At 38.6% G+C, this 144,179-nt stretch overlaps 4 protein-coding genes across 8 annotated transcripts in view; all 4 read left to right on the top strand.

Annotated features, from left to right (window-relative positions):
* Positions 1-3,960, top strand: part of fermt3a (FERM domain containing kindlin 3a) — a 14,480-nt gene extending 10,520 nt beyond the window's left edge. For both annotated transcript variants that reach the window (XM_084413073.1, XM_084413074.1), the window contains 4 exons: positions 964-1,179; positions 1,297-1,421; positions 3,244-3,385; positions 3,502-3,960. In XM_084413073.1, coding sequence (XP_084269199.1) covers positions 964-1,179; positions 1,297-1,421; positions 3,244-3,385; positions 3,502-3,681 — 663 coding nt within the window. In that variant the 3' untranslated portion in view covers positions 3,682-3,960. The remainder of the gene's footprint in view (positions 1-963; positions 1,180-1,296; positions 1,422-3,243; positions 3,386-3,501) is intronic.
* Positions 3,961-8,698: 4,738 nt separating this feature from the next.
* Positions 8,699-19,432, top strand: kat5b (K(lysine) acetyltransferase 5b). Its single transcript, XM_084413490.1, has 15 exons — positions 8,699-8,825; positions 8,934-9,000; positions 9,553-9,621; positions 9,775-9,911; positions 10,080-10,148; positions 13,120-13,293; positions 13,446-13,517; positions 14,018-14,080; positions 14,448-14,696; positions 15,851-15,940; positions 16,829-16,969; positions 17,081-17,174; positions 17,450-17,609; positions 18,690-18,771; positions 18,912-19,432. The coding sequence occupies exons 1-15, from the start codon at positions 8,811-8,813 to the stop codon at positions 19,044-19,046; spliced, it is 1,617 nt and encodes a 538-aa protein (XP_084269616.1). The 5' UTR covers positions 8,699-8,810; the 3' UTR covers positions 19,047-19,432.
* Positions 19,433-23,438: 4,006 nt separating this feature from the next.
* On the top strand, positions 23,439-52,927 carry LOC311293894 (phosphatidylinositol transfer protein beta isoform-like). 4 transcript variants are annotated; one of them, XM_084414431.1, is made up of 10 exons: positions 23,439-23,479; positions 28,611-28,672; positions 29,580-29,725; positions 29,891-29,986; positions 31,370-31,444; positions 32,347-32,430; positions 34,995-35,072; positions 39,227-39,337; positions 39,825-39,947; positions 51,357-52,927. In XM_084414431.1, exons 5-10 carry the CDS (start codon positions 31,379-31,381, stop codon positions 51,402-51,404), a joined length of 510 nt encoding a protein of 169 aa, XP_084270557.1. In that variant the 5' UTR covers positions 23,439-23,479; positions 28,611-28,672; positions 29,580-29,725; positions 29,891-29,986; positions 31,370-31,378; the 3' UTR covers positions 51,405-52,927. The 4 variants fall into 4 exon arrangements, with proteins under 4 accessions (XP_084270557.1, XP_084270559.1, XP_084270556.1 ...); XM_084414433.1 differs by having other exon boundaries at positions 28,642-28,672; positions 29,891-30,353; XM_084414430.1 differs by having other exon boundaries at positions 28,642-28,672.
* Positions 52,928-60,800: 7,873 nt separating this feature from the next.
* Positions 60,801-73,604, top strand: mn1b (meningioma 1b). The gene is made up of 2 exons (XM_084413748.1): positions 60,801-64,518; positions 73,262-73,604. The coding sequence occupies exons 1-2, from the start codon at positions 61,020-61,022 to the stop codon at positions 73,468-73,470; spliced, it is 3,708 nt and encodes a 1,235-aa protein (XP_084269874.1). The 5' UTR covers positions 60,801-61,019; the 3' UTR covers positions 73,471-73,604.
* Positions 73,605-144,179: the final 70,575 nt, after the last annotated feature.

Here is a 144,179-nt window from a genome sequence, read left to right on the forward strand (position 1 = left end):
TGTGCTGCCAGGCGATGAAACACTATAGACTGAACACGCAATAGGCATGTGCATGACGTCTTCAGAGATTCGCGTTTTTGTTGTTTACACAGAGACCGTTTTCAAAAACTTGCACTTTGAAACCCGTTTATAAAATTTTGTGTTTTCAGGACCCCAAAATGGTGTTGTCATGTAAATAAACGGCTAAAACGCATAAAAAGTTTTACGTTTTTAGTTGAAAACGGTGTCGTGTAAACAGCCCCGTTTCTCACCTTCACTCAGTGTTCGTCTGTATCTCCTGTTGGATGTTTATTAAACTCTGCATTTGAACTCTGTTCCTGATCATCGTCTGTCTGTCTGTCTGCACCTTGCTAGTAGCAATATTGTAATGCATTACTTTTAAAAGTAACTTTCCCCAACACTGTTGACCAGTGCCTGAAAAAACAACAGTTTTGCCTGTAGTGTTTGGCCTTAAATCTAAATCTTCAATTTAAATCTAATTGTAAAATATAAATTCTATGTACATCTTCAAATTAAGTGTAAATCCCAAGTAAAAATATTAAATATATAAATGTATAAAATGTATAATGTTTTAAATGTAAATGTTGAATTGCTTAGTTTCCAGTGAAATATGTTCCCCGAGCTGGGCTTTGTGTACCATTAATCAATTGTGTACAATACCAGTAATATTGCTGGTTTTCACATTCAACATTCTAGAGTTTACAAAGAATTGTGTATAAAAAAATTCAAATAAAAAAAGTCCTGTGAGCTGCAGGTCTGTGGGTTTACATACAGTAGAAAATGTCCAGGGGTGTGTTTCCTAAAGCATTGTGTGCCTAATTAGATTGTAGAGCTTAAACAAATATTAGATCCTTCTGACATGCCAGGAATATTGGATCCAGTCTCGACCAAATCCCATCAGAAGATATCCTTTTTGTTTGGTTTTAAAAAAGCAATAAAACTCTGACTCTTTCTTGTTCGTAGGAGCAACAGTACAGCCGATGGATGGCAGCATGTCGTTTGGCCTCGAAAGGCAAGACTTTGGCTGACAGCTCCTTCTCTAGTGAGGTGCAGAGCATCCAGTCATTCTTGGCCATGCAGAAAACCACACCTAGTAATAACACAGCTCAGACAGATGAGAGTATTAATACACACAGCCTCGTCTCTCCACGCTACCAGAAGAAGTACAAACCCAAACAGGTACCACGTTTAAGGGTCATTGGAATACACTTGAATTAGTCTTTAGAGTGACGTTTCATCCCTGCTTTTTTTGTTCCTCTTGAACTTCATCTCTCTCTCCCTTTCTCTCTTGTTCAGCTCACGCCGAGAATCCTGGAGGCCTATCAGAATGTAGCTCAGATCTCATTAACAGATGCCATTCAGAAGTTCCTTCAGATCTGGCAGGCTCTGCCTGACTTTGGCCTCTCTTATGTTGTAGTGAGGTGAGTTTAGTAAAACTTGTTTGTAGGCAGAGCCTGTCATGCACCACTAGTCTAATGGTCTAATGGTGTAATTTTATAGTATGCATGAGGGCCAGGTTCAGATCCTAACACAGATAATATGACATTTATTTTCCCGCTGATTAAAGGGATAGTTCACTTTGAAATAAAATTTTGGTATGTTTTAGCTTACCTCAAGGGCATCCAAGATGTAGGTGTCTTTGTTTCCGCAGTAGTTTCAATTTTGATATTTTTAGGTCAAACCGTTCTTGTCTGTCAGTCATATAATGCAGGTCGATGGTCACTGGCTCAAAACACAAGCACAGAGTCCAAATTAAAACAATTCCCCATCGTCCAAATTAAACAATTCCCCATCGTAAGTACACATTGATGGCCTAAGACACGAAACGAGCGGTTTGTGTGAGAAAACGAACAGTATTTATATCGTTGTTATCTCTTGAACACAGCACACGTCCAAATGATCTGACGGCGCGGGCGGGTATAGATATGTAAATAGATGTCGCCTTCGCTACTGCAGTTCATTGGAACGAAACCGTAGCCAAGGCGACATCTATGTATATATCTATACCCGCCCGCGCCGTCAGATCATTTGGACGTGTGCTGTGTTCAAGAGATAACAACGATATAAATACTGTTCGTTTTCTCACACAAACCGCTCGTTTCGTGTCTTAGGCCATCAATGTGTACTTATGATGGGGAATTGTTTCATTTGGACGATGGGGAATTGTTTTAATTTGGACTCTGTGCTTGTGTTTTGAGCCAGTGACCATCGACCTGCATTATATGACTGACAGACAAGAACGGTTTGACCTAAAAATATCAAAATTGAAACTACTGCGGAAACAAAGACACCTACATCTTGGATGCCCTTGAGGTAAGCTAAAACATATCAAAAATTAATTTCAAAGTGAACTATCCCTTTAATGGCTTCAACAGAAATATGTACCATCCATTTATAACCTTAAAGTAGGTCTATCTTGAAACATTTAAAGGGACAGTTCACCCAAAAATTAAAATTCTGTCATTAATTCCTCACCTTCATGTCGTTCCAAACCCGAAAGACTTCGGAACACAAATGAAGATCTTTTAAATGAAATCTGAGAGATTTCTGTCCCTCAATTGACAGCTACAAAACTGCCACTTTCAAGCCAATGCGCATTCACACAACAACGTCTGCTCTCGCTTCAACACAACACACACGTGTCGTGGTGCTCTCATGCGTGCGTTGGAGATTAATATTTTGTAAATAAAGTGGTAAATTGTTTTTTGCGCAAACAAAGCACTTGCATCGCTTCATAAAATTGAGGTTGCACCACTGGAGTCACATTGATTACTTTAATACTTTGAATACTTTTAAAAGTCTTTACTACCTTTCTGGGGCTTGAAAGTGGTAGTTGCGTAGCTGTCAATGGAGGGACAGAAATCTCTCAGATTTCATTTGAAAGATCTTCATTTGTGTTCCAAAGATGAATGAAAGTCGTACGGGTTTGGAACAACATGAGGGAGAGCAATTAATGACAGAATTTTCATTTTTGGGTGAAATATTTGATTTCATTTTTAGAAAATGAAAGAAACCTAAACCCAACTGTGCTCTATTCTGTTTGATGTAACACTTTACCTTTAACTATTTAGAAAACAATATACATTTTGATACCATTTGAATTAATGCATGACAAAAGATTGCATATTACTAACAGTAAATGTTATTAATAATAATACCGATACTGCGGAGTAAAAGAATCTAAGCAAAATAATCAATTACAATCAGAAACAGCATGTACAATTTCTGTCCACATAAATGCAGGTTTAAGGGTTGCCGCAAGGATGAGGTGCTCGGCATTGCCAATAATCGTTTAATCCGTATTGACCTGAGTGTTGGAGATGTTGTGAAAACCTGGAGATACAACACCATGAGGCAATGGAATGTCAACTGGGACATCAAACAGGTAATCTGTCTTTTTGTATATTATGAGGTTTTTGTAGTGCAAAAGCTTCTTCCAAGCTCTCGGATTGATATCAAATATCACTGTCAAATAATAAATCCCTTCCCTATCTGTACCAGGTTGCCATTGAGTTTGATGGCAATGTGAACATCGCATTTAGCTGTGTAACTGCAGATTGTAAGATTGTCCATGAGTACATCGGCGGCTACATCTTCATGTCTACACGAGGACGAGAGCAGAGTGACACCCTGAATGAGGAGCTGTTTCACAAACTGACCGGCGGCCATGAAGCTCTATGAGGGGAAAGAAAAGTCTTGGACTGGCAAAATATGAAGACAAAAAAACAAACATCTGAGAAATGTTTATTAATAACCCCAAATGCATTTCTGAGGCCATTCATGAGTATTTACCTGAAAAAACCAACACTATTGTGTCTTCACAGGTTTGTGTGACCTGAGGTGTTAGCAATGTGGGATTTCTCTGTTTTTGTCTTATTTGGCTTTGATCATTCTTATGGTATGTTATTTTCAATGACAACACCATATCCTGTAGTTATTAAATTTCAATGTCAAACCTTGGCAGGTATTTACTTTAATTTTTTAAAGTTTAGTTTCTAATGCATCTGATTGTTATTGTTGTCTTTTTATTATATTTTAATTTGGGGGGGGGGGGGGGGGGGAAGACTGTGACTCACTCTCACACACTCACTCACTCACTCACTCACTCACCCCCGTGAGTGAGTGTGTGAGAGTATAGCTCTCTCAATTAAGCTCAATGGATCAACTTCGGAGCTCAAGCTTTTGGGTTCTTGTTTTAAGTAGCAATGAAATACCATGGTGTACAGCGTTGCCAGGCTAGGATACAATGATCAACTTTGCAGCTCAAGCGTTAAAAAGGATATACTGTGGTGACATTATTTGGCGCAGGAAACCACAATGCTAGTTTCACAAGTCTTGCACACAGAAGAAGATGAAAAAGAGCATCCTGTGCACTAAAATGAATTTTGAATCAAGTATGCTAAAGGATGGAGACTTGAATTGCAATTATATATGGATATTATTCTAAAATGAATATATTATACAAATATTGTGTATAAATAAAATATACAAATATAAAAGATTTATTCATTTTAATATGTTTAATATATTTGATGATATACACCACTTTACTGATATTAATTTGTTACGTCTTTACCGTACGTCTTTAAACGTAAAAAATAATTGCCTGGTTCTGCATTAGGAATTTAGCATTAAAACACGATTGAATTAATTAAATAAAATGTAATCACAACCACAGATTTGATTGTAGGCCTGTTTTCAAAGGTTTAGAGAGAACTGGAGAGGTAATGGACGCACACCTACTGCCTTGCCACAAACATCCCAGTAGTGATGGGAGAAACCAAGGCTGCGACTGAAATCGCATACTGTCTTAAGTACTTATTACTTTAAAAAAAGTATGTTCTATATAGTACAAATGTCTTTAGTATGAATGCAATCTGGATGTACTACATTTGCCACGCTGTCATTACGACGTTACCCACCAGTGTCAGACCTCTTCACAACCTCGCTCCACCTTACCTTTCAGATCTCTCCGTTCCTCTTCATTGGGTCTCCTCCATACACCTTCTGCCTAACCACCATGGGCCATAGGGCCTTTAGCCGTGCTTGTCCTCACCTTTGGAATTCTATCCCAGTCAAAATCCGTAATTCAGAATCGAAACTCAATTTAAAGTCAAACTTGAAACTTATATATTCAGAAATGATTACTTTATGCACTCAAATCTAGTACTTTTTTATTCTATTTATTTAGTTTTTTAAGTTGTCATGTTTGTAATTGTTGCTCTCCCTTTTTTTTTTATTGCCATTGTTATTTACTGTTATCTCTTCATTTAATATTGTTATTGTTGCTGCGACATGATGTATGGTGACCTTGAGTGATTTGAAAGACGCCTTAACCAAAATGCATTATTATTATTATTATTAAACAAACAACGTGGAGGGTGGGGGGAGCCAGGTGCAGGAGGAGCCAGATGTTGGTCCAGAAACCAGCCAAGGTGAAGGAGGAGCCAGATTTTCACCCAAATTGGCTGTGATCATCTTCAGACCATGCTGGCAAGAAGTTGTTCAATTGACCAAACCATACTCGTATAGCACATCAACAAATTTGCTCTGGCATATTGTGACGAAATTTGGTGGTACCTGTCCAGCAATCACAGTCATGACTTGAGAGTTGGCTACTTGCAGTTTCTGCACAGTGCCACCAATTGGTCAGGAGATATGACAAATTAGCTAACATTTTTTGCTACAAAACCTATGTTTTTAAATCATGCATTATAAAGGGCTTTGTTAAACTTGTTGTTCAGGTTGCACAAATATTGACACGCCTTGTAAAATAAAATGCTTATTATTTTTCAACATATGCTTCGGCTGTCATTTACTGAGAAATATTATTAAAACGATCACACTTCAGATTATGGTCCAATTCTCACTATTAGCTAACTAAACGACTTTAGCCTCATTAAACTCCTAATCACTGGTTATTAATAGTTAGAAAAGTAGTGGTTAGTTTGGGTATTGGGTAAGATTAAGCAACATGGTCATGCAGAATTTAGGCATTGTTATTGTAATAATAAACAGCCAATATCCTTATAATAGCCTATGCATGCTAATAAACAACTAGTAATGTATCATTTGTGCCAGCCTCCATTAAGCTGCTGAACAATGTGAAATAGAGCTGTGTACAATAAATATGTGAGCACTTCAGCACTTTACTTATGATCCCGTTGCAATAGGGCAACATGCAATAAACATACTAGCACCTTAGCTTATGCACTTTACACAAACTTCAGTGCAATGGAGCAATGTGCAACAACCACACTAGCACTTTAGCACTTGCACTTTAATCCATGGAACAATGCCCTTTTTTTTTTTTTTTTTTTTTTTTGTGAAGTACAATATGTCGATGCTTCTCAGGTTTTTGTCGATGTGTTTTGTGATTTGTGATTGTGATGTCTTTTGTGATGTTTTTTTATGAAGCAACTCTGCACTGTGCCCAAGCAGAATTTCCCCTTGGGGACAATAAAGTTAACCAACCTAGCCTACCTAGCTGCTACCTAGTTTATAGCGAAAATTTAACCGTAAACTAAAGTGTTACCATTAAAACTAATTAAATGAGGAGACACAGTTAACTACACATGTTAAATACTGTTTGTTTTGTATGTATCATGCAGGGTTCCTAGCAACAGTACAATCCATCACGTGATACTTGCTACTTTTCTCCGCGTTGGCCAAAATGGACCAGTCACATGTGTTTGTGATCACTGTATTGCGGGCTCACGCATCTCAGACTCTCCGTGTGCAAATACGTTTAAACTATGATACATTTCAGCATACAGATGTTTAGACTAAAAATGTTCTTAAATGTGAATGCAGCTCAGTAGGGTCACCAGAGCCATAGAGAGAGAGGAGAGAGAGTTGCGACAACGGAAGTTCAAAATGCTTGGTTGTCACGTGATTCGCGTAGCGTAGACCTCACCTCAGATAGTTCCAGGAAGTGCTTCGGCGCCAATTCAAATTGATGGAGTTAGAGATAAGAGTAGAACTTTGATTTTTGGTTGCTTGTAGTCAATAAATGAATTGATTTACAATATGTATATAATACACTGACATGTGAATGCAGTTACAGCAATGTTATTTTTAAAATATAAAAATCTGCTAATATTTAATGTTTATTGTGGTCAACCTGCCTTTGTTAACATATTTCTGGCTAACGTTACCTTGGTTAAAGACCTTGTTACAGTTGTTTTGAAGTATTTTTGTTCTTAAACTTGTATGTTATTTAAGGGAATCACGTAATGTTCACTATGGTTTCACAAGGACAGGAGACTTGCAGGTAACCAGGTGTCTTAAAAAAATCCATTGCAGACAAGTTAAATGTAGAATTTAATTAAGTGAAATTTCATTAATCTTAATGTTTACCATGCTTATGCACCCCATGCACTTATTACTATAAATTAATACATAATATATTCAATTTTACAACAAAACATGATTACACACACACACACACACACACACACACACACACACACACACACACACACACACTCACACACACACACACACACACACACACACACACACACACACACACACACACACACACACACACACACACACACACACACACACACACTATTTCCTAATTTCCTAAGTGTCCAAGTGCATTATTTCCTTTTAACATAATTAGATAAATTCATGACATACATCACTTTAATCTATAAAACCTATTTAGTTTGAATTCATTTTTAGTACATTTAAAAAATACATCTTTTACGTTTTGTTATCTTAAACCCCCCAAAATGTCAGGTTGTGCAACCGCACAAATGAACAGTCTAAAAAAGTATTTGAAATGGTGTCTTAAGAATAAAAAAATAAAATAAAATAATTCTATGGAATCATTTGAACCTTTCATATAAACAAATTAGATAAATTTCAGTAGTTTTAAAGCTGTTGAGATAATTGAAAAACTTTTGTCCAGCAATTTGCATGTCAGGGTGGCACAACTGCAAACATGGTTATTTTATTATGGTAATTACAGTATACATGATAATGCATCGTCTAGACTAGAGGAACCTTAATCATGAGTGAAAAGGTTTGTCTCTCAAATACTGGTAAAAACTGCTTTCAAGTAGGTTGGTACACTTTCCATGTCAGGTGAATTTAAACACTTAGAAATGTTTACAACTGAAACTTCTTTAAATTTCAAAAAGTCAAAAATACAGGCTACATTAGGCTACATCATTTTTGAAAAGATTTTTAAAAAAAACACCTTTTTTTAAAGTTTATTTGTCAATGACCTATGTACTGTATATATAGACTTTTGCACTGATTTAGCACAATGGGATTTATAAATGTCTAATAAACTGCACGTCAAGCATGTTGTCTGTGCTTTCCTCTATGTTGTTGTTGTTGTGTCCAAGGAGAAAATATGCTCCACTCAGCAGGAGCAAACTAAATAGAACTAAAGATGTTGTGCTAAATTGTGCGCTAATCATACTTAGGTGTATCTGCACTTTCACAAAGACCAACAATGGGAAGTTTAATGTTTATTAAAAATAAGGAGCAAGGAAAGTCTTGCAAAATCCATGGAGCTGAAACTGAAGGTGAGGCTACAGCGTCAGTGCAGGGAGTCTTCAGGATCCACTGAATCCCCTTTGTGCTTCTTGTGTTGAAAGAGATAAAGATGGGACAAATTATATACGGTAGTAGTATATATAATACAGTTATGGTATTTATTATCTATATATGGCTCTGAGTTGGACCTGTCTATGAGTAGGACGTACGTCAAGCGCCCCCTGGAGCATCAATCCTGCATTCTCCTTTTACCCACAATTCTGTGCGCCGGAGGTGTTCCGTGATTTAACAAGATGGCGGACTCCTCGGTAAGCATCTCCCAGTCAGTGTGGTTTTGTGTATTTTAAGTGATGTTTTAAAACATGTCTCTGTTGCATTTGGTCGCTGTCGTTTATAATGGCATTATGTCCCAATAGGTGGAAATCATTGAAGGCTGCCGTCTTCCCGTGCTGCGAAAAAATCAAGAAAATGAAGATGAGTGGCGTAAGTAAGATCCGAACAGAATGTAAACAAAAGACTCGCAGTCCATATTAAACTGTTTATTTAATTAGGGACCGTTCTTCTTACCGAACGTTATAAAACGCAATGTGGTGATGGTATTAGCTGACGCTTTACTGTATGTGATATGCAACTGAGTGGTGTGTGATTTATATATTCCAAGATTCACATGCAAAATATCATTGTTGTGCTATAGTACGTTTTGTTGGAGAGAGGGCAAACGTGTTTTTTTTCGGTCTACTGGTGATGTGAACACATGACATTCTCTTAATTCCTTATTATTAAGTTAAAATCTTAATCCAGCAAAAAAACAGCCTGTGTGTTTGTAGCTGCTTTCACATGAGTTCACTCCAGGCTGGTCTAGATGTTTGTGTTGCTGGACTATCAGTTGGTGGGGCCAGATAGTTGACATCTAGTCCGAAAAGCACATTTCTAACGGGATTCATCTGAAATACAATTTTCCTTGTGTGATATGAGTGGATCCGATTTAAGCTTTCAGCTGTTTGAATGCTCCTTTATCCTTTTATTCCTTCAAAGCGTTGGCTGAAATTCTCAGTGTCAAAGACATTCCTGGGAGAAAGCTCTACTATGTCCACTATATCGACTGTGAGTATCTAACATTTACCTGACAAATAGATAAACCAGTTGTACCTGGCTTACGAATACAATTATATTTTCATATTACGATTCTATTTGATGCAAGATTTGTTCAGCCTTTTTGCTAACTGCAAAGAAAATATACATTTTTGTTTGGGCAAGTCAACAAGCGACTGGATGAATGGGTGACTCCAGACCGGTTGGACTTGAAGAAGCTCCAGTTTCCCAAAAAGGAGGCAAAGACCCCTACGAAGAACGGCCTGCCGGGGTCTCGCCCCAGTTCTCCAGAGAGAGATGTGGTAAGAACGTCATTTCAAATCTGCCTACGATGTTAGGATTTCTGAGATGAAATGTGACACGTCCCCACCTCAGTGATTGACCTTCATTTTGAAACATTGTGTCTCAAGCAGTTGTTTACATGCCATGTAATCCTTTACCATCCTCTCTTCCTTTCTGTTCAAATTCAGAGGAAGAGTCTAGATCTCAACGTTCAGTCTGCTTCAGCTCCATCAAGAGGCAAAACCCTCCCCACACCGGTACAGACAAACCTGCCTATTTACACTAATAAAACTCAATCTGTCAAACAAGAGCTTTTAATCAATGGGCTGAATTTAGTTCGAAAAAGCAAATTTTCCAACAAGTGTGAGGGATGCAATTTTTGCCTCGACTCAATTTACATTGCCGATTTATCAAGCAGCTTGAACATTTCATGTAATGATAATGTTACTACTATTAAACTACTAAAAATTTCTGTCATCAGTTATCGGCATGTTGTTCCAAACTTTCTTCTGTGGAACACAATAGAAGGTTTTGTGTGTGTGTGTGTGTGTGTGTGTGTGTGTGTGTGTGTGTCCATCCATACAATGAAAGTCAGTGATGTTCATTGTTGTTTTGGATCTTATTGACTTTTTCTATAAGGACAAAACTCTTCAAATTGTTGTCTTTTTTTCTTTTCTTCAAAATATCTTCCACAGATGAAAGTATTACTGGTTTAGAACAACATGAGAGTAAATGATGACAGAATTTTGGGGTGATCTGTTATTTTAATAAGATAATATTTATAGTTTCCATGCCATACAGTTCTAGATATAGTATCTGTTTCAATTCATAGTATCTGTTGTAGAGTTGTTGTTGTTTTTCCCCTCCTAAAGAAAATCTATTAAGTGTTGTTTTCTAAAATGTATGTACACTAATGGTCAAAAAGTATCTTATGCTCACCAAGGCTGCATTTGTTTAAACAAAAATACAGAAACATTTTTAATATTGTGAAATAGTATTACAATTTAAAATAACTTTTCTAATTTAATGTATTTTAAAATTGAATTTATTCCGGTGATGAAAAGCTGAATTTTCAGCATCATTTCTCCAGTCTTCGATTCTTGAATGTCACATGATCCTTCAGAAATCATTCTAATATGCTGAATTGGTGTTCAATGATTAATAATATATGTCTTTATATATTATGTATTTATATATTTGTCATTTATTATAAAAGTATTTATATATTTAAAAATTGCAAACTTTTTTTCAAAATCAAAATGTAACTTTTGATCCATCTTATGTGTCCTTACTGAATAAGTGTTTTCTTTTCTTTCTTTTTTTCTTTTGTTATTTGGTTAAAAAATACTAAGCAGCAAAAAATAATTCTACATTGGTAATTAGAATATTTCTTAAGCACCAAAACACTGAACCGCATATTAGAATATTTTACGAAATATAATGTGAGACTAAAGACTGGAGTAATGATGCTGGAAAAAATTGTAAAATAAATACAAAAAGAAATTGTTGTTTTAAATTGTAATGATATTTAACTATGTTACTGTTTATACAACATTTGATCAAATTCTTGCAGCCTTCGTGAGCATAAGATGCTTCTTTGAACAATAGTGAAAAAAAAAAAAAAACTGGTAGTGAATATGAAAACATTTTCCATATTTATCATATATTGTCATCACTCATTACCAACATACTCATTACTTACTGTAATGTCTCTTTTAGAACATGAGGTAAGTGACTGGAATTTACTCACATCAGCTGTTAGTTGTGATTATTGTTATTCATACTTGGGTTTAAATGTTTGTTCAAGTCCGTAAACCTAAGTATTAATGACAGTTGGTGAAAACAATCCCATAGATTTACACTAAAGGAGAGACCCAAGCCATATCCAGGGACCAGAATATAAGATAAGATCAGGTTCGGTGCTCCTATTGGACAGAATTTTGTCAGAAGTAAAATTTTATTAATTTGATTTGGTGAACATGTCAGACTAAAAATTTACAAAATTAGTCTCAGACGGCCAAATCGTGGTCAAAATCGTACCGTGTGTGAACCCAGCCTAATGATGCGTTCAAGTCCTGGGAAGTTCATCTTTACGAGTTGGGAAGTTGTTTACGACGTCACTTTCGTCAGAGCAAGATGGTTTTTAAGCTCTCCTTCTAGAAAAAGTTCTTGAAGAACAAATAATGTGCATCAGGTGTGTTTTGCTCTTTTATGTTTTGAATTAAATTATGAAGCCACTGTAAACTTTGTTACACATTATTTTGTTATATTACAATGCTATTATATTTTGTGAGGGCAATTAGCTTATTTTGTTGTAAATCAAACAGCCTGACAATATCACTGCTAAATACCTATAAATATTGTGGTATTCCTCCATGTTTCTCACTGACACGCCTCCAACTCGTAAAGATCGGGGCTTAAAGAACATCCAGAGCTTCCCACTCATATTTAGGACTTTTTGGTGTTGTTCATGTGTGTTCAACTTGTAAATACGATCTTTCTGACATGTCTAGAACGCACCATAATTCTGCCTTCACGTGCACGAAATTTCCTACTTCCCGCTTCTGAAGTCGTGATTACGAGCTTGTCAGTTTTCAGTTTTCAAGTGCTTTGTTGTTGGAAATAAATCATGGAGGACATCAGGTACAGTCTTGGGGGACTATTTCCTATTTCTTGGGGAAATCTTATTAAAGCCAAAATGAATTGAAGATATTTAATTTTAAATAAAATGTAGTGTCCCATTCTTTGACAACCATATAAACATTGACTGTGCTATCTAGAGAGTTAGCCTGCTGACAATTCTGGATTTGGAATGCTGTGTATTAAACATACAATATGCTTCAAATGGTTATTCATATGTAAATATGAATTACGGCAAATGACAGACAAGGCGATGTAGCTGTTGTGGAAAATTTATGGCCAACTTGGAAACTCAAAACTGTCAGATTTTTCCAGTTAGTAAATATGACTTGAGAGGGCAATTATGTCCAAATTCTGACTAGGAAACTCGTATTTACGATAATTCCGATAGCACATGAAGGCAGCATAAATGTGTCAGATAAGAGACATACAAATGTGCTGAGTGGTGGGTTTCCAGGAACAGAGTTGAAAACCACTGATCTAGAACAACCTAGCGCATCTTAGCTAACATATAGAAATGACCTTTTTCATTTCCTTTCATTTTCTTTGCAGAGAAAAAGTGATTTGTCTTTCTGATTGCTCTTTCAGAAGAGAAAAGCAGAATCTGTGTCTTTGGCAACACAAGTTACAGCAGCGATTCCAGTGCCTTCACTTCCTAGCTCTGCAGAGGCAAGTCAGGCCTCGGTCTATCCCGCCATGAGGGACTCCTCCTTCAGCATTAAATCCAGAGAAGAACATGAGCCGCTCGCCTCTCTCACCACGGTAAAAAAAGACAATTTTTTTGCGTTGAAATGAATCATGGTGTTTGTTGGGTTAGTCTGTCACAAGAGTTAATTAGCTGTTATTTAATTATCAGAATACAAAGAACATGTTGAGAGCTTATTCATTTTGTCTTTGCTTTTTTCTTCTTGAAGAATGGAACAACACGTCGTCTTATTCCTTCTCAGCCAGGGAGAAAAAGGAAAAGTTGTGGAGGAACGGATGAGGTAGTACCGGCAACTCGATTTAAAGATCTGCATGATGCTCATTTTTTAAATCTCTGTCAAATCTTAAAATGGCTGAGTCCCAGGTTTTGATTATCACTCATTTTTTAATACATTCTTACAAATCTCACACATTTTATTGTTATTTGCCTAGAAGTTGCTAGCAATAAGTTATCATATCTTGTTGGTTAGCATGAATCTGTGTGTGTGTGTATCTTCAAAAGAAGGTATACAAGTAAATATAAAGTGATCTAAAAAAACGTTGAATGTGAGGTTTTGGTTCTTTTTTCTTTCTTTCTACTTGGGATTTTAAACGCTACATTTCTGGACTGTTAAAAGAAAATTAAAACATGAGGCCGCAAGTCCCCTAATCAAATATATAAAATGTTTTGTCTACCCTACTCATAATTGTCGCTATATTTTTTTTGTTGCCATCACCTGTTTTCCTCCACTTTCAAGTAAAATGTCCCAAAGCTTTGCCTCCACTTGTGTTTTTCTGTTAGATGGTAAAGGTGTTCCAGAATAACAACCCTCGCTGCTCCACCGTCTATTTGCCACCAGGAGAGGTCCGGCTCCTTTACTTCCCATTGCCTTGATTGTGTGTCTGTTAAAGTGGAGGCATTTAGGAGAGGCTTTTTAGAGAAAAGTATGAAACTCAAACTATAGAGATTTAGCTAAAAAGCCATTGGATCTCATAAATGCAAGAGTCAGTTGTATTTAGGCTATGGAAGATAATAGTATTTCTTTTCCTTTTTCAGTTAATTGGGTAATAATAAATGAGTAATTCCTGATATTTACAGTGATAGCAAGATTTCCCTAGAGATATGATAAAGTTCAGAGTTTTTTTTTTTAATGCACAGGACATCTGCTTTTGTCATTGACTGCTGTTAGATGCCGTCCCACCATCTCTCTAACTCTACTCTCTGCTCTCAGGATTCGCAGGACAGTTCTGATGGTATCCCCTCTGCCCCTCGCATGACTGGTAGTTTGGTGTCGGACCGCAGTCACGATGACATCGTCACGCGAATGAAGAACATAGACTGTATTGAGCTGGGCCGGCACAGGCTAAAGCCGTGGTACTTTTCTCCATACCCACAGGAGCTCACCACCCTCCCCATCCTCTACCTTTGTGAATTTTGTCTTAAGTACCTCAAGAGCCTCAAGTGTCTCCAGAGGCATCTGGTAAGAGCCTAAGGACTGTAGTTAGACAGTACCTCTTACAGTGTCATATGAGAGTCTGTTTCCATCTCAGTAAAACTGCACCAAAAAACATACACTACTGTTCAAAAGATTTTGAAAAAAATACTTTTTATTTAGCAAGAACACAATTAATCAATTAAATTGATCAAAAGTGATAATTTATGTTACAAAAGATTTCTATTTCAAATAAATGCTGCTATTTTAAACTATATTCATCAAATAATCCTGAAAAATATATCCCAGTTTCCACAAAAACATGAAGCAGCAAAACTGTTTTCAACATTGATAATAATACATGTTTCTTGAGCACCAAATCAGCATATTAGAATGATTTCTGTAGGATCATGTGACACTGAAGACTGGAGTAATGATGCTGAAAATTCAGCTTCACATCACAGGAATAAATTACATTTTAAAATATATTCAAAAAGAAAACTGCTATTTTAAATTGTAATAATATTTCACAATATTAGTTTTTTGACTATATTTTTGATCAAATAAATGCAGTCTTGGTGAGAAGAGACTTATTAAAATGTTTAAAAAATCTTTTGAACTGAAGTGTATCTTTTGTAAAAAAAAAAAAAAATCCATCATATTTTTGTTTTGATGGTTTAATGCAAGGAATATTGCACATGAGTGTCATAACGTGGGGAAAAAACACAAGGCATATAGTCTACCTAATTTGGTTCTAAGGTAATGTTAATGTTGAACAGTCACAACAGATGTTTTATAGACTGTTCTATATTTGAATTGCTTATGTCCTTTATTTGTGCAGGTCAAACTATTCTTACAGTTCAATTTGTCAAGCTGTACTTGCATCTGGCGATGTTCTTACATTATTTAGCTGATTACATACAGGTATTACAATTAAATTCAGTCTAATGAGATGTTTCAATCACAGTTAATCAAAAATTATTTATATATATATATATATATATATATATATATATATATATATAATCAGTTTACCATAATCAGTTAAATTTTTTGAAAATTGACCTTATTTGCCACTTACACTTCTTTTTTCTGTTGAAAAGCACCTGAGCACAGACACACTTAAAACAACAAGCTTTAGTGTGCTCTTTGCTTAAGCAACATGCCCTCAGATAACTGTCACCTGTCTATAACTATTACAGACAAAATGCAACCTTCGACACCCTCCAGGAAATGAGATCTATCGCAAAGGAACTATATCATTTTTTGAAATAGATGGCAGGAAAAACAAGGTGGGTAACCTCTAAGTTTGTTATAATTCGCTTTGAACTGACTGATCAGGCAGACATGTCGAGAGAGAGAGAGAGAGAGGTGTGTGTGTGTGAGAGAGAGAGAGAGGGAGAGAGAGAATAATAATCATTGTGTATTTCTATTTGAATGGGTGGAAAGATCACCATTTTAACTGAACACATAAATGTCAGGGAATAGATATATATTCATGAATATGAGACAATTGCCATTGTGTCTAAAATCTAGGTCATCTGAAATTGCCAAGTTCTGCAAATTATAGCGTTCAGCACTTTACTGCAGGGCCATAACCACCACAGACTTTGAGCACCCTCCCCCCAATAGTGGAATCAAATCCCCCAGCGTGGATATATATACGCTTTTACAGCGCGAAGCGTCAGTTTAACATTAAAAGAGAGTGAGGTAATGCATGTCAACTGTTTTACGATAGAAATGTGAAACGACCGACAGTAACAGCAAGTGATGCAAACTACTCGACTTTTACTCAAATATGGCCGTTTGGAATTGAAAACATATGTGATTCATGTAATTCCTTACTGAGTACGACGAGACAAGAAACGTTTTACTTTTTCAGCATACAAATAAAAGTATGTGTCCATATTTCAACGCAAATATTATTTGCGAATGGTTCAAAATGATGAATTTCCCAACTAGAATTAGATCTAGAATTTCCTTCACTGTTCTATTTCTTTATGCTTTCTAAAAGATTGTTGACCCTATTAAACCAAGAAACGGTTACGGCCCTAATTTACTGGAGCTATAGTGTGGTTAAACTAATGTTGGTTTAGAGGGTTAGGGTTGTGAGGCACATGTTTATGGAAATATATTTCTTGATGGCCTGTTAAAATCATTTTTCTTCTTCCATTGCACAGACATATTCCCAAAATTTGTGTTTATTGGCCAAATGCTTCCTGGATCACAAGACCCTGTACTATGACACGGATCCTTTCCTCTTCTATGTTATGACAGAGTATGACTCGAAGGGTTTCCACATAGTCGGCTACTTCTCCAAGGTATAATAAAGCACTGATATTCTAAGTGTTTTACAATTTTGGCTAGTCCCCTTTTTTTGTTTGATAAGCTTGCTTGCATTTCATTGGCTGTGTTTTCCCCTCCCATTAAAGGAAAAGGAATCAACAGAAGACTATAATGTAGCCTGCATTTTGACCTTACCACCTTACCAGAGAAGAGGCTATGGAAAACTACTAATCGAGTTTAGTGAGTAATCATACAGTTATGTCTTTTTACTAAGGAACGTAGAATGTGATCACATAAGGAATTTTTTTATTATTATTGTTTATTTTTACAATGCGTTGAAAGTTATTGCTTGCCATCTCAGAATAATGTGTAGATCATATAAGCAAACCTTAAAAAAAAAAAAAAATTTTTTATATGTGTGTGTGTGTATATATGTATGTATGTATGTATGTATATGTATAATGTATATATGTATATGTATATATTATTTAAATTTTTTTGTTCACATCTGTCAGGTTATGAGCTCTCAAAAGTGGAAGGAAAGACAGGGACTCCAGAGAAGCCTCTGTCTGATCTGGGTCTGCTCTCTTATCGCTCTTACTGGTCTCAAACTATTCTGGAGATCCTCATGAACCTCAAATCAGAGAATGGAGAACGGCCGCAGATCACCATCAAGTAAGGATCTTCGTCTTTAACCTCACTATCGAAATTCTGATCCAAAAAGTGTATGTGGGTGAATTTGACTTAATCTCACTCTCTTTTTTTATTTTTATTTTTAAAGAATTTACATGAATATTTTTTGCGTTATGACATTAATTTATTGGCACGTAGCGTACACCCTAGTGTTCTCTCAGACATCTAGTTGAGACTCACTGCACTGTGTATTTTAATTAAAGAAGTATATAGTCTGTTGCGCTGCGTGTTTCAGAGCGTCACCATATTGTTAAATGCGAGTAGCTTATGATGTGGTGTTTTAAGAATCTCAGAGCGGTTTACATTAGATGCGTCACACTCCAACTCTGCAAGTGCTGAGAGTTTAACATGCATTTGGAAGCATAATGTGCTGCAGTTATGCTTTTTCACCTTTCGCATAATTTCCAACTTTTTTTGTAGACCTATGATTATAGCAAAGATTTGTAATGAGAAGTGGATGTAAACTTAGCTTAAAACTTTTTACAATGCAGTTGTATTACAATAGTAATATACAATATTTCTGTCTTAATATAATATAATACTATAATAATAATAATGTTGTTTGGAATCTCAGACAGCAGAGTTTTGGTTGATTGAAAATGGTATTAAATATTAATATTTTTCAAGATATTGTACCAAAGTTCAGTATTGACACCCCACCCCTAATTATCATTACTGTAAGGATTAAAAAATCTTTTTAATTAGAATTTGATCAGAGATATTCAATTGTAAGTGTACGTACATTATAATATTAGTTGTACTGCCTTTAATTTATGCAGATTTTAATTTAAAAAAATAGTCTTGACCAAATTGTTCTTACAATAATGAGAATTTAATGATTAACTTGTTTAATGTGTTTAATTCTCAAAGTGTATTACAATGCGAAATACAACTTTATGCGAAATAATTTACTTTTCCTTTGATTTGGGGGTCAGATACGACCCAGACATTTCTTCCAGAGATTTACCACATCCGTTATGATGGCTCATTTAAAAAAAAAGCTTGTAATAAAATTTGTTGGGCTGGTTGTTTTGTTCTTAACGTTATTTGTGATTCTCTCAGTGAAATCAGTGAGATTACCAGTGTCAAGAAAGAGGATGTGATCTCAACTCTTCAATACCTCAACCTCATCAATTATTATAAGGTAAGCGATCCCAAGCAGATGTGTGCTTCAGTTTCAGATTTCCCATCCACCCTAATTTGGTGTATTGGTGACAATTGGTGGTTTTCTAATTTTTGCATTAGTCGAGTGTGGTTTGTTGAGCTTGATTGATCTCCTTGCAGGGTCAGTATATCCTCACCCTATCAGAGGACATAGTGGAAGGTCATGAGCGGGCCATGCAGAAGCGGCACCTCCGTATCGACTCCAAATGTTTGCATTTCACTCCTAAAGACTGGAGCAAAAGGGGCAAGTGGTAAAGACTGTAGGAGGACTGCTAGCAGCCGGCTAACATGTCACATCCCGCTCAGAGGAACTCAGTTCAAGAGACTGTAGCTGTTCCACAAACAGACTTGAACTGAAATGTGTCTGTGCAAGAAGACAAAAACAGTTTAATATTGTTAAAGATTCCACTGTCCACATCTGCATGTTATGTGACTGACTTTTACACGTTTTTATATTCTGTGAAATTCATGTTAGTCTGTTATTTGTCTTAATGTGGAATGGACGATTGTATTTTTAATGTTGTTTTCTCCCACCATTTCAGTAGATCCTCTTAGATGCCTATATTTATGGTCTGTGCCATGTTTTATTACTCTGACCAACAACAGTATTCTACACACAATCATCAGTGCTCTGCAAAGTGACATGACCTTGTTCATTTTCATTGACTTCCGTGATGCAAGCGACAGAAACCATTGGTGACAGGATGTAGGTTTTCCCAGCTAAAGAAACTTTATGTAAATAAGCAGCGATTTTCAGGAGCAACTACAAATGGCAGTGAAGACACATGATCCATCTCGTGTGTCAAGACAGAGAAGTTAATCATATATCGTTTTTTTTATCATGTTAAATCAAGGCTACTCGCCACATACAAAATTGCCGGCTTTTGGCTTCCCTCTTGTTTTCACTTTTGTAATCAAACTGAGTTGTTTCCAGAGTACATCAGACAGTCTTCTAGCCTGAATGGTCTCTTGGATCCGGATAGCCCTCGACTTGCTCTTTGGCTGCACACATAGTTTCTTCTCATATTATACGTTTCATGCACTGATTCCATTTTAAATATTCTTTTTCTCCAGAAAGTCTTTTACGAGAAAGAAAACCGATTTCAACAACATGGAAATCTGTTAATGCTGTAAGTGTTATTGGGCAGCTAATAGTGGAAACACTAGCCACTGTCACATGCAGTAATGGCTATGAATGACATTTATGGATGTTATTCCATGTTGTTTACATGGAATCAGTTTTTTTTTTTTTTTTTTTTTTTTTTTTTTTTTACTAAAGCAAAAACATTCTGGGGGGGAAAGGGTTATTTAAATGCAATCTGTACATATATAAGATATAAAAAAGAGAAACTGTTTGCAGTCTTTTCCATTGTGGCTATGAATATGCGGCCAAAACAAGCAGAGACCTTTGGCAATTTGGTTGTGTTGAGTAGCCTTTATTTAATATAAATTTAAACCACTACGCTTAACATCTCTGTCTTGTCTACACATGAAATTCGCTGCTTGTTTGCATAAAGTTAAAGTTTTGTCAGCTTGTCTTTGCTGGGCAGGCCTTCATCCTGTTGCCGATGGTCACTGTCGCTCGTGTCGCCGGAAGTCGGCAGCTCTCCATGGAAAATGAATCCAATCACACTTTATTACGTGTCACTGGTGGAGTGAACTGGGCTAGAATGGTGCTTTACAATGTCATTGTGTCTGTACATAATATACTACACTTAAAATAAATGTCTTTTCTACACTGGTATGGTATGTATCTAGGATCAAATGTGCATGGATGTATTTGGATACCTGCACATTTATTACTTTTTTTTTATTTATTTTTTTTATCTTGTGTATTGTTAGAAATAGTATAGCTTGAAAGTATTTATCTAAAGTAATTTTCTGGCATTTTTAAATTGCTTACACTCAAGCTAGCCTACTAGCTAGCTTACCGAACCTGCTGACTTTATTAATATAATATTGCCTGCGATATTTTGGTAAGAACGTGCAATAATTAAATATAATAAAATAAAAAATAATATATTTTCCCACAAAATAGATCCACACCCCTTGCAGAATCTGAAAATGTCAATTATTTTGACAAAATAAGGGGGATTTATTTAGTACTGTCCTGAATAAGATGTTTTATTATTATTTGTCCACAAGACATAAAAAATAGCTGAATTTATAAAATTGACTCCGTTCAAAAGTTTATGTACCCTTGATTCTTATTACTGTGTGTCCTTACCTGGATGATCCACGATGGTTGTTCTTGAGTCCCTTGTTTGTCCTGAGTAGTTAAACTGCCCAATGTTCTTCAGAAAAGTCCTCCAGGTCCTGAAAATTCTTAAGTTTTTCCAGTAACTTTTGCAAATTTGAACCCTTTCCAGCAGTGACTATGATTTTGAGATCCATCTTTTCACACTGAGGACAATTGAGGGACTCAAACACAACTATTAAAAAAAATTCCCTGATTCTAAAAAGATTCACAAGAAATATTTGGACATCTTCATCCTGTTCAAAAGTTTTCAACCCCCGGCTCTTAATAATGCATCACGTTTCCTTTTGGAGCATCAGTGAATGTTTGAGTCCCTCAGTTGTCCTCAGGGGATTTTTCTGAAGAATATTGGGCAGTTTAACTGCTCAGGACAAACAAGGGACTCAAGAACAACCATCACATAACAAAAAAACAGTTGTGTATCATCCAGGTAAGGAGACACAGTATTAAGAATCAAGGGTACATAAACTTTTGAACGGGGTCAATTTTATAAATGCAGCTATTTGTTGTTGTTGTCTTGTGCACTATATGCAAACATCTTTTATGCAAAATATCTTATTCAGGACAGTACTAAATAAAAAAGAATCCCCTTTTGTTAAAATTATTCACATTTTCACAGATTCTACAAGGGGTGTGTAAACTTTTGAGCAGCACTGTGTAAATGATACACAGATAACAAAATGGAGCTATACTTTCTTCTTAATTTTGAACTTTGTGCCCTGCAAAAGTATTCAGACCCCTTAATTGTTCACATTTTGTTGTTACAGCCTTATGCTAAACTGCTTTAAATTCCCTTTCACTTTCCATGAAACCTTTTTAATGCATTATAAGGGTATTCTTAAGACATTATAATGCATAAAAACCTTCAGATATCATCTCATCGTAACAACAGTTTTAATACATTATAAAACTTAGTAATGTGTGGTTATAACTTTTAACAGTATGATGTTTTATAACACACAAACACATTATATCTTCTTAAATTAGACTGGATTATCAAGCTGTTCCTTTAATTTACATAAGTGTAAGTCTCCACTGCCTGCGTAGTAACAGTAAATCCTACTGTGAATGTTGCACAGAATCAGAAAAGCTGATAATTCTGTTAACTCCAGGTTGCAATAGCTCCGTCCTTACGTGACTTCATGGGGTTACGAGACCTTTTTACCACACTTTTAGACTTTAGACTTTTAGTTCATCATCAGGACTGAAGTGAATGACCTGGACTCGCTATCAGGTGATTTCACAGCTAAGTGTTTTCTCATAACCACAAAAGAAGACATTTAGTTTGTTCTGTTCCATCTTAAAATGTATCATCAGTAATTTAAGTTCATTTAAATCTCGTAAAATTCATAACTTTTACATTATAACAGTGCTGTATTTTGTCCTGCCAAAGGTTTAGACTTTTAGATTATAGACAGATATATATTAGATATTAGAAAAACATTACACAATGGGGGAAAAAAAGCACTTTTTCAAAGCCACACGTGACGTGTCCATTCACAAAGGCTTTTCTGTTTCATGCTCACAATAATCTTCTTAACAACAGCAGCTTGTTTGTCAGAGTCCCACATCCAACAAAAACTTTCAAACACACGCTGTACAGGAATTCAAGGAGCTGCTATCTTTGATAACAACCATGTTCCTTAGTTGTCTATCACAACACAGGACAATATTTAATAATAAAAAGAAGAAGCCATACATTTTTGAGAACTTGAATATTTACACTAAACCCACGCAGTGGTGATTTGATGACGGTATTTGTGCATTTAGTTTTCTTTTCTTGCATGTATAATACATTTAATCTCTTTTGATCACAAAATGGATTCAACTCTCTGAAACACAACCACGGTGATGCACATTCTTGCGTTTATTTAATTTGTCAATGTCCAACAGTGCATACATCACAAGACAATACTGTCGTTTTTGTTTTCTCTAAATCATGAATATTTCCACCACAGTGTCATTTTTCTATAACATCTCATTCTGTGGTGAAGTAGCTATCAGTGGTGGAAATGACATAAAATCATGGAATAAAATGGCAGACTCATCCTTTTTGCTAAGGTTTCTACAAATCCCACCTCGACTGTAAATGACACACTATAAAGACATTTGGTTCACATAGCCTATCTCATATCTCACCTCAAGTATATCATCTTACTGACACTGTTGTCTTCTAAGTAAACGTAAAAATAAATAAATTAAAACTTTATTGGGGGCAAAATAGTTGTTGAAATTATAGTGCAGCTGAGAGACACCCATAATAACTTGTGTAAACCTTGACGTAATAAATGTTTTTGTTTTTACAGTCTCTCTCTCTCTCTCTCTCTCTCTCTCTCTCTCTCTCTCTCACTGAACAGCGCCTTTATAAACGCATGTGACGTCAGTCGAGCGGCTCAGCCGCGGGGATGAAGATGGTTCTCATCAAAGAATAGTGAGTGACATTTATTTTATAGATGTTTATGTTGCCTTATTTCATATTGAATAGTTTGTTTTCCAATTTACCTATGCTGCTAGAGTCTCTACATAGTTTGCGTGACTTTTACATGTTTTGTGAACAGTGATGATGATGATGATGATGATGACGATGTGTGTGTTGCGGTTGAACTCGGGTCTGACCTACCGGCTCTGACAGCAACTAAACGCACGCAGTTGATCAGAATTTACCGTAACGTTCCTCTATCACATGAAGTCATTTCCATACCTCACGTGATCACAATAAAAGTGTCGCCGTGTAATTATGACATTACAATTAGCTCATTTGTAATTTGTCTACTCTGAAGTTTTTGTTTTAAGGTAGACCGAGGCTAGTTGTCACAGGGATTATTGGCTAAACTAAAGTAGCTATGATGGTTTGAGTCAATAGTTTGCAAATTCTTGTTTTCTCTAGCAGTGGTTTTATATGTGTGTTAAGTATTTTTTTTAATGAATTCTGAAAAAAGAAACATATATATATATATATATATAGCTCCTTGATAAGTTAACAAAATATCAACTGAGTGAGTCTATCGAAAACTACCCTTTTGTAATGGTGCACAAAAATTATATATTATAGAACTGTATATAATTACATAGATTATACTTATATGTTTACGTAAACATCAGTATCTCAGGATAGTTCTGGCTCCTTGGGACCAACAATTATCTCTAGAGTACAATACAACAAGACATATGTACACATATAAACATGTTGTACATTCTTGTTCCTTAAAGGAATAGTGCACCCAAAAATGAAAATACTCTCATCATTTATTTACCCTCATCCCATCCCATTTTATTTCTACTGTAAAGCCAAATAAAAAAATGAAAATTTCCCATTGAATTAGGGATGCATGATATATCGGCCACCATATCGGTATCGGACGATATATGTTACTTTTTAAAGTTATCGTTATCGGCCCGATAAGTAAATTAGGGTGATATCTTAAAGCCGATAAATAATGGATTATTTCCTTCAGATTAGATACTTCAGATACACACTGTTCGCCATGATGCTTTTGAATTGCTTGAAATGTGATTGAAATCACTTCAAAAAAAGGAAAAAAACAGTTAAGTGCAACATGTGCAGCCAGCACAAGTCTGTCATATAGGCTACATAACATTATAATGAGAACATTATAATTGTGTGCTTGGGACATGGCTTTTCAGGGTGAGACTTTTGTTTTTGTAATCAGGCTCTCTAAAATTATGTGCAAATTTAGATTTAGATTTATAGGCCAATATATGGTTATCGGCTTTCAAATATAAAGAATTATCGGTTATAGGCCAAAATATTCATAGCGGTGCATCCCTACATTGAATATTACAGGTGTTATTTTTAAGCAAACTGAATATTTTGTAAATGAAGTCTGGAAGGTGAATGTGGATTATTGAATTTTTAATAATGATATTGTGTGTGAAATGTTTTCAGTTTAAATATTCACAGCTTAAATGTGTAGAATTTCAGCCCCCCTAAATGCAGGCTTTGTCATTTCAGGAAAGTAACCATTAAAATCCAAAGTAAAAAAGAAATGACTGAAATTACGACTCATAGGGAATAACAGGTCATTTTATAATGGTTACTTTTCTGAAATGAGACATTCTCAATGATTCGAACGAAAAATGTGAAAAAAGTATGGTCCAATATGATAGTTCTATAATATATCTATCCATAGCATATACTTTTGATAACTTCAGTATAGGCTACTGTGCAGCATATATACAGTGGGTACGGAAAGTATTCAGACCCCCTTACATTTTTCACTCTTTGTTATATTGCAGCCATTTGCTAAAATCATTTAAGTTCATTTTATTTTCCTCATTATTGTACACACAGCACCCCATATTGACAGAAAAACACAGAATTGTTGACATTTTTGCACATTTATTAAAAAAGAAAAACTGAAATATCACATGGTCCTAAGTATTCAGACTCTTTGCTGTGACACTCATATATTTAACTCAGGTGCTGTCCATTTCTTCTGATCATCCTTGAGATGGTTCTACACCTTCATTTGAGTCCAGCTATGTTTGATTATACTGACTGGACTTGATTAGGAAAGCCACACACCTGTCTATATAAGACCTTACAGCTCACAGTGCATGTCAGAGCAAATGAGAATCATGAGGTCAAAGGAACTGCCTGAAGAGCTCAGAGACAGAATTGTGGCAAGGCACAGATCTGGCCAAGGTTACAAAAAAATGTCTGCTGCACTTAAGGTTCCTAAGAGCACAGTGGCCTCCATAATCCTTAAATGGAAGACGTTTGGGACGACCAGAACCCTTCCTAGAGCTGGCCGTCCGGCCAAACTGAGCTATCGTGGGAGAAGAGCCTTGCTGAGAGAGGTAAAGAAGAACCCAAAGATCACTGTGGCTGAGCTCCAGAGATGCAGTCGGGAGATGGGAGAAAGTTGTAGTAAGTCAACCATCACTGCAGCCATCCACCCGTCTGGGCTTTATGGCAGAGTGGCCCGACGGAAGCCTCTCCTCAGTGCAAGACACATGAAAGCACACCTGAAGGACTCCAAGATGGTGATAAATAAGATTCTCTGGTCTGATGAGACCAAGATAGAACTTTTTGGCCTTAATTCTAAGCGGTATGTGTGGAGAAAACCAGGCACTGCTCATCACCTGTCCAATACAGTCTCAACAGTGAAGCATGGTGGTGGCAGCATCATGCTGTGGGGGTGTTTTTCAGCTGCGGGGACAGGACGACTGGTTGCAATCGAGGGAAAGATGAATGCGGCCAAGTACAGGGATATCCTGGACGAAAACCTTCTCCAGAGTGCTCTGGACCTCAGACTGGGCCGAAGGTTCACCTTCCAACAAGACAATGACCCTAAGCACACAGCTAAAATAACGAAGGAGTGGCTTCACAACAACTCCGTGACTGTTTTTGAACGGCCCAGCCAGAGCCCTGACTTAAACCCAATTGAGCATCTCTGGAGAGACCTGAAAATGGCTGTCCACCAACGTTTACCATCCAACCTGACAGAACTGGAGAGGATCTGCAAGGAGGAATGGCAGAGGATACCCAAATCCAGGTGTGAAAAACTTGTTGCATCTTTCCCAAAAAGACTCATGGCTGTATTAGATCGAAAGGGTGCTTCTACTAAATACTGAGCAAAGGGTCTGAATACTTAGGACCATGTGATATTTCAGTTTTTCTTTTTTAATAAATGTGCAAAAATGTCAACAATTCTGTGTTTTTCTGTCAATATGGGGTGCTGTGTGTACAATAATGAGGGAAAAAAAAGAACTTAAATGATTTTAGCAAATGGCTGCAATATAACAAAGAGTGAAAAATGTAAGGGGGTCTGAATACTTTCCGTACCCACTGTATATATATATACATACAGTCACGTGAAAAAAAAAGAAAACCTTTAGAATTTTAAGGTTTTACATATCAGAACATGATAACAATCATCTGGTCATTAGCAGGTCTTAAAATTAGGTAAATAAAACCTCAGATGAACAACAACAAATAACGTTACACCGTGTCATTATTTATTTAACAAAAACTAGGCCAAAATGGAAAAGCCATGGGTGACATACGAAGTACACCCTATGATTCAATTGCTTGTAGAGACACTTTTAGCAGCAATAAGTTGAAGGAATTGTTTTCTGTATGACAGTATCAGTCTCTCGCATCGTTCTGGAGGAATTTTGTCCCGCTCTTCTTTACAACGTTGCTTCAGTTCATTGAGGTTTGTGGGCATCTGTTTATGCACAGCTCTCTAAAGGTCCCGCCTCAACATTTCTGGACTGGTCTGGACTTTGACTGAGCCAGTGCTACACCTTGATTCTTTTCTTTTTCAGCCATTCTGTTGTAGATTTGCTGGTGTGCTTGGGATCATTGTTCTGTTGCACTTAAGCCAAGCTTTAGCTGTCAGACAGATGGCTTCACATTTGACTCTAGAATACTTTGGTATACAGAAGAGTTTATGGTCGACTCAATGATTGCAAGGTGCCCAGGTCCCGTGGCTGCAAAACAAGCCAAAAATCATCAACCCTCCATCAGCGTTTTGCTGATTTGCTGTGTTTAGTTTTCACCTAACTTGGCGCTGTGCATTATAGCCAAACATCTCCACCTCGGTCTCGTCTGTCCAAAGGACATTGTTCCAGAAGTCTTGAGGTTTGTTCAGATCAAACTTTGCAAACCTAAGCCGTGTTGCCATGTTCTTTTTAGAGAGAAGAGGCTTCCTCCTGGCAACCCTTCCAAACATGCCATACTGGTCCCTTTCTTTTTCTAATTGTACTGTCATGAACTTTAACATTTAAAGTTAACTGAGGCCTGTAGAGTTTGAGGTGTAGTTCTTGGGTGTTCTTCTCTGAGCATTGCACGGTCTGACCTTGGGGTGAATTTGCTGGGACGTCCACTCCTGGGAAGATTTGCAACTGTCTTGAATGTTTTCCACTTGTGAATAATCTTCCTTTCTGTAGAATAATGGACTTCAAATTGTTTGGAAATGGCCTTATAACCCTTCTCAGATTGATGGCAGCAACAATTGCTTCTCTGAGATCAATGCTGACGTCTTTCCTCCTTGTTATTGTGTTAACACACACTTGAATTCTCCAGACCAGCAAACTGCCCAAACTTCTGCTTTTATAGAGGTGGGCACACTTGCTGATGATCAGTAAATCAAAGACATTTGATTATCAGCGCCAGGCTACTACTCACCCTCTTGATTCCTATGGAAGCTTAGTTTGTCACCTATTGCTTTTCAATTTTGGCTTAATATTTGTTAAATAAATAATGACACAGTGTAATATGTCAATACAGAAAATGTAATGCATTTTTAGTTTGCTATTGGTAGATCTCATGTGAATGACAGGTTGTCCCGCCCTCGCACCGATAAACACGTCATTAGAGAAGAACCAATTTTTGGAAAAAAAAACCCTTTAGGTTCCATAGATGAAAGAACATAGAGGTTTGGAACGACATGAGGGTGAGTAAATGATGAGTAAAAAGACAGAATTTTCATTCTGGGTAAACTATAGTATCCCTTGTGCCTGTCATGTTCTTTCCTCACTAAGAATATTATGTATAAATTATGTTGCATTGTCTTTTTTTGTGTGTATGTAAGTCTCACTTCAGTATCTCTCGGTGTGTTTCAGCCACATTGTTTTGCCATGCACTGTTGAAGAGGTGAGTTTATTATTGCTTTTCATTTTTTTTAAAGCAGCTGAATATAAATCTATACTGTCATATTATACATTCTTTAACTCATGCCTCTGTGAAAGACTGTGAACATAGGTTGTGGTTTTACTACAGCAGCAAATGGAAGTATTTACAGTAGCACACAGTCAACAGTTTGGACACCTACTCTTTTATTTGTACAATTTTCCATATTTTAGATTCATAGTAAAGTCATCAAATCTAAGAAATAACACGAATTGAAGTATGGGAATTATGCAGTGACCAACAAATGCTAAACAAACCAAAGCAATCTTATATTTTAAAATAAAAATATGGTATAGTTCAGTGGTTCTCAACCCCACAAGGGGGCCTCAGCAAACTTCCATGTTGTTGCACGGTTGTTGGAGCCAGACGGGCTGGTCTGAGTGTTTCAGAAACTGCTGATCTACTGGGATTTTCAGGCACAACCATCACTAGGGTTTACAGAGAATGGTCTGAAAAAGATATATCCAGTTAGTGGCAGTTCTGTGGGTGAAAATGCCTTGTTGATGCCAGAGATCAGAGGAGAATGACCAGACTGGATTGAGCTGATAGAAAGGCAACAGTAACTCATATAAGCACTTGTTACAACCGAGGTCTGCAGAAGAGCATATCAGAACGCACAACACATCACATCTTAAAGATGGGCTACATGTCCATCCCTTTATGACCACAGTCTACTGTCTTCCAATGGTTATTTCCAGCAGGAAAATGCACCATTTCTCAAAGCTCAAATCATCTCAAACTGGTTTCTTGAACATGGCAATGAGTTGACTATCCTCAAATGGCCTCCACAGTCACCGGATGCAGTAAGCAGTGTGGTAGATTACATTCTGAACATAGCCTAAATGTTGTTGGCTATTATGATTTGTTTCAGTATCAAGTAGGGCAGCTGTACTCTGTGGCAGAAGCCAGCAAGAATGAGACCGGTGGCGGAGAGGGCATAGAGATATTGAAGAATGAGCCCTATGAAAAGGATGGCGAGAAAGGACAGTACACGCACAAAATCTACCATCTCAAAAGGTATGCAGATGTAGATTTACACACCTGTATGCATACCAGTCATGACTGCATGAGAAGCCTGGCTTTCAATACAATTTGACAACATATTTATATAACACGTTTTAGGAACATTTAAGTAATTCAAACATCATTTGTGTTTTTCGTTTTGTATGTTCTGCTGCCCAGCAAAGTACCAGGCTTTGTAAAGGTGATCGCTCCTGAAGGTTCGCTTGTGTTCCACGAAAAGGCCTGGAATGCCTACCCTTACTGCAGAACAAGTGGGTGGAAAACTTTGAAACAAGCTTATCGGTTATGCATCACACACTGTCAGGTTAGAGATGTGCACAGGAAACATATGCACCAACCAGTGAAATAAATGCTTTAAAATGGTTCATTATAAAATCATATGTATTTCTTGGCTTCATCACTTAATTTCTATTCTAAACATTCAACCTAAGTAAGTAGCACTTTCATTATGTATGATTAATCATGTTAAAATTGTTTAGGTTTTAAGAATTTAAATGAACATGAAGTTTACTTTTAATATATAGAGACTTTATTAGGATAACCGGTTGTAATTCATTGGTGTAACCTCTAATCGTATCTGTGTTTTTCTCTTATTTGATATACGTTTGCCACAGTTGTAACGGTAAGTGCACTGAAAACTTTGTTGGTTCTATTAAATTAAAAGACCTCTTTTTATCACGTGTAAGAAATGCCAGTTTTCAAGACCCTGTGAAGTGATAAAACAAAAAACACAGTTTTCTTGAATTTTCTTCATGTGCTTATGTAAATGTCATAGCCTGACATACCCATAATTTCCTGTTTGCTATTGCTAGTCGATGACTGGTCATTCTAAAAGGCATTTTATTGGACAAAGATTTGGCAAACATGCATACAAGATTATTTGGCCAATTTTCTGAAAGACTTTAAGTTTTATATTTGCTATAAGGTTATTTAGTCAACTTTTTGAAAGTGCATTACCATTTAGAATGCCACAAAGTTAATAGATATTGACTAAAAGTCACAAAACCTGTTCTTGATCTTGATTTCACTGGGTCTTTAATGCTGTCAATGGTATATGGTTGCCAACAGATAAATCACATGAAATGTTGATTAATCAGTCACAATTGCATAATAATCTATCTCTCTAAAGTTATTTTTTGGATAGTAGTCATGTACACTAGTAGTCATGTACATTAATCTGTAAGATTACATGTTTTTTGAAACAAGTTTCCTCTCCTGTGCTCAACAAGTCTGCATTTATTTGATTTAAAATACAGTAAAAACATGTCATATTGTAAAATATGATTTAAAATAACTTGTTTTAAAATGTGGGTTTTTTTTTCAAAGCTAAATTTCCAGTCTTTAGTGTCACATGATCCTGTGATATTAGACTGATTAGGAATAAATCAATTCTTACTGACCCCAACCTTCAGAATGATAGCTGATATAGATCTCATTGATTCACCACATTTGAAATTGAACCTTCAAACATGAAGCCTTTTGAGATTCTTTGCAATCTAATCTATTTAAGAGATCTTTTAGAAATGTATCTGTTTTGAAATATTAGCCTGTATGTTATTTCATATTGTATGCACATATACCTACCACATGTTCATTTACTGTAAAGACAATACAATGCTCTGATTTTTGTTCTCCCAGAATGAGTACATGAAGGATGATTTTTTCATCAAGATTGAGACATGGCACAAACCTGACCTTGGAACACTAGAGAATGTGAGTACATTTGTATATATTCTGTGTTTTCATAAAAAAACAAAAAAACATGCTATCTATGAATTTAATAGGCTCATGAGAGGGAATACCTATTAAACCGGTTACATCCAGAGGTTGGGTAATAGTCAGAGTAAAATTATGATATCAGATCAAATTCCATTTTAACTTTATTATTAAGGTGAACGATATATCAGTAGACACGTGAAACTATTAGAAAATGTATTTTTTTTAATTTTGGATTATTGTCACATTTTCACAAAGTGTCACAAAGGTTTATCCTTTGAATGCGTTTTTAAGCCTTGCCAGATTAACTCCTGGTTTCACAGACAAGGTTTAAGATAGTCCCAGATTAAAATGCATGTTTGAGCTGTTTGAACTGTCAGTGCCATTGTTTTGTCTCAAGATACACACCAGTCATGTTTTTTTTCCTTCTTCTAAGGAACGTTTATAAAATCTACTTAAATGTTGTAATTAAACTAAGGCCTAATCCTGGCTTAATCTAAGGCCTGTCTGTGAAACCAGGCCTAACGGTTTATTGGATTTAAAGGGTCAAATACACACAAAGTAAAATGCAGAAAAGAAAGTCGGATGTATTATAATTATTCCAATAATTATAATCATTTAAATGTATTCGTTTGAAGAATTCTGGGCAAAATTACATTGATACATTCCATGTACATTCCTTTTTTTTTTTTTACGCACAAACCTCACAAAGGGAACAAGAATTTTGATTAGATAAACTCTCAATGTTACAATAAAGATAATTACATCCCAGGATGTAACAACCACACTTTTTTATTGAATGGTTAAGGGACACAAACAGTATAGCTTTGAAATATTTGTTGTGAGCATTGTTGTACTGATTTGTTGTGATCATAAATCCTCTAAATTATGAATAACAGGTTCACAAATTGGACAGTTCTACATGGAGGTCTGTGGAGGTCACACCCATTGACATTGCAGACAAAGAACAAGTAGCCCCTGGTGTAAGTACCCTGTCTATTGAGCTGCTACACTCAATACAGTTACAAACGCAAATGAATCTTCCTCTTTGTACACCTATTACATATTTAATCACCAGGGTTCCCATGAGCAAAGAAAACCTAGGATTAACAAGGAATTTCACAAGTGTATTTTCCAGAAAAGGTTGTCAAAACTAATAAATTCTCTGGAAATACTTTGTAGATGATGCAATATTGTAGACTACAATGAAACTAGCTTGCAAGCCAGCCAGCATGATAACATCAGTCGGTCTGTTGAGCGTAAAAGACATATCAGTTGGCAAATGTTGTCATAACGGGTTCCAGTGGGACACATATCCTTCACTGAGTCACATTCAAATGTCAAGATGTTTTTGTCTTTAATAGTGTTCAAATGTAATTAGTTTAATTAGTCTGATAGATAAAGTACTATGGTGTATTATTTACATGTATGCATTCGGCAGACCTTTTGGCTGACCTTTCATATTCAAATATATCTTATTGCATTGAAGGTATACATTTTTTCAGTTCATGTATTCCTTGGGAAACAAACTCGTGACACTGACGTTGCTAGCGGGCTGATTTGTAGATTGACATTTTTCTTTTTCATATTTCTCATTCGTTTTCTATGCAGCAATACAAGTACTTTTAAAGTAAAACTTGTTTATCTCATTATTTTTGTACATTCACATAGTCAGGTGCGACTAAATGAATCACCAAGTTTTGCACCTTTCTGATGAAGTAAAAAATGGTATAAAATAAAAAACGTACCTTTTGTTTGGTCGCTAACAACCAAAGAATACCCGAGGTTAAAACCATGTGTCTATTGTGCATTGTTTTCCAAAAAGCCACTTGGTGGTACTGTAGTGCTTGGGCCCGTCATTGCTGCATGCAACTATATTCATTATACTTGTTTCAAGGTTTCAGAGGCTTTTGAGGCCCTTAACATGCTCAAAAACTCATGAAATTTTGCACGCACATCAAAGCAAAAGGTAGCACACGTAAGTGGCAGATAATCTGACATCAGTTTACTGCATGCAAATGTCTTGCAGGATTCTGCAAAGAGCCACAGGGAATGAAATGCAAACCACGCCAAAAGCTGTCAAAAATGCTTGTGCTTGAAGCAAGACACTTTTTTTTCTTTTTACAGACGAGAAGCTTCTGATCTTGTGTTTTCAGTGTCTAGGAACAGCTCAGTCTGCTTTAGTGGTGCTCCATCTCTGCAAGTGCACACCAACCATCATTTCAAATTTGTAAATTATTAATAGTACTGCTGTTGTTGTTGTTGTTGTTGTATAGTCATATTGAATGTGTTCAAACTAATTAGAGGTGAGTTTTTCCATACATCTTATTTATCAACTGTAAAGCCACATTTTAAAACGGATAAATAAAAAAAGTCTGTCTATATATTTATACATTTATATATGTATATAATATATATATACACACACACACATATATACATTATAGATATATATATATATAAATAAATATTCTTTTATGCCATTTTATTTCTTCAGATTTAGCTTAATGACGTATATGAGAAAGCAAGACCAATTTGCGGTTTCAAAAATCATGCGTATAGGATGGAAAATAACTGTAATGTAATGCTCCTCTCTGGCATTGATTAGCTAGTTAAGAGTGTTTGTGTGAGGGGAAGGAGGGATTATGGTCTAATGAAGCAGTTTTCTCTGGTGTCCTGGCTGTCCGTGTCTTTGGGCCCTATCAGACTCTGGCCTCAGGCATGGCTGCAGGCGTTGTGCTGAGAACCGTGACTTGGGTTCGAGTAATTAAGGGCTTATATAGCCTGGCACACAAACAAACCTCTGCTTTACATGAATTCACACCAAGCATTGTTACTGTATCATCACGCTTTGGCCTCCAGACAGCATACTTGGTATTAAACAGGTCGGTTTGTTCTCAGTGTGACAGTGGTGTGTGTGTGTGTGTGTATGTGTGTGTGCGCACACACAAACCCTCAATGCTTGTTTGCCTCACTAACTGTACAGAAACTGAGAAGTTGTTATTTTGCCGGAGGCGTATCATGATTTATTTACAATTGCGAGGCCCTGGAGGTCCAGTTAAAATTAAATGCTTTTCGTCCATTTATTTTACCAGCAGCTGTTTTTCTCACCATCTCTCCCAGTTTCCACCGTCTCTGGTTTATTAAGTCTATTCTTTTTTTGGTCCGTGTTTTTTTTCTTAACCTCTCCTTACCTCACTGCATCTGTCCTTGAATACTTTTTAATGACTTGGGCTCTATTAGGCATAACCTCAGTCTATAAGGGTGTACCTGACTCAAGTTTTGACATATATTCCCTGATGAATCTGCTTACTAAGGGTTTAAATTTGGCAGTTTCGAAGTGTAAATAAGCTCTTAAAAAAAAGTAATAAATAAATAAATAAATGCAGCAGCTTTCCAAATGTTCTATTGGTTAAGAATGTGAGTATCCACAAAATGAAGGTTTATAGTTATTCACTAATGATGATGAGCAAGTCTAATTCACAAAATTGTAGTATACAGTGTACATTTTAAATTTTAAAGGTTGATTTTTATCTGTTAAATGCAGGACTACAAGGCAGACGAGGATCCAGCTATTTTTAAGTCAGTCAAGACCGGCAGAGGACCACTGGGACCCAATTGGATGGTAGGGACCCTTTTTCTCACCCTTCATTCTACTTTTCCATCAAAGGAATGAAACATTGTGAAGAATTTTTTTCCCCCCAAGCAGTTACAATAAATGAATACCAGAGCGTTTAAACCATCATATAAACCAGATGCTCTATTTGACTCATGTAATATATACTCAAAGTCTTCTAAAGTCATTCAATATTTTAGTGTGAGGACTGAAGTTTATGTTGTTATTTACTGATACTGATTTACTTGTGGCCTGGTAATCTCTGCATCTGGATTGATTTAGCAAACTAAACTCAACGACCAGGGCTGCGTTTCCCCAAATCATCATGAGCTAAGTTGATCGTAGAGACCATTGGTGGAAATGGTTCTATGATGTACTTAGGCTTACAGTGATTTTAGGAAAGTGCCTTCCAGATCAGTCTGCACTCTTAAGCCTGGTTTATACTCGACGCGTCTGCACAAGCGCGAAGGTGCGCGCGGCAAAAATGACGTCATCGCGGTGTGGGCGGTCGCGCGCGTTGGGTGCGCAAGGGCCCATTTCGCCTGGCGGTGTGCACGGCAGATTTTGTAACAACGTGCGCGGCGCCGCATCCGAAGATGAACGACTTTGAGCCGAATCTGGCCGAGCTCGAACTTCTCACCACACCAGCACCCAGTTTGCACGTCTAAATTAGTTGCTTACATTTAAAATATGACCATTCAATAGCATAAAAAGTATTTTTAATGAACATAAAGGTCCATGTTTAATAAAAATGTTCACGAAACTTAATGTTTAGTGAAATTAGAAAATATGTTAGAGATTGTTCATTTAGATATATTGTATAGCCTACACATTCTCATATCCATATATTTTGTTTTATTGTCACGAGTAATAATCTCAGGGTTTACTGGGTTTTACACGATTCTTTTTGTAGTGTGGTATTGGTGGTGGTGTACTAAAATAAACATTGTCACGTGTGTAGCTTTCTTCTTCTCACCGCTGATTCCTGATGGTTTAGAGGACAATTACTCGAGTCGCCCCCTATCGTTTCACAGAATAGTACAACGGCGAGCGCGTCAAGTATAAACGCCTCGTCCGTCTGCGGAGACTCGCGCTGCGGAGCCAGGCGAAAGTATAACCAAGGCTTTAAAATAAAGGTTTTTTGAAATGATGCTATAGAAGAACCATTTTGGTTTCCCGTAAAAGCATTTTAGTGAACAGTTCTTAAAAGAATCATGTTGTTCTTGGTTTGAAGAACATTATTGACTCCCTGTGCCAATGCATTGATGAAGTCAACAGTTGGATGTGTCAAAACTTTCTTCAGTTAAACAAAGACAAAACTGAAGTCATTGCTTTTGGAAACAAAGATGAAGTTCTCAAGGTGAACGCATACCTTCACTCTAGGGGTCAAACAACCAAAAATCAAGTCAGGAATCTTGGTGTGACACTAGAGTCAGAGCTTAGTTTCAGTAGTCATGTCAAAGCAATAACTAAATCAGCATACTATCATCTGAAAAATATTGCAAGAATAAGATGCTTTGTTTCTAGACAAGACTTAGAGAAACTTGTTCATGCTTTCATCACCAGCAGGGTGGATTATTGTAATGGACTCCTCACTGGCCTTCCCAAAAAGACCATAAGACAGTTGCAGCTCATACAGAACGCCGCTGCCAGGATTCTGAGCAGAACCAGAAAATATGAACATATCACACCAGTCCTCAGGTCTTTACACTGGCTCCCAGTTAAATTTAGGATTGATTTTAAAGTATTATTACTGGTATATAAATCATTCAATGGCCTAGGACCTCAATACATTGCAGATATGCTCACTGAATATAAACCCAACAGATCACTCAGATCATTAGGATCATATCAGCTTGAAATACCAAGGGTTCACTCTAAGCATGGCGAGTCTGCTTTTAGCTATTATGCCAGCCGCAGCTGGAACCAGCTTCCAGAGGAGATCAGATGTGCTCCTACAGTAGTCACATTCAAATCCAGACTCAAAACACATCTGTTTAGCTATGCATTTACTGAATGAGCACTGTGCCAATGTTCGTCCGACTGTTTGTACTGTATTTTATTTTATTTTTCTAAACTGTTGTAATTATTCTTATTTCTTTTTATTATTTTAATTTCTTCTATGTAAAGCACTTTGAATTGCCATTGTGTATGAAATGTGCTATATAAATAAACTTGCCTTGCCTTGCCTTGCCTATACTAATACTTTTTTTTTGCAATGGAAAGGCTCCATGGCTGTTTAAAGTTCTACGTGATCTGTCAGTGCCAATAAAGAACTAACTAATGATTTCAACTGTTAATCATTTTCAAACATTTAAACCAGGCAGGGTTAACCTTACAGTAGCGCTCAACACTGATTACTGTCAGACTTTCAAAATCCTTTATCACTTGAATTAAGATTGGAATAATTTAGGGTAACACTTTATTTTACAGTGTCCTTGTTACATATGTTACATGTACTTACTATAGTAATAACAGTAAATTATGCATAATTAAATGCAACTAATCCTAAACCAAACCCTAATCCTACCCTAACCCCATAGTAAGTACATGTTGTTAATTAATATTACTCAGTACTTAAATATATAATTACACTGTAACAATGACACCTTAACATAAAGTTTAGTTTAGTGTACAGCCACTACAAAATCAGGCTTTATCATCTCTTTTTACTTTGAGATCTTCTGAGGTTAAATACAGATTTAAATGCATATGTGACCCTGGATCACAAAACCAGCACGGGTATATTTGTGGCAATAGCCAACAATACTTTTTATGGGGCAAAATTATCGATTTTTCTTTTATGGCAAAAATCATTAGGGTATTAAGTAAAGCTCATGATCCATGAAGGTATTTTGTAAATTTCCTACTTTAAATATATCAAACATTTATTTTTGGGAGTGAATGCAGCACAATCGCGAACATAAATGGACAACTTTAAGGACGATTTTCTCAATATTTCGATTGAGAAGTATCTCGGTCAAATATCATCCTATCCTAACAAACCATACATCAATGGAAAGCTTATTTATTCAGCTTTCAGCTTTCCATTTTGTTGTCCAGGGGTCACATATGACAGGAAACACTGGCATCTAACAATGCCTTGCAAAAAACAGTTAATCTTAAAAAAATAAAGCATATGGATAAACACAAATATGAAATAAAACAGTTATCAAATAAGTATGTGCCCTATTCTGTGTCCTAAACTCCTGAAACATTAGTGTCTCATATTTTAGAGCCGTCAGTGCAATTTGGGAAAGAAATCAATTAAGTGTGTGTGTGTGTGTCTGTGTGATTAAATTAATATTATTCAACATATCCTAGCTTTTTACAGAAAATATTCATATGTAATCCCGTTGTAATCGTTAACATTTTCAATAAATGAATAATTACAATTTAATTACAAACTTTTTCTCTGTAACTAATGGATTACAGTTACATTTATGGACACACACACACACGCACACACACACACACACACACACACACACACACACACACACACACACACACACACACACACACACACACACACACACACACACACACACACACACACACACACACACACACACACACACACACACACACACACACACACACACACACACACACACACAACAGGGAGAGATGGACTGAATATCAAGGTTTTCAGTGAATAATGATTTTAGTCTGTTTTTTAATGTTTTTTTGTCCTGGCCTTGTGAATTTAAACAGCAGCACAATCTAAAATTACAGTTCAGTAAAAATGTACAGTGCTATTTCTACAATGACCTCTGAGTAAGTTACCTCTGAGTGTATTAGTGGAAGTGTTTTGCAGTTAAGAGCTAATGAAGATGAATCACTCCGCTTTGATGGACCGTAAAAGGCGTCACGGTGATTGGCACAAACTAAGACATGTGCGTGTCCACATGAATATGAATTAGAGATGTCTTCATTTGTGTGTATTGAAGACTAGATTAACCTTCCTAAGGCTTGTTAGATTGTGGCGCACCTAAAATGTGTTTTTGCCGATTATTACCGCATCTATTCTGGAGATCTTCTAAGAAAAGCATCTGCATAATTTGATTTTAGGACCTCTGTACTGTATTAGTGTTTTATGTTAAGATTTAATTTCTGCATGGTCGACATAGCTTCATTAATTTATGTTTGAAACCTCACAGAAAGAACTGGTTAATAACCCTGACAGCCCACGAATGTGTGCTTACAAGCTTGTCACGGTCAAGTTTAAGTGGTGGGGCCTGCAGAACAGGATAGAAAGCTTCCTTCACAAGGTAAGATCTCCAGAAATGCATTAACTCAGATATATTAGAAATGGTTTTAATTCAACTCCATCTAAAGTGAATTGTTATTGTATATTAGGAATAAAACTGCAGAATTTCACCTTTCTGGGATATTTGTTATAAGTGATTTGGTTACATTTTATTTTAAGGTGACGTCGTTACATTGTACTTACTCTGAGTAATATTAATTAACTACATGGACTTACTATAGAGTTATGGTTAGGGTTTGGTTTAGGGTTAGTTACTTGTAATTATGCATAATTTACTGTTATTACTATAGTAAGTACATGTAAGTACACGTCACCTTAAACTAAAGTGTTACCAATAATTGTAACATTTTAATGTTGACATTCCTACTTACCGTAATATTTTGCTATGTAATTAAAGCAAGTGTAATTCCATCCTGTAAATGTACGGTGTTACAATTCTGTGGAATGGTTTGTGATTTATGTGCTTTGTTTTTCGGTCATTTACTAAGCAAGAGAAGAGAATCTTCACCAACTTCCACCGGCAGCTGTTCTGCTGGATTGATAAGTGGGTAGAGCTCAACATGGAGGATATCAGAAGGATGGAAGAGGAGACACAGAAAGAGCTGGAGGAGGTGCGTACACTCATACACATTTACACATTACACAGATTGTGCTGAATCTGTAGTCAAACCCCAACTTAGCTGTCAGGAAGAAAAGCACTTGTTAGTGTGAATTTAAAAAAATATATTTTAATTAGTTCCTTGAGGTTTACTTATAATGTTGATAAAGTTTTTATCACACACAAAAAAAAAAAATGCAGAATTTTTTTTTTCAAGCATCATCTATGAATGTTTTGAAGGGGTGGCTCTTTCAAGGCTTGTCAGTAAACTGCCACTGTTATGATTGGTTAATATCATCGCTTAGGAAAATGTATCAACGCCCCCTCGCCATTGCACATGGGTACATTTACAGACAAAGCATAATGAAATCGTTTACTTACGATTTGCGATGTATCTGCTGTCAGGTCCAACAAAGGTTTCTTTACGAACTCTCCATTACACTGCATTTGATTATTTTGTCAACAAGGCACAGTCAAATGCTTGGAACAAAGTTAATCTTCCGACGCAATCCAGGACGTCATTTAAAATAAACCATCCACTGTTTTCCGGATCCTTCTGAAGTCTGTACAGACTGCTGTCGACTGACTCTAGTGCGTGGAGTATGTCAGAAATTGAACGAGTATCAGTATACTGTATAGTAATTCTAATGGGTTTTATTTGCTTTTAATGCGACGCAATGCTCACGTCTATGGAAGCTTATTTTCGCCACTGAATAAAACATTTTAAAAGATAATTGCGACTTTTTATCTCACAATTGCGAGTTTACATCTCGCAGTTCTGACTTTATTTCTCAGAATTGCGAGATATAAAGTCAGAATTGCGAGATATAAAATCAGAATTGCGTGTTATAAAGTCAGAATTGCGAGAAATAAAGTCGCAATTGCGCCTTATAAAGTCAGAATTCTGACTTTTTTTCTCGCAATTGCGACTTTATATCACGCAATTCTGACTTTATTTCACGCAATTCTGATTTTATATCTCGCAATTCTGACTTTATAACACGCAATTGCGACTTTATTTCACGCAATTCTGACTTTATATCACGCAATTCTGACTTTATAACATAATTGCGAGTTTATATCTCGCAATTCTGACATCTTTTCTCAGAATTGTGAGATATAAACTCACAATTGCGAGATATAAAGTCCAATTCTAAGGGGAAAAAAAGACAGATTTTTTTTTTTTTACCTCAGAATAGTTTATATCTCACAATTCTGACTTTATAACACGCAATTGCGACTTTATATCATGTAATTCTGACTTTATATCTCGCAATTGCGTCTTTATTTCTCAGAATTGCGACTTTATTTCTCACAATTCTGACTTCATATCTCGCAATTCTGAGAAAAAAAGTCACAATTCTGACTTGATATATCGCAATTGTGAGAAAAAAAAGAGTCAGAATTGTGAGATAAAAAATAGCAATTATTATTATTTATTTATTATTCAGTGGCGGAAACAAGCTTCCATACACGTCTGTGTCGCGGCCATTAAAGTTACCATGAATACAGAGTGTTGCAATGTTTATTTTAAATTATTTATCTGTGCACATCTTTATTTGCCTCCATGTAGTTAGCAATGCCCAACTTCCTACCATCCAATCAATTCCAGAAGGACGAAATTAAGTTCCTTTCTCATTCCAGAAATTGTTCCTCTTGTACAGTATATGTGACAATAGGGAAGAAAAGACTATTGCAACTTCTGTTTCATGGCGACTTCATGACTGAACGCCAGTAGGCTATGGTGCAATCATATCAAACGATTTGTCGATTTCTTGCTCTTGAGGTAGTTATGTGTTTGCCTGTGTGATGTAACAGACACAACAATACATCCAAACGAATAATCTTTGGAGCTTGGTTAAATAAATGCTTTGTTTATGATGAGGAGGACGCTTTAAGCTATCAATATTGCAGGATGTTTTAATGGTATATACATACCTCTTATATATCATAAGAACAAGGACCCCTTTATATTTGTAATATTATACCACATTTTATTAATATGTTGTACTCTTTGTACAGATGGGGTACATGAGTTCTCAGCTTATTGTCATGTACCCTGGTCAGCTAATGCTATCATTTAGTACTCAGATGCGTAAAAGGGGGTCCGTGCAGGGCACAAAGGCTGTAGAGGACTAGCTACATCCAGTTTAGCTTAAAAAAATGCTGTGTAAGTGCAACTGGCAGGATTGTGGGTTCACAGCAGTGATTGCTTAGCATTGTTTTAATTATTAAATGCACTTTTTATTGTCTGGCTCACACACTACAACACTAAATAAGTTCCAATCCAATGTATTCAGAACTCCGTAGCCAGGGTCCTCCCACATTACACTTGTTTTACGCAGATTACAGCTACCCGTTAGTTTCTGTATTCAATACAAGGCACTTCACATCACATTCAAAGCCCTCCATGGTCTCTATTGGGTCTATTGCTGGTCCCTCACCACAAACTAGTATCATTTGGTGGCAGGTCCTTCTGTATCGATGCCCCAACACTCTGGACTTCTATTTCCCAATAATTCACAACCCCACATCATTACATGATTTCAAAGCCCGCCTTAAAACATATATTTTAACCTTATGATCCTTAGTCTTATGATCTGGTTTGTGTTATGTATGTTATGTTTCTCTCTGTTATATTTCTCTACGCTCAGTGTTTATTTTGCCTTTATTTATGCCTGCTGTCATGTTTATTGGTCTTACTATTGTAAAGTCACCGAAAGGCTCTATATAAAATAAACATATTATTATTATTATTATTACACCACCACTGTACAATATACCTATCAACAATTTGTACATACTAGCTCATATTTTTATTATTTTGTATTCCACATTTTAGAATAACAATTAACAGATAGTAATAATAAAATCATTAAAGCACAATCGAGGTATAGGAATTATGTAGTGATACACTTTGAGATTTTGGGAGGCTTTTAAAAAAAGTATTGATCCCGTTGTTTGCGGTCACCCAAAATGATTTGCTGAAATTAAAATGCGAATGGTGAAAGCACTAGCCAATGAGATTAGCGCTTGCACGTTAGTCTCGCCTGCTGTGAAGCAAAAGCACCCAGCGGGCAAAGGCTGTTTCCAATTCTCACTGTGCCCACTGTATGATTGGCACTTTCCTTTAAGGTGAACATCATTTCACCAAGCGCAACCTGTTCCTGGATCAACATATCTGTTGATCCTGGAACAATATTCCAATCAAGCAATCAGATTTGAGAGACAAATTTACCGTTTATGTCAAGTTTAGGCTTACAACCAGGGTTAGGTGCTTCTACATCAGTGTTATTCACCTATCATATCCCTCTGATTTTATGGGTAGGGTTAGGACAACATTTTTGGACAGGAATGTTGTTTCAGGATCAACAAAATTTGTCTGACTTGGCAAATTCTCGTGACCTTTTCTTTAACTATCAAGGTTTTTTAATTCACTCCAGCATGTCAAAACTTGTAACTATTAGTGTATTAGTTAGTCTTTTGAACACATCTGCAAACTGTAACTGCTTAATGACCCTTGGCTTTGAATCCGCAGTGTTGGGGAAAGTTACTTTTATAAGTAATGCATTAAAATATTGCGTTACTCCCCCCCAAAAGTAACTAAATGCATAACTTAGTTACTTTTTATGAAAAGTAATGCGTTACATTACTTTTGCGCTACTTTTTTCTCACCTGGGCTTGGCTTGTTTGTTTTTTAATAACAACAAAAAAAGTTATATTTTTGGCAAATGTTAAGGCCCTTTCACACCAAAAGTGAAGTGAATAAGCCTCAGGCTGAAGGAAATGCATATTTACTCCTGTACAATAGAGGGCGCCACTCAAACAAACCTTTCAGCCATTCTGGGTTAAAGAACGGAAGGATACAGGAGAAGAAAGTTCAACACTGTTATTTTTAAATCTAATCTTAAGTCATTTTTGCTTATTAGTAATGCTTATGGTTGAATTAGATCATTGAAGGTCAGCAGCAAAGACGTTGCACTGTAAAACATTTTTTTTTCAAATTGTCAAAATTGTCAAAATTTTCTAGTGACTGGTCACATCAGAATTTTTAAATTGGCCCAAGTGCAATTCTTGTTGCAATAGTCTGTTAACATTGGCTCAATGACAATTATACGTCAGACTAATTGAAAAATTTAGATGTGACCAGTCACTAGAAAATTTTGACTTGGGGATGTATTTTTTTTTTTACAGTGTGGTTAATAAAGTGAGATTAAATACATAAAGTATATTTGTGTAATTTAATATAGTTCATTAAAAACATTTTACTCATTTTATTCATTTTGAGGAATACTGAATGTTTTCGTGCAAGTGAGATGAATGTTCACATTTAGTCTAGAACTAAAATAGCCTAAACCATCATGATTACACACACACACACACACACACACACACACACACACACACACACACACACACACACACACACCACCTCCTCACTTTATTTCTATCAACGTGAGGACAGGAGAACTATCAGTCAATAAATGTGAAAAAGTAACTAGAGTTACTTATTTAAAAAAGTAACTTAGATATTTTGTTGTAAATTGAAAAAGTAATGTGTTACTTTACTTGTTACTTGAAAAAGTAATCTGATTACATAACTCAAGCTACTTGTAATGAGTTACCCCCAACACTGCGTATGACGCTAGTAAAAAGCCAGATTTTGTGCACTGGCCTGTAATCGTTTGCCTAGAGACCACCCACCCTTCAGAATGATTCCAGACAGAACAAAAATATCATTGTCTCGTGGCGCTTCCAATCCTAGAGTGCTTGCAGAGTTTCTTTGGAGTGCAGTCCAAATACAGTTCTTCTGCCATCCACTGACGAATAATGGCTAGAAGAAAGCAGAGGGGAGAGGGAAAGAAAAGAATTTGGAAACAAAGGATGCGATGAAATTGAGCAGATGGAGGCATTTGGAGACTGTTTTGAATTTCAGATTAGTTAATATTCAGATATATTTTGCAAATTCATTTATTTATTCAAATTTATGTATGCGGTGTTTATAAAAGGATTCAGCATGGGTCATTCTAAAATTGGTGGCACATGCTTTAAAAATGTGCATTTAGGAGTTTCTCTATCAGACGCAAAATTTTTGGGAGGAAAGTATTTAAATGAATCATGCAAGGTGATTTACTAAGGTTGGCGCTCGTCAATTTACTGATGTTTGCACCATTATTTACCGCCCAAAAAAGCATGTCTTAAACCAGACGCTAACTCGTAGATTGCATTGGTCATTAGGGAAATTATCCAGCTGCGTCTGTGTTCTTTAATTTTTTCCACTCACATTGCACTTATTTGGAATTGCGCTCTCACGATAAATTGCCCTGTTTCGTAAATCTGGACCATAGTTTCTTGTTATGACGTCAATACATAGATCATGCTCTTGAGAAAAATACGAATTAAAGTGTTGTTTCTGAAGAGTGCGCATGTTGGGGGAACCCCGGAGTGAGGTAAGGGGGAATTTGCCATTGATTGAAACATCTGGAAATAAAGCAAAGTGGTCTTCAGATGCCATGTTCGATATTTACATTCAGCAATAATCTGACATTAATTCAATCTAGAATGGATTAATTAGAAGATGTTTTTACTCCACCACATGTGTGACGTCTTTATATTGTTGAACCAACGTGGTTTGAACGACGGATGTGCGACAAAGTTGTGGTTCGGGAAACAGTTGTGACTAGCTAGTTAGTTTCTCCAACAATGGTGATTAAGAAGCGAGTCATGTCGTATGCAAAATGTACCCCTGATTGGATGTTATAATCTTTGAAAAGCTATAATTCTATTTGTGCGTGCAATCAGACAGTGGCGGCTGGTGCTAAAAAAATTTGGGGGGGCGCAACAAACTGAATTATTAATTCAGGACTGAATGTAGGCTAATTGTTAAATAACAATTTAACAGTGATAATGTAGCTATCATTAGCCTAACGTTTAGCTAAAACTTCAGCCGGTAGGGTTGGGAAATAGCCATTTGCCAAATAAATCTGAATTTTTGGGCTAAATGGCGATGTATGGTATAATCTGAGTATTTAATTATTATTTTTCTATTTGAATAAAAAAAAAACTGTATTTAATTTTTTTTTTAAATATTTAATATCCTGATCAATATTGTCCTACAAACAATGTTCATATTGAAGGTTATAAAAACAAACATAGTGAAACCTTGCTGTCTATCTGCAGTCTATCCAAAAAAGGGGTCAAATCACATTACATTCTAACATTGCAACATTACAATCTAAAAACAAAATAATGCTTTTTAAAGAAGTAGTTAAATTTACTAAACTTAAAATAAAAAATAAAAAATAAAAAATAAAAACAAAGCTAATATCATAAAAATACACATGTAGGTTTGAAATTCTCTAGCACATTTATGTTCACCAACAACAACAAATATTCAACAACAAATATTTTAGCTAAATATATTTATAATTTAGTGCTAATGTATATTTTAGTCAGAATAATTGCGCTCCTATTCTATTGCGCTCCGTCTGTTCGGCGCGCATGTACGCGGCGACGCTCGTTCACAGAAGTTTAGCTCATGACAACAAGCTGGAAATATTGACTTTCTAACATTTACAGATGGAGAATATGTCCGTGAAATGTAAGTTATGCACTGAGGAAATTATTGGATGTCACTTCAGCTTATGGCTAAATATTATTAGAGGTATATTTGTTTCAACCAATCGCTGCACAAGTGAAGTTTACGTGTGATGACGAAAGCACGTTAGTGCGAGCCCTCCCGGAACCCATAGAGAATGCATTGCAGTGCCTGCAGTTCGAAAAAAAAAATCTTTGAATGTAAGTCTATGGGAACACTCTGGGCGATTTTCGGCCATAGTGAAATCGCCCAAAAAGAGGCGGTACTCCACAGAACGTGACTTGGCGCTGATTGGACTATATCCAGAGGCAGAACAACAGTGAGTGACTGCTAGCGTAACTCTGTGGTTGAATGAGATTGTGATTGAAAAAGTCCCTTTCACACTTTGGTGGTGCGTCGCCCAATCGCCCTAATGAAGAAACCGCCGCTGCAATCAGATGTTCTTTGAATAGGTGATTGTGTGTTATTGACCACTGATAAAGGGTTAGTTCACCCAAAAAATTTATTCTGTCATCGTTTACTCACCCTCATGCCATCTTTTCGATGAAATTTGAGAGATTCCTGTCCCTCCATTGACTGCTACGCAACTACCACTTTGATGCTTCAAAAAGATCATAAAGAGATTGTAAAACTAATCCATATGAATCAATCAGGGGTGCGTTTCTCGTACAATGGCGTAACTCACTGCTTACCTACCATAGTACAACGCATCGTTGAAGAAATCACCTAGTTACAGACAGTTAAACAGATTGACCTGGGACCTATACCATGAAGCTGGTTTAGGTGGCTAGCAGGTATGATTCAGTTTAGTTTGCACCAACCCTGGTTTTTAGGCACCATGAAAGTTCATAGCTTCACTGCTAATATCTTCTGTGTAAAAGATGTCAAACCGAAATTGAATCAGCTGTGAGCAAAGTGACACATGTCTGTTGCCATAAAGTCACTCCCCCAGTTTCTCTTACTCCAAATTAAAGCTTACTACATAGTAACTGATTTTTAAAGACAGAATTGTCTGGCTATAGGGATGATTATTTATTATAATTATTTTATATTATTTATATAATTATTACATCCTTATTCTATTACACATGAGCAATTTTAGTTTAACAATTATTATTAAGCATTTAGTTTAAATGAATATAAATATATACAGATAATATGTAATATATAATAAGATTTGGAATCAGTAGCTTATCAACTTTTCTTCTTGTTGTGTAAATGCATTTATGTTCTGCATATTCTTCAATCTCTTAACTTTTTCCCCAATTTTTTTCTAGCTTTATGCATTCCTTTTTGTTTAATCAACACTTGAATGTGGGTAATTTTCATTAACGAAAAAACAACATTTTGAGCAAAAAGCGGAGAAAATATATATATATATTTTTTTTGTCAAATACTACGTCTGGATCAGATTCAGAGTAGATAGAGTCCATCAATAGCCCCAAAGCTTCACAGTCCTATAGCTCATCCTGGGTCAAAATTTCATGCAGTAACATTAAGCTTTTTTTATTTATATGCTGTTTAATATTGATAATCCCGTTATTTTACATATGCATCTGATTACATGTGATATTGTTTATTTCTACTTCTTTTTTGTCCTGTCTTTGATCAGGAGATTCTGTATTCTTTCAGAAGATGCATAATAGCGTTCCCTACCATATAACAGTGAAAACACGTAAAGCCGGAAATTTACGTCAATGGTGGGGAAAGAGTTCATCTTTGGCAGAAGATAGAAATGAATGTTGCTGATTCTCTCGCGAGAATTGAATTGCAGTTTCTTTATGATTCAAGGTGTAACCGGTCCTACTAACCCGCTCCGAGCGGGATTCGAACTGTGGTCTTGAGATCAGGGGAGTGAGGTTTGCACGCACAGCTCTTACTGGCCTACAACAGTTACACTCACCCCCCTAAACCTCACTCCCATCCGGGTCACGGCACCAAATTTAACCAGTCCTACCCAGCTCCGAGTGGGATTCGAATGGTGTGGAGTGCGGGCGCTCTAACAAGGAGGCTAAAGACCACAGCCGCTAGCGTCAGTCGCTAGAGTGCCTCTTGAGATCAGGGGAGTGAGGTTTACACGCACAGATCTTACTGGCCTACAACAGTTACAAAGGCATGCGATTTCGCAACTGATGTCACTCTTTCATGTCCACATGCTCTATGAACTCAGGATCAAAGCCTGAGGTGACAGAGAAAGTTGATGATCAGCGTCATGGTACAATCAAAGCTTGATTGAATTGGTTTGGTTTTGTTAATTTGAAACTAATCCCATAACCCTTTTTCAAGAGTTTAGTCAACTACCATCATAATTTAGGCCCCTGGGGAGACCAGCCCCCAAATTCGATACTTTTACAAGGGGAAATAAAACATGGTGAAATAGTTTTGGGATTTTGTCCCTTTTCAAGTTCAAAGCAATCCTCCCATTGGTTTTTTAATCCACCAGCATGGTTTTTGGCCGAGGGGTTGCCAAAGTATATTTATTCATTTATTCAGTCAGTCAAATCAAACTGTCTAAAAGAAAACATTTGTTGTGTTGTGAGCACAGTGGGACATTTCCTATCAGAAATTCATCTAGGATGCGTAAAGGATTTTTTGACAAGAGTTTAAGAATTCTTGCATTAAGTCACCAAAACAGATCAATGAGGAACAAAATCACAATGGCTCCATGGCTCATTCTCACTAATATGCAAGTCAAAGAAAATGATTAAATAATGCAACTGCCCTTCAGACAAAAATATATTTTTAATCAAAACAATAATTGCAAAGTACAGTCTCATGGCCAGCAAGAAATATTTATGCCCAGTAAATTTTTCCAATTCAGTCTGCATTGGCAATAAATAAATAAAATGAGTATATAATACTTAACTTCACGTTTAATCTTGGAATTAATTTATCACAGTGGATATGTATATCCAGCATGCTTTCAACAAGAAGAAACTCACCCATATCAAGTAATAGAATTTCTTCAGAGAGCATTTTTGTCATCTGGAGAGGGTCAATGGATAAAAGGTAGAATATCTGGTCCATTGCCTGGGAAAGAAATGTCTGTTATTGACTAACAGTGACTCGTCCAACCTCTGACAAAACTCTCTGACTGTGTGACATAACAGCCTCGTCTGTGGTTTTCTGGGGCTCTAACAGTCTGTGTGCGCTTGATGTGTGTTGAGCATGTGTGGCATGCTTCGACTTCCTTGAGGGCTCATTAACATACAAATGGATTTCTGCGCTTGAAAAGCACCTGTGCCATGATTCCAAATGAGGAATGGACGGGTTAGTTCCCACTGCTATCTGCTCAGGTGATATTAACGTTTGTCTGTTTAAGAATTCTTACCGAGCTCCACCAATTTCAGCCACTAATTGGCTGTGTCACGACTTGAGCTCAATGTCCTGAGACCTGCACTCAAGTCCGTTCTAGCTATCCGTCATTTACACAGAAATACACGGGGGGGACGGGGGGGGTGGGGGGTGGGGTGGGGGGTGGGGGGGGGGGGGTGGGGGGTGGGGGGTGGGGGTATGAGGAGTCTCTTATGCTAATTAAAGCTGCATGCATTTGATCAGAAATACAGTAAAACAGCAATATTGTGAAATACTATTACAATGTAGGGGAACTGCTTTGTATTTTAATATGTTTAAAATGTAATTTATTCATGTGATCAAAGCTGAATTTTCATTACTTCAGTCTTCAGTCACATGATCCACCAGAAATCATTCTAATATGCTGATTTGGTGCTCAAGACACATTTCTGATTAATATCAATGTTGAAAACAGTTGTGCTGAATTATTATTTTGGAAACTGTGATACAATAGCATTCAAAAGTTTGGGCTAAGTAGCCTATGATTTAAAAAAAAAGAAGAAGAAAGAAAATAATACTTTTATTCAAGTATGCATTAAATTGGACATTAAAAAGACATTTATAATGTTACAAACAATTTTCATTTCAAATAAATGCTGTTAAAAAATTTGTGCTGGGCGATTAATCGCATCCCAAATAAAAGTTTGTGTTTACATAATATATGTGTGTGTACTGTGTATAATTATTTTGTATATATAAATACACACACATGCATGTATATATTTAAGAATTTGTATTTATTTATATATAAATATTTATAATATAAATTATGTATAAATATATATACAGTATATACATGCAAATATTTCTTAAATACATGCACGTGTGTGTATTTATATATACAAAATAATTATACACAGTACACACACATATATTATGTAAACACAAACTTTTATTTTGGATGCTATTAATCACGATTAATCGTTGCCCAGCACAATATATATATATTTCAACTTTCAAGGTTCCCAAAAATATAAAGCAGCAAAATCTGTTTTCAACATTGTTGATAAGAATTATTCATAATTGCGCACCAATAATGATTGATAATGATTGAGCAGCAAATAATCATATTAGAATGATTTCTGAAAGATCATGTGACACTGAAGTCTGGATAAATGGCTGCTGGGAATTTAGGAATAAATTACTTTTTAAAATATATTCTTTTAAATTTTGTGCACTCAAAAAAAATGCTGGGTAGTTTCAACCCATGTTTAGGTCAAATTTTCAAATCCAAAGGTTGTGTTTGTCCGTATTTGACCAAAACATGGGTTAAAACAACCCAGCATTTTTAGAGTGTGATCAAATAAATGCAGCCTTGTTGAGCATATAACTTCTTTCAAAAACATTGAAAATCATTATTATTCCGCAACAATATACTGTATATGTTAAAGTTTTTTGTGGCGACTACATAAGCCGTAATCCATGATTCTGGCCAAACACAAACATCTCTTTCTGCAATTTCTTTTTTAGCTTCGCAAGCAAGGTCAAGTGCGAGGAACCAGTTTTGCTGATGAATGAGACCAACCACGACCACAAAGGCTGAGGAACAGCAAAGCTTTCCTCAAGAAGAGAGACCACACCGGCCTGTCCAAATCAAACCAACGGAGCCAATCCCATTAGATTTACTCAATCAGGAGCTCTACATTTAGATTTGTTACTGATATTGTAGATATAAACCTCTCATCCCCACAGTGCCTTTATCACAAATGCTGAAGCACTGAGTTTTTCTTGCTCATTTAAAGCAGTTTCCCAGACGTTTCCCTCAGGGCAGGGCCAGGCTTTACATTTCACTTCCTTCACTCTTGTCTTGTCCTGCCTGGGCTTTATTAAGAACAAACTTTGGGAACATATCATTTACAAACACTTTTGTCAATTGTACAAAAACTCACAATTGTACAAGCATATATATATATGCACACAGATGCGCAAACACTCCCAGGTGTGAATTCCCGTGTGGTGATTTCCCACGAGGCCTTTAAGGTTGAAGATTGCTTTCAGTGCGTTCAATCGCATGCTTCTTTTCAAAATATTTTATAACAATATAGCCTTTATGGAATATTGCAGGTAGTGCTCAAAGTGCTCAAAGATTATGTGCTATGCTAAAGAAAAGGATCAACCAAAAATGAAAATTTCTGTCGTTGGAATTACTTTTTTTTCTTTTTTCAGGGAGCTGTATTACATGAACGTTATTAAAGACCCAGTGTTACAGTACATTTGGTACTCTTATACTGTTTTCAGGATATTAACCTCTGAATATGTTCCTCCACACTTGTACTGACTTGTCCTGCCTTACTTTTCCCCTCTGTGCTCTAAAGTGTCCCTTCATACCATTTTACCTCATTGAAAACATTGAAAATCCGTTTTTGTAATGTAATGCTTATTATTTTATGTAATATTCTGAAATGTGTTGCATGGTGGCACATTTAGCATCTTTTGATCTATGTGATGTTGTAGAATACATAAGCAGTATTTTTAAGCTTGTAACAGCATAAATGACTGTTGAATCAAAACATGAAATCCTCCTTCTAAAAACTGCCTACAGAGTTTAACTTCCTTTAATGATAGAGCTCTGCGATATTTTGTGTTTGCAAACTGCATTGAAATGCAGTTGAATTTTGTTATGAAGATTAATTGACTGGTGCACCTTTAATAACAATTCCTGCCTATGTGATGGTTATATTTCAATTTCGCAAGCACTAGCTGTCAGATATGCCTGCTTGGATAATCATTTCTCTGCTTGTTGATGTTTTTTACATTGCTACTGGTCAGAGAACAAGCAGTAACTTAAACTCTCACAAACTCTGAGTATTGTATTTCCTGACTTCAGGCAAATGTGTTATCAGTGTATTGGGAGTGTATAAAATCAAGTGTTTAATTAGAATTTCGGGAATCTACTTTTAATGCTTATAGGGATCAAACAAAAAGTGATTTTAAATGCATGTGTGTAAATTCATCTGAAATTCAAAATAGTGAGAATATTCTTTTTGTGTGTGTGTGTTTAAACATTAAAATACAGTTGATTAAATTTCAGCCTAATTTTGCCTCGTCGTCTCATTAGTCATTTTTGTGAAGCCAAACATCACTATTATTGCTCACACATAGAATTACAGACTTTAACAAACCACACAACCAAAGTTATATAGTTTAGATGATTTCTGGAGCATTTGCTTGTGTCTCTTTGCCATTTATTCTAGACAGAATGTTCCACATTCCAATTTTTCTGAACTTCCGAATTTAAAAATATAAATTACCTTTATCTATTCTAGACTAAAGCCTCTATTGCTGTTCTGACAGGTCGAGCCCTTTACATGACCAAATCGATGTGCTAATTCTGGCCTTGTTTTAGAGCTGTGATGTTCTTCCTGCGGTCTCATGCAGGATGAGCCCAGGTCCCGGAGAACATTTCCTGCATGACATGGGATGAGGAAATACCATAAAGTGCCAAAAAAAACAAAAACAAACAAAAAAACCCTTTGTCTTCATTTTGAATAGTACTAGAAAAAAAAGGGTTCAATTTAGTTCTATATAGAACCTTAGGGTTCTCGACTCAAAGAACCCTTTAGGTTCTATAAGGAGAAATACACTTTATTTCAATGGTCCACTTTAGACATTCTACTAATTATAAATAACTTTGCAACTACAAAGTAGTAACTATGTCTACTAACTCTATTAGTAGACTGTCAGGTTTGGGTTCATGTTAATAGGATACGTTTACATGTAGTTGCAAAGTTACTTAAAGTCAGAAGAATGAATGTTGGGGAGCATCAAAATAGCAGATATTAAACAGAAAGACTAGTAATACTCTAATGACTTAGTTATAACGAAGTTACTTATAGTAGTTAGTAGAATGTCTAAAGTGGACCATCAAAATAACCATTTTACCAAAATGTCTTAAAGGGTTAGTTCACCCAAAAATGAAAATTCTGTCAGTAATTACTCACCCTCATGTTGTTCCAACATCGTTCATCTTCGGAACACAAATTAAGATATTTTTGATTAAATCTGAGAGCTGGATCACTCCTCTAGGCTTCTAAGACATTATAACTTGCTGGCCCAGAAAATGCATTAAAGACATTGTTAATATAGTCCAAGTTACTACAGTGGCTCAATCTTAAGTTTATAAAGCGACGAGAATACTTTTTGTGCGCAAAAAAACACAAAAATAACGACTTTATTCCACTATTCATTTCCTTCTCTCTGGGCCTCGAGTTTTTTCACGTAGTGTAACTGCGCAGCGCTTCTGTGTTGTACGTCACACGCATCACACACATGACCAGCGTCGGCCAATAGTGAGCCTACGTGTGACGTACAACACAGAAGCGCTGCGCAGTTACACTACGTGAAAAAACTCGAGGCCCAGAGAGAAGGAAATGAATAGTGGAATAAAGTCGTTATTTTTGCGCACAAAAAGTATTCTCGTCGCTTGATAAACTTAAGATTGAGCCACTGGAGTCACTTGGACTATATTAACGATGTCTTTAATGCATTTTCTGGGCCAGCAAGTTATAGTGTCCATAAGCCTGTGGAGGAGTGATCCAGCTCTCAGATTTAATCAAAAATATCTTAATTTGTGTTCCGAAGATGAACGATGTTGGAACAACATGAGGGTGAGTAATTACTGACAGAATTTTCATTTTTGGGTGAACTACCCCTTTAAATGATTGCATAATACTTTCAAGTTTCAAGGTTATTACATTTTTTCTTGTGATAATGTATTTACGAGCTGTTGAATTCCTAAAAAAATATATAATAATCATTTAAAAAAATGAATTCATCAATTAAAACAAAATTAATAAAATGATCCTATGATGGGAATAGCTTTAGGTTCTAAAAGGTTCTATATATGAAGCGTCTGAAAGAACATTTAAGGTTCTATATATAAACTTTTCTTCTAAGAGTGTATATGGTGTATATTTGTATTATATAGTTTTGAATAATTTACTTAAAGTGTGTTTGTGCTATTTTATTCTTGCCACTTGGTTTGATATTTTGTCATCTAATTCAGTGTCATATTCACCTTATTTTTCAAAGCAGAATAAAGCTATTTTCTGTGAATGTGTGAGACTTCAGGTAGGCCGCTATAGGTAAATAACTAGAAGAAAGTGCAGTAGATGGTAAAAAATATTTTTGCGCTACACACCAGATAATGAAATTAAAATAATATGATAACAAATAACATTTGGCAATTGTAAGCAGTATAATGGACTGTTTTTGGACAGATAAAATAGCTGGAAGCGAATGACGATGGAAGCCTCACACATTCAAGTTTCAAATGGCTGCACCCACTCTTACATTAAAAATAAGGTGTATACGTTTGGGGCTACTTTATAATTATTTTACAGTAAAAAAAAAGAAAAAGAAAAGTAAGGATGCTTTCAAAAGTATACATTTTAATTGTTTGCATTTATCAATTAGCAATATAGAAACTGTGTAAACAAAAGACAGACTTATATCTAATAAATATTGTGACCACTTTCAGTGAACAAACTGCCTTCTGTTTCTGTTAATGTATTTGGTCTTGACAGATCTGCTACGCTGCTGCTGCCACAGCGCAAGAACAGACTTGCTAATGCTAATAGATACATAAACACACTGCTTCTGCAAATCTCCAGCATATCAAGGCAGGTGGAGCTGAGGGAGGTGGAGGGTTTCAGCAATCTCATTGGCTGCAGGATCCAATCAGCTTGCATCATGTGGTAATGATGTGATTGCTTGCAGATTGCATGTAAAGTAAATATACAGCCTAAGTGTTCTATCACTTTTGCTGCACATCATTTTTTTTTCCTCTTTGAGCAATTGCTTTCCTTTGGATGACAGATGATACTTAAACCCTTGACCTACAGCTCTAAACGGACCACCACTGACTGACAGGACTGGGTATTCTTCAGAGGAAGGGTTGCGTTGCACTACTTCCCCTCCACAAAGGAAGGACAACTGTGAGCAAAATAATAATAAAAAACTGAAAGAATCTTTGGATGTCATCAGTTTTAAAAACAGCCAGTTTCAAAACAACGTGTTAAGCTTTGCTTTATGCCACGGCCAACTTCTCTGTTCTAAGAGTCATTGCCGATTCAGAGTTGTATTTGTATTGGTCCCACCTATAAGCTGACAGAGAGATCAATTATTTTACCAGCTTATATTTGATTCTTGTTATTTTAAAGAAAGTTCATTTTGCAAGAAATAAATTAAGGAAATTACTGGTCTATTTCTTTTTCACCACAGTTGTATTATCTGTTAAAGTAAGCATTGTATGTCCCATTTATTAGACAATACACACTTTTTTTTTTCCTAAACCAGTTCTATACAATTGTCTTTTTTTGCAATGTATGTGTATTATCCAAAAATAAATAAATGATAATAATACAAAATTACTATTTAGTGCAATTCAGAATGAATAGAAGAAGCATGGAGAAGCATGAAGGCTTTCAACCTTAGATGCAAAATCGAAACAAATACATGTGATAAACTGTTAAAACGTTTCAGTCCATAATAATCACTGATGATAGTCTTTATAGACTTGGATATTAGACTCGAAACCTTTCTCCTCCTTTTGCATTCAACATTTACAATACAATTATTTTGTCACAGGTTTCAACCTATATTTTTTTAAAAACTGGTGATTAATGCGTTAGGGAATCCTATTCTATTCTATTCTATTCTATTCTATTCTATTCTATTCTATTCTATTCTATTCTATTCTATTCTATTCTATTCCACTTCATTTTATTACATTTCAGTTCTTAACATGTTTCATTTTTGTGCACTGCTTTTCTTCATTCTATTGTCATACTCTTTCTGTACTTGCCAAATTCTTTGCAGTCAACTGTGGAAAAAGAAGAAAAGATACAGTTCTGTTGTTCCAGCTAGTGTTTCCGACTTCATCATGTTCTCTTCAAGTCTTTCTTCCACACCCCTCCCACTCGTGCCCACCCCTGCCTTCCTCTTTATTTTCTCAACAGCTTGTAACATTGCCTTTGACTGCCTTGTCATTTGGCACTGATTAAATTCTGGGACGAAACAACAATCTCAATTCCAAGTACCCTTCCAGACACCGAATGCAGACTTGTGGTGATCATTTAATTTAATTTAATTTAATTCAAAGATTTATTTATTTATTATCTCTCTGTTTTGCTGCTATGTTTCTAATACTCAAATAGCAATTAAGCATTTTTGATTCAGTCATTGATAATATTCTCACTGTACTGACCAAACTTAAATATAATACACAAATATAAACAATAAACTAAACAGTATTATTATTATTTTTTTTATCATTCACTTAACCATTTTGTATAGTTCACAGTGCAATAAGATATCAGGTTTAACAGAAGAATGTTATGGGTTGCAAGAAAAAAAATATTACCATTAACAACCCAGTGTGCAGTTTTACTCAGAAGATGCTCACTGCACCGACCTAAATTAAATATTTATAAAAAAAATATATTAACAATAAACAGCATTTTAATAGTTATGATTTTTTATTTGTATTTCATCATTACCTTAACCCACACTACCTAACAGAGTATAGGCGGTTTGAAGAATGGATGGATGGATAGAAGGAAGGAACACAGAGTGTTCAGAGACTCGTCTCACCAACAGAATAACGGAGTGTTTGGGGCTTGAAAGGATCATGCGTGCTGGTTTAAAAGTATAGCCTACTTTTTTTGTTATCAACCATGAACTGTTATGAACACACAGTGTTTTGTACAGTTGCATGTTGTTTATTAATCGCTAGATGGCACTGTGTCTTTTTCACCGAATTTCCACAGCGAAAGCAGTTCAGAGAAAAATGAATTTCCATGGCTTCTCATTTTTTTCTCCTATAGGAGAAAAATGTATTTCTTTTGAAAAGTCAATCTGTTCAACCCAAGTATTTGTTGCTGAGGCGCCTATGCATAAACGGCATTACATCGAGATTTCATATTTGTGTTATTGTTAGGGGACAGAGTAGCCTACAGACGATGTTTTAAATGGTCACTTTTAATGTCACTTAACACTCATTTATTTACATTGTGTGTGTTTTTCCTCATGCAAGATTAATCTTATTAGAAAATTACAAATGCTTGTTGTAGCCTAAATGATTAGGTCTGTGGTTACTCATCTCGGCAAAATTATTTGCTTTAATTAGGCTGTTATTATTTGGCCATTATGATTATGATTGTTATTATTAGTATTATTATTATTATTATTATATTAGAGGGGACAGACGATGTTTTAAATTCACATTTAACAATAAGTTATTTACATTGTGAGTTAGCCTAAATGTACCTACAGGTCCTTTGGGTGGAATAACAAAAGCTTATTAAATGGGTGGTTTCTCATCTCGGCGAATCGTTTGCCTTAATTAATTAATTAATTAATTATTATTATAAAGCAGCTGTGTTTAACATGCGTCTAGGGCCATATACAGAAAGAAAAATAATAATAGTATAGGCTACCTAACATGTTCACTTCCGTTAGGTAAAGAAAGAAAGAAAAAACTCTGTTGCTCAAAAGCTCCTGATTTAGGCCTATTAGGCTAGTGTATTTCGTAATTAAAACGAGAAAAATAGACAATAATACTCTGAATAGACACTCTCTGATTCTACGAGTCGTGTACGTTCAAATCTTTACTTTAACGGTGATCGTGAAGTTAGGCTAATACAAATCAGTCGATGTAACTCACAACAGCACCGACGGACGGGGTTCTCTCCTCTTCTGGAATAATATTATTAGGGGAACTGAAATGCATGCAGTTTTACACACAAGCGTGACAGTAGCTAGCTAAAGAGAATAATCAGTTTTCACACTTTATCCATTATTACTGTGGGCAGCAGCAATGCCAAGTATAGGGTTCATGAGGCTTTGATATATTCAAAGCTTACTTCATCTTTAGATAGATAGATAGATAGATAGATAGATAGATAGATAGATAGATAGATAGATAGATAGATAGATAGATAGAATGTAAACAGAATTATGTTAATTGGTCAATTAATCTGAATGGAAATGTTAATTCGCAGTTTGAAGTGCACTAACAATGCAAACTCCGGGTGGTAATTATGCCGCGCATTTGCGCTTTTGTTAAGCATTTGCATAGGGATAGACTGAGGCTCCCTACAAATGGATTTTGTCAATGCTTTTCCATTCCACAATATCCAGGTTTTCGCTACGCTGTATTATCTTAAATTCTACAATAAATGTAAAAACTCTCATTGAGCTGTTCAGTTATCAGCAGGCGTAAATCAAGATATTAAATGCAAAAGAATCAGCCTATAGCTGTGGTTGACAATGATTTGATTACAAGATGCCTTTTTTTTTTTTTTGGAACTGAATGTTTTACAGATCATAGAATTATATAATGGCAATAGCCTGTTCCAAACTAAAACAACTATAGCCTACTCAAATCTGTAGAATGTGCTTAATGACTTTAAAGCCAAAACAACAGTGTAAAGACTCATGACACTAAAGCAATGCATTATTTTGCTACACTAACAACATGAAAGCCAATACAAAGCACTCAAATTTACATAACTAAAACAACATAAGAAAATAAATGTTAAAATAGGCTACCTACAATCCCAACAAACTGCATGGATGTTCTTCGTGGAAATTATGGATTGCTCCTTTCTCCAGCCCTTTTTACTTATGGAAACATTGTTTTAACAATTTGACCGCCTTGTTAAAATTTCAAAAATGATTATCATAATTAGGCTATATCATTATGAAGTAAAATTACATCATTATTACAGTAAAATTAAATGCATTGCACCATTTTTTATTTATTTATTATTTTTAGTTAAAAGGAGTTTTTTTATTTTTTTTTATTTTTATACAGTGAGTAGATTTGGATCCCCAAAAAACCCAAATAGGCCTATTTTTCTCTGAAGCACCTGAAAACCCTTTCTCGTAACGCAAACAGACAAATCCTGGACTACCTTAAGAGATCGTCCCTCCCTCGGCACGTAAGCCATTGGCTGATGTTTGCAGCGGAGGACCTTGCTGAAATGCAAAACTTGTTGCTGGTCCTTGCGGTCGTTGCGCGCAGTGCTGAGCGTCTCAGACATCAGTATGTGATCTATCGGTGAATCGTTTCCAGCTGGAGTGGAGCAAATCTCAGAACTGGTGCTATTAAAACAGGACTCCCTGAATGTGCAAGTGTTGACTGTAATTGAAATTGCAGTCAAGCTGTTCGATTGCGCGGAAAATGAGCAGGACCGATGGGACTGTGTTGCCCAGCAGCTCTGTGGTGGCGGGCTTTGGATAGCGCGTGTGCTGCCTATCCCTCGGAGCTCCAAAAGACGGGCGCACAAAGACGGGAGTTCAGGGTTCACCCCCTCATTCACGGGACTTTCTTCTTGCCTTTACTTTTGTGTCATCGCTTGTGTTGCTCAGCCCAAGGGAACTATTTCTTAACAACTTATGCAATTTGAAAGAATCTTACCCATTTCTAAAAGAAAGTGGATACCAAATACGCTGTTCTGGATTCATATGGACTTGGATATTTTTGTGGTACCCCTGGAAAGTGTTGTAATATGCGTTCAAAATGGATTTTTAAATAGAACATTTACCTCACTCTGGACATTTGACAGCACATTGGAATTATAGTCTGTGGAGGATGATTTATATATTTTTTTCTATATGTGTTGTAGCTGTCGTCAGATCGTCAGGTGAGGCTGTTTTTGTGGTAAGAGAGTAGTTTTTATAGCAGTCGTGTTTTGCCGTGATGTAGAGAAAATTTCGGCAAAATTTTTTAGTTTTTTGTTTGTTCAGTGCAAATATTCCACGTAGTAAATAATTTTATTTCTTTTATATTTCATGTAATACTTTTAAAGCAGTGAAGAAACAACATGGAACAGATTATGGAATAGACCTTGAACTTTAAAGTTTTTGTAGAGCATTTCGTATTACAATTTCAAGTTCATTTACAATAGCATAGACTTTCTCAGTAATTAATTATTCATTACTGTGGTTTAGGCAACTACAAACATAGTTTTTTATTGATGGCAATACCACATTTGAAATTTACCCCTGTATTATACAACTTGTTGTTGATATTGCTTGAGTTTGCCAAAGAAAGAAAATAAAGGAGACAGTAGACACTGCAGTGGAGCCAGGGAAGCTGGTTGTCATGCGGGACTGATTGTGGGAAGTATGTTTGGGCTGGAACAGTTTGGTCCACAGATTAATAACAGAAATTTTGGCCCCACTGAGAAAAACTTTAACCAGCCAAGAGTAAGCATGAACTCTCATTACAAGAGCCCAGGTTTTCATGCTGGAGGCCCACAGGGGACAGTTGAGCCTGGTATGGGCCCACTTAACGAGCCTCCTGTGATTGAGATGAACATTAACATGAATGGAGGTGAACAGTATGGTGGATTCCAGCGAGGACATTCTGAATTGCATGTGGGGAATCTCCAACAGCAACAACAGGCCTCAATGCATGGATTTTTTAACCCTCAACGATCTCATAATAATCCCCATGGACATCAAACCCATTCACACCAACACCATCAGCACTTTGGTGGAAATTTTGGACCTGAACCTGGGTCCTCTTGCTTACACAGCGGAAGGATAATGGGTTACAACAGCGGTATGGGGCTCCAGCAAGGATTTACGGAGGGGTTTGACCCACTCTCTGAGGGGCAGTCAGCAGATGGCTTCTCTCAGCAGCAGTCCCAGCAGCAGCAAAGGACAGGCTCCATGCCTGATTTTCAGCACCATGGACCCCCCAGCGGAAATCACCCTGTACCTGCCCCATGTCTCCCATTGGACCAATCACCTAATCGTGCTGCCTCCTTCCATGGCCTGTCTTCTTCATCCTCTTCATCAGAAAGTCACAATCTAGAGCCCAGACGAATGCCCCCACCAGGTGGTGTTGATGGACTGGACTACAACTATTCCAATGAGCCCTCATCTGGACATTTTGAAGTGTCTGTGTACTCCCCCTCTGAATCTGATTCTCAGCTTTCTCATTTCGGGCCTGGGCGTCAGGTGCCAGGGCCCAATTTTCCTGGAAACCCAGGGTTGTCTCGTGCTCCTGGAATGCAGGGCATCTCTAAAGAACACTCCCATGCCCCCCCTCAACAGCAGCAGCCCTCAGCCCAGCACAATGTGTTCTTTGAACGTTTTGGGGGTGGACGCAAAATACCAGTGGGGATAGAGCCTGGATCCAGGCATCCTCTCTTGCAGCAGCAGCCAGGCTTGATTGGCAGACAGAACACTTGCCCACCATCTCTCCCACAGCCCCCACAATCAGAGACGAGTTCCGCAAATGCCAGCATGCAGGAGGGAGGCGTCATGATGCCTGGCCAGCATAATCAGTTTGAATACCCTATTCACAGACCAGAGAACAGACGGATGCATAGTTATGGCGACCCCATGTTCAACATGCAACAGCAGCCACCCCCTCCTCAGCAGCCTTCCAATCAGAGGCTGCAACACTTTGATTCTCCTTATTTAAATATGGCTAAGAGGCCCAGGTTTGATTTTCCAAATGCCACTCATGGTGGGGAGAGTTGCGGCAGTTGGAACAGTGGTATGCATAACCCGCCTGGTATGGAGAATAATCTCTCTCCAGCAGCTTACCCTGGCCTGCCTGGAGAGTTCACCCCCCCTGTGACGGATGGCTTTTCAACAGGCCCATCACTGCAGCTTACAGGGCCTGAGCAGCAGTCAATGCAGCAGCAACAAAATGCAGCATCGATGATCAAGCAAATGGCCTCTCGGAGTCAGCAGCAGAGGATGAGACAACCGAATCTACAGCAGCTGGGTCACCACAGTGATGTTCCTCAAGGGCCCCTGGGGCATGGGGGCCCGGTGGGAGGCATGCCTCAGTCGAGTTTCGAGAGAGAAAATGGTGGGAGGATGGTGAACTTTGATGGACGGAACCCACACATAACTTTGGAGAGTGGGTGGTTTCCCGGGCCGCATCCACCTGGGGAAATGCTGGGCCATCGCATGGGTCCAGGTAGAGAGGTGGGGGCTCATGAAATGCAGCAAAATGGTCCTGGCATGATGTTCAGACCTGGTGTGAATGGAATGGGCATGCAGGAGCCGATGAGGATACCGGGGGAGGGTCATGTGCAGCCCTTACTTTCACCCAACGTCCACTCACAATTCAACAGTGGCATGGGAAACCTCTCACAGATGCAGTCACCCAGTACAGGTGTTGGATTGCCCAATACACCATCAGAAAGGCGCCCTAATGACTTTCCAGGGCCACCCATGGGTGGTCCGTCCTCTTTTCCCTATGGAGGCTCTAATCGACAGGGAGCCTCTCTCTGTAACTCTCAAGGGGTAAGCACCTCACCAGGGAGTTTTACATCCCAATCAGACTTTCCCACTAACCAACGTTCCTCAGTCAGCAAACTTGGTGGACTCTCCTTAGGGAATTTTAGCAAAACGACTGGCAAGGACAATGTTTTTGGACAGAGCTGCCTGGCAGCCCTCTCTACTGCCTGTCAGAACATGATTGCCAGCCTGGGGGCCCCTAACCTCAATGTGACATTCAACAAGAAGACTCAGGGAGAAGGGAAACGAAAGCTGAGTCAGACAGAACAGGACCTAAATAATAGTGCAGTTAATGGCACTGGGAATGCTGGGACTGAATATTTCCCAAGCATTACTTCCCCCCAAAATGGGCAAATGCCTCCAGCTGGAAATAGCAACACTAAACCACCAGGTCAAAATCAAATGGTGCAGGGGGAAGCCAGCACCCTCTCCCCAAATTACAATATGGACACTACCCCTTGCAGTGAGGGGAAGGCGGCGACAGGGAGTGGGAGAGGGAGAGGGAGGAGAAAAAAAGACAGTGGCCATGTGAGCCCTGGGATATTTTTCCCCTCTGAAAACAGTAACCCTGTTGTAAGTCCCGGCCAGCAGGTGGCCTCAGCAGCTGGTGCCGGGGAGAGATGTACAGGCACACCTCAAGAAAAGTCCCACACCTCTCCCTCATGGGGGAAAGGGGGTGACCTGCTGCTGGCAGATCAGGCTGACCTTATGTCATCTCTTGACAGTGGCATTCAAAGTGTATCAAAGTCTGAAGTCTGTTCCCCTCGCATGGATTTTACAGATGACTTGGGCACACATTATAGCAATGAGGATGAGGTATCATCAAGCTCAGATGCTCCATCCACTGTGAAGGCTGGCCGCAGCACTTTGTTAGGCTCGCCCAAGTTGCAGAGAGACAACGGACTAATAGGTGGGCAGAAAGGGCAAGGCATGGGCCTCTCCAACCACACTACCTCAACATTGGATGGCTTTGGTGGAGTGAGCCATCCGGGTACACCAGGCATGGAGCAAGCCCGTACACCCTCTAGCACCTCTGGCCAAGATGAAATTCACCCACTAGAAATTTTGCAGGCTCAGATCCAGCTTCAACGGCAGCAGTTCAGCATTTCAGAAGACCAGCCTTTAGCTGGAAAAAATACGAAAAAAAGCAGTGACTGCAGTGGTCAAAATGGAGATGGAGAGCTTTCTAGCTGTAGCCCGGATGCTGGGAAGGGCTCCGTGGACACCATTGATCTGGACACACTCATGGCTGAGCAGCATGCCACCTGGTATGTGCCCAGTGACAAGTCTCTGCTTGAGGATTCAGAGGAGGAGAAATCTGTTTGGGAAAAAAATAAAGTCCAGGGAACCATCAAAGAAGGTAAATATTTATCATTTTACTACAGTATAGATTTGAATTTATGCAAGTAAAAACACTCCATAAAATGTATGAGGTGGCAATATTTGTACCCCCCCCCCCCCCCCAGCCTTTAAAAATATATATATTTTCACTTTCTCTGTCTTGCTCACACACACTAACACACTAATGTAGGCATACATGCAAAAAAATGCTCTCCTTTACATTATAGTGTTTTTGAGCAAGAGCAATGATGTGACTCTTTCTTGAGTTTTTCTCTGCGTTACATTTTTATTACATATAGATCGTTTGGATCATTTAAAAAAATTTAATAATTTTAAACTAAATTTAAATTTAGTAAACCAAATTTAACAGAACACACATAGTTTGTCACAAATAGAATGTATCATATAAAATGGCTTTGTGAGAAAAAAAAAAGAAAGCTTCATAAAAGTACAACTAATTAAAAGAAAAATGAGGTCATGATTTCTATGTATTAAATGCATTTCATTTACTAAAGTACCTACCTATTTTCTTAAGGAAAAACAAAAGCAAGTGGCTCTCTAAGCATTTGTAAAATCCAAGTATTTATTTAAGGATTTCGTCAGTTATATTACATTAAAAGCTACATTAAATAACAGAGGCTCAAAAGAAAAAAAATCCCTAGAAATATTTCCTGTTGATCTTTATCTCGATCTTCACTCACAACAATACTCTCTCTATTAATCATCTTGATATGTTCTAGCCACATGGTTTTAATCTTTCCATTATTATTATAATTATTATAATTATCATTAAATTAATTAAACGAACTCTGCTCAAAAGTCTTTAATTGAGTTCTTAGTATGGCTTTTTTAAGCCATGTTCTGACACACACTTTGATGGGTAGAACAGTTTAAGATGTTTTCTTATTTGCTTTATAAAAAAAATACTTGAATTGCCAATATTTTTACTAAAAGTAACAAATGTAAAAAAAAAAAAAAAAAAGTAATGTATTTTTGTATACACGTTCCATGTGTGTGAAACCTAAAGACCATTAGAACAACTAATGAAGGTTGTAGCTGTGTAATAATACTACCAATAATAATAATTATTATTAGTAGAAGTACTTTTATTATTATTACTAATAATTATTACTAATAATTTCTTATACATCGACATTAAGCGGCATAATTATGTAAACCATAAGCTCATATATTTGATGTGTGCATCCTTCGTTTGGCACTTGTCCTTTAGTTTAATCAGTATATAAAACGGTAATTGTCTTTACTGAAAAGGCAGCGGGACGGACACGCATAATTGAATTGCCACAGCCGGAGTGCGCTTTCACACGTGTTAATAGTTCGCCCCCGGTGTGCATTATGTGCCCCTTTGTTTGGGCTAACTGCAGGTGGGAGGGTGCAGGGGGGAGCTTTCAGAGAAGGCAACCTTAAGTCAAGGTCCATTGTTTAACATGCAGTGTTGTCAAGTGCACCATCCCCATCTCTTGCAAACGCACCCACCACCATGGATTCGTTGCGCATCTGTCTATGCACTCAGTGTAAACCAAATGCAAAACATTGTATTTTCTTCTCAGCATTTCCCACCTTTCTTTTCCCCCACCAACTATGCATTGCTGTCCTCATTTTGCAGTCTCCTTCTCTCCTTTTTCCCCCTCCTCCTTTCATTCAGCCCCCCGAGCTGTAAACGCACGTTGTGCTGGTGCGATCGATAGCTAGTTAGCACAAATCACCAGCCTTGACAGATTTTCATTTGAGTGGCGTAGACAGCAGAGATGAGAGAAGGGTTACAAAGTGTTTGCGGCTTGTGAAATTGCATCGGATGCATTGCACGCCAGCACACAAGGGGACTGTTAAATTCTATAAGAGGTTCATTCACACCATCATTTTTTATAGGCCTTTATAACACTTAACTTTTAAAGCATATGAATGCTTCTAGTAATTTTAATTAGGTGACTAAGGTGCTTATAGGACATTGTTAATATGGATTTATAGGAAGCAGTAATTTATTTTACGAGTCTCAAGATCATTTTAAGGCGCCTTGGAATTAATTGCACTGTGCTGTACGTAGTGAAAATGTGTAGTTGTGAACTAAAGGAGCTATTTCTTGCAGATATGACCAATACCATTTTTGCTTGACGTAACCTAATGTACAGTCATTTTAGATCATATTTTTGACTTAATAAAACCAGTTTATTTCAGAATGAAGTGTTGAAGCACTTGTTAACCAAGTTAACTGTTTTTATTTCTATATGAATAAACACGTTTCCTGTGAGTAATTATTAGCTCACAATTTATCGTTCAGGAATATATCCTTAATATATATATTTATATGTTTGATTATGTATAAATAGTCTGTCTTTTTTGTTAGGTCTTCATAATATAACCACAAATAACAGATCACCTTATGAATATACACAGATTCAGCTGTCAGCAGCAGCGCAATGCGGCAGTGTTGTGTGCATCAATGTGTAATTTTACGCATTTAAAAAATAAGATTGTAAGGACAACTTGAGTTAAAGATCTTAACAGGTTACATAATTTTTTGATAATGTGCAAAAAATAATTTTAACATAAAATTTTTGATTTTTATTCAATTTTCATGTAATGTTGTTTTATGTTAGAAAATGATCTAAACAACACATCCTTCTTAACCTTTCTTAAATCCTCAGCCCTTACAGGCGTCAAACACACACACACACACACGCACATGTACGCACACACACTAACATTTCACCACACCTTTAATAGCCAAGTATGCATAACACATACCAGCACACTTTTTGGATTTGATTTTGGATTGGACCTGTGAATTTGAAATTGGACATCTTTGTATTTGTTCTTTGTTCTGTATTCTGTGCTGTCAAACACCAGTAGTGTTGAGTCCTCTGATCTCAAAATCACAATGCAACTTAGTCACTATTATGTATACAAACTCCGTAAGTGCTTTGATAGAGTTATTTTCGGGTCATTTAGTGGCCCAGCTGGTGTTCCTGTGCTTCTGTGGTTGTCGCCGTCTCTCTGGCTTCTCTCTCGGGTCTCCTTCTTGTTAGTGCAGACTAACCTTTGTGCAGACGACCTTTGCTCATTAGATGTAGCTGAGAATTAAAAATGCTGGGCCCATCGGATATCTTGGATGTGTTTTGTACAATCTAAAATATATATTTATTATCAGAAAATTTCATTGAAATTTTGGGTTCATATGTCAGTAAAAAAAAGATTTGTATAAATACATATAAACTTGTAACTAATATAATTTCTTAATATTACGTTTTTTTTTGTGACAGGTTTTCTTGAGCAGCAAGTATGAATACATTGTACATTAATGTTGTGTGTGAGGTTTTGGTTGTCATCAGTCATTACTGGTGAGGATTTCCTTGTGGCCCCCTGAAGTGTTTACTGCAAATGGTACTAATGACCCCCACTGGACTCTTTGTGGACATGATAAATGACAGAGCAAGTTAGGCAAGGTTTTATTATGCCTTTCTAAGATGCGGACAATATTTCTGCATTTAAATGGATCAGTTCTATACAAGGTAAAATCAGCTGTGTTTGTTTGTCCACCTTACGTGCCCACACGCTTTTGTGGGAAATGGCTTAATATATTGGTGGTCACCAAACACCCAGTATACTTATTTTTGTAGACAAATGGAAAGAGTGAATTTTCCTTTTCTAACTCATGGCAGAGTATAAGCATTACACTTTACTATTTCATTTGTGACAAGTTGCAAAACATGAATGATTTTAATTACTTTCCCTGGCTTGCTTTTTTGTTTCTTTCGTTCCATTCCTAACACCCAAAACAAAGCTGTGATTCACATTTAGTGTAAAATGGAAAAACAGCTCAGGGCAACCCATGCTCTCATTCTGTCACTAGCTTGCTTCTTATTGACTTTCTCCAGAACTTATTCATTCGCCAATTTTTCAATCATTTTATCAGTGGTTGAAAATAAGAAATGCTCTTGCACTAATATTACAACCCATACGGCAATACATACACACATACATACATATACATACATACACACATATATATATATATATTTTTTTTTTTAAACAAAAAATGTATTTGCCCTCCATATTTTTCAAACACATTATTTCACATTTAAAGAAAAACTTTATTTGTTATCTACAGTACATGAACATATAAGACATCTGACTAAAAATCTGTAATTAACATACATATATAATGTAAAAAATAAATAAGTTATTTTATTAAATAAAGTTCAAGCTGTTGGCAGGTGGTGTTAATGTCGTGGCTGATCAGTGTATTTTAGAATGTAATTTTAAATGGTGGATACAAAGTATAGGTTTGATCTCTAGGCTATAGCATCCACATTTGCATACAGCCTAAATGCAGGCTACTGTAATATTAGAAATGTAATGCCCCTGAAATAAATTTTACATTTTGAATTTCAAAAATATATTTAATTTAGCTTCCCTGTGCACAACATATATTTAGCACATATTTAAATATATTTTAGACAGATTTATTTATTTATTTATTTAATTATTTATTTGTTTGTTTGTTTGTTTTTTTGTTTGTTTGTTTGTTTGTTTGTTTGTTTGTTTATTTATTTATTTATTTATTTTCCAATATGGGAAAGAAATTATAAGCAATGCAATATAAATATTAAATCCAGCAGGATTTTAAAGGAGAAGTGTGTATTTTGTTCCCCAAAGGCATGACCAAATGGAATTGCAAAAATTACAACTGTTTTCCTGAACTGTTTGCTCCCAGTAGTACATATCCCCAAATTCACACCATTGGTAAATCATTGTTCCTGTTTTGGGTATGTTGGAAGCCTTAAATAAAGCAAACAATACTTTTATAGCCCTACAGTATTTATACCTTTCGGTGGAATTAACCTTCAAATGACTTACTTGTCCTTGTCTCTGAAAATGAAGATGGGACAGGCGAGAGTATTTTGATTTGATGATTTTTATACTGTACAAACTGTATAGTCTAACCCTAACCTACCCATCACGGAAAACTTTCTGCATTTTTATATTTTCAAAAAACATCACTTGGTATGATGTATAAGCTGCTTTCCGTATGGGGACCAAAAAATACACACACACACACACACACACACATAGATAAAAATACCTTCAAGGTTTTTAAAAGCTTTTTGGATATCCAGTAATAGCAGGACACATACTACAGCAGAGCACATACTGACTCATGTGACAGTTATACTTAAAGCCTGCCTTTATAAGCTTCTAGAAGCTTCCTCATTATACAGGCTTACATTTTGTTTTCTTCTATTTTAAAATGTTGTTTTCCAAATCTTGTTCCGATGCTCTAACTTCAGCCCTCTTGCTGCATGTGTGTGTGTTTAAAGATGTTACCAGGCAGCTAGAGGGAGTTATGTTGTTTGGGATGCAGGTTGTTGTCTGGGAATCATTCTTAATTTTAGGGAAAAATAACAAATGGGTTGTGATTTTAGAGCTGCTAACTTTTAGGAGCGAGAAAAAGAGAGAAGAAGAAGTAAATGGCTATTAGATGGTTCATTGGGTGCGTCTCAATCAGCTCCCTAGGTCGTCAATTCATATATCTTACAAATTCGGGCACTGGTAAGGACAGTAAGGACCCAGGGTCACTATATATTGGGCCACTGATAGTGACATGATGACAACATGTACAATGTCACTACTGGTTTTGAACTGATATTTTTCAGACGTTTATTTTTTTAATGTTAATTTTAAGTATATTATGATAAATACTTTGTTACACCTATAAATGTTAGCTAGATTATGTTCTGTACCTGTCTATGAATTTATGTGTTTTATGTACTTAACATGAACATTATAAGTACATTGTACCTTACATTTTTTTTTTTTTGATGCAAGTACATGGTTGTTAAAGACACCTAATATAAAGTGCGATCACAAATGTTTTAAAATATAAACATAAGACCAGACAGTTATGTCATTTCCTCTACTGAGGAGTAGAGGAAGCCGGACTTGCTGAAGATTTATTATTGCAGCAGTAAATCATGTATTAGTTTCTCAAGTATGTGTTCTCGAGGAGGGGGAGGGTGGGAGAGAGAGAGAGAGAGAGAGAGAGAGAGAGAGAGAGTGCCTGCCTGAACTCAAACCTCCCACCAGACTCCTGCAGGAAGGGGAATTTAAGCTTTCAAACCTTCAAATATAAGTCTTTTGCAAATTCTCTTGTGGATAGCAATTAAAAGATCCAGCATGTAGATCAGAATTAGCATATTTTCAGTGGAATCCCAAGGTCCTTGAATAAGTGCATTACGCTGTGAACAGAAGTATTTCCTGATCAGAAATTAATGGGACCGTGTGTGGGGAGTAAAATGTAGAATATTTTTTGTAAACTCACAATCTGGAGTAATTCTGAACAACAACAACAAAAAAGGAATAAAAGTTAGAAGAAAACATTTAGATGCACTTAAAATGTGTGTGTGTGTGTGTCAATAGATGCTGGATTTTCTTCCATTGTCTTTTAAACTGAACAAAATTAAAAATGTATCTTTCATAACTGTGATATTTTAGATCAAAATCAACAGACACAACATTAACAAGATTTGCATTTTGTGTAGGACAATTCCAGTAAAAAGTATTATAGTTTTAGGTAAGCATTTTGTTTGAGACTAATGACGTAAGGAAGATAAGACCAATCACAATTCATATCGCTGATGTCATCTCTGTAAGGTTTCTGAGATTTTCTGAGGATTGAGGAAAATGAATACAGCATTGTAATATTATAATTTATTGCCATACAGCTTAAAAAAAAAAAAAAAGTATTAAGGGTTATGATATATGTGGAATTAATGTTGAAAGTGCTGTGTCAGGTTATGTGTGTGCTGTGTTTGTTATGTTGCAATGTTTTGGGATAGACACTGAGTCTCTTAAATGTGTGACTGTGTTTTGGGGTTGCACAGTTCTCACATTGCTGTGTGTGTGTTGGGGGTAGCAGCAGGAAGCTTGATGGCTGCTGAGCAGTTTGTGTGTGTGTGTGCGTGTGTGTGTGTGTGGAGAATGCTTGGTTGCTTATCCAGGCCGTAGCCCAGCCTGCTGTGCCCAGCTACCACGGACTATTGGCAGACTCTGCAGGACGTAAGACAAGAGAATAGGACTATGTGCGTGCATAAGTGTGTGTGTATGTGTTATTGCCTTAGGCGTGTGAAGATGTGGGGGAGATGTGTATATATTTCACACCATATAATAGATTAAGACTCCATATAAAGATACGATGATCTTTTGTTTATCATCATTTATGCAGTCCCACCGTTGTCTTTTCTTTTTACCACTAATGTCTTTCCCTCCTCTCTGGATTCCTTTTCCCTTTATTTTTGTTCCTCTATCCTTAGGGTTTGGGGGATGGGGTCGGGTTATTGACCTTTCCCTACACCTTACTATTTTTTTTCTTTCTGCAGTACTGGTCCAGACAGGCTCGAGGGCGAGACCAGGCGCCCGTCTCTCAAAATGGCTGACACACAGCATGTGTGTGTGTGTGTGTGTGTGTGCGTGCGTGTAAAGGTGCTTCTCTGTAGGGGAGAGCAGGGATAATTGTAACACATTTGAGTTTTTTGCAGATTTATTCAGAAGCCTAAAAATGATTACCCTAAAGATTATAAATTTTACCTCAAATGTCTTTGGCGTGCCAGTAGTCATTATCCATGTCAGTTAAATTTATAACATAATCGGTTCATATACCATTAAACTGGAAGTACATGAAGGACAGGTGTTACATTCCTAACACAGTAAATGAAAAAGAGCTTGTCCATATCTGCATTAAAATTTGATTTTATCTGTTGTAAATTACAACACTAAAAACTAAAATTTCTAAAGATGTTTTTACTTGCTTTTTTATATCCATTTTTATGTACATCTGAATAAAAATGTGAACTGGGTACAAAACTGATACAATTATAGTGTTTTGAAATGCCATTTTCTCTGTCTATCAATCACTTCTTCTCTTGTATTGACATTTCAAATGCAACCCTTATAAACCTTTGTATGGATTTTGTTTTGTGCAGTAAATGAGATGGGGGCAGGGGGTTGACTTGTGTGTCAATGCTTTAGAAGGGTCATTATGCAGGTAAATTAGGTCAAACAGAGTCAAAGGTCAGTTTTCCCAGAGCTTTGTGACTCCTTTACTGAAGGGTCACTTTGTTTTTGTGCAGTGGAACGGGGTGAATGGGTCCTAAAGCCAATGCTAATGCATGTGGTTCGATGGATTTTAAGATCACACTTTTCAAATACACAGTCTCAAACTATTCACACAATTGCCTGGAAAAGACAAGGGTTTTCTTACTTTTGACACTTAAAAAAAGAAAAAAAAAACACATACACACACACACACACACACACACACACACACACACACACACACACACACACACACACACACACACACACACACACACACACACACACACACACACACACGTGTGTGTAGGCCAATCTCGAAACACTTACTGTACACAATATTTACTCAACATTTCCTAAAAGGTACATTAAAGGCTTTTTATTTGTTGACAGGCATTTTGAAATTGATACACTACCACTTAATTGGCAAAATCTGGGACAGTGATCTACCAATATTGGCCAATGCGAGTACTTGAATTAATTTGGGATGGATTATATATGGTTCAAAATTTCAAACATTTAAATATTGTGGTGGCCAAAAATCACTTGATTAATTGGCCTATCACAACACTGTATACATAGATTGCAATGACCAAATGTAATGGTTACATCAACATATTGAATTTCTTCCCCCTGTGTTTTTCTTTCAGAAGTAGACCTCTCTCAAAGTAAAGGCACAGGAGGAGCAGGTTCCTCGGGGACCACTGGAGGTATGGGTTCTCATCTCCAGTGCCTGTCAGTCCACTGCACAGATGAACTTGGGGAGTCTAAGGGGCGCGGGGGACCTGTTCCTTCCTGGCGTTCCCTTCACTCGGACATCTCAAACCGTTTCGGAACATTCGTAGCTGCGTTGACTTGAAGAAACAAGAGCAAGAGAAAAGAAGACCTTTTGACTACCAGGATGAGGATAAGAAACCAAGACTTCTTTTTTTATATATGGAGGAAGGATAAATCAGTGTTTCTTTGTCAGGAAAATTTGTGCCATTTTTGTAGAAAAAAAAAAACAAAACAAGAAAAAATATGTTACACTGAACTTACTGTAGGATGATATTAAAAGACAAGATGATGGTATACCAGTACTGATCCAGACCTCAACATTTCTTTATACGTCTATGCATTCTGATGGCTTTTCTGTTCATCCATTGTTGTGTTTTCTATGCTTTTCTCATGCCCAATTTTTTGCCCTCTCTGGAGGTCTCATTTTTTTCATCTTTGAAATAATTATTGTTCCTTCTTATAAAAAAACCCCCCTGATTCTGAATAAGATCTAGGGTCTTTTCCTGACCCTCTAGCCCTCAGGGCAGGTAATTCTATTGTCATCAAGGGACACAAGAGGGCTTTGAAATGTGGTCCTTGCAGGCGTGCTGCTTGCTGCCTTCTTTGGAACCAAAAGGGAGTGGTCAGGGGAATCCTATTAGAACATGATTCATAGAAATTCAATGATGTGCCATGTCTTTTCAAGCTGTCTTAAAATGCTTTAATGCGGATCACTGGCCCTCCCCCAGAATTTCTCCACTGCTTTTGGTTACTCTAACCTTTCGGATTCCCTCTTTACTTGTATATTAGGTTTACAGCATTCTCCACGTTTCGGTTTAAATAGCCCATAGCCCATCGGATTGTTTCTTGAACACCCAGGATGCTTCAACACTGGTATGCCGCACAGCTAGAGGAAACCTTTTGATGTTAAATGGATATCAAATAGAAACCAGAATATTGGTATTGCACATGTAATTTTTTTAGGCAATCTTATACTCTTTAGAATAATGTTACAGTTGACCTTAAATACCTGAAAAAGGTTAGATGGAAGGTCATAATGGCAACGTGGAGATTTACCGAGGTCCTTTTTCTTTGTTTCTTTTCATTTTTTAAAGTAATATGTAAAGTGCAGTTGTCTGTTTTCCTGCATATTGTATATATATGTATATGTTTTATTGAGTATCTAAATAACAATAAATATGATGTTAATGGTGGCAGTTGCGCTTTGAAGAATTCTGTTTGTATTACTTTTGCTGCGAGCAGCAAGTAACATTTATAGTTATATAGAATATTTTTACACATCCAATTTTTCTATTTAAGTTTAATGCAGACACTGAATTGTATTTAAGTTTTTAAAATTAGAATTATACTGGCTTTTTTAAATTGCGCTTGCAATGAACGCAAGTTGTTCTCAAAACCTTGGTAAACATTTAAATAATAGGACACTTTTTTTTTTTTTTTTTTTTTTACATAAATGTATCAATATAAATGTAAAACAAATGTAAAATTAAGGCTTTGGGCATTTGGTTTGATATGTTTAACACCTATTTACATGTTTTTATGCTTATACTCTGTCAAACAGATAAAAAATCATTAACATTTTATAATAACATTCATTAATAATATTAACAAACCGTATTAAATTAAATAATTATTGACAGATCATTTGTCAATGTAATTCTAATAGTTATGATTGTCATTAAACTCTAATATATTTTTATATACACTCATAAATGAACTACTTCACTGTCAATTACTAATCTGTTCATCTCTCATTAAAGAAGTTTATTATAAAGTGTTTCCCATGTGCTTTAGCTTTAAGCTGTTGTTATTTTTATCAATAGGCACATCTCCCATTAAGCCTAACTAAGTGTAAACCATTTAATTAAAAACCCCCATTGAGCTTTGCAGCACAAATACTGTAGAAAAAGCCAATTGGCCCCATGCTGCTTGAGCTGGATCCTGAATTCCTATAAATACACAGCATGTTTGTTCAGGGCAGATATGCATCTTTAAGAAAATACCACAATGTTGACCTAAGTCTGCTTCCTCCCCCTCCGAAAACCCCCCTGCTTATGAACGCACCCCTCCACCCACCCCTTTACAAAGATCCAGAGGTGAATGTCTCAGAAAGGAGAGAAAAAGAGAATGTGCGTCAGTAACGTAGGTGCTAAATTTGCTTTTACAGGGTTAATTTGACAGATTTTTACATTTAATTGGCTCCCTATTAAACACGGTATACATTTTAAAATATTGCTGATTACTTACAAAGCATTCAATGGCTTAGCTCCCCAGTACTTAAGCGAGCTCTTAACGCATTATAGTCCTTCACGTCTATTGCGATCTCAAAATTCTGGCCAGTTGATAATACCTAGAATATCAAAGTCAACTGTAAGCAGTAGATCCTTTTCCTATTTAGCACCTAAACTCTGGAACAGTCTTCCAAACATTGTTCGGGAAGCAGACACACTCTGTCAGCATCTCTTTAACCTAACACATTATCAATTTCTATAATTCAAATCATGTAAAATGACCAAAACGACTAAAAACGCTGTATTATGCATGCCAGACAAGTAATTTAGTGATGTCGCTTTGTAAAGAAAGACTATGTGCCCGCGCACATGCATTCAAACGCTCATGCCTATATAGACCTTATGCGCCAGAGAAACGAGGGCGCCGCCATCTTTAGAATATTGTCTTTTAAAGGAATACTCCACTTTTTTCGGAAATATGCTCATTTTACAACTCCCCCAGAGTTAAACAGATGAGTTTTACCATTTTAGAATCCATTCAGCCGAACTCCGGGTCTGACGGTACCACTTTTAGCATAGCTTAGCATAGATCATTGATTCAGAGGAGTCCAGTAGCATTTCTTTCAAAATGACCAAAGAGTTTCAATATTTTTCCTATTTAAAACTTGACTCTTCTGTAGTTAAACCGTGTACTAAGATCGACGGAAAATGAAAAGTTGCGATTTTCTAAGCCTATATGGCTAGGAACTACTCTCATTCCGGCGTAATAATCAAGGAACTGTGCGGCTGTACCATGAGTGCAGCAGGCGTAGTGATATGACGCAGCGCCTGAAAATAGGTCTAATAGGTTAGACAAACTTAGTCCCGGTCACGTTGGAAGAAATTACCGAGCTGGGGACTATTTTCAGGCGCTGCGTCATATCATTACGCCTGCTGCACCCATGGTACAGCCGCACAGTTCCTTGATTATTACGCCGGAATGAGAGTAGTTCCTAGCCATATAGGCTTAGAAAATCGCAACTTTTCATTTTCCGTCGATCTTAGTACACGGTTTAACTACAGAAGAGTCAAGTTTTCAGACTGGGAGTCAAAAGACAACGAGCGCAGCGCTGAAAAGGGCTACATAAGGTCTATAGACTAAACACGTAATACGCATGTGCACGGCGTCACCGTTTTCACAGATTCACGTTTTTTTTTACTTTACATGGAGATCATAACGGTATTTTTTTTATTTCAAAGTTTGCATTCTCAGGCCAACAAAACGCCGTTGATGTGTATGACAGACGTATAATGAACAGCCAGAATGCATTAAAAGTTTTCTGTTTTCAGTTGAAAATGGTGTAGTGTAAGTTAATAACTAATGATTTTTAAAACGGAAATAAATCAATCAAAAACTTACTTAAGCTGGAATATGACTTTCTTCTAGAGCTGCTGTACAGATGAAACAATCTTTGTTGCATTCATTTCCTTCTATCACTGTAAAGCTGCTTTAAAACAATCTGTATTGTAAAAAGCGTTATATAAATGAAGGTGACTTGACTTTACATTTAAAATGGGTGGGCAGAAGAAAGATAGAAACAAGAAGAGAAGTCTGAGTTAAAAATAAAGGTAAAAAATAAAAATAAGAGCCTTTAAGGACAATGAACAAAGACAATCACAGAGTACTTCAATATACTTAAAGGATTAGTTCACTTCAGAATTGAAATTTCCTGATGATTTACTCACCCCCACGTCATCCAAGATTTCAGGAAGACATTTCAGGATTTTTCTCCATATAGTGGACTTTAATGGGGTACAATGGTTTCAAGGTCCAAATTGCAGTTTCAGTGCAGCTTCAAAGGACTCGACACAATGCGAAAAAACTTCTCCAACTTCAGAATTGTTCGACATCGTTGCTTTACCTTTTTTTGTTTTGCAGTTTGACTTAGTCTTTGCACGGTCACTTTGTAAACACGTTGGCACTTCCGCTATGTCACGCGTGACCTTTCAATGTGATTACGTAATGTGTGGCGCATCGCAGAACTAGTGCAAGACTAGCATTTATGGTTAAAAAGTATAGAAACTTTTTTTTTTTTTTTTTTGAAAATGGTTTGGCTTGATAAGACCCTTATCCCTTGGCTGGGATCGTGCAGAGCCCTTTGAAGCTGCACTGAAGTCCACTATATGGAGACAAATCCTGGAATGTTTTCCTCAAAAACCTTAATTTCTTTTCGACTGAAGAAAGAAAAACATGAACATCTTGGATGACGTGGGGGTGAGTAAATTATCAGGACATTTTAATTCTGAAGTGAACTAATCCTTTAAACCCTGAATAAAAGTTTTTCCCACTTCACGAGAGAAACTGAAGAATAGTTGCGGTTGTAATCCCTTGATTGCAAGTTATCTAACCCTAGAGAGACTTTAAGTAAGGTTTATCAAAGCCTTGAGACACTGAGCCGCAGAAAAATGACTGAAATTATATGACAACATGGCATCACTTGATTTTCAGCAGGCCTAGCAGAGGGGTTGAACACATCTGTATTCATTCAGAGAAAGCTCTACTCTTTCTAAAGCTTACAACAATGGGTCTCATTCACTAACCGTGTGTACACATGGATTTGTGCGTGAAATCTGCGTACAAATCTGTGTTTTTGTGAACAAATCATGATTCATCAGTAACTTTTGTTCTAAATTTTATTCTAAATTTACGAAACAATTTAGGAACAACTGAAATCACACACATGCACAACAATCACATATTCTGAGTGGTCCTATAAAATTATTATGATGAAATTTCATGACATTTCATCTTAAATATAATTTATCATTGTATATATATTGCCACAAATACATATTTACTGTATAATTTTTTTAGATTAGATTAGATTCAACTTTATTGTCATTACACAAGTACAGGTACAAGGCAACGAAATGCAGTTTAGGTCTAACCAGAAGTGCAATAGCAGCAAGTGCAGGATATACAGTGGTTCCATAAGTGCAGAACATGGATATGTACTGAATAAATATAGAGTTGAATACTATTATAAACAAAAATTTACAGATAGATTGTCCTATGAATACAGATAACTATTACTGTGAACAGAGTTTACAGCTAGATATGTACTGAATATAATAATATACAGATGGCTATTACTATAAACAGAATGTTTACAGATAGATATGTACTGAATATAATATACAGATGGTTGTTACTATAAACAGAATTTTACAGATAGATATGTACTATGAATATATATACAGATGGCTGTTACTATAAACAGAATGTGAGCATAATATACAGATGGCTATTACTATAAACAGAATTTAACAAATAGATATATGTATAAGTTAGGCTAATGAGCAGTATAACAATGGATTTAAAGTAGTGCAAATAAAGTTTGGACAGAAGCTATCCGAGTGAAAGTGCAGTGGAAAGTAATTGCATATTACAGTTAAGGTACGATATTGCAATGTATATATAAACAGTCGGTACTGTAAATAAACAGTCGGCAGTGCAAATTGAGCATATTCCAGTCAAGGTAGTAGTGCAAGATGCATATGTAAACAGTTGTTACTGTAATAACAGTCAGCAGTGCAAATGAACATTATAGTATTGCAAATAACAAAATGGAGGCAGGTGTGAGGAGGGAGAGGAGAGTCAATCAGTATATGAGGGGAGTGGGATCAATGAGGGTTAGAGTTTAATAAAGAGACAGCTCTGGGGAAAAAACTGTTCTTTAGTCTGCTGGTCCTGGTCCGGAGGCACCTGAAACGCCTGCCGGAGGGCAGGAGAGAAAACAGTCTGTGGGCTGGGTGAGAGGAGTCCTTAAGGATGCTGCGAGCTCGATGCAGACAGCGTTTCCTCTGGATGTGCTCGATGGCAGGTAGTGGAGTCCCAGTGATGCGCTGGGCGGTTTTCACCACCCGCTGCAGTGCCTTGCGCTCTGCAACAGAACAGCTCCCATACCACACTGTAGCACAGTTGGTCAGGATGCTTTCTATTGCACAGCGATAGAAGTTCACCAGGATAGTGGAGGAAAGCTGATTCTTCCTCAGTGTCCTCAGGAAGAAAAGGCGCTGGTGAGCCTTCTTGACCAGGCTGGAGGTGTTGGTTGTCCAGGTCATGTCCGCCGAGATGTGGATCCCCAGGAACTTGAAACTGGAGACACGCTCAACAGCCATTCCATTGATGTGGATGGTGTCGTGTGTGCCTCTTGACACTTTCCTGAAGTCCACGATGAGCTCCTTCGTTTTGGTGGTGTTGAGGAGCTGGTTATTTTCGGTGCACCATGTGGCCAGGTGCTTGATCTCCTCCCTATAGGCAGTCTCATCGTTGTTGCTGATGAGACCAATCACTGTAGTGTCGTCCGCAAACTTGACGATGGAATTAGATCCGTACACAGGCTTGCAGTCGGAGGTGAAGAGGGAGTAGATGAACGGGCTTAGCACACAGCCCTGTGGTACACCAGTGTTGAGTGTGATGGATGTGGAGCAGTTGGAGCCTGATCGAACATTCTGGGGTCTGTTGGTCAAGAAGTCCAAAATCCAGTTGCACATGGAGGTGTTGAAGCCCAGGTCTCCAAGTTTGGCTATTAACTTAGTTGGGATGACAGTGTTGAATGCTGAGCTGAAGTCAACAAACAGCATGCGTGCATAAGTGTTCTTATTGTCCAGATGTGTGAGCACAGAGTGCAGTGCCATGGAGACTGCATCCTCTGTGCTCCTATTGCTACGGTAGGCAAACTGGTGTGAGTCCAATGTGGATGGTAGAGAGTCTTTTAGGTGTGCCAGGACCAGCCGCTCAAAGCACTTCATTACGATGGGTGTGAGTGCTACAGGGCGGTAGTCATTAAGGCACTTCGGGCTGGAGTGTTTTGGCACTGGCACAATGGAAGTGCATTTAAAGCATGTTGGTACAGCTGCTTGGGCAAGAGACAGGTTGAAAATGTCTGTAAAAACCCCAGCGAGCTGCTCCGCACATGCCCTGAGTACGCGTCCAGGGATGTTGTCTGGTCCAGCAGCCTTGTGCGCGCTGATCCTGCTCAGTGCATTGCAGACATCTGTGGAGGAGAGTGTGATCGGTGGGTGGTCAGCTGAGGATTTGAGCTTGGTGGCAGTTTCTCTGTTGTCTCTTTCAAAGCGAGCATAAAAGTCATTTAGCTCGTTCAGGAAGTTGACATCAGTGGCTGCGGGGGTGGAGTGAGAGGGTTTGTAGTCACTGATGGCCTGAATGCCCTGCCACATGCGCCGAGGGTCAGCGTTGGAAAAGTGTCCCTCTATCTTAAGCTTGTAGCAGTGCTTGGCCTCTTTGATGCCCCTTTTCAGATTTGCTCTGGATGTACTATAGGCTTGTGCATCTCCTGATCTGAAGGCAGTATTGCGTGTCTTCAATAGGAGTCGCACTTCCCTGTTCATCCATGGCTTCTGATTTGGGTATGTGGTGATCTACTTCTGGGTTGTAACACTGTCAATGGTGGTATTAATATAATCCAGTACAGAGGAGGTGTAGCAGTCAATGTCCGTGTGAGAGCCACTGGTGGCTTGAGAAGCAAACATACTCCAGTCTGTGTGTAGAAACCTTTCCTGGAGTGAGAAATCTGCCCCCGCAGGCCACACCTTGATGGTCTTCACTGATGGCTTCACGCGATTGATCAGAGGTGCATATTTGGGGGTGAGGAACAAAGAAAGGTGATCTGACTGTCCCAAGTGGGGGAGGGGTGTCGCGACGTAAGCTTCAGCCATGTTTGTGTAAACATGGTCTAAGGTTTTGTTTCCTCTGGTGTGACAGGAAACATGCTGGTGAAATTTCGGTAGCACTGACTTTAAGTTTGAATGATTAAAATCACCCGCAACAATAAACGCAGCTTCCGGGTGAACGGTCTGTTGTTTACTGATGGCTGCGTGAAGTTCTTTCATAGCAAACTTGGCATCAGCATCCGGGGGAATATAGGCTGCAGTTATAATAGTGGAAGTGAACTCCCGCGGTAGATAAAACGGTCTACATTTAACCATGAGAAACTCAAGGTTAGCTGAACAATGTCTCCCAACAATAGCAGAGTTTGTGCACCAAGCTTTGTTAATGTAAATGCACAATCCACCACCTCTGGTCTTACCGGAGCCATCTAATGTTCTATCCGCCCGGAATGTATGGCGTCCCGCTAGCTCAATAGCGTTGTCCGGTATTCCGCTGTTTAACCATGTTTCCGTGAAAATTAGAACATTACAGTTCAAAAGTCTCTTGCTGTATGTGATGTTGAGTCGAATCTCCTCCATTTTGTTCAACAGCGACCGTACATTGGCAAGGAAAATGCTGGGTAAAGAGAGCCGGTGTGGTGTTAGCTTTAGCTTAGCTCTTAGTCCTCCGCGCTTCCCCCGCCTTTGTTTACGATCTCGCCCGGCCGGGCAGAGTGCATAGCCTCGGGTGATCTGGCGATCTCAGGAAGGAGTCGAAGGTTGTCCATAAAACTGTCGGAAATTCGCAAACCAATATCCAAAAGCTCACCTTGGGTGTACGATGTTAAGGCACAACTGTTCTGGACGAACAGACCCGAAATGAGCAAGAAAAATACTGCTAAATTACAGAATCTGGAGAGACCGCGAGCCTCGCGATGTACTCGCGCCGCCATCTTGGATCATTCAAGTTATGAATTCATTCATAATACAGTAAAAGAGTAAGAAAAAGTGGTAACACTTTACAATAAGGTTTGTAAGTTAACATTAGTTAACTACATTAGTTAACATGAACTAATAATGACCTGAACATGCAGCATTTATCTCTGTTAATGTGAATTTCAACATTTACTAATAGTTTATTAAAATCCTGTTAACATTAGTTAATGCACTGTGAACTAACATTACCAAACAATGAACAGCTGTATTTTATTAACTAACGTTAACAAAGATTAACAAATACTGTAACAAATGTATTGCTAGTTCATGTTAGTTAATATATTAACTAATGAACATTATTGTAAAATGTTGTACCACATGTTAAGCTTTCCTGTAGCTTAAACAGAGCATTGGCGCTTGCAACGCTAGGGTCATGGGTTCGATTCCCAGGGAAAGCAATAATTGATAAGAATGTAAATGTGTACCTTAAAAATGCAATGTAAGTCGCTTTAAGCGTCTGCCAAATGTAAATGTAAACATGTACGTATGTAGACTGTAACTACGATGATGACACCTATTGAATCATAGACTATGACGCAAGTTAGAATAAAAGTCATCAGCAAGCGCTAGTGTAGACAAATAGAGCAAGATGAATCACACTTTGTCAATTGTGGTTTTTATGTGCGCTGAAAAAAGAGGATGAAGGGAAAGAGGAGAATATGGATGCAGTCATGGTTGGGAAAAGAGGCCAACTTGGCATGCCAATTTTGCAAACTGAGCTTGAAGTAGGTTAAGTTTTAGCGCCATGTCGCGTTGATCAATACGCCATTTCATGTTGCATTTTTATTGGCTAGTCAGTAGACGTAGGTCATAGCAGCAAAGACACTGTGACATGATCATTCTAAATTTCTGACACTCTCAGAAAATGATTGCAGGCATTCTTTGGTCGCAAGACCGTGACAATGGCCGTCTTTGAATCTCTCTCACTGTACGACGTAGAACCACCGTTTAGGAGCGACGACCACAGAAATCACCACGATTGGTCATCTTCAGTCAAAATAGTACAATGTGTACCAGGCATTAGAGAGATTCATGTTTGCTGAGAGTAACAAAAGGAGAGGTTGGGGGAAAAGCACTTACATGGACATGGTTTGTGCGTGTTTTATGCAAATACTAATTGACCTTGTGCATTCGGTCGCTCATTTAGAATACTCCAAATTCATTAAAGTTCGATCAAGGTTAAGAACAAATCCATATGCGTACGCATGTTTGTAAATTCGGCAGATTTTTTTCATGAGAAGTTTCATGAAGTTCCATGCAATTATTAGTAAATGAGACCCAATGCTTTTCACAAAATATCAGAAACAGATCAGAAACCCAAGTGTGCAGTCAAGACTCTAATAAATTCAATCCACTAAATGTGAAAATTGCTGTTTTGTATTGAATGCTGTATTTCATGTATTTCATCACATTTTCCTGGATTAACATCTTTGTTGATCCTGGAACAACATTCCAATCAACCAATCAGATTTGATGGACAAGTTTACAGTTTATATCAGGTTTAGGCTTATAACCAGGGTTAGGTGCTTCTACATCAGTGTTATTCACCTATCATTTCCCTCTGATTTTAGGGGTTACTTATGGGTAGGGTTAGGTTTTAAATTTATGGAAAGGAATGTTGTTCCAAGATCAACAAAATACGTTGATCCAGAAACATGTCTTACTTGGCAAAATCACGTTTTTTTTGTTTGGTACTGTAGTGATTAGTAGAGATCCAAAGATACTACAGAACTTTTATCCTCAGTTTGGCCACTTGTCTGGTATTTCTTTCTCCTTTTCTTTCTCCAGTTTTTGAGACATGTCCTTTCTGTTCAAGAACGCCTAGCCTTTGTAATAAATCAAATACAGAGTTACCTGTTTTAATCATATCGGAAGATGGATCAAAGATTGAGTATTGCTAATGATCTACAGCTGGTGTGCAAGTGAGAAAGTGGAAATGTACTGCCAAGAGCACAGTAGTCTTCCATTCATTCTTCCCCAAAAGACACACACGCACATACACACATTCCTTCACATGCTCTTAACTCTCACCTCTGCTCCAGTGCAATCTTTTACCCATTTATTTTTAAACATGTGTGCCAAATACACTCTTAAAGCCTCATTTGACAGGATGTCTCTCAGTGTGGATCTTCAAAGTGTTTCCTCTCAAACCATAGTTCTAAATGTACTATCTAAACAGTTCAGAGTTCAAGACAGATATTTAAGTGCTAATCCTAAATTCTTTTATGTTACAATGTGTCTGAGACTCATCCAGAACTCCACACCTGCAGCACCATCAAATCTTCAGGTCACACAATTCTTTCCCTCATGACTCAATTCAGACACATAGCTCTTCTACACACATGGGAGTATAAGGGTATGCTTACACTACAATGATGTACTAAAAACGGAAAAGTTTATCCACATACAGACGACAACATTGTCAAAACGATCCCCGTTTACGCAGATCCACGAAAATGACTAAAACGCTGTTTTCTGGCCAGTAGTTCAGGCCAGTAGCTGGCGATGTCACTTTGTAAAGAAACACTACACACCTATAGAGTGAATGCGTAATACACATGCGCATGATGTTTTCACAAATTTGCGATTTTGTAGTTTACACAGAGGCGATAACGGTAGTGTTTTTGAAACCTGTTTTCAAAAGTTTGCCATTTCTGTGTAAATGAATAGCCAAAACGCATAATTTTTTTTCCCATTTTTAGTTGAAAACCGGTGTTGTGTAAATGGCCCCTAAAAGCCACTAAGCCGTTTAGCTCCTACTATCCACAAGAAGTATTCTGTTGCCTTCTGCTGGCTTGGGGTTTTTAACCAGCAGTTAACCACAGGGGAATATGTGTGTTTGGCAGCCTAGTAGAGGTCAGGCTCATGAAAATTCAGTGGTGAGTCTTAGTTATTTTTTAAAACAAGCATTGGTCAAAACTTGTCAAAATTCTTCACATAGTCAGAGAAACATAAGTATGTGTGCACCAGACTGTGAAATATTTCATTGCTCTCACACGAAATGCATTCAACAACCACATCTTCCTTTTGTCATTCATACTCCACCACCTGTGGAACACTATGGGCCCTGTCATACACACGGCGCAATGCAGCGCCAAGCGCAACGTAAGTGTTTTTTGCTAGTTTCAGCCCAACGCCGTTATCATTTTCATGTCCTGCGCCACGTTGTTTAAATAGCAAATGCATTTGCGCCTATTTATGCGCCCTTGGGTGTGCTGGTCTGAAAGTCAAGTCAAGTCATCTTCATTTATATAGCGCTTTTAACAATGTAGATTGTTTCAAAGCAGCTTTACAGAGATAAACGTATAATTTAAGGTAACAGAGATTGTTTTAGCTTTATAACGATCTTTAATAAAGTTATTTTTCAGCTAAAGTTAGTTTTGATTGATTCGCTTCCGTCGCAACGATCATTTATTAAATTAGGGGCCGCTAAGACGACACCATTCTCTCTACAGAGAATTTAAACGCGAACCTGTGATAAACACTGATTCACATGCGCATTAAGAATTGGTTCTATAGTTATGTGCGTTTGAATATATGTGCGCAGGTTTGTAATTCCCTACAAACCAAGCCTAAACAAAGTACTGGTCTTTTCTTATAAATTTTGATACAGAATTTTATTTTATTTTATCACTTCGGGGTAGGTACGCGAAACGAAATTTTCCTGACAACGCTTTATCTGTAGAGTGGTAAACGGATCCTCCACAGGGAGAGAGACTAGTTGGCACTTCAGCACTGCGTTGTCATCAGGCCCAGGCGAAGGTCCTTCGTCAGATCTGGATATGGCCCGGATCCGGCAGGCTGCGGGAAAACCTTGGGATAAACAAAGACACTAAAATTAGCGTAGATGCCATTCTTCTTATGATGTAACAAGTACATCAGGATTTTTGGGAAGTGTTCCCAGTAGAGATGCGCGGTTTGCGGTTACAGCCGCGGACTCCGCGGATAAACCGCGGATCGGGCAGATGACGTGACGAAAAATAATATTTTAATTAAATTCGGGCGGGTGGCGGGCGGTTGAACCAATCAAATGAAAAATATATGTATACACCAATCAGCGGATGGCGGGCGGGTGCGGTTTTGAAAATTGGTCAAAAACGTTGGTGCGGATGGATGGCGGACGGATGATGAGTTTTGTGACGCGGTTGCGGATGAAATAACAGCCCATCCGCGCATCTCTAGTTCCCAGTTCCAGCTGACCTAATCTATGCAGCCTAACATTGGATTATAGAAGTCTATAATGTATTATGTGAATGCTAGGTCAAAGAGATGTGTCTTTAATCTAGCTTTGAACTGACAGAGTGTGTCTGCTTCCCGGACAATGGTAGGAAGACTGTTCCAAAGTTTTGGTGCTAAATAGGAAAAGGATCTACCGCCAGCAGTCGATTTTGATATTCTAAGTATTAACTGGCCGGAATTTTGAGATCGCAAGAGACGTGAAGGACTATAATGCGTTAAGAGCTCGCTCAAGTACTGCGGAGCTAAACCATTTAGTGCTTTGTAAGTAATCAGCAATATTTTAAAATTTATGCGATGTTTAATAGGGAGCCAATGCAGTGTTGACAGAACCGGGCTAATATGGTCATACTTCCTGGTTCTGGTAAGAACTCGAGCTGCTGCGTTTTGAACTAGCTGTAGTTTGTTTATTAAGCGTGCAGGGCAACCACCCAGTAGAACATTACAATAATCTAGCCTTGAGGTCATGAATGCATGAACTAATTTTTCCGCATTTGTCAATGAGAGCATATGGCGTAATTTAGACATATTTTTAAGATGGAAAAATGCGGTTTTACAGATACTAGACACGTGACTTTCAAATGAAAGATTGGTATCAAAGAGCACACCCAGGTTCCTAACCGACGACGAAGACTTAACAGAGCAGCCATCAAGTGTTAGACAGTATTCTAGATTATTACGTGTGGAAGTTTTTTGTCCAATAATTAGAATCTCTGTTTTTTCAGAATTTAGAAGTAGGAAATGACTAGTCATCCAATTTTTTATATCAGCTATGCATTCTGTTAGTTTTGTGAATTTGTAAGTTTCGTTAGGTTTTGAAGAGATATACAGCTGAGTATCGTCAGCATAACAGTGAAAGCTAATTCCATGTTTCCTAATGATAACTCCTAAGGGTAGCATGTACAGAGTGAAGAGCAGTGGTCCAAGTACTGAGCCTTGTGGTACGCCATACTGAACTTGTGATCGATAAGACATCTCTTCATTTACTGCTACAAACTGATAACGGTCAGATAAGTATAATTTAAACCATGCTAGTGCAATTCCACTAATGCCAACATAGTTTTCTAGTCTATTTAAAAGAATGTTGTGGTCAATGGTGTCAAATGCAGCACTAAGATCAAGTAACACTAATAGCGAGATACAACCATGATCGGATGATAAGAGCAAGTCATTTGTGACTCTAACGAGAGCTGTCTCGGTACTATGGTACGGTCTAAATCCTGACTGGAAATCCTTGCAGATATCATTTCTTTCTAAAAAGGAACACAGTTGTGAGGATAGCGCCTTCTAGTATCTTTGACAGAAAGGGTAGATTCGAGATCGGCCTGTAATTGACTAATTCTGTAGGATCAAGTTGCGTTTTTTTAACAAGCAGTTTAATCATAGCCAGCTTAAAGGTTTTTGGTACGTATCCTAGAGACAAAGACGAATTAATGATATTAAGAAGAGGCTCTATGACCTCTGGAAGCATCTCTTTCAGTAGCTTAGTCGGTATAGGGTCTAACATACGTGTTGTCGATTTAGATGAATTAACGAGTTTAGTAAATTCTTCCTCTCCTATAGCAATAAATGAATCAAATTTTTCCTCAGGGAGACTACAGTGCACTGCCTGATGCGATACTGTAGTAGACGGTTGCATAGTTATAATTTTGGCCCTGATATTATCAATCTTAGAAGTGAAGAAGTTCATAAAGTCATTACTGCTGTGCTGCTTGGAAACTTCTGGGCTTGAAGCTTTCTTTTTCGTTAGTTTAGCCATTTTTTCGAATAAATACCTAGGATTATGTTTATTTTCTTCTAATAGGGTTGAAAAATAAGCAGATCTAGCAGCTTTTAAAGCCTCTCTGTACGTAATCGAGCTCTCCTTCCATGAAATCCTAAATACCTCTAGTTTTGTTTTCTTCCAGTTGCGCTCCATTTTTCTGGCTGCTCTCTTAAGGGCCTGAGCGTACTCGTTGTACCACGGCGTTGGATTATTTTCTTTAATCTTCTTTAAGCGCAACTGTGTCTAAAGTGGTGGAAAAAAGAGAGTTAAAAGTTTCTGTTTCAATATCGATTTCTTCTAAGCTATCCGGGATGCTGAGATGATGAAACTGATTAGGAAGATTCGGCTTTGCAGCCTTGGCTAAATGAAGTTTACACGAGACTAGATAATGATCTGAGATGTAATCGCTCTGCTGCAGAATTTCAACGGCATCAACATCTATTCCATGTGATAATATTAGATCTAGAGTATGATTACGACAATGAGTAGGTCCTGACACGTGTTGTCTAACTCCAATAGAGTTTAAAATGTCTTTAAATGCCAATCCCAATGAATCTTTTTTATTATCTATGTGTATATTAAAATCACCAACAATTAGTACTTTATCTGCAGTCAATATTAATTCTGATAGAAAGTCCGCAAATTCTTTGATAAAATCTTTATGGTGCCCTGGTGGCCTGTATACAGTATAGCCAGCACAAATCTCAAACGTGATCTATCGTTTACACTATATATTTTTACATTAAGCACTAACACTTCAAAAGAAGTATATTTAAAACTTGATTTCTTAGTGGTTTTGAAAATATTACTATAAATTACAGCAATACCTCCCCCTTTGCCTTTCAGACGAGGTTCATGTTTATAACAGTAATCTTGCGGGGTGGACTCATTTAAAGTAATGTAATCGTTTGGTTTTAGCCAGGTTTCTGTCAGACACAGCACATCTAGGTTATTATCTGAAATCATATCATTAACAAAGAGTGCTTTTGGAGTAAGGTGTCGAATATTCAGCAACCCAAGCTTTAGCATTTGCTCATCTGTATTAGATCTGCTTTTTATTTGTTGAACATCAATTAAATTTTTAACCTTAGATGGGTTTGGACGTTTTTGGGATTTCCAAATTCGGGGAACAGACACAGTCTCTATATGATGATATCTAGGTGAAAGAGTCTCTATGTGATGGGATTTATCTGACCTCGGTGACGCGAGGCCGCTAGCAGACGGTCGGTTAAGCCAGTCTGTCTGCTTCATGACCTGGTGCCCAATTTGTCATTTTTTATCTCTAAGACTATGAGCCAAATTACTAGAGAGAAGAGAAGCACCATCCCAGGACGGATGAATACCATCTCTTTTCAACAGGTCAGGTTTGCCCCAAAAACTTTTCCAATTGTCTATGAATTCTATATTATTACGCGGACACCATCTCGACTGAAAACGAGGTGTGTTCAGGAGGATTGATGGCACATTGCTATTTTGAGGCAACTGAAACCTGGTCTAAAGTCAATGGCGCAATATATATATATTTTTATTTAAAGAGCGCGTTAGTAATGTGCGCCTATAGGCGGGTCTACAACGCGTGTACACTCTGCTTATTACACACACAGGGACACGCAGCAGCACACAAACTAACCAAATATTAAAAATAAAAGGATTACAATGTAAAAGTTTAATATATTTTGTGTACATAAAGATATGATGGAATCCGGCTTGTCCCGTAGATGGTCTGCTACGAGCAGATCCGTTTGCGCTCTGAAGACATGTTCAGTTAGCCTGGAAATCCAGACGTAAATCTGAAAGATTAATGGTCTGGCATCGACTAATGAAAATCGGCCAGCTCGAGGGGCGGCTACAAGCATGCATTTGAAAATCTCACTACACGCAATTGGATAACACTACGACCAATCACAACAAGCCCCATACGCTTAGCTACCAGCGGAGCTAACTGGTAGATTAGACTCTTGCCATATCCAGACCGGCAAAATAGCAAAAACGCACTTCTTACAAAGGAACGATTCGAGCACCGTCTTCTGTTCCTCTTTTAGATAAAAAGCCAAGTCTAACTCGTTCATTGTAGCGGCCAAAGCCATTTCAAACAACTGGTGTTCCTCCATAGCCATCTTGCAATGTTTACTAATGACTTCGACGTCACAGCGCTGTCGTCATCTGTTTAGCTCGCCTCTGGCCCGCCTATATCGGATAACCCGATGTGATTGGTGCAGCTCGGATACAAGGGCATATTTAATGAGCATCATTACTCGATGCCAGAGTAACTCACTGAGCAAATTCACCTTGTGCTCTCGTGAGAACTCTGGATTTCCAGGGTAGCGTTCAGTCTTTCCGCTTGCAAATTCCATCATGTAAATAGCAATCCGCCAAGGCGTGAGCGCAACTGGCTTTTAAAGGGAATGGGAGATGAGCAGGGCTTGACATTAACACCCGCCAACCCGCCAAATGCGGGTGGATTTTGCTCGTGGCGGGTAACGCAGTCACTCCAACTAGCCACTTTGGCGGGTTGAATAATTGTAGTCTTTTCAAAAGGCATCTGAAATAAGTGACACTACGACACTACAACTCCCATAGGGCTGTCAACGAATATTCTAAATTCGAATATATATTCGAATAGTTTTAAAAAACAGAATTTCGAAGGTGAAAATTAATATTCGAATGTGGAAAAACGCCCGCGGTAGCAGAGGCGCGGCTGTCTGCTTTGCGAGTGGGCGCGCTGCCTGAGGGATAATTTTATTTAACGTTAAACAGAAACATTTCTGAAGTGTAGGCTACTGTACTGACTGAATAGATATTGCATGAATAAGGTAGATACAGCAGTTTCATGCACTGCAGCAGGCTTCCACTGGTTTGATTATTTACCGTTTCATGTCAAGGAAAAGTTCCATGTTTACCACAGCACAGCTCGCTCGGAGCGTTCAATGTCGGTTCTATATACTGTAAAACTTCAATTAATGTTAATAATATTTGTTTCAATCACTGAATGAAGCCTGCTATATAAGAGTCGCGACCTTAAATTGCTTGCACAAAACTCTTGATCAGCACTCAACATTTGCTTATTGTTGTTGTTCATTTAGGGGCCGCTCACATATCGCGCATAAAAACGCGTCGAAAACGCTAGGCGCGCCGCGTTCTCCTTTTTTCCAAAGCGCTCGGGTGGTTGGTTGCGCCTCTGGAGGCGTCTGTCGTTGCTAAGCAACTATCAGCTGCGCTTGGTTGGTTCTTGTCACGTGACCTGCGGTGCGCTTGCGGCATTCTGAAAAGTTGAGATGTTTTTATCTCGATGCGGCGCGGACGCGCTTGGAAAAAACGAGCGCGTCGCACCGCGACCGCGTCGCTTCCATTATGAGCGCGCATACCGCGCGGCTACATTTGAAATAACGAACTTGCGCGCGCAAAAGACGCGATATGTGAGCGGCCCCTAAAACTGCACAGAGCGCGTGAGCGTGACGCCTCATTCATGCCGCAAGACCTCCAGACACGCGTAAACGCGTCTTTACACTTGCGCCAGACGCTCTATTCGCATTTGGTGTGAACGCAGCTTGAGGGAGGGCGAGAGAGAGAAAGAGTGCCTGCGAGTGAGCGAGCGAGAGTGAGTGAGGTCTGCGGTCTTGGCCATTAGTTGATTTACTTGTTTTCGTGTAGGTAATACGTTGTCAAATATGTTTAAACTTAAATGAAACTACCTATACAAGTAGTTATGTCTCTTTGTATTAATTTGTCCTGTTATTGACGTAATGCGCGTCATTGACAAAATGTGCAACCATGTTCGAATAGTTCAAAGATAAGCTATGTGTTTTTTTTTTAGAGGGAATATTCGAAGGTCATTTTTGAGCAATTTTGACAGCCCTAATGAGTATTGTCGCTAGTGACCGACAACAAAGAATCGAAGAGACAGCTAGCTGCCCTGCTGGAGTTATGTTGTATGCCGGTGGAGCAATGTGGCAACATATAATACATAATACATGGTTTTATTTTAAAAAAGGAGCTTTACACACAACCTTATCAGAGCTAATGATAATGACCTGTATTGTTATATATTTATGTAGTCTTGATTTGGGTGGATGTAACAATGGTTTTACATTTAAAAGGGTTGTAAATCTAGTTCAAGTAAATTTTAGCACGCCATCAGGTAATTTCACAACAACAAAAATGTGGCTAGTAAAAATGCTGTGTGGCTAGTAACTTTGGAAAACCACTAGCCACATTGGCTAGTGAGGAAAAAAGTTAATGTCAAGCCCTGGAGATGAGACTCTGGTTGTTTTTTTTCACGTTATGCCCAAAACACACCCATTACTCATTAAGAGAATAGGGACAACCCTTTTAGACCATGCGCAGTGCGTGCCGACCATTTTTCCCATCTTTAAACTAGCAAAAGTGGATTCGGACACGCCCTTAGTGCACTTGCTTACATTGTGCTTAGATCGTTGAAATAGGGCCCTATGACTGCGTCCGAAAACTTAGGCAGCTGACTTGGTGCCTTGCTACCTTCTCAGGCAATGACTTAGTACGCAGAGTTTGTGCATGAAGGTACCTCACAAATCTGATTTCAGACAGACTTCTGCAGCAGTGTAACGGTTTAATGATCAACAGCAAAATAGTGCGAGCTTTGGTTAGAACTAAACAAATATTTAATTACTACAAAAGTAAAAAGAAGTTGAAACCGTTGGTCAAAAACGTACATTTACACACAAACTGACCACCAACGACAACTTTCAGACCCCATCTTTATTAGACCAAAAATCGATCAGATGAAGGTATCTCAGGAGACAGGAAGTGAAGCTAACATTTGATTCGGAAATGCCTTGATTGCTTCCTACCTTGGAATGCGTCCTCCAAAGGCAACATTTTTAAGCTTTCCCAAATTTGCAGTGCACTGCTTTAAAAACAGCGTATCTGACTGCTTTTAAAACAGCATACCTTGAGGTGTCACATTCAGGTTTGGATGCAAAGAGCACGACTTAAGTTAAACTCAAACAGGTAGGTTTATTTGCAGATATGGCAGCATGAACAGGTAAGTGATGACACTTGAGATCATTAGCAGATTAGATATATTAATATATGGAAATTTAATATATTAACATTACATGAACATTTGTAATCTACTTTGTAAAAATGGTTGTTTGATCAACCGAGGACAGATCCTCTAACTGAAAGAAAAAGGAAAAAAAGATTTAAAAGGAGGAAATAACTACTGAAGTAAGCTATATAAATATAATAATAAAAATCTATATCATCCTATATCGCCCCAGCAATACCCTTGGTATTTATGGTATATGTTACTCTTAAAACTAACATGTTAAATTATTTTGTTACTCGTAAAATGCTAAATGATTTTACGGACAGTAATGTGTTGGTTACTTTTGTTCTTACCATCAGTTGTGACTGTCTTCCAAAGCTATAGTACTTGGCTTGACATTGTTTACACGCATACACGCACGCACGCACACACACACACACACACACACACACACACACACACACACACACACACACACACACACACACACACACACACACACACACACACACACACACACACACACACACACACACACAAATGGGGACATTCCATAGACATAGAGTGTGTGTGGTGTTCTTGTATGTGTAGCTGTCCTAGTCCTCTTCTCTAAATCTCTCTACCCTGTGGGGGGCTAATTCAGGAAGGAGCCCCAGGTTGTAAGATAGTGCTCAGGGTGGGATGGGGGTGGTTTTGCTCTTTGTACCCCATGGCATGTTGCCATCCCTGTCTGACTGAGCAAAGATGACTGCCCACCCCCTGGGTGTCTATGTGTGTTTGTCTGGGATGTCTGAGACGGATTTATGTGACGCTTTCAGAACCATTTTAATTCATTGGTCACCATCTGTACCAGCCAACACGCTTTCTGATAAATATCATTATTTTCTTCATTTTCATCCAACGGAAGTATAATTCCTTTGACCGGCATATGTGCCACCATTCTAAATGAGTTTAGTGTAATTGGCAAAAAAGAGGGCAACAAATTAACAAGGCATCAACATACCATGCAGTTAAAACTGGGTAAAAAAAAAAAAAAAAACACACAGGTATTTTGTGCTGACAGGCATTATGTGCTAGCTACTATGTCCCTTTAAGCAGGACCCTACAGGTGTCACCAAGGGCTGCGTTTAAGTCCACTGTTTTTATGCCCTTCCCTTGCTAACTTCCCTCCATCTCGTTCCCTCGGATGTATGTACATTGCACAAGTGCCAGCACCCCTGCAATGGGTTGAACTTGTGGGTTGATCACTTGTGGGTAAAGTGTATGGGTAAAATGTATGTTCTTCTACTTCTCTCTATTAATATATATGTTTGTGTGTGTTTTTGGAGGAGATACATATATATCTTCCATTTTGTTTGATTATCTTTCATTTTGTACTTATTTTGTACTTATTTCGTACACTTATTGTACAAAAACAAAACAAATAAGAGAGCACAAAAGAGAAATTCTTATATTTACCAGTAACTTTATTATGTACAACTCCATGAAAGTTTGTAAGACAACTTTTAACATGAAAAAGAGCTCAAAGAGAAACAAAGTCACAGTTGCGTTGCGAGTCGCATTGCAAGACAAGTCATACTTGAAAATGTAAATTCACAATTTTATAAAGTTGCAAATTACAAGCAATTTCCAACGGTTTGATATTGATTGTCAGTAAGATGTGACATGTAAAGTCACATTGTAACCTATTAAGTCATATTGCCAAATATAAAGTCAGAGTTATCTTTTTTAACAGCCTTCCATAGATTTGAGAGCAATGATGTAGGAGAAGATTATTAATGAATAACTCTTTGTAAATTAACTTAATTATGTAGGTTTTTTTTAGGAAACATTTATGTACCAGTGTTTTAAAGGTACAAAGACCTTAAGAACCTAAAATGTAACATCAATTTTCAACTCATATAACTTTTCATAGCTTCAAAAGTGGATACTCCACAGAGACCGCCCTTCATGTGGTCTGTTCTGCTGAAACTCTTCGGCTGGCAAGAACAAACTCCAAATCATCTGTTCTTATTATGGAGGGATAGAAAGCTCTCAGATTTAATCAAAAAGATGTTCATTTGTGTTCCAAAGATGAACTGAGGGTGAGTAATTAATGACAGAATTTTTATTTTTGGATTAACTATCCCTTTAAGTGAGAGAATTATTATAATTTTTTATAGTGGTTTAATCAAAGTCTTCAGAGGTGATACAATCGCCTCGAATGATGAAGAGTTTTAAATCAAATCAAATCAGATCAAATTAAATCATTGCTCAACTTTTGTTTGCATGCCAAAAGCAAATATGGTATACCACAACTGTTTTGTTGGAAATCACAACTCTTTTTGCATGTCTGCAAAATGTAGTAACTAACCCAAAACAAGGTTAGTTTTAAAAAATTTAATACCACCAACATTTTTGTCAACATCTTTAGAAAATGTTAGTTTTCTAAAAGAAAAAAAAGAAAAGAAAAGAAAGCTCACATAAATGCACACCGTTTTTCTCTTTTTATCCCTGTGTGTTTTTTGCCTCTGGTAGGTGATTCTATTGGGAAAATATTCTTTCTCTCTCTAACTCCTCCTATTGTTACTTCTCCCTCTCCTGGGTGACACGCATGTCACTGTACAGTCACGACATCACAGGCTGCTGCTGAAGACAAGCAACACCCTCACTCTGCACTTTCCCTCCATCCATCTCTATGAGTCCCACTCAAACACAAATGCATAAACAAACCTAATTAGCGAATGACAGCAAGCTGGCCATTGGAAGAGCCTCATTAAGGCTTACAAACTGTTTCACGTCAACTACTCTGGCAATGATTTATCATGCCTGGCCACTAAGTCGACAGTGTGTATTTGTCTGTGTGGCATTGCTGATTCCCATTTCCCTGAATACAAGGCATTCTGTGGCTGTATCTCAGTTCCCTGGAAACATCTTCTCTCAGTTCCCTAGTGGTCATACAAATTTGAACAAGTCACATTACAACTCATTAGACTACCAGTGCTTTGGCAGTGAACTTAAAACAAAGCTGACTCACAAATTCCATCACTTGGCAGTCTCTGCTGTTAGTCACTGCTCAAGTGGTCCTAAAAACGTATTAACACCTGATGAGAGTTTGTATTGTTCTTCATTTCTCTCCATTATGTCACCACAGACACAATTAGGCTCAAGGTAAAATAGAAGTAATATAACAAAATTATTTAATGGTTGTTTGCTTATTTACTTGAAGCATATCAACAATATCTTTGTCAAATCAATGTCTGTAATCATATAAAACATAACACACAGCAACTATAAATTGATATGCATATAGATTACAGACATTGATTTGACAAAGATATTGTTGATTCGCTTTAAGTAAATAAGCAAACACCCATTCAATATTTTTGTTATATTACTTCTATTTTACCTTGAGCCTTCAAAACTGTGTTGTTTGATATGATTACAGACATTGATTTGAGACACATTTACATCTTTACACAATAAGGGAGATACAAGATGTAAAGTCAAGAATAGAAATCGATGAGGGAAAAAGTTGGAACTTTCAATGGCTGTCCTGACCTGGGAAACAGGGGCAGCTGGAAACCAAGTTTACACTGGAATGGTGTCTGATTGATGGAAGGAGCTCTTTGCATTCTCACCTCAGGGAAGGAATTGGCTCCAGCTGTGCTGATGTTTGTGACAGAATGTCTGCAGGAAGTGTCCTCCTGGTGGGGCTTCCAAGAAGCTTGTGCGTGGTAGATGAAGACATTCCTGGAAGCAGTTAATTCCAGGGATTATCCAGGGGTGTCCTAGGATGATGTCTGTCAGGTATGTCCTAGCCAGGGATGTCCTAGGGTGATGTCTGCTGTGGAGTCCACCAGAACCAAGAAGGAAAGAGTTTCTTGATGAGTCCATCCTGTGTGGTTGATCGGCATTGATTGCAGTGTTGAATGATCACGCAGATAGGATTTCATGTGATGAGAAACCCGGATGGAGAGTTGTATGAATCGTTCAAGCCCCATGGCCCCATTGGATTTCCTGTTGCAATGTTCACTCATGTTAGAGATGCAGCAGCAGGGCTTTTCCATGGACATAATTAAGATTATGGTCATCTCTCTGCTCTCGGGATGAGCACTGCAGTTGTCTAACACCATCTGGGAGCAGGCCAGCTCAGTCACGTAATCCTTGGATGCATTCCTCTCTCTCTTTTGTGAGGTATTTGGTCATCCTGCTGGAGATTCTTCCATGAATGAACAGCTCAATCACCATCATTAAGGCAAGCCAACTAATACTAATTATGCACAATAGTTTTGTACTCCAGTTTTGGATGGGACGAGTCGGCCCTCTTGATGAATTACTGCTAGAGGCTGGAACCATCTCTTCAGCTGCATATCTCAGTCTAGGACGACACCATGGGGCTGGCTGGCATTGTGGGTGATGGCGGTTACCAGTGTGGATGGTGTCAGCATAGAGGTGGATGAGGAACTGAAAACATGTGCTTCGGAGCTGTGTGGAGCAGTGAGTGCCTGACAAAGCTGATCCATCATTTCCTCAATGGGATCAGAAGATGACAAGGTCCTCAATGAGTTCAGGATGGCAGTGTGGTCTTCTGTCAGGGAATCACAGACTCGTGGATATGAGTCAAATCAATTGCAGGACTTTATTGCAGGTTTGAGATACAATGGAGTTAGGTACATAAACAGATCAACAGAGGAATCAAGGTGGAAATTAAAATTGAGAGTTGCAGTTTGTATTTTAGGTGATGTTAAGAGAGGGAGAAAAACATGTAGGAAAACACAAAAGTGAGATCAATGATAAAGATTCAGTGAATAAGATCAATGAGGGAAAACAGCAAGTAAGTGTAGAGGACTCTGCAATGACTTTATCTGAAGACTGACAAGACTAGATGCTGACTGAGGGTTGAGCATGCAAGAACAGCACTCCCCACCCAGTGCAACCAATTATCTTAGACATCAAGTATTTCAGTACATTGGTTATTTCAGACCATCGGCTGGTAAAGTGTTAACCCTTCTACACTCCTCTGCTCTATGCTCCCAAGGAGGAAAAGGGGACTAACTGTAACAGCCCAGCCAAGCTCTTGTCAACCTGCTACATCCCAAGACAGCGCCAGCATTTTCTTTGGCCAGCACCCCACATTTTTGTTCTTGTTTTTCCATTTTACCTTTACTGTTGCCTGATGATTTCGGGACTTGGAAATTGTGGAGGAATTTATTACAGGGGATACATAGGCAATTACAAGCAGAACGGGACCAGTTAAATGGTTTTGCCCATTTTTTTTGAACAAAATATGAAACTACAGCCTTATGAATAGTTACTTTTCACTTGTCCTCCACTCACATCTTATAATGTACTACAATTTTCTGAAATTGTGATTATATACTGAACTTTTCAGATTTACCCTTAAATGAGGAGTGTGGTAACATTTTTTGCTTATAAAGCTCTTTGTGTGCATGTAAATGTGTGATTCTCGCGTCCATTCACTCTTTCATTAATTCATTCCAACTCCCTATTCACATGTTCTTGAGAGGGAGGAGTAAAGAAGTGATCCATGCAGAATGGGTGAGGGAGAGAGAAATAGAAGGAGGGGAATGAGGCGGACCCCTTCTGTCTTTCTGGCTTCACAGAAAAGAAAAGGAAAAAAACAAAACAATTGGTGTGCAAATGGTTTGTTTGGCAAAACTCAAAGTGTATTCGATCTTTTTACTCAGTGTGTGTGTGTGTGTGTGTGTGTGTGTGTGTGTGTGTGTGAGAGAGAGAGAGAGAGAGAGAGAGAGAGAGCTTGGAACTTGGAAAATCTGAGCACAGATTTCATCTCTTCTGAGATGATTTCTTCTCCATTACTGTCAAGGACAAACAATTGAGATAAGAGATCTCATTGTGTGTTTTTTTTATTTATTTAAAAAAAAATTTTTTTATGATATTTGCAAAGACAAGTGGTGCCAAAAATCTATGAACAGGATTTAGGCAATTATGAACAGTGGTAATAACACTTTCATTAGTGAATTGTTAGAAGTAAATTGGGTCATTGGGACTGTTTGTAACTTGTGTAATTTAAGTCTCCCTTAAAATCAGTATAATCTATTTAGCATGCTCAGGCTTAATGCAGTGATCCTTTGGACAAAAGACCATGGTTCATTAATGGCATCCATTTTATTTTAGGTATGCCCTTGTCAGGTTTGTTAAAAATGGAGGAAGAAAGTTAAAGCAATAATTTACCTAAAAATGAATACTTTCAAAACATAGTCGAAAGAGTGCGTTCTTTGCATTCCACCACATGCATTTTGGTTGCCTACCAACACTGAAAATATGTCAGTAAAAAAAACATTTCACATGTACACACTGAAAGAGCATGAGAGCATATTCTGTGCTGAACACCGTGATGAGTTTAACAATACTCACAGAGCGGATCACAGTTCATATCCGGACTGGAGCGTGCATGAACATGCGTGTGATATGCTAAAGATTTACTGTATGTGCAATGCTACAGGACATACGGTTTCCCAGGGTTTCATGCATGGGACTATATCAGTTCATATAATGGGTTATCAGTTTAAATAATTTTTAAATATTCACATGTTGGCAAATACTTTGAAAAAGTTAGGTTCTGCAATAATTAATGTGTTTAGTAAATTCATATTAGATTAAAAAGCAAAAAGTTAATAGGTTTAAAATGGGTGCATCTGACTGATGATGTGTGTGAATCTTCTCATTATCGGGGTAGTTCTTGCTATGTGCTTTTTGAGTCATTTTGAGTATTTACAGATAAACATACTCCTCTACATGCGCACATATTCAATTACATCTTTTCCAACAAAATAAAAGCTTCATGGTTATTTTAATGTCTGTAAATGAGGAAATTAAAACGACTCCTCATTCAGCAAAGACAAGTGCTAACTTATTTCATCAATGCCTCAACGATTGCACAATTAATGGCGATATCCAGATAAATGTTGATAATCACGCCCAATCTTTAAGCATGCTTTACACTGTATCTTTGTTGCTGTATCTGTGTTGCTTGGCAACCACTTTGTTGAAAATTGTTTTTGAAGAACTAAATTGCTTGGCAGAAGAATACATTTCTTATCATTATCATTATATTTTTTGTTGTTCTGCATCTTGCCTAACAACACCCCTTAGCTGTTCTTATTTCACTGTAAACCACGACTTTACTGCTTATTACTTTAGTAAATGGTGACTGAACCCTTTCTTTTAATATCTGGATTCTGTTTATAGGTTTTGGGGTTTTATTTTGTATCTATTGTAATTTAGTGGGTGGAATTGGCTTTAATTGTTTTCAACATGTCAAAAACTTCCATATGAACTTCAAAAAGCCCATAAAGTTCAGTGTCTAGTCATCTGAAGGGGTCTGTCTTGCCACAGGCTCAAGTTGTTCAGACACTGTTTGTAAGCCAGCTGTGGCCCATGTGAACTGTCATGTTTGCTGTATATTGGACTGAGATTATTTGTGTGTCTGGGTTTATTAATAGCAAATGCCAAAGTTGTGGGACATGTCTTGTTTGAAGATTGATTACTGCTTAAAGGAGCATATTGAACAAGTTTATGAAAGTATAGATGAAAAATAAATGTGAAAACATTTATGATACATGTAGTTATAGTTCTCAGGGCCCTATTTTAACGATCTGAAACGCAAGTATCAAACGCGAAACGCAAGTAACTTTGTGGGCGGATCTTGGGCGCTGTTGCTATTATACCGGCGGGATAAATGACTCTTGCGCCCGACGCAAATCTAAAATGGGTTGGTCTAAAGAAGCTTCATTATTCATAGATGTGGTTTGAAATAAACCAATCAGAGCGACATCTCACATTCCCTTTAAGAGCAGGTGTGCTTGTTCCATGCTGGATTGCTATTATAACGGCGGATTTGCCAGGCGCACGCCAGGAGCCGTTCACAGCCGAGGAGACCAACGTTCTCATCAGGGCCGTAAAAGACAGAGAAGTAACATTGGGGATGGAAGAAACCCACCCAAATTAGCTTCGGTTAAACAGGCGTATAATAATTTGGGTAAATGTGTAAGCGATTTATTTATCTTCATGGACACAACAATGATTTCCCTCGTGTGTTAATATTTTTCCTTGTAATAATGTATGATTTGCAAAAATGAAAACTGCTGCTTCTTTGTAGATGAGAGAATCAAAGTTTATGCACGTTGTGCACACGCTACATTATGGCCAAACATGCGCCCTTAAAATAGCAAACATGCGCAACGCGGTTTTTCCTGGTCAGTAGCGGAATTGTTTTCTAAACCTGCAAAATAGCATCAGGGAACGTTTGCGCCAGAACACGCCTCCTCTTTTCGCTGCACCGCCACGGAGCGCAAGTTCATTCCCTAATTTACCGACGTGTGTCTGTGGAGGGAAAAGTCTGCTGTGCGTTGTACAAAGTCAATTGCGCTGGGTGCAAGATAGGCCCTCAATGTGTTGTTATAAACTTAATATAACTAATGCTGTTATATGTACAATCATATTTATGTTTTCTTAGGATTATAATTAGTCATTTTTGTCTTCATTTTCCCTAATAGATCAATCAATCAATCAACCAATCAATCAATCAATCAATCAATCAATCAATCAATCAATCAATGACGTCTCGGTTACGTATGTAACCCTAGTTCCCTGAAGAGGGAACGAGACGCTGCGTCAAAATGCTGTTGAAACGCCTCTGCGTGATTGCGTCAAGCACGTATGAAACCAGTCCAATGGCATGACGGAATGTCATGTGACGTCATCCACCAGGAAACTATAAAGCACACCTGAACCAAACAGCATCAGCTTCTAATAGGCTGAAGCAAGTCGATCACGGGCATGCTGGGAGTATGGCAGGGTGACGCAGAGTCTCGTTCCCTCTTTAGGGAACTAGGGTTGCATATGTAACCAAGACTTTCAAGGGAACTTTCATATATAACTTTCAAGGGAACTCTAACTGCGTCGAAACGCTGTGGGAACACTAATACCCACAACGCCATAAGAGCAAGTGTCCGTCTGTGTGAGATCAATAAGCACATCTAGGCGAAAGCATCTGCACCCCTGGATTGGAGCCGAGGTCCAGGTAGTAAAGCCTCACGAATGTATGCGGTGAGGACTAGTCTGCCGCATCACAAACATCTTGGAGGGAAACTCCTGACAGTAATGCTTTGGAAGCAGCCATACTCCCAGTGGAGTGGGCCCGTACAGCCAAGGTGAAGGCTGACTGGCCGACTCATAAGCATGTGAGATGGCCTCGACCACCCACTTGCTCATCCTCTGCTTAGATGCCGGGCACCCCTTTGTGGGTACTCCAAAACAAACAAACAGTGTTCAGACTTTCTACACAGATCTGTGGACGTAAGCATCTAAGGCCCTAAAGTTTCTCTAAGTCTGATGTCCGGAGGAGGACAGAATGCCTGCAGTACTCTAGGTCTCACAGTATTAGTAGGAACCCTAGGAACGTAATCTGGTATTAGGGTGAAGAAAACCCTTTACCATACCAGAAGCAAATTCCATGCATGAGAGAGATACCGAAAGTGCTTAAATGTCTCCAATTCTCTTGAGAAACGAAATAGCGAGGAGAAAGATAGTCTTAGAGAGATATTCTCAGAAACTTCCTCAATGGGCTCGAATGGAGCTAGGGAGAGGCCTTCTAGTACAACAGCCAAGTCCCATGTCGGCACCCTCGTGCGGACTGCTGGCCTTAGCCTCAAAGTGGCAAAAAGGAAACAAGTTATTAGTGGGTGTCTCCCCAAATATACTCCACTCAAAGGGACGTGGTAAGCAGCTAGTGCCACCATGTACACCTTCAGTGTGAAGGGGGATAACCCTGGGGAGAAGCGCTCCTGCAGGAACTCCAGCAATGCACCCACGGGTCCAGCTGGTGCTCTCCACACCAGGAAGTGAAAAGTCTCCACTTCAAGGCATACAGTTTCCTTGTAGATGGAGCTCTGGAATGGAGAATGAACTTATAAGCTGGGCCCCCTCAGAGGCCAAGCCCACAGTTTCCAAGGTTCTGGGCGGAGGTGTAAGGATCGACCCACTTGCCTGAGAGAGTTGGTCCCTACTGATCGGAATCTCCAGAGGAGAGCCGTCGAGGAGAGACACTAGGTCTGCAAACCATACTTGGGCCGGCCAGAAAGGGGCTACTAGCAGTAGAGTGACCCCATTCTGGCGAACCCTTTCCAGAATTCCTGGGAGCAGAGCAATCGGGGGAAATGTGTACAGACGTGACCTCTGCCACGTCTGCACCATAGCGTCCAACCCCAGAGGGGCTGGATGGCTGAGTGAGAACCACAGTGGACAATGTGTGGCTCTTGGGATGCGAACAGGTCGGCCTCAGCTCGACCGAAGTTCTCCCAAAGGAGCTCCACACCTTGGGGTGGAGTCTCCACTCCCCGGGCCTCGGCCCCTGCCTCGACAGGATGTCTACCCCCTGATTTATATCGCTCTCAATGAAAGTAGCTTCCCCTGGGCCCACAGGAGGATCTGGTGAGCCAGCTTGTATAAGGGGTGCGATCGCAGATGGTTTATATAGGAGACTATATATATTGTCTGACCGAACAAGCACATGATGGCCCCTCAGGTCTGGGAGGAAGTGTTTCAGAGCCTGGAACACTGCCAACATTTCTAGACAGTTGATATGCCACAAGAGATGATGGTCCTGCCACAAACCTTGGGCTGGGCGACCACTCATGATCGCCCCCCAACCCGTGAGGGAAGCATCTGTCATTAGCGTGACACGACGTCAAGGAGCTCCCAGCACAGGTCCTTGGGACAGGAACCAAATTTTTTTCCACTTAACTAAGGCATGAAGGCATCGCCGCATGACCTTGATCATTTGGAGCGGGTTTCCCCTCGGGGAGAACCCCTTGGTCTTGAGCCACCACTGCAAGAGTCTCATGTACAACAGGCCGGAAGGTATAACTTTGGACACTGCTGCCATCAGACCTAACAGTTTTTGAAACTGCTTTACAGTGGCTGGCCTACAAAAGGAAGAACACGATATTGGTACTCCTCGGCCCCGAAAGCGAACCTCAGGAACTTTCTGTGTTGTGGAAGGATGGATATGTGGAAGCGTCCTTTAGATCTAACGTGACGAATCAGTTCCTGGACTTGATTTGTGACACGACTTGCTTGAGAGTAAGCATCTTGATTTTTTTGTTGAGCTTTCAGCACAGATCTAAAAAAAAAAAAAAAAAAAAAAAAACATCATTCCTTGGGACCATGAAGTACCGGCTGTAAAACCCAGATTCCCTACTGGGCGGAGGAACCTGTTCTAAAGCTTCCTTTTGCAGAGGAGCTTTTACTTAGTTCCATAACCATAGCCTGCTCGGGGCCAACCACTGTGGGTAGGACCCCGCCTGCCGGCTCTAAAGCAACGCACCGGCAGGGAACAACTGGCCTGACCGCTCTAGAGCCCTCCTCGGAGGGAGCGAGCAACCCTCGGGTGAAAACTCGCTGGGACCCTCTGCGCCACGGCATGAAGGCGGGGTTGGCAGACCGGCCCCCTGAGGGCACTGAGGGGAGACAGGCACCGTATAATGACGTGGAAACTGTCTTCCCCTCAGAAGCCCGACACCACTGGCGTCAGGGCTTCTTGACCTACTTAGAGATAATAATGGTCCTCAGATCCGTTTTACCATAAGCATGGATTTTAGAAAGGGCACAAAGCATTCGGCGCATGCCCTTAACATAAACATGGATTTAGAAAGTGCATAGTATTTTATGCAGCTAAAAAGCCAGAGAGATATTTCATTTAATTTCTCAAATTGAAATACAGCCAATAACAATCAGACAAGTATTTCATAGTCTGAATTACAGGCTGAATATTCATATTTGAATCATAGCTTGCAAACACGTTTTAGTTATGATAATGGGAAAAAGAAAGAAAGGGGAACTCCTCGAGCTCAGTTTCGTCCGCATTATAAATATATTGCAGACCCATAATCTACGATCCGAGCCATAGATTCTTTATATTGACCCATCTACGCGCTGCCACAGCAAGCGCGAGATCCGCGCAAGTTAAGACTCAACAGGGGAGGAGCTAAAACTTCGATAGAATGTGTGTTTTTCTACACATAGGGAACATTTTTATGAATGAAACTGTCAGCCCACACTAATGTGCATGCACCGTCCCCAAACAAACAATTTAACTACAACATTCAGCTCGTCAGAACTGGATAATTGCAGTACCGGTGCCTCATTCGGGGTGGATGTAACCGCAAAGCGTACTTCCGAACCCCGAGATGAGACACTGGACCTGGCAGGTGAAGGCAGAGAAAGGGCGAGGCTTGTCTCTAACCCCTCTGCCAGATCCATTTACGAACCCCACGACTCGAGCCACTGCTCTGCCTCAGCAGAGGAGGGACGCGAGCTGCGAAGAACACGAGTCGAGGCACCCTCCTCAAAGAGCGATCGGCGGGAGCACAGTGTTCTCAACTGTCTCAGAACAATGCTCATATTCAGCCCCCTCAAGTGCTGACTGAGCGTGCTGCGCTCCCAAACAAACACCATACAATACATGTGTATCCCCACCCATGATGTAGATAGGGTAGGGATGAACACACTAGGGATGTGTGTATTTGATACACTGCAGATTTTGCAGTTTTTCCTACTTACAAAAATCCAGAAAATCACATTGTATGATTTTTAAATAATTAATTTGCATTTTATTGCATGACATAAGTATTTGATCACCTACCAACCAGTAAGAATTCCGGCTCTCACAGACCCGTTAGTTTTTCTTTAAGAAGCCCTCCTGTTCTCCACTCGTTACCTGTATTAACTGCACCTGTTTGAACTTGTTACCTGTATAAAAGACACCTGTCCACACACTCAATCAAACAGACTCCAACCTCTCCACAATGGCCAAGACCAGAGAGCTGTGTAAGGACATCAGGGATAAAATTGTAGACCTGCACAAGGCTGGGATGGGCTACAGGACAATAGGCAAGCAGCTTGGTGAGAAGGCAACAACTGTTGGAGCAATTATTAGAAAATGGAAGAAGTTCAAGATGACGGTCAATCTCCCTCGGTCTGGGGCACCATGCAAGATCTCACCTCGTGGGGCATCAATGATCATGAGGAAGGTGAGGGATCAGCCCAGAACTACACGGCAGGACCTGGTCAATGACCTGAAGAGAGCTGGGACCACAGTCTCAAAGAAAACCATTAGTAACACACTACGCCGTCATGGATTAAAATCCTGCAGCGCACGCAAGGTCCCCCTGCTCAAGCCAGCGCATGTCCAGGCCCGTCTGAAGTCATGGTCATGTGGTCTGATGAGACAAAAATAGAGCTTTTTGGTCTAAAATCACTCGCCGTGTTTGGAGGAAGAAGAAGGATTTACAAGTACAACCCCAAGAACACCATCCCAAGAACACCATCCCAACCGTGAAGCATGGAGGTGGAAACATCATTCTTTGGGGATACTTTTCTGCAAAGGGGACAGGACGACTGCACCATATTGAGGGGAGGATGGATGGGGCCATGTATCGCGAAATCTTGGCCAACAACCTCCTTCCCTCAGTAAGAGCATTGAAGATGGGTCTTGGCTGAGTCTTCCAGCATGACAACGACCCGAAACACACAGCCAGGGCAACTAAGGAGTGGCTCCGTAAGAAGCATCTCAAGGTCCTAGAGTGGCCTAGCCAGTCTCCAGACCTGAACCCAATATAAAATCTTTGGAGGGAGCTGAAAGTCCATATTGCCCAGCGACAGCCCCGAAACCTGGAGGATCTGGAGAAGGTCTGTATGGAGGAGTGGGCCAGAATCCCTGCTGCAGTGTGTGCAAACCTGGTCAATAACTACAGGAAACGTATGATCTCTGTAATTGCAAACAAAGGTTTCTCTACCAAATATTAAGTTCTGCTTTTCTGATGTATCAAATACTTATGTCATGCAATAAAATGCAAATTAATTACTTAAAAATCATACAATGTGATTTTCTGGATTTTTGTTTTAGATTTCGTCACTCACAGTTGAAGAGTACCTATGATCAAATTTACAGACCTCTACATGCTTTGTAAGAAGGAAAAACTGCAAAATCGGCAGTGTATCAAATACTTGTTCTCCCCATTGTATATGGGTGAAAACTCCTGCCTAGCAAATTCTAAGACAGACAAAAAGCTCCAGGGACATAGATTCACATAGAGCGCTTGCTGAAGACACAGAAGCTGACGGTGTTTGGTTCAGGTGTACTTTATAGTTTTCTGGTTGATGAAGTCACATGATGTTCCATCACGCCATTGGACTGGTTTCATACGTGCTTCATGACGCAATCATGCAGAGGCATTCCAACAGCGTTTTGACGCAGCTCGAGTTCCCTTAAAGGGATAGTTCACCCAAAAATGAAAATTCTGTCATCGTTTACTCACCCTCAAGTTGTTCCAAACCTGTATGAGTTTCTTTGTTCTGCTGAACACAAAGGAAGATATTTGGAAGAATGTTTGTAACCAAACAGATCTCGGTCCCCATTGACTACCATAGTATTCCTACTATGGAAGTCAATGGGGACATGTTATTCACATGTCATTCTCACATACTAATAGTGCTTATAGCCAATCAAATCTCATTCATGTTGATGAACATAATGAGATTTTATGTTATATTCATAATGATAATCAATGTGTGGTATTGAGACTTCATACAGATTAATGTCTCAAATATTGGCCTGTTCTTCTATTTTACGGCTTCAGAACACATGGACTATACAGAATGACTTCTATGGACTCCTTTATAACACTGTTATGGTGCTTTTGCAGTTTTTTTTTTTTTTTTTTTTTTTAGGTGAGTAAATCATTTAAAAAAAATATGATTTTTTGGCCAAACTATTCCTTTAATACTGTGAGGCATGCATGTATACACACACATTCCAGACCCACTGCTGTTCTGTAGAGATAAATTGCACACAAACTCACAGCACAACTCTTTGTTCTGCCTGACAGATCATTCAGTTCATTTTCAATGCTGTACCAGACCTAAATGAAAAACTGCCAGCAGCTAATTAAAAATCAAGCTTTTGCCAACATCTCAAAGTGCTTCAAATGATTTTCCGTCGCATACTAAATAACAGTGACCTTAGTACTTTGCAAGGGTTTCCATGTTTTATGTATCCATACTACTTCTAGTAACAACAACAACAACAACAAAAGTACCGGAAATTACTATATTTCTTTGACTGGTGAGATCCAATGAATAGATCCCCAAGACCCATTGAATACCCCCACTGTCGGTCATAAAACAAAAGCTAACAAAGGAAAGAGTTACACTGCAGTTCTTCTGCATTATTGTTTTAACATAAATAGTCCGGCTTAAAGTGCTTAAGAGGGGTGTTTGGTCTGTCCTTATTGTTGCCTGCAGAGAAACAGATAGGACCCAGTAGTTGATTAATGGCCAGGGTGTAAACAAAGACCTTGAAACAAAAGCGTGAGTGTAAAGAATTAAGATAAGGGGAAACTGCAGTCAAGTTTACCTTCATCCCTCTTCTGCTAATGACCTCAACTGTCGCTTGCCATCTTCTAGAGCACAGGCAGAGAATGAGAGAGTAGAAACAAGTGTGAGAGGTAGAAAAGAGGCCCCTGATATTCATTCATTCTTCAATTATCTTCAAAAATTGAAATACGTTCAAGGTGTCATGGTTATGGACTCTTATTTTTATATTCTGTTCTGGTCCCTTTAGTTCATGTTTTCCCTCTCTGTTTAGTTTCGGTTATGTTCCTGTTTGTTCCTGTGATTATCATCAGCTGTATCTTATTTAGTTCCTGACCCCCTGCATATATATACTCCCTGTTCAGTTTTGTCCTTTGTCGGTTATTGTTTATGTTTAATGTGGTTGTTTTTCTCCTGAGTTTGCTATTGTATTAAAGACTGAGTATTTCTAATCATCTCCTTAGTCGAGCGCATCATTATACCAGCCACTGTGTTACACAAGGCCATTTGGACTGTAATTTAGTTAAAATAGTCATTAGGGTCTGGTCATTCAATTGCAAGCCCTAAGCAGACACGCGTCCTGATTTTGCTGAGTTAGACACATTTCTGGATCGACATATTTTGCTAAATTTAATGCCAACCATATCCCTAAACCTAACCCCACCCATAAGTTACCCCTACAATCAGAGGGAAAAGATAGGTGAATAACACTGATGTAGAAGCACCTAACCCTGGTTGTAAGCCTAAACCTGACATAAACTGTAAACTTGTCCCTCAAATCTGATTGGTTGATTGGAATGTTGTTCTAGGATCAACAAAGATGTTAATGCAGGGACATGTTCAGCGCACATGCTCAGAAGTCATTTTTAACTTGTGACACTTCTTTTCTCATGAGTCAAAGTAAAGTCTCAAATCAATTTTGTTAATGGTTTTCTATATTTTGCAGGTTCATTTTATAAACCTTGTTGAGGTCTTATAGTCAGATAATAATATTTCAAGGGAATCCACGCCATACTTATCTAAAAGAAATGAGGTGAGTTTTTATTTGAATCAAAATATAATTTACTATGTTACTATTTTTTCAGTCACTGTGCATCACCTCATTATGTACTGGCTGTTGTGAAAAATTGTATTAGAGAACAGAGGCAGTAAAATTAAATTGTTTAAATTGTGCCCAAGACATATAAATTCATTTAATTACATGACTGTTACATATATTACCGTTTAAATATTTGGAAAACTAAGACATTTGTATAAAGAAATTGATGCTTTTTCACCACTGTAGCATTCAATTGACCCCAAATATGGTCAGTAATATTTTAAATTATTATAACTTTTTGAAATGTTTTCTATTTTCATATATCTTGTCAAAAGGCAGATTTTCAACATTCATTACTTCAGTCTACAAATAAACCTTTGTGTTACATAAGAAACCTTTTTTTATTATTAAAATAATTATATCGTTATTTGGTGTTCAATCCTCACAATACCTTCAAATTCTGAGAATATATTTGTTCAAGATTTGATCATGTGGTAGGTAACACTTTTCTAGCCCTACTATTTATCTTTCAGTTCCCAAGAAAACCATTTGCTTATGGCAAGGTTTAAATTTGATGAATTATCGGTTTCAGGAGTAGCTCCCTGAGTCTCCTAGCAACACATGAGGAGCCTGTGGTAAACTGTTACCTTTCCATCCCACGACCAGGATTCTTCCTCCTTTAAGTGAGAAAGCTTTCATCTTGGGAAATATGAATTTGAAAGGCCAGTACCCTGCCCACCACCACTTCATTCCCATCAACAACAACAACACACACACACACACACACACACACACACACACACACACACACACACACACACACACACACACACACACACACACACACACACACACACACACACACACACACATAGTCTCCTCAGATCCCCCAAAGCAATGTCAAGCACACCCCTATCCCCCACCCCGTCGAAGGGCATTGGCCTCACGCGTTTTACCCCAGCAGCAACTGTTCTTTGAATGGTAGCCAACATAAAAAGAGGCAGATCAGAGTGACTGCTCTCTGCCGCTAGTGAACATGAGGAAAAACTGTGAAGCATGTAAAGATCAGGGAGATTTGAAGAGAGGGAGACAGAGATAGAGGGAGGGTGAGAGGGAGGTACAGCCCCTATTCAACTGGAATAAGCCATGCTCTTGTGTCTAACTGGAACTACAGATCAGAATTGTGAATGAAGATGTACGGGACCTTGATACTGGGGTTTCATCCCCTTCTTACAAAATGGGTCATGCCCCATGAGCAGGTCCAGACGTTTGATCTTACAGATTCAGCACTGATTTTCTGAAAATCTTTAGAATTCTGTCTCTATCAATCGAAAGAGATGAACTCGAGGCGTTGGGCTCCACAAGACCTCTGAACATGTCCTGTGGTATCCGGCAGCAAGACATTAGCTGCAGATTAAGTCCTGCAAGTTGTGAGGTGGGGCCTCCATGAATCTGATTTGTTGGTCCAACACATCCCATAGATGCTCAATTGGACTGGGATTTAGGGAATTTGGAGGACAGGGCAACATCTTGAACCTTGTCATACTCCTCAAACCATTCCTAAACAAATTTTGCAGTGTGGCAGGGTGCATTATCCTGCTGAAAGAGGCCACTGCCATCAGGGAACACCATTACAATGAAGGGTTGTACGTGGTCGGTAGCAATCTTTAGGCAGGTGGTATACGTGTCAAAGTAACATCCACATGAATTGCCCAGAGCATTACACTGATGCTGCTGGTCTGCCTTCTTCCCATAGTGCATCCTGCTGCCATCTCTTCCCCAGGTAAACAACGCACATGCACCTGGCCATCCACCTGATCTAAAAGAAAACATGATTCATCAGACCAGGCAATCTTCTTCCATTGCTTCATGGTCCAGTTCTGACCCTCACATGCCCATTGTGAGTGCTTTTGGTGGTGGACAGGGGTTATCATGGACACTCTAGAAGATGATCTGCAGCTACACATAATAACAACACTTTGAATATGTATCATGTATACTAATGAGATCATGTAATCATTCACATTGAATATATTCTGATTGACTCTCTCTCTAATAATTTTTTTCTCTCTCTTTCTAAGTATAGCCAGTTTTAGTCAGAATAAGCAACAATGTGAACCATGACTTTATGACAGTATCAACGTTTGGCTACATCCACCTAGTTGGCTGTGGTAAGTTGTAGCACCCAGCTGAAATAGATAGGTTACTCTGGTGGGAACCACATGCCATGGTTTTTCATCTTGCTCTCCACTTGTTATTAGCAGCTACATCTCTGCCAGACTGGAGAGATGAAGAGGCCACTTTCTACTGTAATACACTTCTATAGCTCATTTGATCTGTTGCATCAGTATCTCTGGCTTCCTGTCAATTTTATGCCATTGGTCAGTTGACCAATCTAGGTAACCAGATAATTTTCAGATTTCTAGAATGTGCACATTTTCCTTTGACTTGCAGAAGATTTCTGTGCTGGCATGTAAATAAACTGTGATGATGACTCTTGTTCTTCCTCTCGTATTTCTTGCAGTAGTTCCAAAAAGGTGGGAGGATGATCTCTACGACGCAGAGGAACAGTTTACATGTCAGTCACTAAAGACCCCCACAACAACTGCTCTGGCTTAGCTAAATTAACTATTTATGGTTTGTCACTTCTTCTCTCTAAATCATTTCTATGCATAATAGAAAGTCAGGAATCTTTAATTTAAATGCTGCCTGTAAACACACATAAAGGGGTTCCTGAATGAAATCCAGAATGATCTGGATAATCTCCAAAACCGGGCTCATGAGACTCAAGTTACCTTCTTCAATGTGTAACCATTAACCTAGTTGTGCAACCTGTTTTTGAGTAATCACATTTCTGTGCATTTGTGTTTTAAATGTCTTATCATTTCAGATCAAAGGTGACAGAATTATAGTTATGCATGTTAATTCTACTCTGCTCCTTTTGGAAAACTGGCTCATCTTATCCCACTCACTCCTATAATTATTGTAATTGGACAAAACTGCACCTCTCAACATCATCACCCACCCACAGAAGCTCTACACACTTCACTGTGACAAACACACATGCACAACTTGGTCTCGCAGATTCACAGAATGCATGCTATTATTTAGAATGTAGAGAGCAGGGTTACGTGTTTTGTATGTTCTCTGTATGTGTATTTCTCTGTTAGCCCCATGGCAGACTGTTAAATCATTCAGTCTAAAATCTGAATCAACAGCTCATGTTACACTTTGCTTGCAAGTCTTTGCTGGCCCAACACGCACAGTGTAATGTACACACATACACACACATGGTGATTTGAGTCTTCTGGGGAAGTTGAGTGTCAACAGTGCAGTCAGAGTAATGGAAACAGTGTGGACAGGTTTGAGGTTTGTACAGTGATATATAGGAAGCTTTGAGCTTTGTGTTGTTGAAATTTTATAATCCTAAAGCATCATTCTGCATTGAATCCTTTATCATGTAACGCTTTATGGTGAAACTACAACTATCAATCTAGGTTTATTTTAACCATTGAATTCGATATAGCATGAGCAGCTCAGCATATATGGACTTGATCTGCCGCAAAATGAGCTCAGCACTGCTGCTTCTGCTCTATGGCAAGACACTAGGGTCAAAATTACACTGCAGATTGAATTGTGTTTACATTCAAAATGCTGCATTTTGACAGTGTTTAAAACCCCATTAGCTCTGTCACACGCACCATCATGACCCCAAACACCCCCAAAAAACTGTCAAAACCTGTGATTCTTTTTTTTTTTGCTGTTTGGTTTCCCATATGACACTCTTAAAGGTTTAATTGTACAAAAGTGTGCATTATTTTCTGCATTTGCAGTGTCATGAGCCACCCTCACTGATTTCCACAGCCAGTAATTTATAATAATAATAATAATAATGCGTTTATTTTATATAGCGCCTTTCAGGAAACTCAATGTCGCTTTACAATAAAGTACAAAAATCTGCTCATGCATTGTGAAACAACAGACATTGCACTCTTGCGATCTGTTTACAAGATTTAATAATCAATATAAATGAATACAAATATTTCTAAAGTAGTACAATGTGATAGACCAGGCACCTTATATTTCAAAATGACTAAATCATTAAATTATCCATCAAAATTACTCACATACTGTTTCAGTGGACCTTCTTTGGGTTGTTTATTTTGTTAACCTTGATAGCCATAAAAAAACCTTTTGAAAAATATTTTTCTTTTCTCTCAAATTTTCTGTGGAGCCCCTAGCACTTCCTTGTGTGATATGATTACTCTCAGCTACATGCAGTGTGCATGAGAATAGGTAGTGATCTGTGATATCATCACTTAACAGTATCATCTGTTTCATGACATATAATTAACAATGAGTGTTAATAGTTAAACAAATAGTTTAGTAAGTCTGTAAACCCAAGTCCTAATGCTTCATTTATATTACCTATGCAAATCTTAGAGTCTCCAACAATCAATGCTCTATCCGTATTAACCAAGACTTACGAAAGAATATGAAAGAATTACAGCAAACTACCAATGTAGGTCTAAGGTAGCAAGAGCAAGAGATATCAGAGTTTATTCTTATATCTGAAAGTGTAACATTTATCACAAACTTTTCAAATGAGTCCTGTTCTCTCAGTAACATTTAGGATAATTCTGCATGTAGATCCATTCAAAACCATTCAGATGGGACTTGTGCTTATAACTAAAGGCTGGTGGAGTAACTCATTGAGACCAATGAAATCATCCAGTTTTACCCAGGTTTCAGTCAGGAAGAGTGCATCAAAACTATTATCTGTGATGTTTCATTTACAATAACTGCCTTGGGTCAGAGAGATCTAATGTTTAGGAGCCCAAATTTAAAAAAGTTGCTTTTGATTGATAATTTTACTATCTGGTTTAATCACAGCAAGATATTTACCTGTAGTAATGCTATTATTTATTCACATTATTCAGGGAACAGTCGCAGTCTCTATGGAATGGACTACATATATTGTATTCCACAGTATCATTTAAGTGGTTTGATCACAGGCCATCATAACTGTAATTGGTGCTTGAAATTTTACTTACTAGTCACATGGTGCGTAGCGTAACGATGTCATCCATCACACCGCAAACTTACCTCGGACCTGTGAGCATCAGCCCGGAATGTCTCCAGCCCAGTTCTCCTCTCTTGCAATGAGCCTGCTTATCTGCTTATTTGGTCGTGAATATGCTTCTCCTCGACTTCAAGGTATTAACTCCTATAAGTAGTATAGAAATTTCCCTTCTTTTTTTTTTTTTTTTTGAAGCATGGTGGTGGCAGCATCATGATTCAGGGCTGCTTTCCTTCAGGTGGAACTGGGGCTTTAGTGAAGGTGGAGGGAATCACGAATAGTTACCAGTCTATTTTGGCACCGAACATTCTGGCGTTTGCTGGAAAGGTAAAAATGAAGATAACTTTCACCTTTTAGCATGACAATCCAAGACACACATCTAAATCAACCAAAGAATGATTTCAGCAAAGAAAGATCATTGTTTTAGAGTGGCTCAGCTGGAGCCCATACCTGAATTCTATAGAACAAAATCTGAGTGGGGATCTGGGGGCCCCGACGACCCGATCTCTGGACACGGAAACTGGCTTTAGGGACGTGGAACGTCACCTCGCTGGCGGGGAAGGAGCCTGTGCTTGTGCGGGAGGTTGAGAGGTACCGACTAGAGATAGTCGGGATCACCTCCACACACAGCTTGAGCTCTGGAACCACACTCCTTGAGAGAGACTGGCGGGCTGGTGTGGGTTTGCTTATAGCACCCCAGCTCAGCCGCCATGTGTTGGAGTTCACCCCGGTGAACGAGAGGGTCGCTTCCCTGTGCCTTCGGGTCAGGGACAGGTCTCTCATTGTCGTGTGTGCCTATGGGCAGTGCAGAGTACCCGGCCCTCTTGGAGTCTCTGGGAGGGGTGCTGGAAAGTGCTCTGACTGGGGACTCCGTCGTTCTACTGGGGGACTTCAACGCTCATGTGGGCAGCGACAGTGACACCTGGAGGGGCGTGATTGGGAGGAACGGCCCCCCTGTTCTGAACCCGAGCAGTATTCTATTATTGGATTTCTGTGCTAGTCACAGCTTGTCCATAACGAACACCATGTTCAAGCATAAGGGTGACCATCAGTGCATGTGGCACCAGGATGCCCTAGGCTGGAGGTCGATGATCGACTTTGTGTTTGTTGCATCTGACCTCTGGCTATATGTCTTGGACACTCGGGTGAAGAGAGGGGTGGAGCTGTCAACTGATCACCACCTGGTGGGGAGTTGGATCCAATGGTGGGGGAGGAAGCTGGACAGACTTGGCAGACCCAAACGTACTGTGAGGGTCTGTTGGGAACGTTTGGCCGAGTCCCCTGTCAGAGAGATCTTCAACTCCCACCTCGGCAGAGCTTTGACCGGATCCCGAGGGAGTCTGGAGATATTGAGTCCGAGTGGACCATGTTCTCCACCTCCATTGTCGACACGGCTGACACACTTCTACAGCATCGCATGGCGGATGGTGACAGTACCTCTGGACTGGCAGACCGGGGCGGTGGTCCCTCTTTTCAAGAAGGGGGACCGGAGGGTGTGTTCCAACTACAGGGGTGTCACACTTCTCAGCCTCCCCGGGAAAGTCAATGCCAGGGTACTGGAGAGGAGAATTCGGCCGATAGTAGAACCTCAGATTCAGGAGGAACAGTGCGGGTTTCGTCCCAGTCATGGAACACTGGACCAGCTCTATACCCTCTCCAGGGTGCTGGAGGGTTCATGGGAGTTTGCCCAACCTATCCACATGTGCTGTGTAGATTTGGAGAAGGCATTCGACTGTGTCCCTCACGGCATCCTGTGGAGGGTGCTCTGGGAGTATGGGGTCCGGGGACCTCTGCTAAGGGGTATCCTGTACAACCGGAGCAGGAGCTTGGTTCGCATTGCCGGCAGTAAGTCAGACTTGTTCCCGGTGCATGTTGGACTCCGGCAGGGCTGCCCTTTGTCACCGGTTCTGTTCATCATTTTTATGGACAGAATTTATAGGCGCAGCCAGGGGCCGGAGGGTGTCCAGTTTGGGGACCACACGATTTCGTCTCTGCTTTTTACAGATGATGTTGTCGTGTTGTCCTCATCAGACCAGGACCTTCAGTGTGCACTGAGACGTGAGTGTAAAGCGGCTGGGATGAGATTCAGCACCTCCAAGTACTCAGTAGTCTGTCATGGTGAAGAAGGAGCTGAGCTGTAAGGTGAAGCTCTCGATTTTCCGGTCGATCTACATTCCTACTCTCACCTATGGTCATGAGCTGTGGATCATGACCGAAAGGACAAGATCCCGGATACAGGTTGCCGTATGAGCTTTCTCCGCAGGGTGGCTGGAGATAGGGTGAGGAGCTCGGTCATTAGGGAGAATATATATGGATATATATATATATATATATATATATATATATCCCTATATCTGCTGGCTCCATCCTCACCAAGGCTCCACCATGGCTCCTCCCTCCTTCGACTCCACCATGGGCCTGCATCCTGGTGCTTCTGCTTGTGGTCACTCCCTGGCTCTTCCCGCCGTTGTGTCATCACTGGCTTCTCTCTCTTCCTGGTTTGTGGCACGTGGTCACAGGTTTTTGAGTTTGTATACAGTCCTGACTTTCAGTTGTTATCTGTCTGATCTTGTCTATAATGTGGTTGCTTGTTTCCTGTGTTTTTGTTCCTAGATTTCTTGAAGAAGTGTTATTCTGATTAAAATGTATATACTGCTTGCAAATAGATCCAGCTCTTTTATTTTCATGTTTGTTTCAACCAGCACTGACAGCCTGTCTATTTTTTCACCCCCTTTTTGAGTCTCAAACTTTCTATATCTATTTTTCAGTTTTTCTGGTCACCTTTTAAATACATTATGTGCAGTTTTTTTCTTTATTGTTGGAACAGATGTTTTTATTAGAATGCCTATGTCAGGTGTGTCCAATCCTGCTCCCGGACGGCTACCTTCCTGAGTTTAGCTCTAATACACCTGGTTCAGGTGGATTTAATTGGGGTTGCAACCAAACTCTGCAGGACAATGACCCTCCAAGAGCGAATTGGAGACCCCCAGTCTTTTGTTTTTACACTATAATGCTTTTTAGACATCACAAGCATGTCAATGCCACTCTCTATAACTCAATAACTCTCTCTCTCTCTCTCTCTCTCTCTCTCTCTCTCTATATATATATATATATATATACAGTATATATATATATATATATATATATACAAATATACATATACATATATATAGATGCATTCTTTCTCCTCTCTCTCCCCCACCTCTTCTCCATCTGTGGCCTGACCTCTGTGACTCCTCCTGTCTGCCCTGAGCGTATTCAAAGGCAGTGGGATGCCTGTAATTGGAAGGGATGGGATGGAGCCGGGGGTGAGGAGGAGTGGAATTATAGATAGATAGGAGGGAGGGAGTACCTTATCAGGAAGTGAGGGAGAAATGTACAAATTACTTTTTTTTAAATAACAATGGAAAATGTTTATATGGGTAAAATGTCAATTAAAGAATAAATCAACTTTAAAAAATATCTATTGACTATTCAGGTTAGAGAAGTGCAAAAATGAAGAGATCTATCTACAAATAACTGAATAGAACCATTTTGCAGCGATTAGCTCTGAGGGAAATATGTATAATTAATTATATCAGCTGTAAGAATTAAAAGATGTAGCAGAATTAATATTGCAATTGACTAAATGCTCAGTGCAATCATATTAGTATAGGTTATTTGACCCAAAAAATATTTTCCTGGCTACAGTAAAACAAAAAGTTACTGTATGAAGTACTACTCAAAGCATGTAGTGACACTAGTGGCATCTTGCAGAGTTACAAAAATAAAGTATATTTTCAAACAACTTTGCTAATAAACCCATCCACTGTCTCTGCATTAGGCACATTTTTTACATGCCGTGTAACAGCTGTTTAAGGCTGTCTACACTGGACACGTCAAAATAAACATTATAAACTGGTACATTTGTCTTACTTAACGGATGGATGATGAAGGTATTAAAGCATTCATTGTTGTGCGTTGCATCGCAATGCCCCATTCGCTTTGACATGTGGGTCTAAATGCAGTGAATTTTGGCTTGCACTTCTCTAACCAAAGATTTTCCCATGCCAGACATGTTCCCACACCAGGGCTGCGTTCAGCACCGACAAAAAGTTGCAAAACATTTTTTAAACAGAAACGGTGGTGCGTTGAACACCCTGTTCTGATAACGCAAGAGTTGCAACTATGGCAGCTGAGAAGGCCATTCTTTGTGTTCTTTTTGAAGAATTTTCGGAGCCTGATAAAATCGGTATAAATACGTGTTTAATATTGCAAAATACACTCGATGTTACAGTCACTGCCCTTGCCATCCAGAATAAAAGAGAACATTCCAATCGAGTGAAGGGATTTGTGGAAACTGTGGTTCCTAATTATTGTGATCCAACATTTGCCTCGCATTTCAGGATGAAAAGACAAACATTTCAGGTGAAGGATAATCCACTGTTTACCTCCGAGACTGCGTTATGATCTATATGACCTTATTATTTTTATTATGAGTATTAGGCTTGTCATTATTGCTGATCACTGTTGATATGCTAAATTTTTACTATAAAACTCTCACGACAAACATGTCTTCTAATATCTTAAATTGTTGCGTACACCGAGCTGCAGCGGACACTTTACTTGGACCCACTGTGCGAGCTGTCTCTTTAATACCGCTTGGTTTATATACATGTTGCTGCTGATTGGGCTGACATTTTTTACACATCCACCAAACAAGAGAAATGTATCTCAAACCCCCGTTGCACACCGTTTCCAGGAAACATGTCGTTCAACCCGGAAACCGTTGCAAAACGTTGCGGACCGGTTTGAGCTTGAACGTGCCCCAGCTAATCACCTTCTGGCTCCGCCTGCTACAGTAGCCACGCCCCAAACTCACACCATAGGTTGAGCTGGGTGTTTTGATGGTGCCAGTGAAGCTCAGTGTTTACATTTTTGGAGAGATAAACCCATGAATGGCATACTAATTAGTAGTCAATGAACAATTAACTGGGCTAAGAGAATGTATTTTAACATAAAAATCTTACTGCACCTTTACATTCTGATTATTTTAACAATTTCCTTTACGATAACCATGATTCAATGAATTTAAAAAAGTTCAATTTATGAAAATATGGTCTACACCAATGTTCAAGAGATTAAAAGAGGATTATTTTAATATGCATATAGGGTCACATTAATATTGATGTCATCATGGAATCAAAATTGACTATTCTGTTTTTTTTGTTTTTTTTTTTGAATGTTGAATGTTGTGGGTGGGAACAAATGTGACGCAAACATGCACACTAGATCATCTCATTCTAGCATTTAATGTTGGACACAGCCTCACTAGGATGCAGCCTTCTGTTTTAGAAGCACCCATCATTTCCTCCACAACTGACTGCAAACTGGCAACTTCATACATTCCAATAAATTCCTGAGGATGACATCAAGTCCCTTCCTACATTTTTTTTTCTCATTCCAGATACCATTTCATTCAGATATACGTCACAATAGGGAAGAACTGAACATGCAATTTAGCACCAGTGGGAACCCCCATGAAATGCAACTCGGCGCAAAATTTAGCCACAGGCACGTTGTTTTCATGACATCAGGCTTATATATGGCTTATAGAGAGCCTCTTCCGGACGTGTCATCTGAAAAATTCATTGAAATGAACATGGAGCAAAGTTTTTCAGGGTATGAAATGTAGCCAAAGTCGAATACTTACAATGCAATTTAAAGACATAACAGGAGAGAGACTGAACTTAATGAAATACAAAGACAGTGAAGGGGAGAAGTAAACACAAGTGATGATAGAAAAAGAGATATGTGTGTGTGTGTGTGTGTGTGTGTGTCTTTATTAGCACCTCTCCTTCTCTCATTTCATTTGTTAATTCAACTGGCAGGAGGGTAACACATCATCAGCCTTTTAATTTACTGGATAGCCAGGGGCGCACACACCTTATTAACAGAGGAGATGGGAAAAGGAACAATCATGTATAATTAGATGCAACTTTGATGAGATTTGAGGATAATGCTCAAATCATTTAATACTGCATCAATAAGGTAACACTTCAGTGACACTTTATAATAACAAGTCATTAACAAACATTAGATAATGTTTAAGATATCATAGGTCATGTACAATTTAAAATGAACGATTATAAAATAACAACCATGACTTTTCTAGCTATTTGTATGTAAGGCGCTAAGCATAACGCTCAAGAAATGTAGAGGTAGTATCAATTATAATTTAATACACAATGGATTCAACCATATCAGGTAGAGTCAAGCACAATTCAGTCCTCTTCCTGGAAAGGGACTGATCGCTTTCATTTAAGCGATATAATGTTGTGTGAGTACTGAGTTAAAATGCCAAATTTCAAAATTTTAGTCTATGCATTCTCTGAATAAAACCCCCAAAAGCCTAAAAAAAAAAAAAAAAAAAAAAAAAAACTACTCTCCTCTGCATTAACTAATGATGTGTGCAATGTGTAATTTAAAAGAGATGTGGTATCTAGGGGGAGGGGGAAGTAATGTTTTTGATTAAAGATTATGAGGGCACTTTATTTATTTATTTATTTATTTATTAAGATTTAGGCAACACTTTATAATAACTGCATTCTATGAATCAAAGGTTAAGCATTAGCAAATAGTTAATAATTTATAAAGAATGAATAAGCAGTTTATAAATACAGCTATAAATGCTTTGTTATTGATTTATAAGCAGATCTATAATGTTTAATATTTGTATTTTCATACTTTATTAATGATCAATTTATCATTTCTAAATTAAGTATTACATTATTTACAAACCAATTATTTAGGAGTTGTCAGTGGTTCATAACATCATTTAGAAAGTGTAAGTAAATGATTATATGTACATTTATACATATTATTTTATAAATATAGTAATAGTTACTCAGTGTGTTAATAATTGCTTTATTAACATGTATTCCTACTGTAATTCATGATTAATTCAGGTAGTTATAAAACAGGTAGTTTTTGTGAAACTATTTTTGTGAGCTCATCTAAAGTGAGGACTATTTATGCCTCGTAAAGCTTTTACAAAGGAGTCCATATTTCAACCTACAAATTGGCCAAATTTACTCACATTTGTGTGGTTTTAACATTTAAACTAACTTTATTTTTTTTTTACAACAATCTTTTTACAAAACTAAATACGTAAAATAGTAAAATACGAACAGAAAACATTATGAAAAACTAACGTTTCACTAATATGCAATTATTTGTTAAATACATATTTAATCTCGCTTTAATAACCAAGGTCTTTGCTGCTTGCCTATGATGATCCAGTTCAACCAAACATGACTTTACTTTAGCTAAATGTCTGTTTCAGATGTGGTCATTCGTGTTACGCCCTCTACTGTATGGGTGTGAATTTGCATTTCCTTCAGCCTGACGCATATTTAATTTTTTATGTGAAAGGACCATACATCTGCATTTCGGTTTGCTTTTCGAGTTGTGTTTGTTGTGAAAGGGAGTTTTTTACATTTCAAAAACATAATCAGAGCCACAGCCAAGTGAGATGAGAAAACGTAATTACTTTTGAATGGTTACTTTTTTTAGAGAGTAACGCAATATTGTAACACATTACTTTTAAAAGTAACTTTCCCCAATACTGTCAATGCCATTCCCGTGTTTTAACTGATTATGCAACAGAATGCAGAACCAGCATCGCAGTGTAATGTTGATTTTGTATTATTTATTTATCACTGACGCATCAAGATTGACAGTATTGTTTCGATGGTTTCTTGCTATCTGGGACACATGCACATACGCACACACATAGACGCACAGCAAAACCCCACACAAAGCTCTTGCTTTTCGTGACTTTTCCCCTCTGCCCTTATGTATTCCAGCATTTCTCTTCAGCCCATCCTCCTCTTTCTGAGCCCTCGCTGCCCCTGATTCACAATCCACCTTGTGCTAGGGCCCCCCAAATCCTCAGTCCAGCCTCTGTCTGTTCATGTCTGGCTCTTTCTGACAAGGGAGGGAAAGAAGGAGAGAAGGAGGGTGGAGAGAGGGACTGTTTTCCTTTGTTTCCTGTCACAACACAAGCTTCATCAGGAGACCCGGCTTCTGACCCCTTCAGATTGTGTGAAACTGTAGGGAGTCAGAGGGAAACGCTTCTCATTGCATTACGATGTGTGTGCGCACATTTGTGAGTGCATGCATGTGCAAATGTGCAAGCAGATTTATATCAAATAAATGTCTAGATGTTTTGGGGAAGTTACTTTAAAACCGAACTACCAGAAAAAGTATCTAAGTACTAAGCTAACTAGAACATTGTCTAAACCAAAGCTTTTAATTAAGATAATAAGAGGATATCAGCATCAAACTCAATTTTAATACAAATAAATATTAATGTAATAAAACGAAATAAAACCCATTCTCGTTTCTATAACTGAATTGAAACAGTGCTACAGCAGTATTTAACTATATATTTATTTTGCTATAAAAAAAGCCATACAATGCCACAGAGGGAGCTCCAGGAACACATAACAATAGCAGTGTAATGCAAGTAACTTGTAACTTTGAAAACCAGGCTTTTTTTTTAAACAGCTGAGCTACTGTCACAGTGCTGAAAAGATATGTATGTGTGTTAAACTCTCGACATGTGCGTGTGTGTGTGTGTGCGTTTGTAAGGGAACGGACCATCTGTGTCTTCCATCAGGGCCGTTGAGATCCTGCTGAGTCTACTGTCAGGCGTTGAGACCCCGGTCACCCGTCACAAAGCCCACTGGGGACGAGCCCGGGAGAAAGAGAGAGCAGAGCAGAACCACTGCATTCCACTGAAGGAAAGAGATGTGGAATCTGAGACAGAAAGGATCAAATCAGACCAACAACTCTACAGAGAAAACGTGTATGTTGTACGATACTGGTAGAATAATAATTTCATCACAGACGACATGGTAGCTAGAACGTAATAAAGAATGAGGAAATAGTCAAAATAAAAGGCATTTCATGCTTAACAGTTTTGAGCTCATTGTGTGTCTTATAGATGTTTTTGTATTAAAAGTTTTGGAAAATAATTCTGTTTTACAGTCATTTCTTTTATATAAAGGGGTGGTTGATTATGATTTCACTTTTCTAACTTTAGTTAGTGTGTAATGTTGCTGGTTGAGCATAAACAACATCTGCAAAGTTACAATGCTCAAAGTTCAAAGCAAAGGGAGATATTTTCTTTTAAAGAAATTGCTTTTTAAGGAATACGACAAACGGCTGGTAGAGACTACACGACATTCCTCCCGGGTTAGTGACATCACCAACCCTAGAATTTACATAAACTCCGCCCCCTGAACACGATTTATAGATTATCAAGACAGAATATGCTAATCAATGAGTAGAAGATAACTACACATCAGCTACATACATTTATCAACTAACCATTCAGAAATGTCCTGTTACATTCTACATGTTGTCACTTCTTCCTGAGTCTCTCCACCATTGACTCCATTGACATCATCTGACTCCGGTTTGAACATAAAGGGCTAAAAGTTTTAGAAATTGTCAGTGCATGTCTGTGTGAAGTAAAAGGACACAAGCTCTTGAAGCTCCGCCCTCTGTGCTGGGTGCAGCAGCTCATTTGCATTTAAAGGAACAGACACAAAACAGTGCGTTTTTGCTCGCCCTCAAAAAGTGACAACTTTAGCATGCTATATAAAAATATATGTGGGGTATTTTGAGCTAAAACTTCACATACACACTCTGGAGACATCAAAGACATATTTTACATCTTGTGAAAAGGGCATTATACCACCCCTTAAAGTGCTATATAAATCAAATTCACTCGTCTTTTGCAATGGACTGCTAAAGGATTAGTTAATCTGAAAATGAAAAAAATCCTCATTTACTTATCCTCAAGTTGTTCTAAACTCAAAATAGTGGAAAACAAAATAAGATGTATAGATATTTTTAAGCTGCTTTTTTGTAATTCAGTGAAAGCATATTTTGAGTTCTCATAGAAAAATATAGGAATACTAATGTGCCTGACACGACAACAAGTTGGGAAATAGAGATAGAAATTTAATTTTAGGGTGACCTATTCTTTTAAATGTAGCTTTTATTCCAAATCTTTTGAAGTCCTATGATAGTTTTGTGATCTTGCCCCCTCTGTAATCTCAAATGTCATATTTCAAGACAACGAAACAGCATGTTTTGTGGACATGTAACATGTTTTTGGACATGTATCCTGGTATTCTTGGAAGTACCTTGGAGCACCATGGAAACACAATGGTATTTGACTATGTTAATTGTTTAGTAATGCACCATGGTATTACTCAAAACACCACTGGTACCACAACGATATTAAGAGTGGTAGCACTTTATTTTACAGTCCTGCTCCGCATGTACACTACCGTTCAAAGGTTTGGGGTCAGTAAGATTTTTTAATGTTTTTAAAAGAAGTATCTTCTGCTCACCAAGGCTGCATTTATTTGCTAAAAAAAAAAAAAAAAAAACTGTAATATTGTGAAATATTATGAAAAATAGAATATTTTCTAACATTATAAATGTCTTTACTGTAACTTTTGATCAGTTTAACTCATCCTTGATGAATAAAAGTATTGATTTATTTTATTTCTTTCCCCCCAAAATAAAATTTTAATTCTTACTGACCCCAAACTTTTGAACGGTAGTGTTTAATGTTACAAAAGCTTTAGATTTCAGATAAATGCTGTTCTTTTGAACTTTCTATTCATCATAGCATCATGAAATGAAAATGTAAATAACTGTTTTCAACATTGATAATAATCATAAATGTTTCTTGAGCATCAAATCATCATATTAGAATGACACTGAAGACTGGAGTAATGATGCTGAAAATTCAGCTTTGATCACAGGAATAAATTACACTTTACTGTATATTCACATAGAAAACAGCTGATTTAAATTGGAATCATATTTCACAATATTACTGTTTTTGTTTGTATTTTCAATCAAATAAATGCAGCCTTGGTGAGCAGAAGATACTTCTTTTAAAAACATTAAAAATCTTACTGACCCCAAACTTTTGAACGGTAGTGTACATTCTATGTACTTATTATAGTAATTACAATAACTGGGTAATAACTAGGTATTAACCTAACCTTAACCCATGTAGTTACCTTGTATTACCGTGCACTTACTAGTAAGTACACGGTAAGTACATGTACTGTAAAATAAAGCAACCTTAAGAGTGGTTTGGCTGACTCTTTTCTCAGCTCATTGTTTCTCCCTCAAAAGAACACACAGACACATGAGATGTGAGAAAAAGAGACAACAACACACTACCATCTGAAGTTTAGTTAAATATAGATAAAAATACTTCCACCAGTATGACTAGAATATTTCCTATGTGCCAGCTTGTCTTGGCAGGCAGACTGGAGCAGTTCATGAACTGAGAGAAACCGAGAGAGACAGAGAGAAGGAGATAGGAAAAGGAACAAACGAGGAAAGGAAAGAAACAACAACAAAATCATATTTCACGTTCTACTTCAAACACAACTGAAAAACTAAAAAGGTTTTAGCCTCTACCCATCCAGCTGCTGCTAGGGTGGTTGCTTACTGGCCCAAGTTTAAAGAAACCACCTTCAAGACCCAATGGCTATGTCTACATTAATGTGGATACATTTGAAAAAAGGTGTTTTCGTTTCAAAGCGTTCTCCGTCCACACTAGCGTTTTCCAAAAGTTGCTCGTCCACACTGAGACAAATGGTAAAATCATCTTTTCACATGTATAAAACATCATAAAAGCTTCATTTTTTAACCCTCACGCTATTTTTTCAGGCACAATCTTTTTATTAGTGTAATATCTCACTACTTACTTCAATTGGCATTCCATGTAGGGTCTAAAATTAAATTTTGCATTTTGTCATCTTTGCAGGGATGTAATATAAGATTGCACATTGTATAAGTAACATTTATCTTTAGCAAAACTACAAAAGTGAATAGTACATAGCAGGCATATTATGGTATAACCATAGATATCTATGGGTACAATATGAGTCACAGGACTAAACATGGGTCATCGTTTTTTTAAATACCACACGCTTCAATGCATTTTCAAATCTATCCACTGTTTTTTGCAGGACAAAAGCATTATCTCAGTATGGACTGAAGGCCAAATGTATAGAGAAAAAGATGCGTTTTCAAATGTATCCAGATTAATGTACATTAATTAAATGATAATACACTAAATAGGACTCAAGTGTCTCAATTAATGTGAGTCTGTGGGGTTTCTTTTATTTTATCATCCATCATCCAATAATCATAAACCTGGTCACTTTGAAAAGTAATAGCACACCTTTCCCCAGCAAACCACATATTTTGAGGTATCATCTATGTCTGTAGCACAAACAGTGTTACAAGTAATGATTGTTTGGCAAGTATGTTTTGTTCAGTAAATGTATGCAAATGCATTCATATAGGTAAAGATATAGGTCAAATTTTTGACCAGACACATAATAAATCAGACATACAAATACAATTGTCTGTACTTGTGGTACAAGGTCTGTGTCCCCAGGGCCACTGCAGGATGTCTGTCAGAATGTATGTCGCTGATTGATACGGTGACCCACAGCTCTCGAACACACACGTCACCTCCTGTCTGCACACTGGGCTTGCCTGCTGGCTATAGCACATACAAAACAGACCTAACATGTGCCGTCTTAACACAAAAATCTGTGTGTTTGTGGCTGTCGAAGGGTAAGAGCTGGGGAAGCAACAAAGGATGTATAAATGTACAGAATGTATGTGTGTTTGCATGCGATGTGCTGTCCACTCTAGCATTAGATACATGTCAGAACTGCCATCGCAATCAAACAATTAATTTAATAAGTAATTAATTTTCCATGATGCTAGGCTGTTGTTGGTGGTTGCAAAACAAATAATTCATTATGATTATTATGAAATACTGCTAAAAATGGGTTACTAGACATAAAAATAAGAAGATTAAGGTTGGTTTAAAGAAACTGAGATATAGATCAAGAATGTGATGTGCCATCAAGAAAGATATTAACCTTTTTACTGCGTCTTCAAATGGTTTCCTATGCCAGCCATGCAATGTTTGTGTCAGAAGAGGATTTCAATATTAAAATTGTTCTACCCCATGTTTGTTTTTTACTGCAAAATGTACAGCTGACTGCTTGTGTGTGTTCACACAAAATTTCCACAAATTACTGAAATGCATTGATTGTAGAGCTAACGATTGTAAACTAATTAACCTGTTTCATTGCAGGTATCTGGAGACTACAACTCCAAGAGCAAAAATCTATAAATGCTATGGGCCACGTACAATTATTTACCCCATCTAAATCTCTTTGTTTATGGGTGTGTGTATGTTTTATGGGCTATTTGTTTTTAGTATGACAGTAAATTCTCCAATAAATAGCATTCACACTACAGTAGATGTGTGCAACAAAGCTATTATCTTTACAGTATTTGTATCTGTTGCGATGACAAAATTATCTGGATTTGAATAGAATCAGATACGGGCTAGTCTTAAAGGGATACTCCACTTTTTTGGGAAATAGGCTCATTTTACAACTCCCCCAGAGTTAAACAGTTGAGTTTTACCGTTTTCGAATCCATTCAGCCGATCTCCGGGTCTGGCGGTACCACTTTTAGCATAGCTTAGCATAATGAATTGAACCGGACAAGACCATTAGCATCTCTCTCAAAAAAATTACCAAAGAGTTTCGATATTTTTCCTATTTAAAACTTGACTCTTCTGTAGTTACATCGTGTACTAAGACCGACGGAAAATGAAAAGTTGCGATTTTCTAGGCTGATATGGCTAGGAACTATACTCTCATTCCTGCGTAATAATCAAGAAACTTTGCTGCCGTACCATGGGTGAAGCAGGCGTAATGATATGACGCAGCGCATGCCGCCTGATAATAGGCTACTGAGCTGGGGACTATTATCAGGTGCTGCGTCATATCATTACGCCTGCTTCAACCATGGTACTGCAGCAAAGTTTCTTGATTATTACGCAGGAAACCCCCTGCGAGGTATAGGAAGGGACCATCCTGGTGGTGATGGGGTGGATGGAGGGAAGAGACCATCCTGGTGGTGTTGGGGAGGATGGGGTGAAAGACCCATCTTGATGGTGGTGGGGTGGATGGAGGTGAATTGAAGCGTAAGCATCTGTGAACTTAGACGTGTGTAAGTACCAATCTTTTATACCTTAAGTATAGGAATATGATTGGATAGATGAGAAGGTAATAAGTGACGTAACAATTGAGTCTTCCCGGCAGAACTTATGCTTTCTCAGTTCTTGCTTTCCCTGGGAATCGAACCCATGACCTTGGCGTTGCAAGCGCCAATGCTCTACTGTTTGAGCTAAAGGAAAGCTTATCAGAAATGACTGATAAGGGCTAATGGATCCTTGAATTTGGTTGAGAGAGAGTGCTTCGAAACACCCATTCACATTAATCTGCATTCAAGTTCATGAGACCATAGAAAAGATATGTTGTCAATATAAGTTCTTTGTTTGGCAGGTGAGACGAGAACACGATAAAACCAGGTGGGTGGACCGAACACAATGGAACAGACGATGGAGCAGATGAAGGAGCAATCCAACAGGTAAGTTCGACAAGGGAGTCTGAACAGTCTAAGGCTATGTTCACACGGCGAGCCTTAGCGCTCAATTCCGATTTATTGCTCAGATTTGATTTTTTTTTTTATATATAATAACTTGTGTGTTAGCTGGCTATCCATCCAGGGTGTTTCCCTGCTTCCTGAGGCCCTACATTGGACAAGCAGTTTGGAAAATGGATGGATGGACACTGAATTACATATTGTTTTATTTCAACTTATGGCGGTCCTACATATATTTTAGTGATGTGTTGTGATCTTGAATCTTGAAATATATATATATATATATATCTTTTTTTACGTTTTTTATTTATTTATTTAAAATGCCTCTGGTATACATGGATCATGCAATGAGGCTGGGATTTAGAATTATTTTGAAATTCTCACTCTTGTAAATATGTACTGAACTGAAGATGATCTCAGGAACCAAAAGACTCTGGCGAGAAATAGGAAAATCTTACCAGAGAGAAATGTGTGTGAATAAAAGAGAAAAAAGATTGCCATCATTCCCAGAGAGTGATGGAGAGCAAAGGGCAAGAAAGAGAGGGGATTTTCACTGCATGTTCCCTGAACGACCTTATATTTTCAACACCAGACTCTCAGGCGATGACAGCCTGTTGCAAAGTGTGGTAATAGGCAATTGATTTCATTCTGCTCTCTTAGTGGCAGCCACGAATAAATCAAAGAGTTTGTCAAAAACTGGGCAGAGAATGTGTGTGTGTGTGTGTGGTCCTGGTATTTCCTACGTTATGGGGACCAAATGTCCCCACAAGGATAGTAATACTGGTACATTGTTACCTTGTGGGGGCATTTATCCCCATGAGGAAACAAGCTAATAAATTACACAGAATGATCTTTTTTGAAAATCTAAAATAGCAGAAACTTTCTGTGATGAGTAGGTTTAGTGGTAGGGTTAGTGTAGGCGGATAGAATATACAGTTTGTACAGTATAAAAACCATTACGCCTATGGAATGTCCAAAACGTGTGTGTGTATGTGTGCCTATCCATATTTGGGCACAGACACACATGATATTGAAAATAGGCTCCACTAAATGAATACATCTAGCCACATGCAAAAACAAGTATATTTAAGAACAATTCTGAAGTTATATTTGAATAAATAAAATAAATATTTATACGCACATTTAAAAAGACATATCAACTCAAACTTGTGAGTGTTTAAGTGCCTAAAAAATTAAGTGTGAATCTATGTGTGTGTTCTGAAATGAGTCCTAACTTTTCTAAATGTGTTTAAAAAAAAAAAGTAAATTCATGTTCCAGTTAATAAATAAACATTACTTACACTATTAACAAAACATTATAAAACCAATATTTTGTATTTTTACATTAACGATTTAATTAATGTTCTATTATTAAAAATGAAGTACATTTGTATGTTTATTCAAAATGAACAAAAATAAAAGAAATTTCATATTTGATGTATATTTGTTAAATGATGTTCAGCTGTTCTAATTATTTACCGTAATTCTGAGATGTCTTAAATGAACTTTAAAAGTATGTAGTATGTAAAAGTATGCAGCTTCTGCGACACTAGTGGCACCTAGCGGAATTACAAAAATAAAGCATATTTTCAAACAACTGTCAGGGATCCACCAGATCTGCACACTCCGCCCACTCATTCACTCTCCCCGGAATACTGATTCACCACATCCGCACCTCATCATTCACTCCCTTTATATACAATCCTTCACCTTCTGTTCAGTGTCTGGTCTCATCTTTACGTGGATGCACAAGACTCACTACCTGTTACTTACCTGATCTACCAACCTGAGATACTCATCTTCAGTCTTAATTCCGATCTGCCATCTGCCTTCTCTGTTGATCATCTTCATCATCTGTTCTCCACTCTGGTTTCCACTCCACCTGCAAAGACATTCATATTACAATTCAGCTAAGTTCTATCTTCATCTCTAGTTTGCATGACCTACTCACCATTACATCTGCTGGTTCCGTGCTTCTGTTCTCAATAAACACTGTTTATATTTACTCACCTGTTTGAGTCTTCTCTAAACCTGACAACAACCTTGTTAACAACCCTTTTACATGTTGCACCTCCCCCAACTCAAACATTACAAACACAGCTCTTACGGGTGCTTGTGAAGGTACGTCTCAACAGGTGTGACTTTCAATAAAAGTACATATTAGGAATACTTTTAGTTGTGTGTCTGATAAGAGCTGCTGTGTGTCATGAGAAAGCAACTGAGTAGGCTAATAACACTCTGTCTAGATCATCACTCTGTGGTTCACAAGCCACACCTGGTGGTATTCCAGAAAGCAGGTTATGCGTTTATTCAGAGTAACCGGATAACCATCTTAGAATAGGAACGAGACACCTTGTCATGGTTTTGACAATATGGGAACACCTTCAGCGGGAACCAGTATCTAAGCCACATGTAGTAAAAGCCAAGTCATTATCAAAGAACAAAGTCAGGAGATGCAACATAGTGAGTGATCAACTCTATAAGTATTACCTGTGCGAGAGCGTTATTAGATTCACTTGTGTGAAGAAGCCACGTAGGCATTCTACAAGAATGGCACCGCAACGCGGCGTCTCGTTCCCATTCACAGGGAAACAGGTTATATACATTACCCAGAGATGTTCCCTTTCGAGGGAACATCCATGCCGCTTCATGGTTTTGACGCTATGGGAAAGATGATACCCACGCTGTCATACTGAGAGGATGCTTAAATACAGGTTGTGGAAGTTTGCACAAACACTGTTGTATAGGAAGGACTCACCCCGAGAGGACCTGAAACCCTGGGGTTGACTCCACATCCACACTATAAAACCTTATGAATGTGTGTGGAGAGGATAAGCCTGCTGCAGCACAGACATCATGTAAAGACACCCCTCTTGCTACCGCCTTAGAAGCAGCAATTCTGTGGGTAGTGTGGGCCCTTACTCCTAGAGGTGAAGCGACCCGCGTGCCTCAAAGACCAAAGTGACTAAATTCGAAAACCAGTGAGAAATAGCTTGTTTGGAAGCAGTGGAACCTCGGTTGCGCTTTCCAAAGTAGATTTTCTTTTAATCGGATTCACGCCACTGGCCTGAGCAGTGGATGTAAACCCTAAGAGCCCTGACCGGACATAACTTATTAAGCCTCTCCTGCTCCTCTCTCTGAGGAGAGAAGGCTTGAAGAACGACAGGATGAAATGGTGAAGAAGGCACCTTAGGGACATAATCCAGCCTAGGGTGCAGTATCACCTTGACCAGTCCAGGGGCAAAATCCAGGCAGGAGGAGGCAACAGACAGGGCCTGCAAGTCCCCTCCCCTTTTTAGAGAGGTGATGGCCATAAGCAAAGCTACCTTGAGAGTCAGAAGTTTCTCAGAGACTGATTCTAAGGGTTCAAAGGGAGCACCTGACAACCATTCCAAAAGAATAGAGATCCCATGAGGGAATCTGTGGTCTGCAGATAAGCCTCAGCCATTTGGCACCGCACAAAAAACAGGACACCGGGACATGTTTCTCCACTGAAGCCCCCTTAATCTGGTTGTGGCAAGCTGAAATAATGGCCACATAAACCTTATGGGTAGTGAGGGTCAGTCCAGCTGAAAGACACTCTTGAAGAAACTCTAGAACTGAACCAACCGGGCAGTCAGCTTGGATGGTGTTGCTCACACCATGATGAGAAAAGATGCCCTTTAAGAACATACAGCTTTCTAGTAGAAGGAGCCATAGCGTTGAGAATGGTATCAATAGCATCAGTTGAGAGACCAGAGTCTATGGACTGGTACCCCTCAGGGGCCAGACACACAGTTTCCAAATCTCCGATCGCAGAAGATGGGACAGAAGGTCCCTCCTGGTTGGAATCTCCCGAGGAAAACCTTCCAGGAGAGATACCAGGTCCGCAAACCATACTTGGCCCGGCCAGAATGTGGCTATCAATATTAGATGCAACCCCTCCTGAAGGACCCTTGCCAGAATTCCCTGGAGCAGAGCAATCGGGGAAAGGCATACAGATGCAGCCTTGGCCATGTTTGTACCATGGCATCCATACAGATTGAGAAAAACCAAAGGGGACAGTGGGTTGACTCCTCAGAGACAAACAAGTCCACTTCTGCCCTGCCAAACTTCTGCTACATGGACTCCACGATTTGAGGATGGAGTCGCCAATCCCCGGGCCTCAGCCCCTGCCTCAACAGGATGTTCGCTCCCATATTGGGGTGCCTCCGAGACTGCTCTCATTAGAGTTACAAATAATTTGCTCTTATCATCAGATCATGGTTCTAACTCTCTATTAGTGTTATTGGATCTTAGTGCTGTATTTGATTAGCCTGGCTAACGTCAGACCTCTTTCTCATTGAGACGTGGTCTGGGAACCACATGTTAATTTTCTTGTATTTGAGGCGTGGTTTACGAATGCCCAGAGCCGTTTATTGGGCGCTACTAATGTCTATCAAATGCGCCTGTACATAGCTCATAGCCAATCGTTTTAATTATACCAGATGACGTATGTAGAGCGACAGATATTCGACGAAGAAGAAGACGATGGGTCAGAGATTTATGTGTACACCAGAGTCCTGCACGGGTCCGATTTTGTAAATCCGCACCCGCCCGTACCCGCAGTGCTTAAAACCGCACCCGACCCATTTTCCGACAGCAGCACTAATTAAAATCTGCACCCGACCCGCTTAAAATAGAACTGACACCCGACCCACACCCGAATAAAATCATTTTAGACTATCACATTATAGACACACTTACAAAAATGTTTATTGCCAGGTCATACAGAAGTTATTACACGACAATTAACACAAGGACAACTTCAGCCGAAGCTGTCAAAAGGCCTGTACATGAAGAACATGGCTAACGTTACCACAAAACTGAGTAGCCTTATAACATTTTACCAATCGAACAGACGCGGCTACAACACTATATGCCACGCAATTTCGTCTAGCCTACATCTGACAATTTTGGGTTCAAACACGCCCTGCACACCACACATACTTAACAGTATTAAATTTGAAAAATACCGTTCGATAGAACTGCTTTGTTACCACAGTTATCTGCGTGCTTCCTCAGGGATGAAGTTCCACATTTGCGGCTATCCAACACGAAAATGTTTGCAGCAAAGCCTTTCACAATATTTTCTTCAGATAACTCCAAATTTCTCCCACACACTGGACTTGATTTTTGATGACGTATTGTCTACAACTTTACAATCTCCACTAGCTATTCTTTTCTTCAACTCCTCAGCATCTATCTCGACAACTGCAAGCAGATCGCGCGCGCGGTTATGATGAATTTTTAAAAGTGAAAGTAGCCTAGGTAACGTTATAGATCCTGGGAGGGCGTGGCGCGTCGGCACAAATAAACTGATGTGGATTTAAAATTATTTTATCAACTTGAAATACAGGCATATTTTTGTAGATGTGTTCCTAAAAATATGCATATATTTTTACGTTTGCATGTGATTGTTTTAAACCCGTGTTTAGACCCGTGTTTCCCCCGTGTCCGACCCGACCCGCAGACGTATCTGACACAGTTGGATATTTTTCACCCGTTTGAGCAAAATTTGCGGGTCACCCGTCGGGTACCCGAACCCGTGCAGGACTCTAGTGTACACGACGGCGTTCAGTGACTATTGCGGTTTGTGCTGCATCGAACTTCACGTCTGCTGTCATGTTGGATCCATAGATATAAACAAACTGCTTCGGTGTGTCGCATAGACGTCGTCATCATCTTGCTGCTCCCTCCCCGTTCTGTGATTGGTTCCCTTTTTGAGGGGAAAATCTGGTCCATGGTATCCAGGCTGCCTAGCAGCGTGAATAAAATCGTGCTGCGCTCAAGGCAGCATGGGGAAACCCAGGCTAGTATTTGATACTATCAACCACAACATTCTTTTGAATTGACTCGAAAATTACGTTGGCATTAGTGGAATCGCATTGGCATGGTTTAAATCATACTTATCTGATCACTATCATTTTGTAGCAGTAAATGAAGAGGTGTCACATCAATCACAAGTTCAGAATGGAGTGCCACAAGGCTCAGCACTAGAACCATTGCTTTTTACCCTGTACAAGCTCCCACTGAGAGACACAACTGGCAGCATGGTGTTAAGTTTCAATGTTACGCTGATGATACTCAGCTCTATATTTCATTGCAACCTGAAGAAAAAAAAGTGGATGAATAGTCATTTCCTACCACTTAATTCAGAAAAAACAGAGGTTTTAATTATTGTACCAAAACCACCACACATAATAACCTTTTTTTTTTATTTTTTTTTTTATAATATACTATTTTTGGCTCCTTAGGAAAAATGCATTAACCAAAATGATTTTTATTTTTTTTATTTTTTTATATATATAAAAAAAAAGCAAGTTGTTTTTTCATGTAACGCATTAAGCCTGGTTTATACTCGCTTAAGCGATGTCCACGCATATCCGCACAAGCGTGAAGTTTTGCGCGGCAAAAATGATAGCATCGCAGAGTGGCAGTCGTGCGCGAGAACCCATTTTACATAGCGTTGTGCATGGCATTTTCTTTTCTTTTTTTTTACTTTGTGCTTTAACTTGAGGCGACTCTGGCCCAACAGGTATGTCTGTACCGGCACACAGTTTACGTTTGTCCAAATTAATTGCTTACATTTACAAAATGAGCCTACAAAATAAGAAATAATAAGTGAAATTATAAAACACTTAAAGGTGCAGAAAGCAATTTCAGAGAAACACTGTTGAAAGTGGATCGGACCGAGCGCCAAAACACACTTCTAACCAATCAGCAGTAAGAGGGGTATATACACTCATTAGGGGGGAGGTGCCTGTGTTGTCCCCTGTTGTTTCAAAGAATAGTACAACGGCGAGTACGTTAAGTATTTGCCTCGTTCATTTGGGGAGGTGAGCGCACAGTAAGTGGAGGTATAGTGGCAGTGGCAGTCAAAAGTATAAACTGGGCTTCAGCTGTGGTCCCACACAGGCAAAATACTTTCTGGCTCTGCCTGCTACAGTAACCACGCCCCAAACTCTCGCTATAGGTTTATCTGGAAAGAGATTGGTGGATCTGAGTGGACCTCTCTCAATGTTTTGATGGTGCGTGGGGGACTCAGTGTTTACACTTTTGGGGAGATAAGCCCATGAATGGCATACTAATAGTGGTCAATGAACAATAAACTGGGTTAAGAGAATGTATTTTAAAAAAAAAATCTATATACTTCAGTTAACAAAATAACAGATTTTTACAGTTGCAATTTTACTGTTGCAGTTCTTAAATTACACTCTGCTTATAACCTTCTAAAATTAAGTTTCTCTTTAAAATATCTCGCTTCAAAACTACATACGACTTACATAACTCTCCTACTTTAAACTAATTTTCAAAGTGTTTTTTTCTTTCGTCCAAGACCTTGTCGAGCCAACTTTAAACATTTTCTTAATTGTTTTATTTTATTTAGTGCTAGTAATGGCACAGAAATGACATACTTAATCTTTGATTATTATGTCAATAGAACCTTGTAATTGTCACACATGACCTGTTTATTCTACATACCTATAATAAAGCTTTTTCGCAGCTAGGTTCATCCTCAACCAGTTCATCGGGTCAGTTTCTTGACCTGATAGTAATCAATTAATGAAACACTTAAACCATTATATAGCCACACTTGCAGTGAATTGATGAGTCAAGTCAGATTTCAGATTCTTGTATAATATCTGAATGTGATCTTATGGATATTTTTTTATGGAATATGGTTATACATGATTCTTAATGTGATTTAAATGTATATATTCACATTTCCATTTTGCAGGTAGTAGGTTGTGGTCTTGTGTACTCTCCTCTGCTCTGCCAAAATACTTTAGGCCCCTTTCTCACTGTCTTCAGCTACATGAAAACTTACTCACCCCTTCCCCCAGCACAGACTCCTGTGTTGTGGACTCTCAGACTCTTAGTCTCTCAGTTATGGAAGCAGGAGTCCAAATAGACAAAAATGCAAGGGTGCATGTGTTTTTGAAGCAGTCTGTTTTGTTTTGGCCTTAAAACAGTAGGTAGGGGAGAAAAAGCAAGAATGATGGTGGCCTGTCCTGACAACAAGAGTAGGGGAGAAGGAGAGAAGGAGAGAAGGATGGATGGAGAAAGTGAATTTTGGGAGGAGGGCAGGAATCTGGGGATCTAAGGTTCTGTGGGTCTTGATGATTCCCAGATGTTGAAGTAGACCCTCCCCCTCTAATGACTTGTCTGCTTGGGTTAGAGCCACTGAGTCTAGTCAAGATGAGGCCCATCTCTGTATCAATTCTTTCTTTTTCCCCTTTCCTTTCTAAAACTCTAATTTTGTAAATTTATGACACCAAAAGGTCCAAGCCCTCTGTTTTGACAAAAGCTTTACACATGTGTGTGAAGTTATGTGAGTGTACATATGCAGAATATGCTGAATGCCGTATATCTGGAATCAACATCTAAATCCATTCAGATCTGCAACATCAACTAAATCTATTCGATTTTGCCAGAAAAAAAGAAAAAAAGAAAAAAAAGAACAAGTCATAGAATCTGGTCCATATTGCCAGACTGCTGCATCCCCACTGTTAGAAATTGCTTAGAAGTCAGCCAATCAGAGTGGAATGGCCCATTCTGCAACAATAATTGCCAGTTTTCTGTGCAACATACATCAGACTGTCAGTGAATCAACTGTGGGCAGTCCATAGGTTTTGCTGTCTTAGGTTGAGACTTCCACTTACTAATTCCAGTAGCCAATGTTCCAGGAAAGAGCTTGTGTCTTTGTAGATATTTTGTAAGTGATCAAAATGGGTGTTACACAAATCTGGAGCTTCTTTGTTTGTTGTAGGATTCTGAAGAATGTCTTCATCAGTAGTATCAGCAATACACCAATAAAAATACTAAAAATCTCCAAGGATATGCAACAACCTTCAACTGAATGAACATGAATACATGAACTAGCTTTTCTGCATCAGAAATGGGTAACAAGTTCTGTAACTTGGCAGTGTTTCTAAAGTAGAAGACGGTTGTTTTGGTAACATGCAAAATATGGTTTTGAAATTGCTAATGCCACAGCCAGGTCTGTGGAGGCTAGAGTATATCCGTCTAGACACAAAATGTATTCTAAATTGTAGGAGCATCAAAGAGCAATCAAGTCAGTTGTTTCCTGCCAGTTTGCTTCCGGTCGCAGAAGTGGCTGCTTTAAGTACAACAGAGACCAGCCTCGAGATACCGTTCCCTTATTATATTATCTGGCAGAGTGTAGGCTTCTGGCAAACATATCTCGATGGGTCCTGCAGATTGTAGACAAAGGTTACAGAATCTAGTATGGTTCTCGTCCACCATGATTTAACAGGGTTCTACTCATGTTAGTACACCCCGAGCAGGCTCTGGTGATGGAACAAGAAGTAAAATCTCTATTAGCAAAGGATGCTATAGAACGGGTTCCTCCACCCGACAGACAGTCCGGGTTCTACAGCTAGCACTTTATTGTTCCTGTAGTGGATTTTTCCCTAAACCTAACTATCTGGGGTGTCTCAAAATGGACACCCAACTCTGTTCCTGGGTCTCGTCTCCTGGCGACGTCCCCACTTGGGTACCTCGGTCTCGTCTCCTGGCGACGTCCCCACCTGATATCTGAGTCTCGTCTTCAAATTGACGTCCCCACTTGGATATCTCACCTAGTCTAACTTGTTTTCCCTTACTAATTAGTTTTCTTGCTGCGCAGCAGAAATTAACAGACAGACTTTCAGCAAATGTCCTTTAAATGCTTTAATAACGGCCGGGAGAGTCTTCGAGCAGTTCTCAGAGAAACTCTCCCAAGAAGAATCAAGGCTGGAGGATCTCAAACAAATTCCATTGAGAAATCCCACCGTAAAACACAGATACAACAGTTTTTATAGAATCGAGGTATGGCATAAATGTCAGGCTGCATTACATAATTTCCCCATTATTTGATTGGTTCTTCATATGCAAACCCCTTTGTTACTAGGTAAAGCAAACTTTGTTTTAATGATGACTTCATTCGTTAATCACAAGATTCTAACAGACTGTCTAGTTTCATTTCCCAAACTATGTTATTAATACATACATACGCACACAGTCAATGTCACAAGTTTTCCATTGATTTCGTACAATACATCCTGTTCAAATAAGGTTAGATGTTAGGAACATGGTTAGTTTAATATACAGTTTAAAATTTCCACGACATTCCCAAGAAGGATGGAGGGTTGTGTCCTAGATTAGATCTTTGTCATCTGAATTGTTCAGTCAAGAAGCTCAAGTTCAAGATGTTGACTTTGAAGCAGATTGTGACTCAAATCATATCCGAGGACTGGTTTGTCATGATAGATCTGAGGGACGCAGTCTTCCATGTCTCCATCTTTCCACAACACAGGAAGTTCCTGAGGTTTACTTTCGAGGGCGAAGCATACCAGTATCGGGTTCTTCTATCGGGTTCAAGAAGAGTGTGCTTTCTCCAGTACAGATGACCACTTTTCTTGGTGTGATGTGGGATTCAGTGACAATGCAGGCCATTTTATCGCCTGCTCGTGTTGCTGCTATCCTCACAGTCATAAAAGAGATAAAGCTAGGCCAGTCAATCACTGTGAAACAGTTGCAGAAACTATTGGGTCTGATGGCAGCTGCGTCCAACATGACTCCTTTTGGCCTGCTGTACATGAGGCCCTTGCCGTGGTAGCTTAAGACCAAGGAGTTTTCCCTGAGTGGGAACCCATTTCGTATGAACAAGTTCATGCGCAGGTGGATCCGCGCCTTGGTTATGGAGGAAGCCTTGGTTCTTGTTCCAGGGTCCTTTGTTAGGAGCTCATTGTCATCGAGTCATGCTCACGACAGATGCTTTTCTCACAAGCTGGGGAGCGATAATGGAAGGCCACTCAGCTCAGGGTCTATGGAGGAGTCATCATCTTTCGTGGCACATAAATTGCCTGGAGGTTATGGCTGTCTTCAGGCCATTGTAACACTTCCTCCCAGACCTAAGAGGCCATTATTTGCTTGTCCGCACAGAGAACTCGGTGGTCTCTTACATAAATCAGCAGGGGGGTCTGAGTTCGCATCCACTATACAAACTGGCACACCAGATCCTCCTGTGGTCCCTAGGGAAGATGCTCTCCCTGAGAGCAGTGTACATCCCGGGGTACCAAAATGTAGGAGCAGACATCCTGTCGAGACAGGGGCTGAGACCCAGGGAATGGATCTGTTTTCGTCTCAGGATACGACGCACTGTCCACTTTTGGTTCTCCCTCACACACCTAGCCCCCCTGGGGCTGGACGCTATGGTGCAGACATGGCCGAGACTACGGCTGGACGCTTTTCCCCAGTCAGTCAGCAAGTGGATAATTGAGGCTATTTCTCTTGCTTATGAGGTTTCTAGCCAGATGTCACCTTTTGCTGTCAGATCTCATTCTACTATGAGTATGGCGGCCTCTGAGGCCTTCATTTCGGGTGTCTCCCTTCAAGATGTTTGTGATGCGGCAGTATGGTCCTCTCTGCTCACATTCGTAAGGTTCTACAACCTGGACCTGGGCGCTACCCCAGGTTCACAGGTGCTCATGTCTTAGTTGTGCTCACAGTATTCACATGGACAGGCACTTGTAAGCATGGCGTTTGGGCACTGTCAATCATTAAAGCGTCCTTGACCCCTCGCAAGTTTCCTTGAAAGAGAACGTCTTAGGTTACGACTGTGTTCGACTTGCTTCGGCTAATTGAAGCTAATGCCGGTCATCCCTGGATGTGCTTTTTTGCTTTCCTGATTGTGATGTCACCCACCCGTGATGTTCCGTCTCTAGTTGACACATGCTTCAGACGCAATCACACAGAGGAGTTCCCAAAACGTCCTTGATTCAGCTTCTTATTCCCTTCTCAGGGAACAAGGGTTACAGTTGTAACCTGAGACGTTTACCAGTTACCAATATGTCTGCAATCTCTTTTCTAAAACCCGTGTAGGGCCACATTTTTCTTAAGTGGTCCACATCCTATGCCTTGTCTCTGATTCTACATGGTTGCATCTTAAGAACGAGGGCAGCTCATTGGAAAACATCTTAGTTACTGTTGTAACCTGCATTCCCTGATGGAGGGAACAAGATGTTGTGCGATGTAGTGACACTAGAGGTCGCACTTGGGAGCTCCAAACACCTCTAATTAAAATTGGTGAGTGGAATATGCATGCCACTCCCCCAGACATAAGATTATAAAAGGAGATGGCTTGTATCCACTCATTCAGGTTTGACACTAGGGCCCCTATGGAAGACACCACAACCAGCTGAACCTTGTTACGAGTCTTGGCAGTGCAGATATATCGCCAGGCTGCTGCGTGCCTGGTAACAAATGCACTTGGCTACGTCGTAACCTTCCCAACACCCCACGTGAACCACATAGTGTTTCATACCACATGGGGACAGAGAGGACTGTGCTGGAAATACTGTACTGGGAGAGGACTGTACTGTAATGGGAATAGGTTGCTTAAGGTCATACAATAAAAAAAATAAATAAAAATGTACAGCTGTGCAGACCAGGAGCTTGCACTGTGGAAAGTGTTATTTTTCCTATGCAGAAAAAAGGACACTACAGAGACCACATCTTGGAGTTTACCATGTGGAGAATACATCACATGGACTTGCCTAACAAGAAGTACCACACATGGAAAAAAAGTCCCTGTGGTAGGTCCTTCCTGAAGATGGAGGAGCACTGCACAGGGTTTGCCAACAGCTAAAATGAACAGTGTACAATACATCATACATCAAAAAGTGCACATTATCACCTCAAGGAGGGGAAAGGTGCTGTGTGCAAGCGAAACACCTAGGCCAGTTGCCCACAGTTTACCTGTTTGTGCCCCAACCCGCTTGATGGAAGTGAGCACAGTAAGGAAGGCCGTCTTTAAAGAGAGGGTAATTAAGTAACTGACTTAATGGGCTCAAAAGTGGCTCTCTGTAGGCCCAGCAAGACTACAGAGATATCCCAAGAGGCTTGGACACAGCCTTGGAGGATTTATTGAAAGATAATAGAGAATGCAAATGCCCACTTCCCTTAGCGGGTAAAGATGCGAGGTGACAGGGACAGCCCGCACAGGAGGACCATGTACTGATATGCCTGACCCTCAAAAGCAAACCGAAGAAACGGCTTGTGCAAGGGTACAATCGAGACATGAAAGTATGTGTCAATGCAGGTGACAATATGATATAGAGACTGTCATATTCCGTATTGTTGGCTAGATAGTTCATGTTGGTTAATTGGATTCCCGGTGGCGTTCTTTTAGCCGCTGGAGGTGGTTGGCATGGCCTTGAGCCTTTCCTCTGTATAGATCAGCCCTCCATTTAGCTTGGTTTTGCGCTGCCTATGACCAAGAGTTAGTTGGTTTACTGAAATCTATCATTTATCTCTATTCAGGACATCGTTATACCTCAGTTTGGGTCTACCAGCAGTGTGGGCACCCTCCTTGAGCACACTGTGAGAATTTCATGGGGTATGTGGGAGGGGGGCATTCTGGTGACATGTCCAGCCCATCTGAGGCAAATTAATTTTAGGTGGGAGGAAATTGGTTCACTTTTGGTCACTTTGAACAGATCTTCATTCGACATTTTATCCCTCCAGGTCTTACCAATTATAAACCTGAGGCATCTAGTATGGAAGCACTTAGCCGACTCTCTTGATGCCTGTAGGTGTAGACAGATAGATCTTCATCTCGGCTGGAGGGACAGGCTCTATTGCGTCCTTTGACAGGAGGACTGTGATTTATGCACGCATGACAGGGGTGTCCTTGCTTGCCACTAAGGTAAAAAGGATGTCACTGAACCTGGGTGGGCACTTGGCAAACTTAATCACCTAGCCGAATCGGATTGTTCTGTTGAGCCAGCGTGATGGCTTGGAAAGTGCTAGCCATGCTTCCAAGGTCCACACGAGGGGTACCTTTATTGAAGCAACTCTTGACTTATATGTCACACACCATTGAGGTATGTGATAAGGTTAGTCTAATCAGATGTTTGACTAGCAGATTAAAGACAAGTAACCTTTTCATCTTACTCTAGCCAAGAATTCTAGCCCTTTTTTGGACATGTATCGATGTGAGTACTCACAGATATCATTTAAATGCAAAAACAGTTCCGGCAACACAGTCAATTCATGTGACAATTCAGAAATATATGTTTTTGGCAAATTATTGGTGAATTCATACATTTTAATATGATCTGTTCATGCCCACTAAGGGTTAGGTTTAGGGGTGGGCTTAGGACTGCAGGATCATGCTTTTATTATTAAAAAAATTACGTTTCCTACGAATCACATCTTTGTTCATAAAAAACTGCAAGTTTGTAAAATAATTATGTGTTCAGGTGAGATCGGGTTGGTTAAGATCTAGTTTACTTGCTACTAAGTGCCTGAAACATTTTTTTATAAATTTTTTTATAAGATTTTATACCACACAATGTCACAAACTTAATTTGCAAATTCAAAATCTCATCCTCAAAAGCACTTGTATCAATCACCCGTGTACCTTGTAAAAACAACTTTGATATCAGGTGAACTGGAAAGCTTTGCACCTTTATTCCCAGGCAACTCAAGCTATTTGATTGGAACTTGGAATTTTGCCAAGTATGTGCCATTTTTGTGTGCAATCAGCAAACAAATTGATTCTCTCTGACATTTTTCGGATGAATAAAATCCTTAACAGACCTTTTTCTCAGGGTGTATCAGAGAAAATCAGTGACTTGTCAAAAATATATTTTTAGAAATGTATTTATGATGTATCCGTGGTCTGCTGTGTGCTCAACTTAAACTTTTTTTTTTCTTTCTAATAAGGTGTGCCTGCTGAAAATAATACAGTTTAGATCAGCATGCATATTT

Source organism: Rutilus rutilus (assembly GCF_951802725.1).
Source record: "Rutilus rutilus genome assembly, chromosome: 7".
NCBI lineage: Eukaryota > Metazoa > Chordata > Actinopteri > Cypriniformes > Leuciscidae > Rutilus > Rutilus rutilus.

Excerpts from the sequence above, each read along its gene's own strand:
- mn1b (XM_084413748.1), top strand. The coding sequence starts at position 61,020 with ATGTTTGGGCTGGAACAGTTTGGTCCACAGATTAATAACAGAAATTTT. Across the intron at positions 64,519-73,261 it reads CCAGGGAACCATCAAAGAAG|AAGTAGACCTCTCTCAAAGT; the intron begins GTAAATATTTAT and ends TTTTTCTTTCAG.
- LOC311293894 (XM_084414431.1), top strand. The coding sequence starts at position 31,379 with ATGAAGGATGATTTTTTCATCAAGATTGAGACATGGCACAAACCTGAC. Across the intron at positions 32,431-34,994 it reads AAGAACAAGTAGCCCCTGGT|GACTACAAGGCAGACGAGGA; the intron begins GTAAGTACCCTG and ends TGTTAAATGCAG. Across the intron at positions 35,073-39,226 it reads CACTGGGACCCAATTGGATG|AAAGAACTGGTTAATAACCC; the intron begins GTAGGGACCCTT and ends GAAACCTCACAG.
- kat5b (XM_084413490.1), top strand. Across the intron at positions 9,622-9,774 it reads CTATGTCCACTATATCGACT|TCAACAAGCGACTGGATGAA; the intron begins GTGAGTATCTAA and ends TGTTTGGGCAAG. Across the intron at positions 10,149-13,119 it reads GCAAAACCCTCCCCACACCG|AAGAGAAAAGCAGAATCTGT; the intron begins GTACAGACAAAC and ends TTGCTCTTTCAG.